At 44.5% G+C, this 144179-nt stretch overlaps 1 protein-coding gene across 1 annotated transcript; it reads right to left on the bottom strand.

Moving 5' to 3' along the window:
- Positions 1 to 26066: 26066 nt before the first annotated feature.
- Positions 26067 to 141358, bottom strand: LOC309558239 (hexosaminidase D-like). Its single transcript, XM_082261278.1, has 14 exons — positions 141243 to 141358; positions 67673 to 67820; positions 63292 to 63535; positions 61746 to 61855; positions 61349 to 61436; positions 54441 to 54605; positions 44427 to 44610; positions 42598 to 42669; positions 34827 to 35031; positions 29395 to 29477; positions 29240 to 29318; positions 29003 to 29101; positions 27634 to 27723; positions 26067 to 26582 (listed from the first exon to the last, which is right to left on the bottom strand). The coding sequence occupies exons 2-14, from the start codon at positions 67759 to 67761 to the stop codon at positions 26390 to 26392; spliced, it is 1701 nt and encodes a 566-aa protein (XP_082117404.1). The 5' UTR covers positions 67762 to 67820; positions 141243 to 141358; the 3' UTR covers positions 26067 to 26389.
- Positions 141359 to 144179: the final 2821 nt, after the last annotated feature.

Genomic DNA, 144179 nt, shown 5'->3' with positions numbered 1-144179 from the left:
AGATGATTCGTTCCACAACCATTTATTCCTCAGTCCTTCAGTTTATAGTCCATATAAAAAGATTATAGCATTGCGAGAGGTTATATAACCATAAAATGTCCATCCACAAATAGCCGCTTCCACAAGGGGATTAGAAGCAAAATCCAGCAGGAGCTACAGAGTATCAAAGAGAAGAGAGGCGCCTCTAAGTGTAGCAATATGGTTCCATTTAATGAAGGTTCAACATTTAGCAACTCACATGGTTGATGAATAAATTAATTAATAAATAATTAATAAATCTAAGTATGCAGCCATCCGGGGTAAAGCTGTTCACATAGACTATCTTCTGCACCGCCAGCTGCTAGTCTGTAATCCTGACCGGGAAGACCAACCTGCAGTAAAGCGATCTGAAAGCGAGGGGCAGCATGGGAGGGATGACGTAGATGGCGGTGCAGAGGATGGTCTATGTGGACAGCTTTAGCCTGGATGCCTGCATTCTTAGATGTGCCTGTTCCAATCATCAACCATGTGAGTTGCTAAATGTTGTACCTTCATTAAATTTAACCATATTGCTACACTTAGAGGCGCCTCTCTTCTCTTTTATATTCAGCTGTGACTTGAGGCTACTTGTATATCAAGTCATCGCTTGTATATCAATTCAAAATTTATTTGAAAATTTTGCTTGTCTTGCAAAGCGCTCTTAAACCAAGTTACTCTCAAACCAAGGTTTTACTGTATTTTGGATCTACATAGAGGGCAACAGAATTGCAATATTAGGCCCACCAGTCAGGTGATGTTGGAGGTGTAGTATTTTGCCTGTATATACAAAACAATAGAGTGGTATTATAATAATATCCATATCTTGAAGGTGAAGTGTTCTATCTATAGAGGGTCATAGAATTGTATTATGGTCATGTCCAATGGTTGGTCATGTTGATGTATGGTGTTATACGTATAGCGTGTAAGAGAATCATAATATTATCATGTCCAGTCATGTTGAAGGTGGTGTGTTACATATATAGGATGTAATATAATTGTGTTATGATCATGTCCATTGGGCAGTCATGTTGGAGGTTTAATATTCTAGGTTTGGAGTATAAAAGAATCATATTATGATCGTGTCCAATAGTCACTCATGTTGGGGCAGTATTATTCTATGTATAGAGTGTAAAATAAATGTATTGTGGTCATGTCTGTTGGTCAGCCATGTTAGGGGTGTAATGTTCTAGGTATAGAGTATAATATAATTAAAATGTAAATATGTCCAGTGGTTGGTCATGTTGGGGTGTGGAGTGTTCTAGGTATAGAGTACAGCAGAATTGCATTCTGATCATGTCAGTGGTCGGCCATGTTGGGGGTGTAATGTTCTGGGTATAGATTATAATAGAATTATAATAAGATTATGTCCAGCAGTTGGTTATGTTCAGGTGTGGTGTGGTGTTCTATGCATAGAGTACAACAGAACCATATTAGGATCATATCCATTGGTCAGTCATGTTGAGGGGGGAGTGTTCTACAAAGTGTTTGTATAGAGTATAAAATAATTTGTATTATGATTATCTCCAATAGTTGGCCATGTTGGGGTGTGGTGTTCTATGTATATAGTGTAATAGAATCATACTATCATCATGTCCAGTGGGTGGTCATGTTGGGGTGGGGGAAGTTTAATATATAGGGTGTAATGAAATCGTATTATGATCATGTGCAGTGGTCAGTCATGTTGGAGGTATAATGTTCTAGGTATAGAGTATAAATAGAATTGCATTATGATTCAGCAGTCAGTCATGATGGAAGTGTGGTGTTCTAGGTATAGAACAGAAGCAGAATAGTATTATGATTATGCCCAGTGGTTGGTTATTTTGGGGTGTGGTGTTCTTTGTGTAGAGTGTAATAGAATCATAATATGATCATGTTCAGTGGTTGGTCATGTTAGGGGTAGAGTGTTCTTTATAGAAGATGTATAGAAATCGTATTATGATCATGTGCAGAGGTCAGCAATGTTGGAGCTGTAATGTTCTAGGTATAGAGTGTAAAAGAATTGTATTATGATCATATCCAATCATTGATCATTTTGAAGGTACAGTTTTCTTTGTAGATTATAATAGAATTATATTATGATCATTTAACAGTATATTTACTGCGGCAGTCAGCCCCTCCTGGGCAAAGCGACGTAGTACTACGTCGCTCGCCCAGGAGCCTGTAGGGGGGAGCGCGCTCCCTCCCCCGCTCGTTCACGGCTATCCCCGTGCGTGTGACTGGCGGCTCCGATGTTCCCTGCCCACTCGCGATCTCCTGCTGGAGAGGGAGAAAGGCAGGCGGCTGATGTAAACAAAGCCGTCTGTCATTCTCCCTGGTGTAACTGCAGAGATCATGCAATGAGTAAGCGACATCCCTAAGTCGTGAAACGCGTCTGCCTTTGCGTCTTGCATCCACAGTGTGTTGTTCCAGTTTGCCTATTTGTTTGATGTGGAATAAATTTTACTCCAATTTTTGATTTATATCGGAGTGCGGTCATCTCTTTTTTGCTTCAGGCGGCTGATGTAAACAAAGCCGTCTGTCATTCTCCCTGGTGTAACTGCAGAGATCATACGATCCTGCTATGTAGGATCGTATGTCTCTGTGGTTAAATCACAAGCCACGCCCCTTTACAGTTAGAATCACACCCCTAGGGACACACTTAACCCCTTGATCACTAATAAAGTTAACCCCTTCCCTGCCAGTGTCATTTTTACAGTAACAGTGCATATGTATAGCACTGATTACTGTAGTAATGTCAGTGGTACCCCCCAAAAGTGTAAAAAATGTTAGTCAGGGGTCCGATCTGTCTGCCGCAATGTCGCAGTCCCGCAAAAAAAAAAACAATAAAAATTACATAAATCTTTCCCTTAGTTAGTAAACGCAATAACTTTTGCGTAAACCAAACAAAATGCGCTTATTGCGATTTTTTTTTTACCCAAAATATGTAGCAGAAAACAAATTGGCCTAAACTGTTAAACAATTTTGATTTTTACATTTTTTGAGGGAATTTCTTATAAAAAAATGTGAAAAATATTGTTATTTTTTTTTAATTTACGCTCTTTTTTGTTTATAGCGCAAAAAATAAAAAAATCGCACAGGTGATCAAATACCACCAAAAGAAAGCTCTGTTTGTGGGGGAAAAAAAGACATCAATTTAATTTGGGTACAGCGTCGCACAACCGCGCAATTGTCCGTTAAAGTCACGCAGTGCCGAATCGCAAAATAGGCCCTGGTCTTTGAGCAGCCAAATCCTCTGAGGCTTAAGTGGTTAATTTGATCTAATCCTGTTGAAGATGTAGTGTTCTACATATAGAGTTTAAAAGGATAGTATAATGATCATGTCCATTGGTCCGTCTTGTTGGAGGTGAAGTGTTCTATGTGTAGTGTATAATAGGATCGTATTATGGCAATGTCCAATGGTCACTCACGTTGAAGGTTTAGTATTCTGTCCATAGAGTATAATAACATTGTATTATGACCATGTCCAGTGATCAGTCATGTTGGAGGTGTAGTGTTCTCTATATACAGTATAATAAGACTGTATTATTATCATCTACAGTGGTTGGTCATGTTGGAGGTGAAGTTTTCAATGTATAGAGTATAAAAGGATCGTATTATATCATGTTGCGTGGCCTGGTCTTGCTGGAGGTGAAGTGTTCAATGTATAGAGTATAATAAGATAGGGTAATAATCATGTCCAGTGGTCGGTCTTGTTGGAGGTGTAGTGTTCTCTGTATAGAGTATAATAGGATCGTATTAGGATTTATGTCCAGTGGTCAGTCTTGCTGGAGGTGAAATGTACCATGTTCTTGTTGGAGGTGAAGTGTTCCATGTATAGAGTATAATAGGATCGTATTATGATTGTGTCCAGTTGTCAGTCTTGTTCGAGATGTGGTGTTCTCTATATAGAGTACAATAGGATCGTATTGTGATCATGTCCAGTGGTTGGTCATGTTGTAAGTGAAGCGTTTCATGTAGGAGTATAAAAGAATCGTATTGTATCATGTTGCTTGGTCTAGTCTTGTTGGAGGTGTATTGTTCTCTGTATAGAGCACATTAGGATCGTATTATGATGATGCCCAGTGGTCAGTCTTGTTGGAAGTGAAGTGTTCTATGTGTAGAGTATAATAGGGTTGTATTAGGGCAATGTCCAGAGTGGTCACTCATGTTGAAAGTGTAGTGTTCTATCCATAGAGTATAATAGCATTGTATTATGACCATGTCCAGTGATCAGTCATGTTGAAGATGTAGTGTTCTCTATATACAGTACAATAATTATGTATTATTATCATCTACAGTGGTTGGTCATGTTGGAGATGAAGTATCCATGTATAGAGTATAAAAGGATCGTATTATATCATGTTGCTTGGTCTGGTCTTGTTGGAGGTGGAGAGTTTCACGTAGAGAGTATAATAAGATAGGTTAATAATAATGTCCAGTGGTCAGTCTTGTTGGAGGTGTAGTGCTCTCTGTATAGAGTATAATTGGATCGTATTCTGATGATGTCCAGCAGAGGCGTAACTAGAACCTTCAGGGCCCCGGTGCAAGAAACCATGAAAGGCCCCCCCGGACCCCTGGCAGGGGCCCTTCCCTTCAAGCCCGGGGCTCTTCCCACTGATCCTAGGGGCCCTTTACTCTCGTTGCGGGGCCCTTTATTATGGTCCCACAGCGGGTCCCTTTCACAAGTTTTGCAGTGGGCCCCCTTCCTGCCAGCTTGGGGCCTCCCCACGGTGGTGAAATGCCAGGGCCTGGTTGCAAGTGTGACCTTTACGATCCTGGAAGTACACCCACTGGTGTCAGTAGTTTTCATTTTTTGGTATTTTAATTGTATTATTTTTTATAATTTTATTTTATTTTTTTACAATGTCACTGACTATGACTCTGTCCATATAGAGAAGCAAGGAGCTGGTAAATTACATATTTACCCCTTCCTGGTTCTCTATTGTAACACATCCCCTGCAGCACCCGGCAGGAGAGGGGAGGGATCACAGTGGGGGGGGGGGGCGACTAGGGGAGCACACAGGGGCCCAGAGACAGCAGAACACAAGTGAACTGGATAGGTGGAGTGGCGGGGGCAGCATACAGAGGATCCAATCTCCTCCATTTTCTTTTTGCAGCTACAGGAGGAAAAAGAATGACAGTGATTTCTCTACATGCTGCCCCCGCCGCCCCTCCTATCCAATGCCGGTCCCCCTGGAGCATTGGGCCCAGTTGCAATTGCAACCCCTGCAACCCCTGTAGTTACGCCCCTGATGTCCAGCGATCAGTCTTGTTGGAGATGAAGTGTTCCATACATAGACTACAATAGGATCATATAATGATCATGTCCAGTGGTCATGTTGGAGGTGAAGCGTTTCATGTATAAGTATAAAAGAATCGTATTGTATCATGTTGCTTGATCTAGTCTTGTTGGAGGTGTATTGTTCTCCTCATAGAGTATATTAGGATCGTATTATGATGATGCCCAATGGTCAGTCTTGTTGGAGGTGAAGTGTACCATGTTCTTGTTGGATGTGAAGTGTACCATGTTCTTGTTGGAGTTGAAGAGTTCCATGTGTAGAGTATAATAGGATCATATTATAATTATGTCCAATGATGTTGCTTGGACTGGTCTTGTTGGAGGTATAGTGTTCTATGTTTTCATGGAGTATACAGTACAGTATGTAGCAGAATTCTTTTTTGGCTCTGTAGGAAGTCGTTTAGCAGCTGCTTGATTGCTGCTACAGCAAAGAATATAACATTAGGCAATACATATCAGGGGTTAAGTAAAAAGATTTCTTGGGAACTGGATTGTGTTCCTAATAATTATCATTAAGTCATTAAATTATACCACTTAGCACTGCAATGTAACAGGCTGCCACAGGAGGGGATTGGCTGTCTATTGTAGTGAGGATGAGAGATGGTATGGTGTCTGTCTTATCAGATACACAGGCTCCTCTCAGCTGGTGGTCTGGATATGTCTGTCTTGCTTTCTGCTTCAGTTAAAATGATAGGCAGGATAAAACAGAAAGGTATGGCAGTGCCACCCAGTGGTTTATCATATTAATGCTGACAAAATATCTACATAGCTCTTCAAATAACCTAAAGTCATTTAAAATTTGCATTTAAAGCCATGCTTTTGCTCTCCTGCAGTTTAATGACTAACCTCCACTGTGTATGTAAGCTAATGGGGTGAAACAAAATATATGTTTGTAATTAAATGGGATTCTTCTCCATGCCACAGCATTGACACTGTCTGCAAAAAAGTCCATAACGCAGCAAGGTACTAAAATTAAATTAACTGAATTATTGATTGCAGTATTTTAAGAGGTTGTATGCGAAGAAAGGCATGCAGAGTCATTGAAGCCTGTTCCTGCCAGCCACTTATGTTTTCTAAGGGTGGGTAATAAAAAAAAAAAGCGCAGCTGACCCAATGCTCAGAATGTTTGCAGCATCATAGAATATAAAGGATTGTCAAACAACTCTTCTAGCCCTTTCCCCCCTTATAGGATCAGAGTTTTCTCTCTTCCAGAGACGTGTTGGTTTTGAGCCAAAAAAACATTTTGCTTTAGCAGAGTAGTAAAGCCCAAAGTCAATGTCTTTCAATTTAGGAAAGCTTTTTCCATTTGCAGATACAGGTTACATTAGGAAACACAGTGGAATTGAGCGGGTTTTCAAAATCATTAAAGTTACCTTTAAGTTGGATTTGTGCAGACAGTGGTTGGTGTAATGCATTGTTTTTATTTGTATGTGATTTTCAAAAAGCTTTTTAATGTAAGCAGTTTAACCACTTGCCGACCAGTCACGTTGACTGTACTGCGGCAAAGTGGCTCGTTCCCATCCAGCGACGTAGACCTACATCGCTGGACTCCTCCCCTTGTGGGTGGCGCGCGCCACCGGAGGCTCGCTCCCGCTGTATTCAGTTACAGCGGGAGTCGGGCCAGGGGAGGAGCAGCGGTGCTCTTCCCCAATAGTCGAGTAATCGAGTGTGGAGATCCGCCCGCATGTGTAAACACAAGCGGGCGGATCTCCTAAGTGACAGACAGGGACAGATTGCAGGGTTCAGCATAGCTGAACCTGCGATCTGTCCCTGTGTCACTCAGTCACCTCCCCCCACAACCGTCAGTAAGCACCAGGCATACATTAACCCCTTGATCACCAATAAAAATTAATCCCTTCCCTGCCAGTGTCATTTTTACAGTAACAGTGCATATGTATAGCACTGATTACTGTAGTAATGTCACTGGTACCCCCAAAAGTGTCAAAAATGTCAGTCAAGGGTCCGATCTGTCCGCCGCAATGTAGCAGTACCACAAAAAAAAAATCGCAGATCGCCGACATTACTCGTTAAAAAAAAAAAACAACAAAAATTACAAAAATCTTTCCCTTAGTTAGTAAACACAATAACTTTTGCGCAAACCAATCAAAATATGCTTATTGTGATTTTTTTTACCAAACATAGGTAGCAGAAAACAAATTGGCCAAAATTTTAAAAAAATTTGATTTTTACATTTTTTTGGGGGGGAATTTCATATCAAAAAATGGGAAAAATATTGTTATTTTTGCAAAATTGACGCTCTTTTTTTGATTATAGCGCATGATCAAAAAAATCGCACAGGTGATCAAATACCACCAAAAGAAAGCTCTGTTTGTGGGAAAAATTTCGTTTGGGTACAGCATCGCACGACCGCGCAATTGTCCGTTAAAGTCACGCAGTGCCGAATCGCAAAATAGGCCCTGGTCTTTGAGCAGCCAAATCCTCCGGGGCTTAAGTGGTTAAATACATTTGAATTGCATACATCTAACCAGGAATCATTGTGAACTAAACCACAATGATTTAAACCGATATAAAACCAGTATCGGCAAATTGAGGCTTAAAAAAAACAATCAAAAAACAAGGATGGTCAAAACCCCATCTTGTGGACAAAAAGTAAAATACAGGACAAGTCTGCCAAGAAACAATGTTTTCAAAATGAACACATTTAAAAATAATAAAAAACATGAACAAAATAATATTGATAAAAAACCCATATAATGTTCCCCGATAGCTTAAACTTATGGAAAAATGAATACATCCAAAAAGTATTAAAGACCTAAAATAGTGAGATAACGGAGTTATCCAGATGAAGTGTTATCAGGATCACCTCATTACCCAAAAAGTGCTTAGAGGGGCGACAGCATCCAAAAAAAGCCCAATTATTAAAATAGACCAATAAATCCTCATCACTGGTGGTATACTGATCTAACACTAATGTAACAGAAAGGGGAGGGGTACTAGGCATTAATATTGAGGGTATTAGGCCATTAATCGACAATAAGCCTATGAGGGTTAGAGGACTTAAAAGTAAATATCCATTTACTAGTGAAATCATTTATCATGAAAGATTAGATGTATGCTTACCACAAGTAAATGACCTTCTGATTAAAGAAAGGTCAAGCAGGCTGGGTAATATACGATCCTTTAGAATACTCCATTCACGCTGGAAATGTTTATATGTCTCCACATTTAGTATCACCTCTCCTTTCACCTCCAATCATTACTCAGGAAATTATGGAAAAGACAAATGGACTGCATAGTGTAAAACCCTTACAATTAATTTATTAAGCCTTAAAATGACATTTACAATAGGTAAAATAAATAAACATTGAAAAAAGATTCAAGCTGGCATGTATGGCACTTTTACTGTCACTTCAGGTTTACGCGATGATGCAAGCACACTGCTCTGCCCTACGCATTTCATTACAACTTCGCTTTGTATACTATCTTCCACATTAATGTCCTAATGGAAATAAAGCCAATGAGGGGGTATAGGATTTAATAGTAAATATCCATTTCATCTCCAATTTAGAAATTTCCCTCTTAATAGCACTCCCCCTCCAATGTAGGGTAAATCTGTCTATGCCTACAAAAATAGTCCCAGAGGGATCATTAATATGAAAAGCTGTATAACGTCATGGGCAGCCATTTTCTATACTTCCCCATTGAGAATGTATGAGCTGCCATTTTCTTGAGGTCCGTGGAATGGACAGGCATGCGGCATGGCTTGTAATGATAGAGGCAGAGCTTCTTCCTCTTCCTGTGCAGACAGTGTTGGTTTAGTTTTTACACTGATCAGGCTTGATGCTTCTCTGTGGTCTGGTAACGTTCCTGGGTTTCCTTGTGGGTTTATTCCTCTTCTGCTCTGCTGTTATTACATAATAATCAGGGATTGTGTACCTGCAGTAATAGCGATGGGACCGCGTTTTTCGCGGCCTTAAAGGGATATTACAGAAAAAAAATTTTATTTCAGCAATGGAGGCCCAGGATACCAATTCACCTGCAGACCCCCTGGAAGCGACTGTGGGACCTTCTGATTCACAGTCGCAGCCAGAAATTGCTGCTCCAGGAAGAGGTCATTGCAACGAAACTAGTAGGGCGAGGCTTAGGACACTGAAGGAGAAACACCGCAGACAGTACAGTCACGCTCGTATCTAGGTTGGAGACAGCCGGGAGGTTTGCTGCACTGTGTATATGCCGGATATCCTAGTGTCGGGTAGACACTATTTTTTGTGAGTGTAACCAGTTTCATTTTATTGTATTAAACTATTCTAATACAGAGTTATGCTATGTGGGCTTTGTCTCTCTCCTTCCCCTCAATATAATCTTCTCATCTGTGGGGTTATCCTCTTGAATGAACGGGACCATTGGGAGGATTGAGCAGGGGTGTTGAATTATACCTTCAAGTTGGAGATTGATTTTTGAAAGCGAGAGTGCTGGTTTTACCAGCTGGTGTTCTGGTGTGTGCATTTAGGGGAAAAGGTTCTGCACGGATGGTGGGATCTCCATGCGTGGACACTGAAAGCACATTATTGTCTATATTGGCACTGCTACTGCACGTTTTGCACTTTCTATCACCTGGGAGGAATTATTATGCATCATATGGACTGAATTTTGGACTTATTATTTGATAATATTTTATTCAGTTTAATCTCAGATGTTTTTTTTTTTTTTTTTTGGGTTGATGTTTGTTAAAATCTTTTACTTGCCATAATATTTAGGATATATTTTACATCAAGGTCACATTAGCATTTTATAACATTTTTTAAACATAGCACATTTTTTCCTTTTTTTTCAAATTTTTTTGGTACTTCAGTATCCGAACAGTGGGACGGCACTTTATAACACTATTAGGTAGTGGGCAGTTTTCATAGAATATATATAAAATATAATTTATTTACGTACTTGCATTTTACACAAAATTTCCAGAGTGTGGGACAGTTTTTACAATATATCATTTTCTGCACTTTATACGGCCGTGTTAGGCAGCTATATGATGATAAATAGTCTTCCATTTATATACATAAATATATTTTTCACTTATTTGCACTTTGCATATAGTTTCCAGCATACAGGCTAATTCCATAATACATTATTTTTGCACTTTACTCAGCTGTGTTAGACCTGGTCCACACTAGCGCGACTTGTCAGGCTCCCTCACAGTCCATTGACTGCTACAGGACCCGTTCTAATAGGAGTGACACAAGTCGCTCCGACTTAGAAAAAGGGTCCTGTTCTACTTTGGGGCGACCTCGGAGCGACTTGCATAGACTTCCGTTATGTGAAGTCCATGCAAGTCGCTCCGAAGTCGTGGTGCATGGGAATGCACAAGTCGCCCCCGAAGTAGTACAGAGTCCTGTCGCCCCAGTGTGAACCGACTCTTAGACAGCTGGTATATGTTTACAATACGCACATATAAAAAAAATATTTTTTTTTTTTTTACAATAGCACAATTTTTTTTTTTTTCTTTTCCAACAATACATTTTTATTGATTTAATACACACAAACAAAATCAAAAGAGCAATTCCATTGTAGTGCATCAGGCATTAATGAAACAAAACGAAAAATACAGTATTGTACTTGATAACCTTATCCTGTGTATCTCCCTACAGTCCGTATTTTTATCTGAGTTAAGGCTCGGTTCACACTATTGCGATGCGGGAAGGCTGCGAATTTGCAGCCTGTTCCCGCATCGCACACGCACCCCCGGCAGTTCACACTGCCATATGCGATCCGCTGGGGGTGTCAATGTAATCTTAACGACACCCCCAGTTTGATCGCATATCGCAGTGCGATCGTGCAGTTCGCACAGGATCGGATCGCACAAGTGTGAACCGCTGTGCGATCCGATCCTGATGCGGCAGCAAAAATGCCTCCTGTGCGTCTTTGCTGCGGGTGCGGTGCGAATTTAGCCATACAAACTGTATGGCTAAACTCGCACCGCACAGCTGATCGCATGTCATGTCGGAGCAGTGCGCTCCGACATGACATGCGAACCCGGCACACGCAGAAGTGTGAACCGGGTCTTAATGTGGGTATGGAAACATTTTATTATTACCTTGTTGATATAAAGTAGACCATTGGAAGGGCAGGCAGTGCTCTGGTCAGTCCTCCGTCGTCCCATCACCCCCCGCACCCCCAATAGGTACTAACTGTACGCGAGGTGAGGGAGCGGCGGTCTCCCAACCAATTCACACCATGATAAGATACAGTCTCCCGAATAATGAACTTAGCAATCAGTTAATTCTACCCTCTAAAGGTAACCCAGATCTTCCACCTTTCGTCAAAGGCTGCACATGAGCCTTGGTTAATTGCAAGTAATCGCTCAAACAAGTGATTGCGATTGACCGCTAATTTGACATCAGATAAGTCAAGTGAATTTTGAGTACCCTAGTTGATTGATATATTGTGGAGAGTTGGTAATAAAATGTGGCATACAACTTGTCGCATGGATAATGGGAACTTATCAATCCCAAGGTTGAGTAGAGCCAAGCCCATGGAGGGTTTTTGTATAACCCCTGTTAAAACGAAGAAATCATTTGAAAGACTAGTTTCCAATAACCCGTTAAACATGGGCAATCCCACATAATATGAGTCAGATTAACCACCTGTCCACATTGTCTCCAACACTGGTAAGAATGATGGGGCGAGAACTTAGAGAGAGTTTATATGGCGTATAGTGCCATCTGTGAAGCAGTTTGAGCATTGTTTCCCAGTGTCCTACACATTTAGAAAAACGATAGTTAGACTGAACGGCCCATTGCCAGTCTGTCAGTGAGTATGGCGTATAGTGAAAAAACTATCAGCGCAAGACTAAGTGAAATTGAAATGTGTATAAAATGTGCTAGAATAAATCAATATATAAATCCGGCTGCATACACAAATTGTGTCCACACCTCACAACAAAAACATAAAAATCAGAAAACGTGCTGCGCCAGAAGTGCACAAAAATAATCAGTGATTACATGAATCAACAAGAGTTATCAACAAAATATGGTGTCCATCATATGTGCTCTGATGAAACCCCTACCGAAGAAGCCAAACGGAGCCCACGCTCCAGGCATAACGCGTATAGGGAGGCGGAGCCTGCGTGCCTGACGCCGATCGCTCGGGTGCTACTCTCCAACACTGAATGCCATAATAGCAGGCACGGCTGAGTGCCCAACAAATGTGAGTTACCCCTTTATGCTCAATAAAAGCTCATTATTTACATTCAGAGAGCACTAGATCTTTGCTTTATCTTTATTTTATGTCCTGGCGACCCCCGGAGGTGAAGGCTGGAGAGGTTACCTGTGATAGTCTGTTTATCCCCTGATATGCTCATGCTGGCCCGTTTGGGTCTGGTATCAAGGTGAGAACACCAATCTTACTGGTGGAGGGAGTTCACACACTGGTGGTTCCTGCTTGATTCACAAGGGATTGAGGCTGTCCTGTCATCACCTGGATATACTAATTATTACTTTGGAGCACTTTATATGAACATTTATGTTTCATCAGAGCACATATGATGGACACCATATTTTGTTGATAACACTTGTTGATTCATGTAATCACTGATTATTTTTGTGCACTTCTTGCGCAGCACGTTTTCTGATTTTTAGTGAGTATGGCGTGTCCAGGTCTGTGTTCCATTTTTGAATGGCTACGGATAATTGGAATTCTGATTCATATTGGAGAGCATTGTAGACAAGGGAGATTCCACCTTTCCTATGTGTTGGAGCCGTGAGAAAAGCCCAGATAGAAGGAAAGACGCATAGAGAAGGTAAGGGGTGTTTTGACAAGTATTGTGAAATACGAAAGCAAAGAAAATATAATTTGGGGGGGAAAGGAGAAATGGCGCTACATATCTGGCCACTTGCGGGGAACACTATCGGAGTAAAAGTCCTGAATATATTTAATTTTGTAACAAAGTAAAGGTTTGGTGTATAGAAAAGGTATTCTGAATTCCAATGTTTGTATTGGTATGGGGGGTACATCGATAGGGGGTTCCCCATTGGCGTTGGTCAGGAGATGGTGCCAAGGTAATATGGAGGCTTCCATGGTCGGAGAGAGAGAGGAAGTGTTGCCAGACACCAGACAATCCATATACAGTACGGAAGCTAGGTCCGGAACATTGCATAATGACCTCTCCATCTCAACCCAACGAGGCCTATCGGATGTCTGAAACCAGTAACCCAGTTGGTCTATGATGGCTGCTAACCTGTAGTCATTAAGATCTGGAAGTCCCATACCACCCACTTTTTTGTGGGCGATAAGGTTTTTCTTTGCACACCTTGTTTTTTTTGTGTAACCAAATGAACTGGGTCAGCGATTTTGTAAGGGTCGTAATATAATTTTTTTGGAATAGAAAGAGGGTGAACTCTAAAGAAATACAGAATCTGCGGAAGGATAGACATCTTGTATGCAGCTATTCTACCTACCCATGAAATGGCAGAACGTGTCATGTTGTTCCGTTGTGAGTGAATGTTATTTATCAGGGGTTCATAATTTGCACGGGCCATTAAACGTAATTTGGGGGCCAATGTTACATAGTTACATAGTAGGTGAGGTTGAATAAAGACAATAGTCCATCCAGTTCAACCTGTGTAGGTGTGTGGCTGTAATCATCTTGCATACCCCTGAATGTTCTGATCCTTGAGATGTACGTCTAAGAGTCTTTTGAAAGACACCATACTTCCCGCAGTCGGCAAGGAGACGGTAGAGACAAGGAGACTTGTGGTAGAGAATTCCACAATCTTGTAGCCCTAACAGTAAAGAACCCCCCAAGTTGCCTGGGGTTAAAATGCTTCTCTTCTAATAGCATTGTATGTCCTTGAGCCCTCATGCAATCCCTTCGACTGAATAGCTGTTTTTCTATGCCGAGATCACCATTGAGATATTTATAAATTGCTATCATGTCCCCTCTCAGGCGTCTCTTCTCCAGGGAGAATAAATCAAGCTATTGCAGACGCTCTTCATAATTAAGGTCCTCCAATCCCCTAATTAGTTTAGTTGCCCTTCTCTGGACTCTCTCCAGCTCCAACACATCCCTCCTGAGGACTGGCGACCAGAACTGGACAGAATACTCCAGATGTGGTCGGAACAGAGTTTTATAAAGTGGAAGGATTATAGTCTTATCTCTGGAATACATATCTGTGATCCCTAAATAAGGGATACCGTCCTTCGCCCATGTGAATGGGTAGGAAGATTGAAGGTTTAGTTTTAATGGAGGAGTTATTCTCAAGTCAAGAATGAGAGATTTAGAATAATTAATTTTTTAGTATGATATAAGACTAAAGGAATCCAGCAAACTGGTCACTGCTGGCAGGGACTTTTCTGGTTCGGTCAGGAGGAGGATCACATAGTCAGCAAAAAGGCTGACCATATGATCCTCATCCCAGACCTGGAATCCAAATAACGAAGGATGTTGGCGAATGGACTCAGCCAGTGGTTCAATCATGAGGTCTAAGATGGTAAGCGAAAGTGGACATCCCTGGCGGGTGCCATTGGAAATTTTGAAAGTTTTAGAAAGTAGGCCAGACGTGTACACTCTAGCAGAGGGGCAGGAGTATAAGGCCATTATAGCAGATTTGATCCCTCCACAAAACCCAGCACAATATATATTTTGATTGTGGATGCGATATCTACAACTTTGCACTGCCACTTTTGGAGAAAAAAAAAATATTTTTCATAGGGTGGTTTAAAGGATATTAACAGTTCATCCCAGCCAGGCTTGGGTTATATAAGAATTTGCGCTAGTTTTTTCTTTGGCCTTACACATATGTAGTACATCTACAGTTGACCAGCAGCATTTTCTTTCTCCCACCATTTAGTACAGATTCTTTTTGACATCCAAGGTACTTGACTATACATTTTTTCTTTAAGTTTTTTAGCAAAGCCTGATGCCAAAAGTGGATTTTGTCATTTTTGGTGCTGGAAAGGCACACACCTGTCTATATAAGGTCCCACAGTTAACAGTGCATGTCAGAGCACAAACCAAGCCATGAAGTCTAAGGAAGTGTCTGTAGACCTTCGAGACAGGATTGTGTCAAGGCACAGATCTGGGGGAAGGTACAGAAACATTTCTGAAGCATTGAACGTCCCAATGAGCACAGCAGCCTCTATCATCAATAAATGGAAGAGGTTTGGAATCACCGGGACCCTTGCTAGAGTGGGCTGCCCGGCCAAACTGAGCCTTTGAGAGAAAAGGGCCTTAGTAAAGGAGGGGACTAAGAACACAATAGTCACTCTGACAGAGCTCCTGCGTTTCTCTGTGGAGAGAGGAGAACCTTTCAGAAGATCAACCATCTCTGCAGCAGTACACCAATCAGGCCTGTATGGTAGAGTGGCCAGACTGACCTCAGTAAAAAAAAGGCATATAGCAGCTTGCCTGGAGTTTGCCAAAAGGCACCTGAAGGACTCTCAGACCATGAGAAACAAAAGATTGAACTCTTTGGACGGAATGGCAAGCGTCATGTCTGGAGGAAACCAGGCACTGCTCATTGCCTGGCCAATACCATCCCTACAGGGAAGCACGGTGGTGGCAGCATCATGCTGTTGGAAAGTTTTTTAGTGGCAGGAACTGGGAGGCTAGTCAGGATTGAGGGAAAGATGAATGCAGCAATGTACAGAGACATCCTTGATGAAAACCTGCTCCAGAGTGCTCTGGACCTCAGACTGGGGCAAAGGTTTGTCTTCCAACAGGGCAATGATCTGAAGCACACAGCCGAGATAACAAAGGAGTGGCTACAGGACAACTCTGTGAATGTTCTTGAGTGGCCCAGCCAGAGCCCAGACTTGAACCTGATTGAACATCTCTGGAGAGATCTGAAAACAGCTGGACACCGATGCTCCGCATCTAACCTGATGGAGTTTGAGAGGTCCTGCAAAGAAAAATGGGAGAAATTGCCCAAAAATAGGTGTGCCAAGCTTGTAGCATCATACTCAAAAAGACTCGAAGCTGTAATTGGTGCCAAAGGTGCTTCAACAAAGCATTGAGCAAAGGCTGTGATACCCTATGTACATGGGGATTTTTCAGTTTCTTATTTTTAGTAAATTTGCAAAGATTTAAGGCAAACTTATTTCACAATGTCATTATGGGGTATTGTTTGTAGGATTTTGAAGAAAATGTTGAATTCATTCCATTTTAGAATAAGGCTGCAACATAAAATGTGGAAAAAGTGAAGCGCTGTGAATACTTTCCGGATGCACTGTATACTTTAAGTTCAGCTGGGTGTTTAAAATTAGGGCCTTATTTACACAGGCCCTTAAACACAGGTGCACACAAGCAGCCGGTTAAAATCAATGACAGGTAGCCGGCAGCACAGACCTGCATGGACCTCCACAAGCATCCTGGAGTGTACAACCATGCAGGTCCAGTGTACCAATTAGAATGCAGACAGACTGCATGAAACACCTGTGCATCCCCGGGTAGCTGAAGACGACCCTTTGCACAGGCATACAGATTGGCACGGAAAACATCAACAAAAAAGACCAGGTGCTGAGGAACTTTTGACATGAAGAAGGAGCTTGGCCCAGAAACATGTAGTTGTCCTACAGCTGGCGCAGTTGCATTCTCCATTCACGTTGAGAGTGGCTCGACCACTGCCCACATCCCGCTGACATCTGCAGGCAATTCCCACCACACCCGTGACCTCATCTTTGGGTACGAATGCAGCTTCCTCTGCATGACAGTCGGTTGACTCCGTGCATGCCGGCGACTTGGTCTCCTTGGCAACACCGGGTGGCTGCCACAGTTTTCCTTAGGACTCCCATTCCCAGAGTTGACCTTCCCCTGGAGGTGAACCTCTTCCTACCGTCTCCTTGCCGACCAGTACCCCTCCACTCCACCACATCAAGTGACTCCAGAGGTGGCCCCTGGAGTTGCCTGTCCCACATGCTGCCTCTCCTCCAGGTACTGTTTACTGTCTGTTGGCTTATTCAGTGTTCATCAGTGGCTTGCTCCATTCGTGGTATGTTCATTAAAATGGACATTCTTTCATTTTAACCTGAAGAACTGGTGTTTTATTCTGCCATGGGACAGCGCTTTATTCCCATTTTTTGTTGTTGTTATACAGATTGGCACACCCATGTGAATGAGGCCTTAGGGCAGTGATTCTCAACTCCTGTCCTCAGAACCCACTAACAGGCCAGATTTTAAGTATTACCTTGGGGAGATGCAGACTTGAATACTGCAATCATTGAGCAGCAAATGATATCACCTGTGAAAGTATTTCAGTTCTCTTGCAAACCTGGCCTATTAGTGGGTCCTGAGAACAGGAGTTGAGAACCACTGCCTTAGGCAATAGTTGCAAATGGCAAGTTGAGTTTCAGCAGACAGGAATTTTACTAACATAATCAGCATCTGGACTGGCCACCAGTTCACAGACAGCAACAACTGATAGGGGTTTAAAAAAAAGTGTTCACTTTAAACGTATTTTAAAGTATATGTCTAGGCAATATAAAAAGAAAAACAGTAAATCTCTGCAATACATGCACATTTCTCCATGTTTTACACCTTTAAAACACTGCATGTACAGCCTGACCCATATCTACAAATTTAGTGGGGAAATCGTTTTTTTCTGTCTGCAGAACAATTTGCATCTCAAATGTTAGGGCCTCCTCCCAGGTGGCTTTATCTATAATACCTGGATCCCTCTATAAAGCCAAGAAGGGCATTTTAAGACACTGCCTATTTGTGGCATGGGACACAATCTCACGGCACTAGAAATTAACAGCTCATTACAAAGTGAAATGGGCACAAATCTTATACAATATTATACCCATGGAGACCCTTGTTTCCATGGACAAGAATGATCCTGAAGAACCCCACCAAGCTTAGACTAGCTAGGTGCGCAATAGGGATTCTGATTAATTTATGGCCCTGGCTGAGCATTAATTGAGTTCCTAGCCCCTTATATAGTGAAGACTTCCATATTCTGTTCTATATTCCATTTGGTACCTACAATGCAGAAGAGATCCCACCAAGATCTTATTGTACTTGTAAGGTCTTGGTTTGTCTTGCCCACCATGGTCCTATTGATTTCTTAATACTTTTTTTTGCTCCTTCCACCTTTTGGTTTCCTCTTTTTCCCCAATCCTTCCACCCTTCCCTTGTTCTAATTCCCAATGGTATTGCAATGTGGTTAATAGTACTCTGGTTTGTAAATGCGATCATTAAAACTGAATAAAGAAATACAGAAACTTAAAAACACCACACAGAAAAGTACCTGTTAAATTGCAAACCAGGGTTCATCCAGTGGTTTCTAGGGGTTGCTTAAGCTGTGGCTGATTGACCTCCCTTCTGATGGCACCTCAAGTGTTCCAGGGTCAACGCCACTTGGAAAAACCAGCAGCATGACCCAAATTCTCTTTTTACCTGTCTGTGAAGGTGGCATTCCTCCTACTGACCACCAATGTAAGGGGTATTTTCTTTCAACGACCTCCGATTGGTTTAAGTAAGAGTTCCTTGAGATCTGAAAATTGTTCATGTGTGTATACTAATGTGTCTTCAGTACAACTGACTCATTGAAACATCCCACGCGCTATTTAGGAAAATACGTTTTATTTAAAATAACACCACAATGACAAAGAAAAAAAAAATTTCATTTCATCCATTCATTTTTAAAAAAGAAATAGGAATGGAAGGAATTTAGGAGGATCTTTTATTACTTCTGTATTCAAACAAATGTTCACTGATCATGAGCGCAGATTTTTTTCAAATATCACTTCGAAGTTATAGGTAAACTAGATACTTTTATCCAGCAAAAAATAGCTTCTGTTATTACATTTATGCTTTCTAGATTTAATTTCAGACCGCTTTTCATGATATAAAGGTCTTCCACTGTCAACAAGAATAAGTGCCTCCCCTTACGCAGTGCTATGAATATTAGGGAAAAGAAGGGTAGCAAAGATTCTTTTTTTTTTTTTTTTTTTAAGAGATACAGTCACCTGTCTATTAATGGCAATGTGATAATGCCCCCTGACTGCCCCAGTAAGGTAAACTCACCAATTTACACTACCTTGTTGCCTATCTGCGCCATTGATGTCCTTGCTCATCAACCCTCTCATATGAGAATGCTTGATTTACATCATCCACCCAGGTAAGCTATCACACCATCCAGCAAGGCAAACTCCTGCAGCATGGAGGCTAAAGCCCCGTACACACGTACCGAATGTCGGCCGAACGATCGGCTGTCTTTTGTCCGGTGCTGTCCTGTCGGCTGAAAAGTGCTAAAGACTGAACACGAATTTTGACGGCCAACAACAGCCGACTGCAGAAGTGATGTCATGTGATGGTTAACTTTCCTTGTTTTTTCTTTTCGGAGCATGCCCAGTCTTGCTAATCTGCTATTTGTCGGCCGAATTCTGTACTTACTGGCGAACAATCGGCCGTTCTGGTGACGGCCAACAAATATTTTAAAGTCTGCACGACAGATTCTGTTCGGCCGAAAATGCGCTGTCGGCTGTCGGAAGCATCATACTAACAAGCCTACAATCGGCCGATCGTTCGGCGGCCAAATATTTACGGCCGACAATCGGTACGTGTGTACGGGCCTTTAGAGGAAGCATTGCACCATCTAGCAAGGCAGACTTCTGCAGCAAGGAGTGTTGAGGAAGTATGGCACCATCCAGCAAGGCAGACTTTTGCAGCATGGAGGCGTTATGGAAACCTTGGCACCTTCCAGTAAGGCAGACTTCTGCCGCATAGGAGTGTTGAGGAGCATGGGTGGTGAATGTACCTTGCTTGAGGGTCTATCAGGAGGCATGGTCCCTCAATCCTGAATAGGCAGGGGACAGTGTCCCTATAAAAATGGCCACAGAGTCTAGGCTAACCCTCATTCCCCAACGAATGGCTTTTACTATACAATTTTAGGTCATTTACAACAGCGAATGCTAATTTTGCAGTAAATTACAAAGGTCTACTTATTAGGTTAGAGTCCTTTCCCCATGTAAAAATTTCCAAATTTTACAAGGGTAAGCTTGTGCCTCAAAAGCTGGCCATACATTGTTATAATTGTGGCCAATTCAAGATGAATTTTCCAAAATTCCAACACTAGGTAATTCTGCTGCCTTTATAAAAAGGTAAATTGCTCAATCCATTTTTGTTAAAACAAGCGGGCCGAAAATTGTTGGCTGAACAGTGCTTCCTGTTAATCCGCTGAGCACACTATTTGGGTATTCTGATTGCTAACACTTGGGTCTGTCAAGAGTACAGTAACCTGGCAGTCACGATTCATCCATCTGTGCAGTTTGTGTGAATGGAGGAATCTTTAATACTTTATCAGGTCAAACAAAATAAATCTTTTAATGGATGGCCAGCTTGAGTTAAAAAGTTTTTAAAATGCTTACCTGAGGGTTGCAAGGCGTGACGTCACTATCCTTCTTGTGAGAATCCATGGGATGTGAAGAGCTTCCCAAATCTCAGGAGAAGACACTCTAGTCCTGTGCTAAAGGCAAGATTTGGGATTCTTGTCATTCTTAGGATTCCCTAGCACTACAAAACAGGAAGCAGAACCTTTATGTATAATGAGAAAATTGATGTGCAGCCTTGCAGGTAGTTCAAGGTAAGTAGTCCCCAGGAGAAACATTTTTTTTTTCTTTTTTTCAGCAAGCGCATATGTTGAGTTATAATTTTAATGTTTACCTTAATCTCTTCACGCCAACTGCCTCCCGGCCCTTTAAAAGTTTTAAATGCCGGGAGGCAGAGGTGGGCATTCTGGTAAAACAACTTATGATCAGGAGCTTTCCAATCATGGGACTGCTGGGACAGCCAATCCCCACATGATCGGAAAGCTCCAGATTGCAAGTAGGCATAGGGAGCGCTAATGTGCTGGGAGCATATATGCAGCCACTCAGTTTTAATGCCCTGCCGCATATATGCAGCCGGGGTCAAGAGGTTAAAGCCAATTTTTACATGACTTTCAATTTTTTATAACTTGCTCTTTCAGTGCATTAAACAGACATTTGTAAATAAGCAACTAGAGGGAGCTCTCTGTGGCTCAGTGCAATTACTTTATTGTACGCCTCCATCGTAAAAACTGCTTAGCTTTGATATCAGCCACACAGGGAGTGCTTTGAGTTTAATGAGCCAGCTGACTCATAGGGGTCTGTTTATAAAGGAGTCACTGTGTGATATACACAGTTAACATTTTCTGGACATCAATATTTTACAGCATTCGCTTGTCATTCAAAGAGGATTTGCTTCTTGTGTAGCAACTGATTGAGAAGTGATCTTGTGATTTTAACTGTGATGGGAGAATCTTCTTTGTAATTGGAATTACATTGTATGCAGTGAGCGAATCCTTTTTGAAAATGATGGGGGGAATCTTCTGAAAACAATGGTCAAATCCTCTTTGAAAATGATGGTTGGACAGGGTGAATCCTCTTTAAAAATTATAGTTAAATAGGAGGGATCCTCTTTAAAAAGCATAAGTTGAATCCTCCTTGAAAATGATAGTTGAATAGGGTGAATCCTTTTTAAAAAAGTGACAGTTGAATTGGATGAATCCTCTTTGAAAATTATTTTTGAACATTTTTAATCCTCTTTGAAAAATGATAGTTGAATAAGGCCCCTTTCACACTTGTACGACCTGAAAGTCACGCGACTTAAAGCAATGCCTGTATAATCCTCAAGTCTATGGACCTCAAGCTGCATCAAAGTCAGACCAAAGTAGTGCAGAAACTACTTTGAAGTCGCACAGATATGAATGGTACTCATTGGAAATCATGGGATACGACTTGTCATGTGACTTTGCAGTCCCAAGTCCCAAGACAACTCATCCTATTCAACTGTCCTTTTCAAAAAGTTTGAAAGGGGCCTTAGGCAAATCCTCTTTGAAAATGAAAGTTGAATGAGGTGAATCCTTTTTAAAAAATGACAGTTGAATTGGATGAATCCTCTTTGAAAATTATATTTGAATAAGGTGAATACTCTTTTAAAAGGATAATTGAATAAAGTGAATCCTCTTTGAAAATTATAGTTGAATAAGGTGAATCCTCTTTGAAAATGATAGTTGAAATAAAGTGAATCCTCTTTGAAAATGATAGTTGAATAAGGTGAATCCTCTTTGAAAATGATAGTTGAATAAGGTGAATCCTCTTTGAAAATGATAGTTGAAATAAGGTGAATCCTTTTTAGAAAATGACAGTTGAATTGGACTAATCCTCTTTGAAAATTATATTTCAATAGGGTGAATCCTCTTTGAAAATGATAGTTGAAATAAGGTGAATCCTTTTTAGAAAATGACAGTTGAATTGGACTAATCCTCTTTGAAAATTATATTTCAATAGGGTGAATCCTCTTTGAAAATGATAGTTGAAATAAGGTGAATCCTTTTTAGAAAATGACAGTTGAATTGGACTAATCCTCTTTGAAAATTATATTTCAATAGGGTGAATCCTCTTTGAAAATGATAGTTGAAATAAGGTGAATCCTTTTTAGAAAATGACAGTTGAATTGGACTAATCCTCTTTGAAAATGATATTTCAATAGGGCGAATCCTCTTTGAAAATGATATTTCAATAGGGCGAATCCTTCTTAAAATTATATTTCAAAAAGGCGAATCCTCTTTGAAAAAGAACGATGAATAAGACAAATCCTCTTTGAAAATAAATGTTGAACAAGGTGAATCCTTTTTGAAAAGGACAGTTGAATAGGATGAAAGAGTGTGAATCCTTTTTGAAAATGATAGCTGAATGCTGCAAAATACAGTTGTACAATAGTCCTATACTGTATACTATGTGAATCCTTTCTAAATAGACTCCATAGACTCGCATTGTAAACAAAACAGTTAAAGCACTACTATTGTGTATTACTACAAAAGCAGGAAGCGTAGACTGCATGTGTAATACGCAAATATGGCTGCCTTGTATAAATCTATATTTTACTTAGAAACGCACATTTTTAAAACATTAGCATATACAGATGAAATTAGTGCACATAAAGCTTTACATTCCCTTTAAGGGGCACCTCTTCCTGTGATTATAATTGACCCTAGACCATGCGTACTGGGCATTCCAGTGACTACATCCTCCCAGCAGGAAAATGCATACAAAAAAAAAAAAACTTTACGGGGGGGGGGGTAACCCTTACCCATGATATTCGAAAAATATAGGTTTGCCTTTACATACACCTTGGCCTGGCTTCTCTTTCATGGCCTTGGTCATATCATAAACTGCTAGATATCATAATTATTTTAGAGTAACATTGGTTAATATAGGCATTTAATATGAAACAAGGAGTAATCTGTGAAGTGCAGTAACTAATAGGAACAAATCAGCACAGTTCAGTAACTAATAACCAATCATCCTCCAGCAGTGGCCAATCAGCTCAAAGCTGACAGTCAATTGGCTACTATGGGTAGCTTCATTCACTGATCATTTTTCTGTAATAAATAATCCACTATGAACAGGCATTTTCCATGATGCCTCACAAAGCCTGAGGCTTTGTAGCAAAAATCTACAAAAACAATCACAAGCTCATCAAAGAGAACCAGTCATCACTTGCAAGAATTTGAATATTCAGTTCCCAATTACACTCCTCCGTTATGCACATTCTAGAGCTGGGGTGGGAGTGGGGTTGATTTACTAAAGGAGTAGAGCATATTTAATTTGTAAATCGTAAAGTGAACTTTCACTTAACGTAGGAAATGAAGTGAAGCTTTGTTTACTTTAAATATACAATCATGTGTAAGGAAAATGAAAATAAAACTTGATTCTTGTCAGCAATTTTTAACCTAGCTGTACATGAAAAGATTTCGCTTGTTCAGTCCAGCTGCCCCACAGCCCCCCTTAATACTGACCTGAGCCCCCTCTTGATCTAGTGATGTACACAGGAGCCTCATCTGTCCCGGGTCTCTCTCTCCTCATTGGCAGAGACAATGACTCCCACTGCTGTCAAATACAGCCAGTGAGCCAACGAGGAGAAAGCAAGGGGTGGGGCCAAGCCACAGCTCTATGTGTCTTATGGATGCATACAGCGGGGATTGGGAGCGAGCACACACCAGTGCCCCCATAGCAAGCAGGCTTGCTACTGGGGGCACTGGTCAAGAGGGAGGAGCCAGGAGCACAAGAAGAGGACCGGTGCTGCACAGCAAACCACTGAACAGAATAGGTAAGTATAACAGGTAAGTTATTCTTTTTAAAATAATAAAAACTGACCTTTAATATCACTTTAAGGTAAAAAAAACTTAAGCCTTTGGAATTACTTGCCAAGGAGTAAGGCTAAAGAGAAGTGATTTTCTTTTTTGCAAAAATTTGCTTGATTCCTCTAGTAACACTGAATCCCTCCAAAGAGCTTTAGTGTTCACCCAGGGGAGGGGGGGGGGGGCGTGGGGAGCCATCCCTGCTGCGAGAAAACCGTGATTATTGCTAAAGCCGTTGCCAATAATCGCATGTAAAAAATCCGACATACTGGTTATACCCAAGGCGATCGATGGATCGACTTGGATACAGTCAGCCTGCCCATAGATGGTTTGAACCATCTGTGGTGGGCTTTAGGCTCAGAAATGGTAAATTAAGTTAAATAAGGGGATGAATGGAAATCTTTCAAAAACAAGGCCGTCAATTAAAGACTGAATATACAGATTTAGCCAGTTCAGACTGTTTTTTTTTTAAAATATAAACTCCAACCTAAAAAAAAATTAAAATAGCCCAGTAATAGTAAAAATAAAATCAGCTTTAGCAGCACCTTCACCTTCCATCCAGAGCAGTTGCCCACAGTAATGTCCTCAGTCTTCTGGGTTAAGTTCAACTCACTTTCTCTGACACGGGATGACATAGATGAAGTCTGGGCTCCGAGTAACAGTGCATTAAACTGCGCTTACACTATGAGCGCATAAGCACTGTTTGTGGCAGTAGTAAGGACTGCCCAGTGCCACCGCTGAAGTCAAAGAGAAAGCATTCATGACGTCATTGGACTGACCAGAGGTGTTTTTTTTTTTTTTTTTTTTTAAAAACAGACCTCTGCTTTCAACAATAAAAATCATCTACATCATAGAGACAGATTTAAAAGTTCTAAATTTTTGGAAATATTCACATTTAGACATCTAAAATAAAGCAATACAAAGAGCAATGGTGATATGCAAGGTGCAGAATCCCACAGCATCCACAATTCATCTGATGGTCATCAAAACAGTTTAAGTGGAAGTTTAGCATCCTACAATAGAGTTTTTTTTTTTTTTTTGCAAATGCCATTAAGTTAAAAGTCACCTGTCAATTTTCTCATTCAAGCTGAGACTAAAATTTTACTTAGAGAGCTTTTAATTTAGGGCCCCAGCAGGCAAACAGTGGGGGATAGGTGGAAGTTAAACCACCAAGAGAACCCGTTGCTTTGCCCTGAATGGCAAATTATAATTTACGGTTTCTTAGGGAGCTCAAGTGCAAAGATCTCTGTACCTGAAGTATTCAGTTCTGAACTTCCAGGGGACACTTCTTTAGTGATCTGAAGTGTAAAGATCTCTGAACAAGAAGTTCCCAGTTCTGAACTTCCAGGAGATACTTCCTTAGGGATCTCCAGTGCAAAGATCTCTGAGCTTGAAGTGTCCCATTCTGAACACATTCATGAGTGTGGTTCTTCTCTCTCTCTGTACTATTTGTAATAATTATTTTTTTATTATGGAGAATACATCAGAAGAAGTGGGAACACCTAGGAACACCCCTGCTGTAGCAGAAATAATGAAGGTTCCAAGATGGCTAGAAACAGGGCAGTGGTGGGGAGATCTTGCCAATGAAATATCAGGAGACTTGGGTAATTCAGCTCAGCAGATTCTTTAACTGAACAAGCTCTTCTGAAGGGACTGAACCTATTGGAAATAGGAGGTCACCGCGGTTACTCTATAGTGTACATCTCCTGGCGTTACAATGCTCTAATGAATAGGCTTGATCAAGATATCGACTTAAACACACCCATACATGCACACACAGTGCATAGGCAACCGCATCAATGAAAACAATGGTGGGATACCACACACTGTTTAGCACACTAGTGCACTTGATCTTTTGTGGAAATGTGCCAATCTGGTATTCTGTAGAACATTACCCTTTTCCCTGCTTTGTATTTTGAACAAAGTTCTACTGGCATTGTAAGGAAATCTCCATTGATCCAAGGATATGCACTCATTTCTTTGGTATGACTTTGGGACGGGCGTTTAAAGGTAATATCTCCTGGAAGTCCCTGGCCAGCTCTCTCAGATGATCCATGATGGGGTTGACATTTTCTTCCATCCATTCTTCCACAGTGTCTGGGAGGTAGACAGAATCCATCTGAGTCCGGAGAGCTTGTATATGAGATTCCCACTCCTCATTGGCTCTGGGGGGGAGGGAAACATCATCAGTTAGGTCATAAAGTGACAACTCACCATGAGGCCTACAAACCTCTGTAGATAACCTCAACATCTCCAGCACCAGTGATCTGGATGGTTGCCATGGCTGTGGTTCTAGATCAGTGGTCTCCAAACTGTGGCCTGGGGGCCGGATGCAGCACTTTGCTTGCCTTTATCCAGCCCTTGGGGCAATATTCCTCACTGACATTACCAATGGGGCATATTTCCTCCCAGTGACATCAATGATGGGGCACTATTCCTCCCCACTGATACCAATAATGGGGCACTATTCCTCTCACTAACACCAACGATGGGGCACTATTTCTCTCAATGACACCAATGATGGGGCACTAGGCCGCCCTCTGACACCATTGATTGGGCATTGGTATCAATGCCAGGACATTTTCTACCACTGGCCATATTTCAGCCCCTCTAAAGTCTGAAGGATAGTAAACTGGCCCTTTGTTTAGAAAGTTTGGAGACCCCCTGTTCTAGATCATGATGCCTTAGGCTTGCTTAAGTGATGACATTCTTTTATTCAAGCCCCACCACTATGTTTTTAGTGATTATTTAAATAAAAAAATAATTTTTGTTTCAGCCAAAGCTGTGTATATTTTAATGTCTATTGGGGTCCCATAACTAAATACAGTCATGATGCAAGCAAACAGCTGCCTATAGCTCAGGGTGTACCATTGGCCTACAGCAGAGTCAAGGTGAGATATAACTGCAAGGGGCCACTAAATTTGAATAGGCAATATTTTTTTTTTAAAAATAACTATAGTACTCGCTGAATATTAGAGCCTCAAATTTAGATAAAATATAACATAAATTTCACACATCCTCCTAACAAAGTCTTTTAATTTTTTCAGAATATATATATATATATATATATATATATATATATATATATATATATATATATATATATTCAGAAAAAAATGAAAAGACTTTGGTAGGAGGATGTGCGAAATATATGATATATGATGTGTAGCTAAAACAGCTCTGCAAAAAAATGTGTAAAGAACCATTATTTCATACTTTAAGATTTTGGCGCTGAAGGTCTCCATTTTATGTGGATTTGCAAACTGGTGTTTTCTGTGGTAACGGGAAAACCAGGCACTGATCTCACTGTGAAAGGAAAGGGTTAAATCAATAAATTATATCATACACAAGATATAAAACAGCATAATATTGTCAACAGAACTATCAAGAGAGCAACCTCTGAGGTGACATGATCTACCATCTACATGATGGCACAGCAGGGGCCACAAGATCCGGATTAGTTGTAAAGAGATCACATTATCAGAATAGTGGCAGAGGGATCACACAATCAGGTTAGTGGCAGAGGGATCACACAATCAGGTTAGTGGTAGAGGGATCACACAATCAGGTTAGTGGTAGAGGGATCACACAATCAGGTTAGTGGTAGAGGGATCACACAATCAGGTTAGTGGTAGAGGGATCAAACAATCAGGTTAGTGGTGGAGGGATCACACAATCAGGTTAGTGATGGAGGGATCACACAATCAGGTTAGTGGTAGAGGGATCACACAATCAGGTTAGTGGTAGAGGGATCACACAATCAGGTTAGTGATAGAGGGATCACACAATCAGGTTAGTGGCAGAGGGATCACACAATCAGGTTAGTGGCAGAGGGATCACACAATCAGGTTAGTGGCAGAGGGATCACACAATCAGGTTAGTGGCAGAGGGATCACACAATCAGGTTAGTGGCAGAGGGATCACACAATCAGGTTAGTGGCAGAGGGATCACACTATCAGAATAGTGGCAGAGGGATCACACTATCAAAATAGTGGCAGAGGGATCACACTATCAAAATAGTGGCAGAGGGATCACATTATCAGAATAGTGGCAGAGGGATCACATTATCAGAATAGTGGTAGAGGGATTACATGAGCAGGTTAGTGGTAGAGGGATAATATGATCAGGTTAGTTGTAGACGACCACATGATCAGGTTAGTGGTGGAAGGATCAAATGATTAGGATAATGGTAGAGGGTTCACATATTTAAGACAAGGTAGAGGGATCACATTATCGGAAAGGTGGTGAAAAGATCACATGAGCAGGTTAGAGGTAGAGGGGTCGCATGGTCAAGTAAGTGGTGGAGAGATCAAATGATCAGGACACTGGTAAAGGGATCACATTATCAGGAAGTTAGAGGAGAAAGAAGTATAATGGTCAGCATTTGAGTGAAAGAGTCATATGGTTAGAATATCCATACAGGGTTGCTTTATCAGGACAGTGGTGTAAGGGTCACATTATCAGAACAGCAGTGAAAGAAGCCACATGATTGGAATGGCAATGAAAGTGTCACACAATCAGTATAGCACGGCAGGGGCCACATGCTCTGGCTAGTGGGTTTGCAAAGTTCTAATTGATTCTCACCTATCCTCTGTGATCTCACGAACCTTCTGTTTCATTTCCATGTGGATTTTTTTCACCATGCTGTAAATTTCAGCTCCGGGAAATGCCCCAGTCCCATCACTAAATTGAAAGAGACAGATATCTGTAACAAACTCCATGATTCAGTTTCATACCGTAGACACAAAGTACCGTACTGATTTTATGAATGCATTCTGGGATTGGGAAAGTTACAGCTGGTGTGTATGAAGTGTTATTTACCAAGTGTTCTTCTGTACATCAATCTTGCTGAAGCCCAGTATGAGAGCGGTCTCCTTTTTGGCTTCCTCGGTGAACTGACCTGCAGAAGAGAAGGACATGAGATGGGTCACAGCAGCATGGATGACCTGCTCCATGTGATATTCTGTGGATCTTACCATATCTCAGGGTTTTCAAACACACCGCCAAAGATGGGATGGCGACCGGAAGCAGCTCACACAGAACAGAGTAATGGTCATACCTACAGGAAGAGACAAACCAATGTCATACAGGGGTAGATATCTTGTACCTTCAGCAACCAGTGGTCGGTGTACATCTGGCAGAGGAAAGCTTCCTTCTGTAAGAGCTGGTCCTGGGACTTGTAGGACTACAGCATGTCTGCATCTATTATGGTAATGATCAGTACCTGTTATTCTATATACATGATAAGGCCATATTTGCTTATAAGCAGGTCCTTCCTTTTGTTACCTTGCTGATGGCTCTTTTCTCATTGAATGTCTACTAGACAAGATGTACTGCACTTAGAAAAAAAAAAATAAACTCTATTAGTCTTTAATACAAACTCTCATAATGCGCCTAAAAAGGTCACAAGAGGGAGACTTCTTCGTTCATAGCAAAAAAAAGAGGCTTTTCAAAAATTAAAAATAATGAGATTTGGTGATGCTGTAATTTGCTCCTCTGTCTGCATAGAGGCATGGGATCTGCCTTGGTTGGCTTTTTTGTGAAAGATCTTCAGAAATGTTTTTTTTTTATTTTTTTATATACCTTATCTATAAATGACCTGATCACTGCGTGGACATGCACAACCTTTGCATAAAAAAGTCCTGCTCACGCCCAGCGCATGCACACAGCTCTTCTCATTCATACCAATTGCTACAGCTACTCTCCTTTAAATGGCTGGAGGTCGCCAGGTGTCAGCACTAGCCAAAGAAATGCATTGAATGAACATCATAAATGCACAAAAGCTGGAGCTAAACCTGATAAGTACTTTTTTCTGCATAGGCTATGCAATGCCAGCCAGGCAGGGTCAGTGGGTCTGATGGCATGTATTTGTAGTAGCTGGCTGCCACCTGCGGGGTGGGGAGAAAATTAAAACTGTTTTATCTGCTTATATTTTGCCTTCTCTGGTTCCTTCCTTTCCCCTTTCCATGCTAATGACATTTTTAAGTAAAGCTTTTCCAGTTTCATTACATACTTTTTTTTTTGTTTTACTCTTTTCTAGATCTCTATGCAATGCTGGCAGATTATGACTGGTAGGACGCTCTACATAGCTTCCTGAAAACATCACAGCCCCCAGCCTCAACACTCCTCTCCAGTGGCATCAATGGGGAGGGGGACAGAGGGGGCCATGCTGTGCTCCCCCCCCCAACAGCATCCCACCTCCTGCTCTCGGATGGCGGGTCGGTAAGCCAAGATTGCGGGAATCCCAACCCGCCATCCCCTAGCATCAATGTGAAGAACAGAGCCGATGCTTCCTGTATAGTCCTGGCTCCTGTCACAGGCGGAGTGATACCAAACGTACTCTGACAGGAGTGATACAAAAAACATCGGCTCTGCTTTCTACTGCAACTGCATGCTTCCTCTAGCGCCGCTCTTGTCACACTCCTCTGGTATCTCAGAGGAGCCAGCAGTACCAGCCAGCAGTACCCACCAGCAGTACCCGCCAGCAGTACTAGCCCTGGAGGACAGCCAGCAGCAGCCATGAGCCATACCCGCACAGGGGGCAGCAGCAGATAGCGATACCTGCAGGAATCCTGAGGAAGAAGTGAAGATTGATGTCAGTTGAGGTGCAGGTAAACCGCAGTGCATCCGTGTGAAAGCAGCTTTAGGCCCCTTTCACGCGATCGGGTCAGCTTGTCTTTTTTTCAGGTGGAACCAATCAGACCCTCCATTCACCTATATAGAGTGGCAGATGTAAACAGACTTGTGTCCCTTTACACCCGCCTATCTCCAATCATATCCACTTAAAAAACAGAAGGGGATCTGTCCCCCTCAGTCTGGGTGGATTGGATCGGAGGGCGCATAGAGTAAAGCGGGCTGTGTCGGTGTCTGCTCTGCATATGCTGAGCGGACACGGACCTGTCATATGCCTGCTCCGCTCATTGTGACCCATGACCGGTTACCAAGTCGCTAAAGTGGCCCCCACTCCACAAAGGTTGGGCACCCCATTACTAGAGGTTATTACTGCATAAACTGGCACCAATACTAGGAGCTATTACTGCGTAAACTGGCACCAGTACTAAGGTTTATTAGTGCGTAAACTGGCACCAATACTAGGAACTATTACTGCATAAATTGGCACCAATACTAGGGGCTATTACTGCGTAAACTGCCACCAATACTAGAGGTTATTACTGTGTAAACTGGCACCAATACTAGGGGTTATTACTGTGTAAACTGGCACCAATACTAGGGGTTATTACTGCATAAACTGGTACCAATACTACAATACTATGCTTTATTACTGTATGAACTGGCATCAATACTAGGCTTTATTAATGCGAAAATGGCACCAATACTAGGGGTTCTTACTGTATAAACTTGCACCAATACTAGGGGTTATTACTGCATAAACTGGCACCAATACTAGGCTTTATTACTACGTAAACTGGCACCAATAGTACGGGTTATTACTGCATAAACTGGAACCAACAGTACGGGTTATTACAGCGGGCTGTGTCTGTCTGCTCTGCATATGCTGAGTGGACATGGACCTGTCATCTGCCCGCTCCGCTCATTGGGACCCATGACCGGTTACCAAGTCGCTAAAGTGGCCCCCACTCCTCAAAAGTTGGGCACCCCATTACTAGAGGTTATTACTGCATAAACTGGCACCAATACTAGGGTTACTACTGTGTAAACTGGCACCAATACTAGGGGTTATTACTGCGTAAACTGGCACCAATACTAGGGGTTATTACTGCGTAAACTGGCACCAATACTAGAGGTTATTACTGCGTAAACTGGCACGAATACTAGGGACTATTACTGCATAAACTGGCACCAATACTAGGGGTTATTACTGCGTAAACTGGCACCAATACTAGGGACTATTACTGCGCAAACTGTTTGCTGAAATTGCTTTAAATTATAAAGAAAAGCTTTTAAGAGTTTTCCCCTTTTTCAGGTCTGAAACAATACCTAAGGAAGAAAGGAAAACTCTTGAAAGCTTGTCTTTAAGTGTTAGGTTAGTACAATAAAAAGGTATCATTGCATACTGCATTACGGTTGTATTTTGTAACTCTATATATATATATATATATATATGTTATATATGTACTTCTTTTGTTAAGCGGTATGATGTAGTGGTGAAAAATGTTGAGTGCCCCTCCAGTTTTCACTGTGGTATCTTATGTTCACCCCCTATATATTGTTCCTAGAGTCGCCGATTCTCCTGTCCCAAGAGCCCTCAGCACCAAAGCAGTGAGCTTGTTCTTAAGAGCAGTTATGCAAATATCAAAACGCATCAATGGTTGGATGTCAGTCTGGAGGATTGGGCATTCCTTGGCAGGCTGTATATGCATGCAGACCTCCTTTAGCCGACACCCACATGTGATGATGAGCTTCTATGATTAAAAGAACTGAAATCAATCAATGACAATGAAAAGGGCAGGCCAGGAACAGCAAGACTTGGGAGAAAAGTGCTAGATGATAGTGGAAGACCTGCAACCAGTAAATTAAGTGAACTCTAGCCAATTTACTACAGCGTCTAATGCACACTGTGAGCTTCTCAAAAAGTATCATGGAAGCATAAAAAAACACAAACAATGCATTTTGAAGCGGTAGGCGCTTTAATGTGGGTTAAAATCAAAACAAGTGTAAATGAGCCCATGAAACTAAACACATATGAATTACACAAGCTCTGGGACTAATTAAATGCAGAACCTTACCACCTTAATCAGTCACAGAACCTGTATAATTCATATATGTATAACTTTACTGCCTGCTCTTGTGTTGTAAAGTGCTGCGCAAACTGTTGGCACTATATAAATCCTGTATAATAATAATATATATTCCATTTTACAAGGATGAAGACGTGGCAACCTGATATCCATACCTTGCACTAAGGGGGGGGGGGGGGAGGGGGTCAAAAAGCTGGAAACAGCTATCTGGAGATCAGAATAGGTAAGGCAGTACCTGTGCTATATCCCAGCAGCTGGGGATTCATCATGACGTCCGTGTATGAGCGTGTGTGTAGTGTGTATGGGGATGTCCCACTCATGACAACTTTGCCAAAGATGGTTTTAATCCAGAGGGAAAAGTAATAGTTTAATTAAATTTTTTATATTTGGTAATATTGTCATCATTTTCAATTTTTTTATAATTTTGATTAAAGTATCGCAATTTATTATAAAACTTTGTGATCCTTTTGTAGTGACTGTCTTTTTCATGGTCTTTCCTGCAAATGTTTTTAATATAGTTGTCCAGTCATAGGATCACCCAGACTAGGTAATGAGCATGTACTAAAATGACATAATATTTCTCTTTTTGCATTCTGCTGCGCTTTGCATTGCTTTATACCTAGGGCTTTCTGGTTCCTTTTGGATAACTTGCCCATTAACTAATTGGCTGTACTTGCTAATTATTGCCTTAAAAGTAATTCTCTGCTGCCCTCTGGCTGTCCTTCATGTGATTGCAGCCATGCAGTATATGTCAGTGTCATGTTCTGTACTAGTTTTCATGCTAAAAGGGGAACTGCAGTCTGCTCACATAATTTATAATAAAAACATAATTGCATTCTGAAGCTTCCCTCCAACCACTTTGCATATTATTTTACATATACTGTGATTATGTACTTGCCAAATATGCTGTAGAAATCTCTCTCCACTAAGTCTGGCTGCAGCCATTTTAACTGTGGGCAGCTGAAGCTGCTGCCTGTTCACTTCCTGGACTTACATAGAAACACACACACACACACACACACAGTTATACACAAACACCACTGCTTGCCTGAACATTTCTCTCTTGATGAATATGCATGGATCTCTGCAGTCTCCAGTTATTTCTGCCCTCATCCAGCCCCCTCCAGCTCTTCAGGTCTCCTTGGCTTTCCTAGGACTCACCCCTCCTCATTTGCTGGCAAACTCACGAGAGTGAGAGCGAGAGTTGTGCATGATATCATTAGCCTAGGCCAGTGATGGCGAACCTTGGCACCCCAGATGTTTTAAAACTAAATTTCCCATGATGCTCAACTACACTGCAGAGTGCTTGAGCATCATGGGAAATGTAGTTCCAAAACATTTGGGGTGCCAAGGTTCCCCATCACTGGCCTAGGCTAATGACCAGACAAGAAAGAGGAAGTGGGCTGTATAAGGTATTTACTGGCAGAAAAAAAAATGTTTACTATCCAAAGTTAAAACAACAAGGGCAGAAGATTTAATAGATTGAAAGATGAACGAAGGAATGAAGGTCCGCTTTAATTCACAGGAGTTTTTTTTTAAATAAAACCTGGTGTAGAAGAAGAAATAGGTGTTCCTGCTAGAAACCAATCATATTAGAAAAATATTTAACGCCTCCAAATTTGGATGCATAGCTGGTTGTCCAGCTTGCAGCATGTTCTCCAGAGAGACCAAGCTCTTTTGTATCTCACCTTTGCCACCCTGTCAGTGCTATCCCATTATAATGGATTTTGGGGAACTTGCTCATCCCATCAATGACCTTCTTCCACTGCTGGTGGTTTTTCATGTGCAAATCCATCGGTGTCCAAATCTGGTTTGGAGTTGATGCTCCTTTAAAAGCACTTGCAAACCAAATACTTGAAAATCCACTCTTTTCATATTTGGAGATAAAAGATTCTGAGATGGAAGAAAATTATATAAATGTTAAATGAAAAGGAATCAATTTCCTATACAGTATAGAACTTCCTCTTCATTGATAAAAGTGAAAAGAAATGTCTATGTTACCAACTGGATTTCAGCTGCCAAAACACTTCCTGATGAGTCAGACCTATAACTCTCCAATCAGGAAAGTCTTTGCTCTCTGATGATTGCAGATCTATAGGTCTGACTCAGCAGGGGGTGTGTTGGACCTCTGCAGAGAGACCACTGTTTTTTTACAATGAGAGCAAGGGTACTTCCCTGCAGCATGCAGGCAGGGGACAGGCTTTACTACTCAGGCTGTGGCTGCTTTTTAAAGAAAACCAACTGTTAACACACCTTTTTATGCACCTGGAATGCATTTAGAGGGTCTACCCTGAAGGTTGAGCTTGACAGAAAGCTGAACTCTAGGCAGATACTGTATTAAAATACACAAATTAATGCAACTCTTTGATCATTAAATTCATTTTTTAAATACAAGCAGTGTAAGTATGAATGTGACCTGTCTCTGTACAACAGGGCTGGAGTGTGAAAAGAAGAAGCAAAGGAGCCAATCAGTACAAGTGTTAACAAGAAGTATGCTGATAAAAGGAGAGAGCAGACTGACGGAGATGAGCTTCTACTGTACTGCTTCTCCTTTTACTGTCCAATCACAGGCTGGGACTGAGTATAGGATACCCTGGACTCAAGAGGAAGTGGACTGATGACATCTAGTGGCACAAAAAGCATTACAGGGAAGGAAATCTCTGGATAGAGGGCAAATATTGCAGCAAAAGCTGTATCCATTATTTAATCCTTTAATCAAAAGTTAATTTGCTTGTCATTTTTGGCGGGAGTTTTGTTTATAGTCTATATGGAGATGATTAAAGCACAAAGAAGAATCTGCATCAAAGTTAATTGTGTGTTTTGCTCATAAAAATCACTTTATAAAAAGTTCCTTATTATTTGCAATACAAGCACTTTCCTTTCGTCTAATTTTTATTAATCCAAATTGACAAGACCAGTAGTTCCCAACCTTTTTTGAGAGGAGGGTCTGGTGAAAGATCTTCCAAAACCTTTCATGCTCCAACAGAAAAGAATAAAGTTTATACTCTCACAATAAAAGTATGGGAATACAAAACGTATTAAAATGTTGGAAGGCTTTGGAGGAGATTGGGTGTCACTGTGGTGGAGGGGGGTTTAGGGGACTATGCAACAGACATGGTGGATGAAGTCTCTGTACGGAGCACTGTGGGAGGTTGGGGCACTGAGGGACACTGTTGGAGGCACTATGGAGGTCTGGAGGCTCTGCACCAGGCTGGGTGGTCACTGTGGGAAACTGGATAGCACAATGTGGTGAGGTTGGGGGGCACTGTGGAGCCAGGAGGGTCACTTTGGGCCAATATGGGAGCTGGGAGGCACTGTGGGAGAATAAATATCTGTAGCCTTCTGGAGGCCCTGGAGAGGGAAGCCTGCGGCCAAGTAGAGGACTACGGCCTGCTGGTTGAAAACCGCTGGACTAGAATATACATTTTTTCCTACTAGACCAAAGCAGCCCATAGATGAAAAGAAAATCCCTTGATTCCCCTATCAACACAGTCAATGTTGATGGGGGAATGCCTCCTACAGAACTATTGTGTTCTGCCAGGAGGGGGGGGGGTGACCTGGGGGGGGGGGGGGTTTAAGCAAGCAGGGAGCCTTCCTGGCCGGCAGCACACAACGATTACAGCTGCTGGCGGTAATCGAATGTAAAAAATCCAACAGGCTGATTGTACCCAGATAGATCGACTTGTGTGCAAACAGCCTGCCCATACATGGATAGTATCTCACTGGTCCCTGCTGAACCAGCTGAATTTTGACCCATGTATGGCCGGCTTAAGCATTGAAAAAAAGTTAGCAATAATCTATGACAGCACCCCCTCCTAGAATTAAATTTACTGTGCCCCCCAGTGGCAAAAAGTGCAGAAGAGCTGCCTTATTACCAATGGCTCCGAGTCATTTTCTTGTGCCTTCTTACAAGCTAATCTCAGTGATAAGCTCCTTAATGTGCTTTGCACGGATGTAAGGCTTACAATACCAGGAAATCTTTTTTTCTTCATTATGATAGAACATTAATTTTTAAACAGCAGCAAAGCTTAAAATCAACCTATAAATGCTGAATAGAAAAAATAGAAACACCCATTGAGGGCAAACACAACATTTTTCATGTTTGCTCACGTCTCAACCTTTTGCATGTAAAAAAAAAACATAACCCAGTCTAAACAGACATATAAATTGAAAAACCTAACACTAAATATCTCCAGCATTATGGCAAATCTTTGCAATGGGTCATTTCACCAATAAAGGGAAATTGTCCAGACTTTTTAAATCCCCAATTGACTAAATCATTAGTGGTTTACTTCTAGAATAAGAAATGAGAAATGGTAGCAATAATCCATGAACGCATTGTAAGTAAGTGACGGCATTGAAGGCAAGTCCCAGTCTCTCGGTCTTAATAAATGCAGATAAGCGGTCTTATTACCAATGGCTTCGAGTCATTTTCTTGTGCCTTTTTTTTTTTTTTTTTTACAAGCTAATCTCGGTGATAAGCTCCTTAATGTGCTTTGCACGGATGTGAGGCTTACAATACCAGAAAATCTCACTCTTCATTAGGATATGACATTAATTTTTAAACAGCGGCAAAGCATAAAATCAGCCTATAAATGCTGCGATAATATGTCGGACAAACAGAAGATTTTTCACAGTGGCGGTCGTGCCTCACTCACTGGCATAAGAAAAAAAGAAAAAAAAAGAAAAAAAATACCATAATCCAGCCTAAATCGGTATATAAATCAAAAACCTGAAAACCTGTACAACAGATTAATTCATCATTAAAGGGGAACTGTCGTTTTTTTTTTCTCTGTGAAATCGATCAGCCTAAAGACACACTGCCTATTTAAAAGAGTAAGTAAAGCCTCCTCTGTAACTTGTACATATAGGTAAGCCTATGATAAGGCTTACCTATAGGTACTGTAAATATCTCCTAAACATGCACTATTCAGGATATATTTACCTTACATGCAGCCAGTGAAATCACTGGAGTATGCACTCTGAAGAAACAGCCGCCCGTGCCCTTCCTTCAGAGCCCTGTGCCATGAACAGCGGCTTCCGTGACGTCATCGTGACTCCGAATCAGATGACCAGAGGATGCAAACTCAGAAAGAAGACGGGTGAACATGTCGGCCATGTCAGCGGCGAGTGGGCGGTGCTGCTGGGGCTTCGTTCTATGGTAAGTATTTCAAAATGAGCTAGAATCCGATGCATACTAGCTCATTCTGCCTTTGTCTTTCAGGTTTTATTTTTTTTTTTCTGGAAGTTTACAACCGCTTTAACGTGACAGTGTCTTTAAAGGGGCATCCTGACCCATTGATAATCATCTTGCCAGCACTCTTCTGTTGTTCCTTTGTTGCAGCTGTTGCCTGTGCTTCGGGTGTAATGTGGGGTATATTGGACAGTGCCAATCGCTAGGCCCAAGCACTGTAAAATGACAGAGGGAGCGACATCACTGCTCTGCTTAGTGCCAGACACTGGGAGGTTTAGCAGCAGCTATGACAGAGGAATCACTGGCAACATTTGCACAATGGGTCAGGATGGGGAGTGCACTGTTAAAGTGTTACTAAACTAAACCCATAACAGTAACATCAGTCTGTATATGTAGTAAAGCATGCTTGATATACTCACTGTGGAACCTAAGGGGTTAATCCTGTGCAATGTGTAAAAAGGCAGTTTGAACCTGTCCTCTCTGATCCTCCCCTGCTTTTACTGTCCCCAATCCATCTCCGGATATTATAGATGGAAGGGGTCAAGCTGCACATGCTCAGTTTGGTGTGTATTGCTAGAGTTTTTATTTTTTCTTGGGAGAGTGCATGTGATCAGCACAGGGCCAATCAACACTGTCCAGACAGAGGGTCAGGGGTCCTGCATCCTGATAGGTCAGCCAATGCAGTATGATAACTCCTCTTACAAGCTTTAACCAAACACTGATTCAAGACACAAGACTGCTATATACCGCTGATGAGAAAAGGTATTTGGCAAATTCTATTAACTAAAACTATTGCATTTCCATGTTCTGTGTACTGTGGGAGACCAGATATAATGAATGCAGGCTCCTGGGTTTAGTAACTTTAATATGGCCAAACACTAGTAGAATTTTGTTTAAAATGTTAGTTTTAGGAACATTTGTTCATTTAAAAAAAAAAAAATGGTTAGTGGGGTCAAATCGCCATTCATTTTCATCCGCACTGATGAGCAAATTTGAAGGAGCAGGATGTAAAATTTGTTCTCAAATGAAAAAAGTATAAGTGGTTTTCAGTCAGGAAAGTCCATTCATTCCAAAATTGAAAATAAAAAGCAAATACAATTTTGAAGTACTTTTGAACAATTGTCAAGTCATGCAATGTATTAATTGAGAATTTTCAGTACGAATGTTTTACAAACATTTAAAAATCTTTTGGTGTATGGGCTAGATTTACTATCACGGTTACCATTCAGGGCAAATAATTTCTCCTGAAATAACAACCTGCCACCAGCTGAGGTTTTAGAATACTTGTTTCCGTGTTTAGTGTGTAATTGTATATTGTATGTAATCTATATTGGGGTACCTCAGTTTGCGCTTTATATATGCTTTGTAATTCTTTACAATGGAAGAGTTTTCCCTGGTCCTAGCACAGGGGACAGCTGCCCAATAGGACTGGTTTCAGCCAGATTGATTTCAAGTCTCTAAAGGTAGGCAGTCACCTGCAGGTCAACCACTCTTGGAGGCATCACTGATCAAACATGGTAATAAACTGTCCAGATCTTTATTTCTCAACCCACAACTAAGTGGCTTTGGTATGTCTGCCTACACCGCTCTACTACTCCCCTACAAATCGAACATTTTGGATTCATTATTGTAATAGTAATTATGCATTTATATATATAAATAAATAGGATGCCCAACCCCATGATTAAGCTCCGTGTGTGCGGAGCGAAACGAGTTGGGGGCATGGCCTGGCCGGAGCCCAGGCTGAGGCTGCCATTCATCCTCTAAGCGTGGTTTTGTTACAATGTGAGGCTTATAGACAGTCCTTTTGCTTCAATGAAGCTTGAAGCCGTGAGGAGCTGCATTCCTGGCCAGCACTAATAGTGGTCGGCTATAGACTAGTACCTCTAGTCTGAGCAGCACCCACACCTTTACAATTGGGTCACAAAGGTTAAAACATCCTATGTTGGCAGCAGGCAGAGAAGTGTACAGGGGACGTGCCAGACCGCTGGAGAGTCATGCCAATGCACTGTGTGAGAGCAGTGGTCCAACTCCTCTATGTGCTGCCAGAACAGGGTTTTTAAATGTAGTCTGACTGCACTAGAGTAATACATTGAAAAGGTTCAACTGAGCTTTAAACACAAAAATCTGCCAAACTAAGCATTCTTGTTTATGTCACATCAGTTTTAAAAAGGCATGGCAGCCCACTTATATTTCAGCACAAAAGTTCTAGCAAAGTTTCCCCCGTAGGGGTTTCAACTTCACAAAGCAAGCTACAAAAAATGCAGAGCTCTCTGGCTCATTTGTTGGAAGCACCACTGCTCTCGAGTCTCCCAAACAATGGATTATTTTGGCTCACTCATCCTTGGTTGCAGCACCTCACTGCAGACAGGCCCACTCCTGGCCTCTAAATGGGGTCCTCCAGCCGTTCAAGCTTGCTCCCTCTTCCAGATTTCCTCTAGCTCCCTGGACCCAGTAGCGGTCTCAACTTTCTCAATCTATCAGACCCTCTTTTGGTCTCCTACACCAGTGGTCCTCAACCCTGGTCCTCAGGGCCCACTAACAGGCCAGGTTTGCAAGATAACTGAAATCCATCCCAGGTGATATAATTTGCTGCTCAGTGATTGCAGTACTCTAGTCTGCATCTCCCCAAGGTAATACTTAAAATCTGGCCTGTTAGTGGGCCCTGAGGACCGGAGTTGAGGACCACTGCCCTACACTCAGGTAGCTGTCCTGACTCTCCCAGTCCTTAGGCAAGGGATCCCCCTCACAAGGGATGCAGTCTCCAGCAGAAACTCCCAGCTCTCCTGACAGGGCACGGTCTTCAAATGGCAGAAACTACAACTCCTACTGCTCAGAGCTACTCCCAGATCTGACTTCTAACAATCCTGATGCTCCTGTACACTCACACAGGCTGTAGGTGTCTCCCAAAATCCAGACACAGAATTGAAGGTTCTGTCCTGCTCAAGATGCTTTGGAACCTTCAAGCTCCAGGCCCCAATCCAAAACGACCTAACCCAGAGAAAACTTAGAGCTTTCTCCAGTGGTGTATTTGGGTTTTGTGCTGCCCTAGGCCTGACTAAACTTGTTCACCCCCTAATTTACATATGACCCAACCCTTCCTGTAAAGGCCACGCCCTTTACTGTTTACGACCTGCCCTGTCATCTGTGAACCACAGACCACAAGTCTATCAGTGCCCATCAGCGTAGCCTCATCAGTTCCCACACGTTCAGCCTCATCAGTGCCGCCTTATCAGTGCCGCCTCACTACTGCCCATCAGTGCAGCCTCATCACTGACTGCTTTATGGGGGTGCCAGACCGATTTGCCTCCTGGACTCTGCCCTCTGGCCCAATTCACCCCATAAGACTGGCACTATATTAAAAGTGTAGCGCAAGCCGGCGGAGACCCTTTTGTTGTGGGAACCGGGAGGAGGCTGTTTTTTTTTTTTTGTGCAGGGTGCAGCTTTTTTGCTGCCCCCCTGCAAAGTGCCGCCCTAGGCCTGAGCCTTGTTGGCCTAGGCCAAGATACAGCACTGGCTTTCTCTACTTACAATGCACATGCTGGAACTTTGTAGACTGCAATTTTGAGATTTGTGTGTCATTTTTTCATTAATTTCTTAATCTCACAGTGACAGGGCCTCACTCTTTCACACCACATTGTAGGATCATGGTGCTTGTGGCAGCCAAATCCTGTAGCACATCCAGCCTCCTTTAGTGGCTTTTGGGACCCTTTACTTCCCCCGCCCTCAAACAGATTTTCAGCTAGGTCTGATTCACTGAAAACAATGGACCTCCACTATTCTTAGAAATTCATCAAAATAGGAAAGGTTTCAATGGCTTAACAAATGTGTTTTCCTGGCTATAAAGATGAACATACAAATTCTAATAGGATCGTACAATCTGCTTTAGATCTAGAGCAACTATATATATTGAGGAGGCCTATAAAATAGGATACCATTTAAACGGACTCTCACATTAAGACGTTTTGGTAACTGTAAAAAAGATTGCACAATAGGATTATAATGTAGATGACCAGGATTACAGTTCAAAACAATTAATGGATTCCATTCAGTTACATGAACATAGGATCTTCACTTCTGGACAATGTCAGAACTGCCTCAACTCCCAAGTTGCTTCCTCACTATGGAATTATTACTAGAGAAGTTTGAATTGTTTGTGTATTATTATATAGTATATCAGTCTAAGAATCCATAGGATTTTAATTTTTTACAAAACATTTTATTTCCACCCTGACCAATCAGAAAAGTGGCTATATGTGACTTACCAGTTTGCTCCATGTTGAATTTTGTATGGTATAACCACAGAACAGGAGACACAAACTTCGTAATTCCAGCAGCTGCAATAGATTGCTGAGCATTAGACACAGAGCAGTATCTTAATATTAGAAAATCACTAGTAAGTGCAATGCATCATATTTGATCTAAACTGTTTGCTCATAAGAGTGAGGAGCAATGGTCTGAGGATCGGTGGGTGCATAGGAGTCTAAAAGGAAAAACGTACTGAGAGAAATACAGAGACTGCCATTGCTGATCTCCCTTCAACAAGGATTGGCCAAGTTTTGATCATTGTGTGGCTATAAACCTAGACAGAAGTCAATCATTTGATTAAATTGGGGAAACGCTGGCTGAACAAGAAAAAAAACAAAAACAAACTGTGTATGGACAGCTTTAGGTTGGCCATGTACTGCTAAAAGTTTTCAAAAAATGAAAATAGAGATGCTGAGCACCCTGCTCCTGCGCTCAGAACTGGGTCTTCAGGCTGCCTCTATCACGGAACTCACACTTGGCATCCACTATGGCTAAGCTTTGCTGCCCTCTACGCCCGAGGGTGGTCAACCAAACACTGCAAGTAAAAACAAAGAAAGGGGCGCACCAGCCTAGCGCATTATCCTCAGCGGGCTTTTTAATAACATAAATTTCAAAATCAGCTACTCACAAACATGCGTAATGTTCCAGCATTTCAATTCCATAGAGCAGTCTCTTTATGAAAGTCCAATGTCTCATGGAGACGGAGGGCTGATGCGTTTCGAGGCCCTGCCTCTTCCTCAGAGACTGCTAAAAATTTGACTAATACAGAGGAATTGGCTGAAGTTCTAACAATGGGTGGCCCTGCTAGACTGACAAAAACTTGGGGCTGGGACAAAACTTGGCCTGCAGCCAATCAGAAGGCACTGTTTGGGTATATTCATAGCCAACACCAGCAGTTGGCATAACACAATAGCCAAGCAGGGGGGACTCATCCAACCACATGGTTTTTGTGGATGGAGGAATCTATTAGAGTTAGAAATCTATTAAGGTATGACTTACTTTACACCATAGTTCCAGAGGCATTTACCCCAAAGGACAGCTGGTCCCCTGAAGACACTCTGGTCATGTGGCCACTGCCTGCCTACGTCATAACATACAGTAAAATGCAGGATCAGCAGTCCTGCATTGTATGTCATAGCTTCAATTGCACGTCCATATCCTGAGCCTGGAAAGAAGACTGGAGCACCTCCCTATACAAAACAAGTTGTGTATTGTGTATATGGGAGGAAGCGGATGGGTTTCAACAATTTTTTGCAACCAGTCCTTTTAAAGCTCTTTTTCATTGATTGTCTCCTTTTTTTATTCAGAATTTTTTAATGGTGTTCCTCTTTAAAAAGGAACCTGCAATGAGCAAGTATGAAGTACGAAGGCTTAACCTAAAATGAGTATGTATGAAGCTCTAACTTCATTCTGACTTTCTAATCCGTATGCTTGTTCCAGGTCAGTAATTTAGAAATGAAAAAACAGATAGAGCCAGGCACCTAGCATTTTCAGAAATAGGTCATCAATGGCAGCAAATACTCTCAGCCCAAGTTTCCTTTAAAAGGTAACCAAAAAACAAAAAGGGCCCCACCCCAATGTGGTGGCTGCATTTGTTTTTTTAGGCCAAGAACATTTCCAGCACGTACAGAAAATACTTCTTGGTCTAATGCGGCCATTACATCTAACAATATTAATTTGTGGTCCTTGCATGGCATAAAAATGCATTCAGCTATAAGAACATAAATAAGGGGCCATCTGAAATATTAAAAATCATAGCATTTACAGAGCTAATAGACAGACTGACCGCTAATGGTTTCTACACTGAATTTTCTGAGCATGTCATCCCACATGAGCAGACTCTTCTCAGGGTACTGGGTGTGCAGGAAGTCCACCACGTTCTTCAGATGGGTCAGGTACATCTTCCCCAGGTCTCCTTTGTTATTGTTCAGCCAGGACTTGGAATCTTGTCCTTCTCCCAGGTGGTAGACCTGGAGGTTGATGCAAAAGGATCATTTAGAAAAGGTCCCACTTTATGGATCAAACCAACAAAAGACAATATGGGTGGAAGATTTTTGTTTCTCCTCTTGGATCCACCATCCAAGTCCAAGAGAAATGCCAGAAAGGTTGTGTGTTCATTGGAAACTACTGACTGGCTGAAAATCTTAGCTAGTATTTTAGGTACTATGCGCCCAGCATTTACGTACACACTTGACAAAAATGACAATGTAAGTTTATTGACAAATCTTAGAATTATGTTTTAAGTCTTCAGATATTACATCCACCATCTCTTGACAGTTGACCTTAAGCTTTAAGCACACCATATACCCATAAAATGTTTTAAAAATGTTTTGTATTATGAACGTTCATTCTATTAATTGATCAATAATGGGGTCAACTTTTGTTTTTGACCACAGTGATATGAAAAATTAAAGGAGCAGGATGATTTTTTTTTTCCTGAAGGAATTAAAAATTCTAACAGTGTATGTGGTTTTAGTTTAACAAAAGTCCATGTGTTCCAGAATCGACTGTTAAAAGCAAATGACATTTAAATTATTTTACAACAAAATTTGTTAAATTTTCATGTGAACTTTTGTACAAATGTCCATACAAAATTTTGTTTGAAAATCTACCAGTGTATGGCCAGCTTTAGAATTAGATAGCGATCTGAAGAAACAAACAGTTTCAGGTTGAATGTTTGGTTGTCCAAGAACGTTCATGGGACAAAAAAACATGTTTCTAGGATAAATTACATTTAAAAAGTTGATCTGTACAATTAAATTTTTTCATTTTTTGGTCTGTAAAAAAAAGCATTAAAAAAAAAAAAAACATGTTTTGTATGTCTATTTTTCTGGCTTAAGATAATTGATTGTTCTTGCATAATGTGTATGCACATTTCCTGGAGATGGAAGCCTAATGTTGATATTACAAGGCATCATTGTCTACATTTTGTGAACTAAAAAAGCCTTCTCAGCAGGGAAATAATTACCATCAATGGTAAGATCGCTCCTATAATCTGGTAATCATGTGTAATGTCCAGAACTAGCCATAATTATAAAGAATGAAGTTTATGCACTCAAAAAAAAAAAAAGTTGATGCAAAAAAAGAATTTGTATTAACAAGAAGTAGAAATACATATTTTATACAATAAATTTGTCCTAGCAGTGTCTACTTCAGTGATTTCCAACTTCCAAGGGCATCAGTAAGATATGGCATACAGTATCTCACAAAAGTGAGTACACCCCTCACATTTTTGTAAATATTTTATTATACCTTTTCATGTGACAACACTGAAGAAATTATACTTTTCTACAATGTAAAGTAGTGAGTGTATAGCTGGTATAACAGTGTAAATTTGCTGTCCCCTCAAAATAACTCAACACACAGCCATTAATGTCTAAACCGCTGGCAACAAAAAGGAGTACACCCCTAAGTGCAAATGTCCAAATTTGGCCCAATTAGCCATTTTCCCTCCCTGGTGTCTTGCGACTCAGTGTTACAAGGTCTCAGGAGTGAATGGGGAGCAGATGTGTTAAATATGGTGCCATCGCTCTCACTCTCTCATACTGGTCACTGGAAGTTCAACATGACACCTCATGGCAAAGAACTCTCTGAGGATCTGAAAAAAAGAATTGTTGCTCTACATGAAGATGATGAACGTGCTCAGCATCATATCCACAGGTTGTCTTTGGGAAATAGACGTTTGAGTGCTGCCAGCATTGCTGCAGGGGTTAAAGGGGTGGGGGGGGGGGTTGGGGGGGGGTCAGCCTGTCAGTGCTCAGACCATATGCTGCACACTGCATCAAAATGGTCTGCATGGCTGTTGTCCCAGAAGAAAGCCCCTTCTAAAGATGATCCGCAAGAAAGCCCGCAAACAGTTTGCTGAAGACAAGCAGACTAATGCCTCGTACACACGCACCGATTGTTGGCCGACCGATCGGCCGTCTTTTGTCCAGTGTTGTTGTGTTGGTTGAAATGTGCCTAGACTGCACACAAATTTTCTCGGCTAACAAAAACCAACTTCAGAAGTGATGTCATGTGCTGGTTTACTTTCCGTGTGTTTTTTCTTCTCTGAGCATGCCCAGTCTTGCTCATCTGATTTTTGTCTGCCGAAATCTGTACTGACTGACGGAAAATCGGCCGTTCTGTTGACGGCCAACAAAAATTTTATAGCAAGCACACCAGATTTTGTTCGGCCGAAAAGTCGCAGTCGGTTGTCGGAAGCATCATACTAACAAGCCGAAAATCGGCCGATCGGACGTTGGCTGAAAATTCACGGCCAACAATCGTTGCGTGTGTACGAGGCTTTCGGACCGGGATTAATGAATCCATGTCCTGTGGTCTGATGAGACCAAGATAAACGTATTTGGTTTAAATGGTGTCTAGCGTGTGTGGCGGCAACCAGGTGAGGAGTACAAAGACAAGTGTGTCTTGCCTACAGTCAAGCATGGTGGTGGAAGTGTCATGGGCTTGGGCTGCATGAGTGCTGGTGGCACTGGGGAGCTACAGGTAATTGAAAGAACCATGAATGCCAACATGTACTGTGACATACTGAAGCAGAGCATGATCCACTCCCTTCGGAAACTGAGCCTCAGGGCAGTATTCACACATGATAACGACCCCAAAAACCTCCAAGACAACCACTGCCTTGCTAAAGAAGCTGAGGGTAAAGGTGATGGACTGACCAAGCATGTCTCCAGACCTAAACCCTATTGAGCATCTGTGGGGCATCCTCAAACGGAAGGTGGAAGAGTGCAAGGTCTCCAACATCCACCAGCTCTGTGATGTCATCATGGAGGAGTGGAAGCGACAACCTGTGAAGCTCTGGTGAACTCCATGCCCAAGAGGTTTAAGGCAGTGCTGGAAAATATTGGTGGCCACACAAAATATTGACACTTTGGGCCCAATTTGAACATTTTCACTTAGGGGTGTACTCACTTTTGTTGCAGGTGGTTTGGACATGAATGGCTGTGTGTTGAGTTATTTTGAGGGGACAGCAAATTTACAATGTTATACAAAAATGTACACTCACTACTTTACATTGTAGCTAAGTGTCATTTGTTCAGTGTTTACACATGAAAAGATATAATAAAATATTTACAAAAATATGAGGAGTGTACTCACTTTTGTGATACTGTATAGGAGCATAGGCGTGTGCAAGGGGGGGTGCCAGGTGTGCCTGGGCACACCCTTTTTATTGTGCAGTGCCGACTCTTCCCCCCCAAATGCTGCTGGCCTCCCTCTTTTTCCCTCGGCTGCTACGGGGGATGTTTTAGGTTGGAGAGCGGAGGAAAGGGCTAGTCAATATGTCATTTACAGGCCCCTTCCTTTTCTAAATGAACACACTCACTGTGTCCATTCCTAACTGAAGCATAGTAAACTATGCTTCAGTCTGTGAATGAATGGGGAAGACGCTCAGCACAGAGCACTTTCCATTCATACACTGGCTGGTGCAGCTGAGGCTGCAGAGAAAGGCATGTGTGTTTGAGCTTTGGGTTGCAACAGGCTGTGCACACCTATGGTACATAATTACATTGGTCCAAGCTGGGTCAGTGTAGCTATGTATAATTTAGCCATCAGCGCTGCGCAATAATTAATTATATGCAAAAATACTGTGCTATAAATATGTGCAAATGCTGTGTTTAAAATTTAAATAAAGTGCTATTACCATAAACAAATAGTATATAATACCATGTGAAATACATCATATATTAGCTATCATATAAATGTGTTGTAAAGTGCTAAGTGATATTGCTTTTTAAACTCATTTGCATAAATACATAAATAAATCCAGATAAATAATATTCAAAGTGTCCAAATATTATCAAATAAATATGTTGTAAAGTGCTAAGTGATATTGCTTTTTAAAACTCATTTGCATAAATACATAAATAAATAATATTCAAAGTGTCCAGTGCTTGGTGACAATAAATACACTCTCCTCTTCATACAAAAAAAGTGCTCAGTGCTTGTCTGCTGTCATGAAACAATATGGAGATATCCAAAGTGCTCAGTGCTTGTCTGCTGTCATGAAACAATAGAGATATCCAAAGTGCTCAGTGCTTGTCTGCTGTCATGAAACAATATGGAGATATCCAAAGTGCTCAGTTCTTGTGCGTCCGGGTGCTCCCCTCTCAGTCCCCTACTCACCGGACTTTCAATGGAAACGAGCCTTTATAATATATCCTCAGCGGTCAGGATCCCAGGTAAGCACCAGGTATAACGCACCACAGATCACTATCTCCTCCTAATCATATCGCAGCAGTCTCCAGTTAATATCATCCAGGAACAGATCCACCATATAAAAGTTTAAATAGAGAGAGACCTCATCGTGCAGTATTACAGACTTTATTAAAATCTACTAAAATTGCACTTACAGCGTTATATGACAATCATACGGTATGAACTCCTATCTCGGGACGCCAAACATTCCTGTACGTTCCACCCACTCAAACTGGAAGTGACGTGGTACGTGAGAGTAACGGCTTGACGCGTTTCACTCTGCCAATCAGAGCATTCTCAAAAGCGCAATTTTAATAAAGTCTGTAATACTGCACGATGAGGTCTCTCTCTATTTAAACTTTTATATGGTGGATCTGTTCCTGGATGATATTAACTGGAGACTGCTGCGATATGATTAGGAGGAGATGGTGATCTGTGGTGCTTACCTGGGATCCTGACCGCTGAGGATATATTATAAAGACTCGATTCCATTGAAAGTCCGGTGAGTAGGGGACTGAGAGGGGAGCACCCGGACGCACAAGCACTGAGCACTTTGGATATCTCCATATTGTTTCATGACAGCAGACAAGCACTGAGCACTTTTTTTGTATGAAGAGGAGAGTGTATTTATTGTCACCAAGCACTGGACAATTTGAATATTATTTATGTATTTATGCAAATTAGTTTTAAAAAGCAATATCACTTCGCACTTTACAACATATTTATTTGATAATATTTGGACACTGAATATTAGTTATCTGGATTTATGTATTTATGCAAATTAGTTTAAAAAGTAATATCACTTAGCAACACATTTATTTAATAGCTAATATATGATATATTTCACATGGTATTATATACTAATTGTTTATGGTAATAGCACTTTATTTAAATTTTGCCCATATTTAAACACAGCATTTGCACATATTTTATAGCACGGTATTTTTGCATATAATTAATTATTGAGCAGCGCTGATACCTACCAATTTAACTTCTGTGAAAGGTTCCCCCTTTTTTATCAGCAGCAACTAAATCCATTTCGTAGATATTACCTAAGCGCAGGCACCTTCCAATAAATATATAATTTAGCCATGCCTGGAATTCTGCTTTAAATACCTCTCCCAGTATTCCACAGTAAGTGAAATATTATAGGATTTAAGAGACTACAGATAGCAGGTTGGTCACTGCTATAGAATCTCTGTTACTTGGGCAGTCTGTGTGGGGGAGCTCTTGCTGCGAATAGGATTTAAAATTTAAGCACATATGCAGAGGATGGTGGAAACGTAAAAAGAGAGATAAACTGCAGTTAATAAAAGGATTGATTACATTAAGTTATTACACATAGTACAGTATCAATCTATTTTCAGCCTCCTAGAAGGAGAGTGAGCTCCTAGGTAAATTTAGTTGGCTCCACTGTAATCAGAGGATCAGGAGTTGATTAATTAGAGCTGCTTAGTGTTTGACGGGCTGCTTCTCTGTTACTTCCCCCTGTCTTCTAGAGAATTCTATAATTATAGTGGAAGGAAGAACAGCCTGAATATTTATGGGACTCCAGCCAATCCCTGGAGAAGTGCATCCAGTTGGTGGGGAGAAAGCCCATAAATATTCTGAGGTCTGAGTAGCTGGGGAGTTCCTGGTTCCAGTCCTATTGAAGGAGACCCCTGGGGCAGATTTTACCAAGAATCCATTAGGAAGCCACAGAGGTCCCAGCTAGGTCTAGCTGGGGAGGCCTATATGCAAGCTTGAGTCCAGAGATCAAGTTGGGTCTAGAGAAGCTCACAGCAGAGAGCCAGGAGGAAGTCGGTGGGAAAGAGTCCAGCTGTCCTATGGTGGTGTGAGTCTACATCTACCTTACCAGCAGAGACAGGTGGATATCGACAGAAGACCACCAATGATCCTGTGGCTAAGTGAGTAAGCAACCCTATTGCTGAGGAGTTAGTGACTGTGTGTAGCTGGAAGGAGTACTAGTCACCGTCAGCCTAGAGATCCTCTTGGACATTCATTTTTGTACTGTGCAGCCAGAAAGTCCTCACATTATTCAGTTCTACAGTTTTTTGGGGTATCCCCCAGACTATTTTTTTTTTAAGCCAGTGGAAGAAAATGTCTTGGTGCCTGGCTGTGTGTGCTCTAAGGAGAAATAGGACTGCATTCACCAGCAGCTCCTATGGGGGTGCGCAACAAATGTGGCACCCGGGGCGGATCCTATATCTGGCACCCCCCCCCAACTTTAAAATGTAAAAACACCCACAAAAAATTGTAATGTGTTCAAGAATATTTTTTGCACAAAATTTCACAGCCCCCCATCACAGTGCCCCTTGCAGTCTGCCCTCCGTCTCTCTAATCACAGTTCCCCCTTTTGCACTCTCTGCCTCCCCTGCACAGTCCTACCTTCAGCATAAATAGATAGCTAATATTATTAGCAATGTGTTTAAGTTTAAGGAGATAAGGAGATATTCAGAGACTACAGACATGATACAGGAGATGGTCAGAGACTGCAGACATGATACAGGAGATGGTCAGAGACTAAGGGCATGATACAGGAGATGGTCAGAGACTGAAGACATGATACAGGAGATGGTCAGAGACTGAAGACATGATACAGGAGATGGTCAGAGACTACAAACATGATACAAGAGATGGTCAGAGACTGAGGACATGATACAAGAGATGGTCAGAGACGGAGGACATGATACAGTAGATGGTCAGAGACGGAGGACATGATACAGTAGATGGTCAGAGACGGAGGACATGATACAGTAGATGGTCAGAGACTGCAGACGTGATACAAGAGATGGTCAGAGACTGCAGACATGATACAGTAGATGGTCAGAGACTGAGGACATGATACAGTAGATGGTCAGAGACTGCAGACGTGATACAAGTGATGGTCAGAGACTGCAGACATGATACAGTAGATGGTCAGAGACTGAGGACATGATACAGTAGATGGTCAGAGACTGCAGACGTGATACAAGTGATGGTCAGAGACTGCAGACATGATACAGTAGATGGTCAGAGACTGCAGACATGATACAGGAGATGCTCAGAAACTGCAGACATGATACAGGAGATGCTCAGAAACTGCAGACGTGATACAGTAGATGGTCAGAGACTGCAGACATTAGTACAGTACATGGTCAGAGACTGCAGACATGATACATTAGATGGTCAGAGACTGAGGACATGATACAGTAGATGGTCAGAGACTGCAGACGTGATACAGGAGATGGTCAGAGACTGCAGACATGATATAGAAGATGGCCAGAGACTGCAGACATGATACAGGAGATGGTCAGAGACTGCAGACATGATACAGGAGATGGTCAGAGACTGCAGACATGATACAGGAGATGGTCAGAGACTGAGGACATGATACAGTAGATGATGAGAGACTGAAGACATGATACAGTAGATGGTCAGAGACTACAGATATGATACAGGAGATGGTCAGAGACTGCAGACATTAGTAAAGTAGATGGTCAGAGACTGCAGACATGATACAGTAGATGGTCAGAGACTGCAGACATGATACAGTAGATGGTCAGAGACTACAGACATGATACAGGAGATGGTCAGAGACTGCAGACATTAGTACAGTAGATGGTCAGAGACTGCAGACATGATACAGGAGATGGTCAGAGACTGGGGACATGATACAGTAGATGGTCAGACACTGCAGACATGATACAGTAGATGGTCAGAGACTGAGGACATGATAGAAGATAGAAGAGCACTAGGGGGGGCCGGAGAGCACAGACGAAGCAGAGAGCACTGGAGGAGCTGAAGGGCACGTGGGGGGGGGGGGGGGTGGAGAGAATTAAGAGGGGGTTTGGAAAGCATTGTAGGGGGGTTGGAAGGTGCAGGGGGTGGAGAGCACTGGGGGGGGGGGGGGTCAGGGCGCACTTGGGGGTGGTGGGCAGGGAAAATCAGGGGGGTGGAGAGCACTGGGGGGGACAGGGAGTACTTGGGGGGCAGGCAGGGAAAATCAGGGGGGTGGAGAGCACTGGGGGGGACAGGGAGAACTTGGGGGGGTGGGCAGGGAAAATCAGGGGGTGGAGAGCACTGGGGGGGACAGGGAGCACTTGGGGGCCGGGCAGGGAAAACCAGGGGGGGTGGAGAGCACTGGGGGGGGGGGACAGGGAGCACTTGGGGGCAGGGAAGGAAAACCAGGGGGGTGGAGAGAACTGGGGGGGACAGGGAGCACTTGGGGGGTGGGCAGGGAAAACCAGGGGGGTGGAGAGCACTGGGGGGGACAGGGAGTACTTGGGGGGCAAGCAGGGAAAATCAGGGGGGTGGAGAGCACTGGGGGGGACAGGGAGAACTTGGGGGGGGTGGGCAGGGAAAATCATGGGGGTGGAGAGCACTGGGGGGGACGGGGAGCACTAGGGGGGTGGGCAGGAAAAATCAGGGGGGTGGAGAGCACTGGGGGGGACAGGGAGCACCAGGGGGGCGGGCAGGGAAAACCAGGGGGGTGGAGAGCACTGGGGGGGGGGACAGGGAGCACTAGGGGGCCGGCCAGGGAAAACCAGGGGGGTGGAGAGCACTGGGGGGGGACAGGGAGCACTTGGGGGGCGGGAGAAAGCACTGTGGGGAGCTGAAGAGCATGGGGGGGGCGGGAGAAAGCACTGTGGGGAGCTGAAGAGCATGGGGGGGGCTAAAGAACAGGGGGGGGTCTAGTGCACTGGGGTGGGGGGGGGGCTAAGAGCACCGAGGGGGGGGGATTAGGAGAACTGGAGGGGGGCCAGCAAAAGAAGTTGTATAGGAGGGGGATGGGGCAGTTGCATATAGATGAATTGATCTTTCCCTATTCTTCCTGCAGGAGGGAGAGGAGGAGAATCAGTTATTCAGCAGGAAGAATAGAGAAAGATGAATTCATCTAAATGCAGCAGCCCCATCCCCCTCCTATCCAGCACACACACCTGGGCAATGGGCACTCACCTTCTTGCCGAGGCTCCGCCCCCTTCTTCCCACCGAGGCTCCGCCCCCTTCTTCCCGCCGTGGCTCCGCCCCCCAGCTAGCAGCACGGACTGAAGGAGCTGCCACTGCAGCTGCCTTCACACTGCGGGATCTGTCTGAACACACCGGGCAGGACACCGGATGACACCCCCCAGAGCGTGGCACCCGGGGCGGGCCGCCCCCCCCCATTGGTACGCCACTGCACATTTCATATATGTGAGCTAAACGGTGGTCCTCAGATTTGCTTGAAGTTCTTCAATGGGCAGCACAGTGGCTACGTTATTAGCGCTTCCACCTAACGGCTAGGGTCATTGGTTGGAATCCCAACCACAGCACTACCTGCCTGGAGTTTGGATGTTCTCCCTGTGCCTGTGTGGGTTTCCTCTGGCTACTCCAGTTTCCTTTTACACTCCAAAGACACGAAGGGAAGGTTAATTGGCTCCTGTCTAAATTGGCCCTAATATGTTTATGTATGAATGTGATTTAGGGAATGTAGATTGCAAGCTCCTTGAGGGCAGGGACTGATGTGAATGTACAATATATATGTAAAGCACTGCATGAAGTGCCTGTAATGAATAAATAAGATGATACTTCTTAAACAAAAATAGAAGAGATTTGGATATGCTTATTCTTGTGTCCTTACCTCATCTGCTCCAATATGGATCCAGTTGATCTTTGGATGCTTGTCAAGAACCTGAGTCAAGATCATCTTCAGCAAGGGCATAGACTCTGCAGAGTGGGGGTTCAGGCTGTTGGGGTAACGCTCCACTTCTCTCAGAGCTCTGTACTTGTCATGTTTCAGAATATACTGCATGTAGAAATACAAGATCATATAAACTCAGACGTGGTCCATGTTTCCTACACCAGATTTAGAAATGTAATAAAACACTGAATTCTTCACAATATTGGGCAAAACATTGCTCCATGTATGTCTGCCAATAGGAAGACCACAAGGGGGAGAGGATTGTGAAGGACGTTAAGAGCTCAGCCTGCCCCAAAAATGGCCTTTATGTTAATTCGACACATGCTTTTCCATCAATCATAAATCTCTTAATTTTTTTTGGAAGCATGGTCACAATGGGGTTGATTTACTAAAACTGGAGAGTGCAAAATCTGGTGCAGCTCTGCATAGAAACCAATCAGCTTCCAGTTTTTTTTGTGTCAAAGTTTAATTGAACAAGCTAAAGTTAGAAGCTGATTGGCTACCATCCACAGCTGCACCAGATTTTGTACTCTCCAGTTTTAGTAAGCCAACCCCAATATTACAAGCTAAATTGGGACCACTAAATGGAGAAAACAATCTGTGTGCAGGAGCGGATGCTAAAAGAGGGGGAGGGGGGGTTTCTTTGGGTGTCAAATATTTTATGCTTACAGTAAATGCTCCAGTGATGTATACTTTGGCCCTAATTGTAATCTTCAGTGGGTCAAGAATGACATGAATGCATAGAGGGGAAAAAAAACAACTACTGTAAGGTGTGGAAAATGATGCTGGCTCTATACCAATAAGATACGTGGTTTTGTTTTTACAGCTACTGGAAAGAAAAGCTGCCTCAGTAAATGGAGAGAAAATCCATCGGATTCAACTATGCCGCAAAATGACATATGAAGAAAAGTTTGTTGTTTTTAGACACTTCTTAATGCTGACAGTTTTAGAAATGAGACTTAGTCTGACAATACATACGCAGGTCAGCAACTGCAATCTGAAATATATGGGCTTAAAGTGATAATAAAGGAAAAAACATGTTATACCTAAAGTAGAATTATAGGCAAAACTTTTTTGGATATCGCAAGGCACGGTTATAACCCGTCAGGATTTTTTTCCCCCATCTGTATCCCACTGCGGAGATTTCCCTTTGCTTCCTGTCCCATAGCCAAACAGGAAGTGAGAGGAACTCCCTGCAAATTAAGGGAATTCCTTGGGGACCCCCAGCTCCCCAGAACTCAAGAAGAGCAGCTACTCTGGATCAAGATCAGGATCATGTATGTATAAGGGCAGGGCTGAGTGATTATGTGCAAGCATAAGTTTTTTTTACCTTCATGCATAAAGGCAAAAAACCTTCAGCCTTTAGAATGACTTTAAAGCTGAACTCCAGGTATGATCCACATGGCATAGTTACAATGGTCCAGCTTGGAGCAATGTGAAGCTGACCATATATAATGTTAACCACTTGGCAACGTATAACTTACATATATGGCGGCAAGCGCCAGATCACATACCTAGTACATGAACTGACACTTCTGGGTAAGGGGCACGCACCATGGACAACCCGGCCGTGCTGTGATTAAACACAGCAGATGTTGATCACCAGGTGCCGGCCAATGGAGTACTGCTGGCACCCGGCGGTCATCTTGAATTCACACACGTCCGAGCTCTGCCTGTCCTGTTAGTGGGAAAGTAATATATTGTCTTTCCCCACAAAGCAGGGAATAAAATTTTGACTTCCCCTGGTAAAAGCACCACACATAGTGTAAACAAACACTGGCTAGGCACATATTTAACCCTTTTATTGGCCTAGAGGTTTAAAACCTTACCCAGCCAGACAAAAAAACCATGGCCAGTGTATGGCCAGCTCTACGGCTCACATTGCATGCTGAACCAACCAAAATGCAAGCTGTAGGTGCCTCTTTCAGCTTCAACACATTTGCCATTGAAGCAGATGGAAAATTTCCAGCCAAACAGTACTAGCATCCACTCAGATGCAATCTCTGCTTGGGTATTCTGTCAGCTGCTGAAGCTGTCAGAATACAATAGCTGTCAAGGGGATGGAAGGCAGGCCATACATTATGCAATTTTCTTTCCTTCAACCATGGATTGAACCCAGAGGCCGAACGAAAGAAATATATAGGTGTGTGAATGGTTTAAAGTGGTATTAAACCAAAAAGCAAACATTTATTAAACTGCAGCATGTAGGCACATTTACAGTGCCTTGAAAAAGTATTCACACCCCTTGAAATTTTCCACATTTTGTCATGTTACAACTAAATACTTAAATGTATTTTATTGGGATTTGTGATAGACCAACACAAAGTGGCACATAATTGTGAAGTGGAAGGAAAATAATAAATGGTTTTCAACATTTTTTACAAATAAATATCTGAAAAGTGTGGTGTTCATTTGTATTCAGCCCTCGAGTCAATACTTTGTAGAACCACCTTTCACTGCAATTACAGGTATGCCTCTACCAGCTTTGCACATCTACAGAGTACAATTTTTGGCCATTCTTCTTTACAAAATAGCTCAAGCTCTGTCAGATTGGATGGAGAGCGTCTGAACAGCAATTTTCAAGTCTTGCCACAGATTCTCACTTGGATTTAGGTCTGGACTTTGACTGAGCCATTCTAACACATGAATATGCTTTGATCTAAACCATTCCATTGTAGCTCTGGCTGTATGTTTGGGGTCATTGTCCTGCTGGAAGGGGAGCCTCTGCCCCAGTCTAAGGTCTTTTGTAGACTCTTAACAGGTTTTCTTCTAAGATTGCCCTGCATTTTGCTCCATCCAATTTCTTATCAATTCTGACCAGCTTCCCAATCCCTGCTAAAGAAAAGCATCTCCATCACACGATTCTTCCACCACCATGTTTCAAGGTAGGTATGGTGTGTTCAGGGTAATGTGCAGTATTCGTTTTCTGCTACACATAGCGTTTTGCTTTTAGGCAAAAAATTTCAATTTTGGTCTCATCTGACCAGAGCACCTTCTTCCACATTTTTACTGTCCCCCCCACAGGGCTTTTCGTAAACTACAAACGGGGCTTCTTATGGTTTTCTTTCAACAATGGCTTTCTTCTTGCCACTCTTCCATATAAGCCAGATTTGTGGAGTTCATGACTAATAGTTGTCCTGTGGACAGATTCTCCCACCTGAGCTGTGGATCTCTGCAGCTCCTCCAGAGTTATCATCTACCTCTTGGCTGCTTCTCTGATTAATGCTCTCCTTGCCCGGCCTGTCAGTTTAGGTGGATGGCCATGTCTTGGTAGGTTTGCAATTGTGCCATACTCTTCCCATTTTAGCTTGGGATATTTTTTAAATAGCCTAACCCTGCTCTAAAACTTCTCCACAACTTTATCCCTGACCTGTCTAGTGTGTTCCTTGGCCTTCATGATGCCGTTTATTCACTAAGGTTCTCCAACAAGCCTCTGGGGGCTTCACAGAACAGCTGTATTTATACTGAGAATAAATTACACACAGGTGGACTCTATTTACTAATTAGGTGACTTAAGAAGGCAATTGGTTCCAATAGATTTTAGTTAGGGGTATCAGAGTAAAGGGGGCTGAATACAAATACACTCCACACTTTTCAGATATTTGTAAAAAAATTAGAAAATCATTTATCATTTTCTTTACACTTCATAATCATGTGCCACTTTGTGTTGGTCTATCACAAAAAATCCCAATAAAATACATTTACGTTTTTGGTTTTAACATGACAAAATGTGGAAAGTTTGAAGGGGTATGAATATTTTTCAAGGCGCTGTACCTATTATAAAAAGTACGTGGTGTATTATATATATATGTTGGAAAATAAACTCTGGCCAATATTTCAGTTACTATTTAATTGAGCTTCTGTCAGGTTTTTATTGCGGTCTGTGTACTTACTGGGAGATATAAATGTGGGAAGGGTTCAAACTTCTGACAGTTAAGAGAAGATTATGATCTTTGATCCATGTATTACATCATCCTAATTATCCTAATTCCACAGACCACACCCTAGGTAAAGGTGGCTGAAACACTACGGCTAACATCAAGCTCTGAATAATCAAAAGGTGCCTAACAAAAGTTGTCAGCCAGCGACAGACTATAGACTAACTAGGACCTATTCAGGAAAGAGTTTTTCCAATTTCTTATAGAGTAGAATCATCCAAGGGGTGCCATGTTGAATCACACTAGGTTGACTTCACCTGATGTTTTAACAGTATCTCCAGGGAAAAAAAAAGAATGTTTAAAATGAGGTATTTAACCCCAAACCAAAAATATAATATATTGCAGCTTAACAATCATTAGATGTGGTGGCTGCATTTGTTTTCTTTTTTTTTCTAGGCTTTTTTACCCCTCTGTTTTCACCTAGTGATCTGCCCAGTAACACACCTCCTGTATTAGAGCGCTCCCACCCTGGATGAAGGAGCACAGGGGGCACCTTTGGAGAGCAGCATGGTCAGTCTTGGGGGGAGGGGAGTGTTAAGATGTACTAGCAGATTTAGATACACTAATAAACTGAAGCCAAATTACAGCTAACTGCAGTTACAGCAACAGTTGTTTTTCCCTTTTGGGATAAAAGTTTTACATGAACAAAAGCTGATCATTGTAAGCCCCCGGCAGTGGTAAACGGTTTGTCACAACCCTATAATTGCTACATTGGCAGGAGCAAGCTTGCGCTGTTGAAAAACAACAGACTTGATGGCAGGATCACCAGGTGAAAATAAAGGAAAGGGAGTCTAAAGAAAACAAATGCAGCCACCACATTTAAGGATTGGTGGTCTTGACTCCAGTTTATTTTTTTTACTGAGAATGTGGCTGACTGATGACATCTGCTACAAAACACACATTGGGGTTTACATGCTAAAACGAGAGAGCGCAAATTTTGGTGCAGCTGTGCATGGTAGCCAATCGGTGTTTAACTGAGCAAGCTGAAGTTAATCTTTGACAAAAGAAACTGGAAGCCGATTGGCTACCATGCAGAGCTGCACCAGATTTTGCACTTTTCAGTTTTAGTAAATCTCCCCCATTTTGAATGAATACTAATTATAGTTTCCCTTTAAGTGCTATGGTCGCTTAAATTGGTCCTGAGTGACAGGATAGGTCCTGAATTGATTCCCAGCATGCAACACTCGTTCTGGGGAAACTGATTGAATCATCAACAGCTTTATGAGTACAAGACTGTTGGAGAAGAGACAGAAATGCAATAATTTGTGACTCTAGCCAAGCGTGAAGAGAACAATCGTGCAGAATGCAATACAATTACATTCATTACATTCAATACGTTCCCGCTTGTCTATTTTCCAAGGGTAAAGGAGGGTGGGAAATGGAACAGAATATAATATGAGAACAGGAAGCCATGGCTGAAAGTGGACAACTTGGGTGCTGCCATCTTGTCCTATGTCACAGCTAACAGCCTCTTGAGTGAAAAGCACTGTCAAACTTTAATGGCTCTGTCATAATACAAAGAAAATATTGTAACCTCTACATATCCCATTTAACAAAATAATTAAATACAAAAGTGTGACAACTGGACTGTGAAAAAAATTCCAGAAATCACTATTATCCTCTTACGCTTCAAGACTTCTCCAGCAGTAGATGGCCTTCAAAGATACAGAAATTGGTGCTAAAGGGATGACATCTTGAGTCTTTACACTGCAAGTGCAGAGTACCATGGTGACGCTGTCACAGGGTGCGGGTCTAGGATGTCTTGTACTCACTGTATGTCCTCAGTCGTCTTAAAAGAGAAGTATAGGATTTGCTTTTTTTGGAATCAAATCAAACACTGTTCCCTGAGCAGAGAGCTGTTGACAGTCAGTCACCAGTTCTCTGCTCTACCCCCCACGCTCACTGGAGTGCTGGGCTGGGGAGGGGGCAGGAGCGGCTGGCTCAAGCTCTCAGTGGCTCGCTGAAATGCTGAGCCAGGTGCCGGTCCAGGCATGTGGGCGGATCCTGACCATATGGTCGTGATCCTTCCTGAGCCTGGACCGGCTCTGTGATGTCAGCCAATAGCGGGCTTCAGCCCGCTGTCTGCTGAAAACGGGTCACAGGAGTACAGAACGAACTTAACAAACAGAACAAACTGCTTTGGCTGTACGCCTCATTTAAGCTGGTCATAGATGGATTAAAGCTCAGCTAGTCCGTGAGGCCCCGGCTGAATTTCCATCCATCTGTGGCAACTTCTATCCAAGAGAAGTCGAACTAATCAACTAATCAGCATCTGCAGTCAATCATCTGCAGCGATGATCAGCGTATTCTGATAGTGGATTAGCCTCCTGTTAGAATACAATAGCACAGCGGGGAGGGTTCCTCCATCCATCTCATTTTTGTGGATGGGGAATTCATTCATTGTTTTTGATCAGCCATGATGCTGGGCGTCATTTAACCTGGAAGACTGAGAAATTACTGTGGGCAAGACTATGGGGGGTGACATCAATGGGTCTCAAATAAGGTTTGTATAGAAAAAAGCAAGGTTTTATTTATTGAGGTCATCAGCACATTTGATGAAGGGGTGGGGTCATGAGGAACCGGGGAAGATAAAATATAAGCAGATTAAACTGTTATCAAGACCATCATAAGTCCAAAAAAGGCATAAAAGATTGTGTAGGGAGGTAGAGAGAAACCAAGAAGCTGGGCCAGCACAGAGAGTTACTGGACTATGGTGTGCAAGGAAGGTGGAGACTCTGCTATGGAACGGACTCTTACTTGAGTAGTCAAATTTTATAGCAAGTTCAAAATTCACATTGCATTTAGGTAAAATTAAAGGAAAAGAAAAACATGACAAGTAATTTATAAATATTTTGAAGTTAGGTGACAGGGTGTCTTTAACAATGCCTAACTGATAGGCCAACATTTTACCTCCATGTGTCCAAATGTTTGTATGAGGGGTACCACTTCCAGTTTATTGATCTCAGCGAGGTGCAAAATCCTTACAATGTCCTCATCACTGGAAATAGGAGAGGCAGAGAGTCAGTAAAAGAAATATGTATTGTTAGCACAGTATTTTAGAATTGCTAAAATTTTTGTATATTGTTAAACAGTAAATTAGTTTTCAAAGCAAACCCTCATTGACCTCCATAACTGTAAGCACTGTGGAGAAATTAATTACCAAGTCTTAAAGTCCCCCCCAATGATTGTGGGATTGTTTTTTTGGGGGGGGGGGGGGAGGGGGGGTAAAGTGTCAATATAAAAGGTAATTAAAAGCAACTCCCTAATGATCCTGGAACCATTATGGGAACATTATCTGCATTCTTACCTATAAGCATATGGAGACTTCAGGACCTCCAGCTCTCCGGTAAATGGAAACATGTCCTCATATTCAATGAGTAGTCCGTTGGCCCCAAGCTTGGAGAACAATGGAAATATCTAATAGAGAAGAAACACAAGGCAAGATTATTGGAGGATTATCTTTTTTTAGGGCTTCTGGCCTGCTTCCATCACAGCTGTGCTCTGGGGTGCTGATGTTTGTAGGGTCTTCACAACACAGAGCTGCTGTAGGCCATATGACCTGATTTGGGTCATGTGATCAAAATCTAGTGGGACAAAGCCCTAATGCCTGCTATATAATCGAATAGACTACATGCCTTCCTGGAAGCTGATCCTTTAAAGCAGGCATGTCCAACCTGCGGCCCGGGGGCCGCATGCGGCCCAGAACTGCAGGCAATGCGGTCCACTGCCCCCTGACAATTTTTTTTTTTTGCTGGGGAGGAAGGAAGTGGAAGAGGGCACGGCCACAGAGGCAGCCTCGGAGGGGATCATCCACTAGTTGTGTTAAATTAGGGCTGGGGGGGGGGGGGGGCCGCAGCACGGGAAGGGTGCGGCGGGGTTTTATTACTTATATACCTTAACTATAGTATATATTTTATATGCCGCCCGAGAAAATTTCTCTACACTCAATGTGGCCCAGAGAAGCCAAAAGGTTGGACACCCATGCTTTAAAGCTAGAAGATACTGGAGTGGAGCAGCTAAGAAATTAACCATTCCTGGTTGCTGTACTAAACTACAGAAAATAGTGACAACGCAGACCTTTTTATAACGGAGACAGTGATTATGAAATGGGTCATGATCAGTGCGGATCTAAAGATTAAAAGCATGTTCATATAAAATGCACCCCCTATACTTTAGGGGTCTGTAAACTTTCTAAGCAAGGGGCCAATTTGTTGTCCTTCAGACTTTAGTGGGGCCAGACTGTGGCCAGCGGGAGTGGAAATTTTCCTGGCATCAGCTGGGGTAAATATCGCCACATTTGTTTTTTTTTTAGGGGGAGGAATAGTGCCCAATTGTTGGTATCATTGGGAGGAATAGTGCCCCGTCGTTGGTGTCAGTGGGAAAAATGGGGCACCATTGGTGGTATCAGTGGGACCCAATTGTTGGCATCAGTGGGAGAAATGGGGCTTCATTGTTGGTATCAGTGGGAGAAACGGGGTCCAATTGTTGCCATCAGTGGGAGAAAATGGGGCCCCATTGTTGGTGTCAGTAGGCAGAATAGTGTCTCGTATCAGTGGGAGAAATGGGGTCCCATTGTTGGTGTCAGTAGGCAGAATAGTGTCTCCTATCAGTGGGAGAAATAGTACCCCAACAGCTAGATAAGGATTAAATGTTGATAAACACCTGAAGTTTTTTCTTCAAGGTGGGAGATTCTCCATCCCTCTGGTGCTTGAGTCACATGCCCAATGCCTTGGCAGTGGTCATGTGGCCTCTGCTGATGTAAGGGATCAATTGTCTGGCTTAGATACAGACCAACGTCCCAATCTGGGTCACGTGATTGGGCACAGGTGTTAATAGACAAATCTTGCTCTCACCTGCTCATAGTAAGAAATCTTCAGAGGAGCTCCCTTGAGGTCGAGGTGAACCAGTTGCATCTTCACCTTACTAAAATCCTTGCGCACTGCTGTCAGTTTCTTGACCACGGGTGCTGTCAGCTCCTCCTTAGGTGGCTCCGGGGGTAGATCTTTGATGACAGGGTCTATCCTGGCTTCCACCTGGTCACCCCAAAAAAAGTCCTCATTGGCCTTCACTATAACTGGTGTTGAAGCTTGCGGGGGACTGTGCATAGAAGTGAAAAACTATAGTATGAATATAGCATGAATAAAATATAGTATAATATTTTATACAGGGCTTTTTCAACAAGCAGTACTACAGCCAACCTTGATCAATTCAAGTGAATGGGCAGCACATTAATGGTGCTGACACTGTCAGAAATGCACACAGTTGCAGCGCAGAGAGCTTTTATTGGGTAACACAGGCATTTAGGAGGCTTGTCTACTGCGGATCACTTTTCAGAGAGGTAGTAAACACCACCGCACATGTAAACGATGCCTTTAAGGTTTATGGGATAAAGTGGCTCTTCACTGCATCTGAGCATCACAATCGGAGCGCGCTCGCCCCCCTAGCTGCAGGCGCGCGCCCGACGTATACCTACGGCGGGCGGTCCTTAAGTGTTTAAGAAATGCAAAAAAAAAACACTATTTTTAAAACAAGTAAATATGAATCTTTTCCTATCTATTTACTAATGCTAGCAGTATGAGGATTAAAAAGAATACAGGCATACCCCGCTTTAAGTACACTCACTTTAAGTACACTCGCGAGTAAGGACACAGCTTGGTTAAGCTTGGCATGACACTACTCCCGGTTTTTAACATTGGTGTCTATAGGAAATCTTGGTCAGCTTGACATGGCACTGCTCCCAAACCATAAGTGACAGGGATACTAAACTTGGGGAGCACCGAGAGGGGACCCAGGACTACAACATATCCTGTTTGTGGCTGGCCAGCTTGCCTGGGTAATCTACTATGTCATAGTCCTGGATCCCCTTTAACATTGCTCCCCAAGCTTGGTGTCCTTATCACTTAAGGTTTGGGAGCAGTGCCATGTCAAGCTGACCAAGATTACCTATGGAGCTAGTGTATTTCCATGCATTGAGAAATGAAAAAAAGTATTGCTTCACTTTAAGTACATTTTCGTTTTACATACATGCTCTGGTCCCATTGTGTACTTAAAAGTGGGGTATGCCTGTACATTTTAAAGTTCCACTTTAATGATTTGTGTGTCCCAGTATTTTTTCAGTTACCTTGTTCCTGTATTTAGAAATGGCTTTTATTACTGTCTGTGACATTATCACCTGGCTTGTAAAATCTTTCAGGGGCAGTTGATGGGTGGAGGGATCAGCAGGGTGTCGTAAGTCTATTCATATAAGTAAGTCTATTCTGGCCATACACGGAGCAGGAAAGGTTGCAGGAAATAAAGTCGCTCGATTCCCCTATCAACACAGACGGTGTTGATGCAGGAATCCCTCCTGCCGGGCAATTGTATTCCCCCGACCCCCCCCCCCCACCGGGAGAAGACAGGAATTATTGCTAGCAGCTATAGCAGCCGATCGATCGATCAACTTGGTACATTCAGTGTATGGCCTGCATGCTCCCCCAGATCTACATCTCCCAAGGGCCCTTTACCTAAACACAGTGTTTATGCACACTCCTGGGAGTCAAGGAAGCAGCATTGTTTTTCATGAGGATTGGGGCAGAGGGTTCTGTAGTCCAGCAGGAGGGAAACTCAGACAGGATTTCTGGCACGTTATTGTCAGCCAAATACAAGGTCAGGAGCTCGCTGGATTCCTGGCAGAGTACCAGACATGTTTTCTGTACTTGCAGCACTGTTTTACAGGGATAACACATGGGTAAATATATGGATGTGTATATATATTTATTAGTGGTGATGTGCTAAATATGTTTTTTTTTTTTGCCCATACATACACTTTAGGCCAGGGGGGCTCAACCTTTTGAACACAAAGTGATTTGGTAACCGTTTGTGGGCCGAAATGAAATGATTCCAAATTTTGACTTTTTTATTTTGAATAGCATAATGAATATTTTCCCCCTGCAGCCACTGAATACTGGCAGGAGGGAGGGGAGGACAAGCCGGCTTTCAGCGGTTGAAGGCGAAGAATGAAGAGGGTTGGTTCTTGTATAGGCTGCCCCCGCTGACCCACATGCCCAAGTGTAAAACAGAATATGACAGGGAGCCCACACTGGCCCTATGGAGCATGGGGCAGGGTCACCATTGCAAACCCTGATGCTACATCAGTGGTTGGGAGGGGTTTGGTAAAAACATAGGTCAACTATGGGGTTTATTTACCCCTCTCCCCAAAAACTGTAAATGTGCCCTTACTGTCTTGAGCCCCCAATAAGCCTGCTTTCACACCGATGCGCTGTGGTTTACCCACATCACCTGTCAGTGCACTTGCAGCTTACCTGCGGGTTAGCTGTGCTTTGCCAAAGACTTCTTTTTTTTTTTGGTGCCGAAACTCGGGACTGAATGCCAAAGACTTCTATTATATCTTGTGAGTGTAATGTGGTGTGGTTTCTGAAAGCGCACCAAAAATTCCTGCATTCAGTTTGAGGTCATCAACCACAACAGTGCAGAAAAGGTGCAGGAATCTTTTTAGGTTCGAAAATGACAAAGTTTGAGGCCACTCAGTAGACAGTGGATACAGCTGCCATTATGGCATGTCAGGAGAAGCATCAGAAATGAGCTTTGTGTCAAACCCAGGAGACTCCTCCAGCACAATGCAGCTGGGACTAGTAGGCCAGGCAGAATGGAAGGCAGGAAAAAGCAAGGGAGGATAATAACAGAAGGCAGTGATTATTTTTTACAAGGTTTCTTGTTATTTGACTATATAAATTGGGTTTATATACTCTATAAACCAGTGGGGACCAACCCAGCTACCTTAAAGGGAAAGAAGAAAATTAATTTTTTTTTTTTACTTGTTACAGCTCTGCAATAAGCAAAATGCATGCTTCCTACTGCTTGGAAGGCTTAACTCTGACCTAGCAGGGGGTGTGTTGAACCTCTTCAGAAAGGCCACTGCTTCCACACAAGACAGCAAGGGTCTTTCTCTGCTGCATGCTGGCAGGGGACAGGCTTTTCTATTCAGGCTGTGGATCCTGCCTAAAGAAAACAAACTGTATGATGTTGAACACTTTTTTAGTGCTCTGACTTAGCAAGGGGTGTGTTGGACCTCTGTAGAGAGACCACTTCTTTCACAGAGAGCGCAAGAATCCTTTTTCGCAGCAGGCTTTTTTTTTTTTACTCAGGCTCTGGCTAGTTTAAGGAAAACAAATTGTAAAGCTGATGAAAAAGATGACATTTTCTTCATGGGTGGCCCTGTTTGGCCCCTTGGTCCTTTAATTGGCAAAATTGAATGAGCTGAAAATTGTCAGCAAAACAGGTGCTGCTGGATGCAGCCACTGTTCGAGTATTCTGACACCGCCATCCAGCAGAAGGATTCATCCATCCGCACTGTTAGCATGGATAGAAGAATCTGTTTGAAAGATCTATCAGTGTATGACCAGCTAAAAGCTCCCATTCACACTTAATCGTAGCATGTGTAGGTGATTTTTGAGGCTGTGTGTTTTTTGCATATTTTTAGTATGTTAGTTCTTTTAGTATTTTTATTTTTTAGTATTTTTATATTTTTAGTAAGTTAGTTCTTTGGGGCAGGATTGCACATTTCTAGGCCCATAGACTTATTATGGAAGCAACTGAAAACGTGTGTAGAGGAGCTTTTTCGGGGCAGTACTACGCATTTTTAGCGCCATAGGAAATGCATGGGACGTGTTTTTGTGAGTTTCTGGCACTCTCCCAGACAGTTTGCATTTAGGACTGCACACCTGCACATCTGTGAATTAGGATGAGTAGCCATGTCCATACAGCAGCTACATCCCCATAGATTTACACAGGCTATCTGCACGCAGCACCTAGCTCCCCAAGTTGCATAAACAAATGGCTGAGTCGCTGTGTACAGGCTTCAGCGACTGTGTGAATTAGGCCTAGACATGGAATTCTACTTTAAACTGCAAATTCCTTTGGGCTTAAAACCTAGGCTATCTAGTATCTTCTGATGCCCATAGTCAACAAAATGTCTCCCAATATGGCTAAATATGGTCAGATCAAGCATATGGTATCACATGTCTATCGGTATCTTTAGACACCCAATATATACAAATAAAGGTGGCCCCCGTGTACATATATAATTACAAACTATACATCGAAATACCATCATATTCGCATGGCTAGTTAAAGAAACAGTGCAGAAACAGCAATTCTTCTTTCATATATTTCCTGTGCTTTATCTGGCCGGAAGCCCAGTATTTGCTATTGTTCCATGTCAGCGTTCACACCTACCTGCTTTTATACAGATACTTTATGACAGCCAGGGTCAGAATAAGCAAGACTCCCAAGCGCAGCCAATAGATCCTCCTTTGGGAATTCATCTCTGCAGAGAAAAGGAACAATAGAAGGACACATTCACAGCCGAAATCCAACTCCAATACTGCAAAAAGATACAGAGATCACTGTGTCAGTAGAATATAAACTGCACAATGATGACAGAGGGTGGCGTGACAAAAGATTGTCCTTAAGCTTGAAGTGACTAATACTTACCTTGGACAGCAACTAGCCTTAAATAGCAGACACTTCGAGATGCCTGCAAACCAGTAAATCGGGTGCCCTAAATCCTAGAACACTCTGGTTGGCAAACACTGACCCAGCTGCCTAAGTCAGGAGCCTGACCAACCCTTTCCAACCTCCTAAACATCCCTATTGGCCCATCACAGTTAAAGAGTTGGCTTACTGGCCGATAGAGAGGCGAAACTTGTTTACCAAACTGGCCTAAGATTTGGAGAATGGAGTAAGCTCTAATATTAATCAACAGAGAGCTTACACAGAGATTGGACTTCTGCCTCTAATTAAGAGATGGAGTGGTGGGGGAACACAGGGAAGGTTCCAGCGTGTCTAGGAGTCTTTTAAGAGACCGCAGGTAAGAGACGGGATAGTAATTATCGTCACTTTCCATACGATATTCAATCACATAGTAAGGTATCCCGCACAGGGGCTACATCATTTTCGTAAATGGCCAAAGATGGGCATTGACTGTTGGCTGTTTACAAAGACAAAAAAAGGGAGGCGGAGTAAATTAGAAAAGAGTGAAGGCCCACTTTAAAGAGATTGTACAATTGGATTGTAATATATATATATATATATATATATATATATATATATATATATATATATACACACACACACACACACACTGTATATACATATATACATACACACACACCACACACACAATATTACCAAAAGTATTGGGACTTGTACCTATACATACACTTTAATGGAATCCCAGTCTTAGTCCGTAGGGTTCAATATTGAGTTGGCCCACCCTTTGCAGCTATAACAGCTTCAACTCTTCTGGGAAGGCTGTCCACAAGGTTTAGGAGTTTATCTATGGGAATGTTTGACCATTCTTCCATAAGTGCATTTGTGAGGTTAGGCACTGATGTGTGCGAGGAGGTCTGGCTCACAGTCTGCGCTCTAATTAATCCCATAAGTGTTCTATCGGGTTGGGGTCAGGACTCTGTGCAGGCCAGTCAAGTTCCTCCACCCCAAACTCACTCATTCATGTGCTTTGTGCACTGGTCCAAATCATTTGGTGGAGGGGGGATAATAGTGTGGGGTTATTTTCAGGGATTGGGCCCCTTAGTTCCAGTGAAGGGAACTCTTTAAGGCGTCACCATACCAAGGCGACCTCACAAATGCGCTTCTGGAAGAATGGTAAAACATTCCCATAGACACACTCCTAAACCTTGTGGACAGCCTTCCCAGAAGAGTTGGAGCTGTTATAGCTGTAAAGGGTGAGCCAACTCAATATTGAACCCTACAGACTAAGACTGGTTCATGTGTATATGGCAGGCATCCCAATACTAGTGTGTATATAAGTGTATATATCAATTTAAAGCCAATTCCAAGGTTCTGTATTTATTACTGTAAGGCAGTCAAGCTATACAGAAATACTTATGCTGATTTTCTATTTTTCTTATGTACTATGTCCTTCAGCAAAGCTTAAAATACCCAGTGCCTGCAGCATGCTGGGGACCAAACTGCTGGTCTCACAGACAGCACAGCGGTATTGGTCTCTATTAGGCCGAAAAGCCCCCTACACAGTGCTCCAACCAACAAGGTTGGTCAAAGTGTGAGCTATGATAATTGGAGCCTATTCCGGGGAGGGGGGGTGTTGGACCACTGGAGACCCAGGCCGCTGGGTTGTGTGAGAGACCAGCACTGTCCGGCTCTACAGCATGCTGCCAGCACAGAAAATTTTAATATTTTGCTGCAGCCTAAAGTAAAAAAAAAAAAAGAAAAAGAGGAACATACCCAGCAAGCATTCTATGTGTGGCATTCTTTAGCTAGATAAACAGTAATGTTTGTGTAATATGCCCTTATTACCATTACAAGCCATTCCCATTTCCAGCACATACTGCAGCCCATACTGTACATCCTACTAGGAAAACATAGGCGACAGAATGATACATTATTAATGTTTTTCCCACGTCTGCTGAAATATTAGCTGTTTGCACAGTGTAAGTTAATATTAGTCCATGCAAACAAAGTCATACAGACATATATTGACTTTTGGATAAACGTTCTGGTTATTTGCAGGTCAAAATACTGTAAAATAAAAGCAAAGCTCCCTACAGGCATTAAACAGGGGATGGAACATTTGCTTCAGCATACATATTTTTTTTTGGCAGAACATACATTTTTATGCACAGTGCAGGCACAGTGACAAAATTGTGTCCTTAATTAGCTTTGCCAAAATTGTCTGTGTACATTATTCAGAGTTATGGTATGGAGTGCTGTGCGCTAAGGTGCATTAAGGGTGGATAGTAAGTGCATGGGGGCAAATAAGAGCGCTGTGTTGATTGCAGTAGGGCATTTAGGGCAGTATGCTGAGTGCAACAGTGTGCACAGAGCAGAGTGCTTATCTATAGGAAGCACAAGCTGGACTGCTGATTGCACTGGGGGAAAAGGAACAGAGAGCAGTGTGGTACATCGAGCTGAACGCTGAGTGTAAAAGGGGGCAGAGTACAGGGTGCAGTGGGGTGAAGGGGGCAGGATGCAGTGGGGTTAAGGGGGCAGAGTGCAGTGGGGTGAAGGGGGCAGAGTGCAGTGGGGTGAAGGGGGCAGAGTGCAGTGGGGTGAAGGGGGCAGAGTCAGGGTGCAGTTGGGTGAAAAGGGCAGAGTGCAGTGGGGAGAAGGGGGCAGAGTGCAGGGTGCAGTGGGGTGAAGGGGGCAGACTGCAGGGGGCAGTGGGGTGATGGGGGCAGTGGGGTGACGGGGCAGAGGACTGAGTATAATGGGGACCCAATGCAGAGTGCAGTGCGGCGCATAGGGCTGATTGTCACTTTTTTTTTGTTAAATTGTGACAGCTAGCGGGGAGGGAGAAGAATCCTGCTAGCTGTCACAGTTGGGAACAGACTGGTCCGTTCGTAACATGTTACATTCTGAATATGGGAGTAACATGTAACATTTTACGAAAGATGAACTTATCCTTTAAGGCAATAAAAAGATCTGAATTGGTCATAAATAGTTACATAGTTACATAGTTACATAGTTACATAGTAGGTGAGGTTGAATAAAGACAATAGTCCATCCAGTTCAACCTGTGTAGGCATGTGTGGCTGTAATCATCTCCCATACCCCTGAATGTTCTGATCCTTGAGATGTAAGTCTAAGAGTCTTTTGAAAGCCACCATACTTCCCGCAGAAACCACCTCTTGTGGTAGAGAATTCCACAATCTTGTTGCCCTAACAGTAAAGAACCCCCCGCGTTGCCTGAGGTTAAAACGCTTCTCCTCTAATCGCATTGTATGCCCTCGAGTCCTCATGCAATCCCTTCGAATGAACAGCTTTTTTTCTAAGCTGGGATCCCCATTAAGTTATTTATAAATTGCTATCATGTCCCCCCTCAGACGTCTCTTCTCCAGGGAGAATAAATCGAGCGATTGTAGACGCTCTTCATAGTCAAGGTCCTCCAATCCCCTAATTAGTTTAGTTGCCCTTCTCTGGACTCTCTCCAGCTCCAACACATCCCTCCTGAGGACTGGCGACCAGAACTGGACAGAATACTCCAGATGCGGTCGGACCAGAGTTTTATAAAGTGGAAGGATTATAGTCTTATCTCTGGAATGCATCCCTTTCTTTATGCATGCTAATATTCTGTTGGCTTTGGAAGCTGCCGCTTGACATTGCATGCTGTTTCCTAATCTATCATCAACCAATACTCCCAGATCCTTCTCCATTTTTGATTCCCCCAAGGGCTCCCCTCCTAACGTGTATTGTGATTTTATGTTTTTAGTCCCCAAGTGCAAAACCTTACACTTCTCCACGTTAAACCTCATTTGCCATGTCTTTGCCCACTCTGTTATTTTGTCCAGGTCATTCTGCAGGATATCTGCTTCATGTTGTGAAGTTATTGCCCTGCCCAATTTTGTGTCATCTGCAAAAACTGATATCGAACTACTGATCCCGACCTCAATGTTGTTTATGAATAAATTGAACAAGGTTGGTCCCAGGACTGAGCCTTGGGGGACCCCGCTTACCACCTCAGACCAGTCTGAGTATGCGCTGTTTATTACTACCCTTTGGACCCGCCTTTTTAGCCAGTTCCGTATCCAAGAGCAAACCCTGCTATCGATACCTGCAGACCTTATTTTATAAATTAAGCGCTTGTGGGGAACTGTATCAAACGCCTTAGCGAAATCCAAGTACACCACATCCACTGGTCTCCCCCTATCTAGCTCACAGCTCACCTCCTCGTAGAATGTAAGGAGATTGGTTTGACAAGAACGCCCATTTGTAAACCCGTGCTGATTACTGCTGATGATGTTGTTGTCCTTAGCAAACTCTACAATATAGTCCCTTATCATCCCCTCCAGAAGTTTACATACTACTGATGTCAAACTGACAGGCCTATAATTTCCCGGGATATGCCTCTGGCCCTTTTTGAATATTGGAATCACGTTAGCTTTCTTCCAATCCCCTGGTACATCTCCTGTCCTAATACTGTCAGCAAAGATCAGGAACAGTGGTCTCGATATAACTTTACTGAGTTCCTTGAGTACTCTCGGATGTATGCCATCCGGTCCTGGTGATTTGTTTGTGTTAAGTTTATCCAGCCTTTCCCTGATTTCCCCCTCTGTTAGCCATGGTGGCAAGTCCTGTTTATTACTACTAACCATACAGTCATGGTCAGTGTACCCCTCCTTTTCCTGTGTAAAGACTGACGAGAAAAAAGCATTTAGCACGGTTGCTTTTTCAGTGTCCTCTGTAACCATCCTCCCATCATTGTTAATTATGTGTGCAATATGCTCTGCCTTAGTTTTTTTGCTGTTGATATATTTAAAGAATTTCTTTGGGTTTTTTTTACTATCCTCCGCTATTTGTCTCTCAAAGTTGATTTTAGCCATCTTGATTTCTTGTTTACTTTTCTTATTTGCCTCCTTGTATTGCTCGAAAGCCGATACTGTGCCCTCTGATTTATACTTCTTGAAGGCCAATTTTTTCCCCCTAATAAGTTTTATGACGCTACAGTTTAGCCAGCCAGCTACAGTTTAGCCAACACCCATGTTTTCTGAACATGGGTATTCATCGGGCTAACACACAGCGAAGTGTGCATTTTATCATGTATTAAGACAATGCACTAAGGGCTCATTTTCTTGCTTCAAGAATGTGGCATTTGACACATTTTTTTCAAAGCACTCTGAATGCCAATCAAAGCACCCGTCACTAAATAAAATGATTACTCGTTGTGGCTGCTTTACCCTGCTTCAAAAATGATACCCCATGTTGCTTTCTTGGTGCTTCAAAGTGTCTCCAAAGCCTATGACAATGCTCACTAACAGCACCTGTAGCTTTTGAGGGGCTTTATTCAGTGTTAGCTTTGCTTTGTTTTGGAGGTATTGAAGATATGAGATATCCCAGGATGCACCGAGAAACCAACAAGGGAACCAGAAAGACTGCATCAGCAGTCACTTCTGGTTCATGTGCATATATTCTGGGAGTGTCAGGTGCAGACATCATATCTGGTGTGCAGCGTGGAGCAGCAGGAACATGAGAGGGGTCCAGACTGGAGCAGAGCAACTAGCAGACAGCACACGTGGTGTGCAACATAGGAACGCTATAGGAGAAAACCGGAGAGAGAGAGGAGGCAGAGGATCAGCAGAGCTGGGGGACCGGAGCAGGGGAAACTAGCAGATGTCACATGTGGTACGCTGCATGGAAGCATAATAGCGGAAGGGTAGCAGAGACTAAGGAGAGAGGAGGATCATCAGAGCTGGAGGTTACTACTTTGCGGCGGAATCATCAAAGCTGGGGTGTTAGCCGAGCTGGGGGTATGAGTAAGCAGTGAATCTGTTGAATTGGGGTACGAATAGGCTGGCAATCTGCTGAATGATGGTACTAATGAGCTGGGGATCTGCTGAGTAGTTGTACTACTGAGCCAGTGTTTTACTGGGCCCCTTTAACAAATAGGAACATGTACAGGGCATTTGACCTTCATTAACGCTTTAAAAAAGCATCATCGAGGGCGTGGCCTGAAGACCTATGTGAGCGGACGTGTTCTAGAGAGGCTCTCCCGGCGGATATCCGTTTAAGCTATCCTGCGGCTCCAAACTCGAGCGATACCCTTACCCCTGACCGCCGGTGGACACCGCCATCCAGCCCTGGTCATGTCTCCGCCGAAACGGCCATCCGAAGCGGCGGCTAAGCTGGAGAAGTTTCGGCGCCAGGAGGTGAGCAGCGTGGCCCAAAATGGCGGACCGCCCCAGCCAGCTCCTACTGCAGCGGCTCAGGCTGCGGACCAGGCAGTCATTCTGGCTGCCATCACGGATTGCAAGGCGTCCCTTACCACTAAAATAGAGGAGATAAAGGTGGACATATCTTTACTCAGGCAGGACTTTCAAAAGTTGCGGGGCAGGATGTCGGAAGCCGAGGGACGGCTCTCCAGAGTGGAGGATGATTTACCCCCCATACAGAACGCTGCTGAACAGGCCGCCAGGGATATACAGTTCTTGCTACATAAACAGGATGATCTGGAGAACAGAGCCCGGCGTAATAACGTTCGTTTTATTGGCTTGCCGGAGGCTGCGGAGGGGTCGTCCCCTGCCACGTTCCTGGAAGATCTACTGGTTAAATCATACGGCAGGGAGGCATTCTCGCAGGCCTTTGTTGTGGAACGGGCGCACCGAATGCCAGCTAAAAAGCCGCCCCCAGGTGCACCACCCCGGGTTTTTATTGCCAGATTCATGAACTTTCGGGACAGGGATGCGGTGCTCCGGCTATCCAGGGAGCGGGGGAATATCCCACTGGACAACCATAACATCATAGCGTTCCCGGACTTCTCGGCGGAAGTCCAGAAGCAGCGTAGCCAGTTTGGAGAAGTCAAGAGGCGCCTTAGGACCCGCAACCTCAAGTATGCGATGTTATACCCGGCCAGGCTACGAGTGGTTGGAGAGGATAGGGTACATTTTTTTGAAGACCCTGACGCGGCGATAGCCTGGCTGGATCGTCTGCCGTGAGCGGTGAGTCTGTTGCCTCTTCCCCGCCCCTGAGTACATTGGAAGACTGTACGTTCTCCAGTCTGAACTGCCCTGATGATTCTCCCTTTGCTTCGCGCCCCCTTCACCTGCCCTACATGCCTTGGAAGTTCGTGTTGGCACTCCCTCTGTTCCCCTGACACACTGGTATTTTTGGACTGAACTCATTCGGGGGATGCCTGTTTGCCCTTTTACCTGCCCCCCCCCTTTTCTTTCTTTTTTTGCCTCCCCTTGGTCGTACGGACTCTTTTCCCTCCCCCCCCCCCCCATGGACCTTTTTTCTTTTCTCATCTGTTTTGCCGATACAGACTTTTTTTTCTTTTCTATATTTGACTTCCGGCCGGGAGGCCTCTATGCCCATCATGGGTGCTGTGAACCCTCGTTGTCATACTCTGTGCTCACTGATGTGTTCCAGAAATGGGACCCCTCTTCGGAGATTGTTCGCCCCCACGGGCTCGTGGTGCTCTGGTTGGTCCTGGGGGGCTTCGCCTTTTGGTGGAGCTACCCGGGGCGGCTGGTCACTGCTGCCCGTGGACTGTTTGGTTTTGGGATTGATGCTCACACAAGTTGAGGTGTGTGTTGGGCTGGGTGGGGGGTGGGGGTTTATGTTTATTGAGTTATGCTATGTGATTTGTGTACTGACATGTATTTGCACTACCCTGTATTTTCGCACTGTTTGGTTGGACTCCTGGATTTCAGGCCATGGGCGGCGGGTGCAGTCTACACTTGTCCTGGGTTGCTGTCCACATCCTGTGCCACGGCATGTTCTCTCCTCCTTGATGTTATGGCAGGGCTGACCTTTCTTACGTGGAACGTGCGGGGCATCCGAGACAAGGTCAAGCGCACGGTTATCCTGTCCTACCTCAAGGAACAGAGGGCAGATGTCATTGCACTAGTTGAAACGCATGCTGAGGGAAACTTACTTGGGGCCATCCGCAGACCGTGGGTCGGCTGGGCTTTTCATGCGTCACATTCCTCTCATTCGAGGGGTGTGTCGTTGCTGGTCTCCCGGTCTGTGGCTTTCGCAGTAAAGGAGGTGGTGACGGACCCCTTGGGTAGGTATGTCTTTGTGGCTGGAGCTATGGGGGGGCATGACATACTTCTCTTAGCCTGGTACTTTCCTCCCCCCTTTAGTGCTACCCTCCTGACGGAGGGCATGATGTTTATGGCAAGATACCCCTCGGTTCCTGCAGTCTGGATGGGGGACTTTAATACGGTCTCCAATCCGTTTCTGGATAGGGTGGGTGCCCCGGGCTCCCCACCCTGCCCGGATAGAGCCACACGCTTTCATAGATTGTTGACCAGCTGTCACCTCTTTGACTCGTGGAGGTGTTTACATCCCACTGCACGGGCCTACTCGTGCTTTTCCACGACCCACTCCACCATGTCTAGGATTGATGGTATATGGATCTCCCAGGCCCTTCTGCCCAAGCTTCTGGGCGCCCGTTTTGGCCCGAGACTGCTCTCGGACCACGCCCCGTATATGGCTACTCTGTCCCCGCTTACCACCCCTCCCCAGAGACATTGGCGCTTGAATCCCTTTTGGCTCAAGACTATCCCGGACATTGACTCCTTGACGACAGAATGGGACTTTTTTTTCAGCTCCAACTCTGACACTGCTTCCGCGTTGTCGGTGTGGGAGGCCTTCAAGGGCCATGCACGTTTACTTTTGACGTCGCGTATTGCTCGACATCGCAGGGCGTCGCGGACCGACCTTCTTGCTGCTGAACGTCAATTGGCTGAACTGGAGGCTGAATATGCCGGCTCTCCGACGCCGGACGCACTTTCTCAACTCAAATTACGGTCTAGGGCCCTGGACCATATGTTCCAGGAACGGGCTAATCATAAATTATTTTTCGGCCGTCAACGTATTTTTGAGCATGGTGAGCGATCGGGCAAATTGCTTGCCTATCTGGCACATATGGACGATAGACCGCCCGTGGTGATTACACTTCACCCCTCGGTGCTGGGGGACTCCTCGGATCCAGCGGCTGTGGCGGAGCTCTTCGCTTCGTATTTTAGCGAGGTTTATTCCTCTAAGGTGGATTATGATCCGTTGGATCTGACCAGTTTGCTGGATACCCTGGAGTTCCCTGCACTGACCCCTGAACAGGTTGCGGTGCTTGAGGCCCCGATTTCTCGGACCGAGATAGTCTCTGCCATTTCTAGTTTTGCTAGGGCTAAAGCGCCTGGATCTGATGGCCTCCCCGTCGAGTTTTATTTGCAGTATTCGGAGTCCTTGACCTCCCGTCTGCTCGAGGTGTTTGAGGCGGCATTTGAGTTGGGCTCTTTACCTGCCTCGATGTGTGAGGCACTGATCATTTTGCTCCCCAAGCCTGGCAAGGATCCCCAGTATCCGGATTCCTACAGGCCCATCTCACTGTTACAGTGCGATGTTAAAATCCTGGCCAAGGTACTTGCCCTTAGACTCAACGTAGTGATCCTCTCCTTGGTACACCCCGATCAGACGGGATTCATGCCGGCCAAGAATACGGCCTTCAACACCAGGCGCTTGTTCATGAACATGCAGGCCCCCCATGACTGTGTCGGTACCAGGGTGGTTGTGACTTTGGATGCCGCCAAGGCCTTTGATTCTGTCGAGTGGTCATACCTGTGGCAATGTCTCCGTAAATTTGGGTTCGGTCCGAAGTTCATTAAATGGCTTACAGTGTTATACAGTCAACCTCGGGCTCGGGTGGTGGCCAATGGCTGGACTTCTAGGTCCTTTCCTCTTTCTCGAGGTACGCGTCAGGGGTGTCCCATCTCCCCACTGCTGTATGCCCTGGCGGTCGAGCCACTTGCGATGGCCCTCCGGGCGGACCCAGGCATAAAGGGTCTCCGCCGCGGGGACCTTGAGGAGCGTGTTGGGCTGTACGCGGACGACATGATCCTGTACCTGGCGGACTCCGGGCCCTCTTTGAGGCGTGCCCTGGAGGTCATACAGCAGTTCGGGAGATTTTCTGGCCTGACGGTCAATTGGGACAAGTCCCTTGTCCTTCCTATAGACAGTTTCCCCCCAGCAGCTGACCAAGCGTCGCTCCCCCTGTCGCGGGTGTCGGAATTCAAGCATCTTGGGGTCCGGGTGACTAGATCCCTTCCTGACTATATCCCGTTAAATATTGCACCCCTCTTTGCCTTGGTCAAGGACAAAACACAAGTTTGGGCTAGGCTACCCTTGGGCGTCATGGGCAGGGTGGGCCTGGTAAAGATGATCCTGCTCCCCAAAATCCTATACCTGCTGTGGCACTCTCCAGTTTATATTCCATATAGATACTTTATGACTCTAGAGAGCCTGCTGAGATCATTTATTTGGGGCTCCTCCAGACACAAGCTGTCCTGGAGGCACACCCAGAAACCCACCAAGTTAGGGGGCATGGCGGTTCCTGAATTGGCAAGGTATTACCTGGCTGCCCAATTATCGCATTTCTTTCATCTGGATAAACAGGACTCGGACAGGTATATGGCGCTGGTCTGCAGAGGTGCGGAGTCGCGGCTCCCTCACCCGTTCTGTGATGTCCTTAGAGGTGTTGCTGGGTCTACCCCTGTGGCTCCTCGAGGAGGTCTCCTGTTCCATCATAGGCGGGTCTGGGACCTGGCGTTGTCCAGAACCGGGGATGCAACGTTGCATTCCATGACTCCCTTGTGGTTTAACCGTCTGCTGCCGGAGCTCCTCCATATCCCTGATCCTGGGGTGTGGATTCGTAGGGGTATATATTTGCTGTCCCATGTTGTTTCTGCTGGGTCTGTTAAGTCTTTTAGCCTACTCCAGGAGGAGTTCCAACTCCCGGCATCTATGCACTTTTACTATTTGCAGTTGTCCCACGCTTTGAGAGGACAATTTGCCCATGCCATCCCGGACTTACCGTCAGTTGACATACTTGAGGTGGTCAGGGGCCAGGAACACCGCAAACTCATATCATTGCTCTATGAAATGTTAGGCACCAAGCGGGTGACTGCCCTGGCATATGGGGTGCGGGAGTCCTGGGTGGGCGATGCTGGGGAGCTGGGGGACGAGGAGTGGGACGAGGCCTTGGAAGCTTGCACCTTGGTCTCTCCTAAATTGTCGGACCGGCTAACTCAGATCTATATTGTCCACAGATCGTATCTTACCCCTGTGCGACTGGCTCGATTTGACTCCTCCCGCTCCTCTGCATGCCCTAGGTGTTCTCACTCCCCGGGCACCTTCGGGCACATGATCTGGTCCTGCTCGGATGTGCAGGGATTTTGGACGCAGGTTGTCCGGTTCCTGCATGACCGTATGGGATGCCCGACTACCCTGGACCCCAAGCTGTGCCTACTTGGAATTTTTCCCGAGTCTGACGCGGACAAGCATATGGTTCAATTTCTCCGGGAGACCCTGTTTGCTGCTAGGAAAGTAATAGCCCTGAAATGGATGCAGCCTGTGTCCCCTACCCTTGAGGCTTGGAAGGCAGTGGTGAGCGCTACTCTCCCTTTCAAGAAGGTCATGTATGCTAATAGGGGTTGCCCCAAAAGGTACAACAAAATATGGGATAGGTGGCTGGAGGCCCCTGACACATGTCAGACTTAAGAAACAGGGGATACTGCACGTATACGCTTTGACACAGCGACTGGTTTCTGGACCTGCGCCCATGGTCTCTACTGTGTGTTGGACTGTGATGGATAGTCTCTGATTACAACCCGTCAAGTGTATTGTTATTTTATTGTTTGACTCTTATGCCTTGTACTTTTTGCCCAGTGTGAGGCCTGCATTTTTTTGATTATGTACTCCTGTACTTGTGCAAATGTCTGACGGTATTTTTTCTTTTGTATGTTTATATGTCATGTTTAACTCAATAAACGTTTGTTTGGTTAAAAAAAAAAAAAAGCATCATCGAACCTTCAAAAACACATCAGAAAAGCATGAAACAGTAGGCGCTTTAATGTGTTATAAAATTGAAGCAAGTGTAAATGAGCCCCAACAGCTGCTAATGCATTTTGAATGCCATCCCAACACCCTCATCACAACAACATCCCTACTGCAGTAGCTAGTGATGCACGCACACAACAGTTAAACTAATGTAACGGGGAAAAAAGGTTCTACTAAAAGGTTAACTATATATTTGTGTTTTTATTTATTTTTTTAAAACAACAAACATGCCTATATTTACTGGCTCTGTGTAAGGCCCCGTTCACACTGGGGCGATCCGACTTCCCGGGGCGACCTCCGAGGTCGCGATGCGAGCAGCGCGCCTCGACCTCAGAGCGGCCGGCACGGACTTCGTAACATTGAAGTCTATGACGGTCGCTCCGGGTCGCCCCAAAGAAGCTCTGGACCCTTTTTCTAAGTCGGAGCGACTTGTGTCGCTCCTATTAGAACGGGTCCGCAGCTTCCCTATGGAAGGCGACCTACGGCGTCGCCCCAGTGTGAACGGGGACTTATGGTTTTGCACAGAAGAGCCCCGATCCTCTTCTTCTGGGTTCCCCCACTGGTGCTCCAAGCCTCTCCCTTTTCATGGGGTGCCCCTGCGGAAAGCTGCTTGCCATGGGGGCTCCCATGGGGGCTCACTCCCGAGTCCAACTGCTACATCTATTGACACAGACGGCTGGACTCGGCCCTGCTCCCGTATCACAGTTTTTGATTGACAGCAGTGGGAGCCAATGGAGTTGCTGCGCTTGTGCACATCGCTGTATCAGATTGGGCTCAGGTAAGAAAAAGGGGGGGGGGGGATTTGTGGTAAAGCTGCAGCACAGAAGGTTTTTCACCTTAATGCATATAACTGAAGTGAAAAACCTTAAGGCTTTACAACCAATTTAAAGATGTGCTGTTAGATCATTAAAACGAATAAGCTCCCTAATACAGCACAACTTAGCACATGGTAACAACTTGTTGTATTAATGCCAATAAAGCCACACACATAATGAAGGGGCCCCGAAATGTTGAAGGACAAATTAATGAAGAGGCGTAAAGCCATAATGGTGCCTATATTTAAAAAGGGATAGAAGTCTTTACCAAGTAACTATAGACCACTTTAAGACCGGGCCTATTTCAGAGATTTGTAGCTAGAAAATCCTTAGAACCCCCAAACATATACACACACACACACACACACATTATATATATATATATATATATATATATATATATATATATACACATACACACATACACACACACACACACACACACACACACATATACACACACACATATACATATATATACATATATATACATATACACATTTTAGCAGAGACCCTAGAGAATAAAATGGTGGTCGTTGCAATATTTATGTCACACTGCATTTGCGCAGCAGTCTTTGAAACGCAATTTTTGGGAAAAAAATACTCTTCTATGAATAAAAAAAAAAAAGAAAAAATGTAAAATTAGCCCATTCTTTTGTTTAATGTGAAAGAGGATGTTACATTGATTAAATAGATACCTAACATGTCACGCTTTAAAAATGGTGCACGCTCATGGAATGGCAACAAACTACGGTACTTAAAATCTCCATAGGGGACGCTTTAAAAAATTTTTTAACAGTTACTAATTTAGAGTTATAGAGGAGATCTTGCACTAGAGATATTGCTCTCGTTCCAACGATAGTGGCGATACCGCACATGTGTGGTTTGAACACTGTTTACATTTGTGGGCGCGACTTACATATGCATTTGCTTTGGCACGCAAGCTTGGAGGGATGGGGCGCTTTAAAACATTTATCTTAATTTTTACACTGTCCCTTTAAAAAAAAGTCCCATCTCGCTGCTTGTTATAACAGTGGCTGCTTAGCCGCATCGGTTGCCATTTCAAAAAAGCCGATTGTCGGCTCTAAAAAATAATGGTACGGGGGTGATGCCTGCAGGCATTACACCAGTACAACCACTTTAGCAAAATAACGTACAGTACAGGTACGGGATTTTGCGGCAAGTAGTTAACTTCTGTATTTGGGAAGATACTGAGGATTTTAATAGAAAAAAAAAAAAAGAAAAACACACATACAGTAGATGAGTTCTTGTTGGAAATAAATATTTTAAGCAACAGACAGCATGGAATTATGAAAACCAGAAGTTGTCAGACAAGTTTGTTAATTTTTTTGGAACGGTCTGTTCGCATGATAAGTCGCACCGGTGTGAACGGGGGCTTACAACTTTTTCCTCTACCTCTAAACCTAACAAGTATCAGCTGTTGGCTAATGTATGTAGGATGTTCTTGTATACATACACAGAGTTTATTTATAATGTGTACATAGGTGTGTATTGTAGGCTATGATTTATGGCCTAACACAGCTGGCAGGCAAGTTGCATTTTATATATTAAAAGGGCCAGAGGAGTTACTTACAGGGGATTGCAAAATGGAAATCAGACTTGAAAAGAATACTAAACCATGGGTCAGATACCTAACTGGTGATCCTCAATACAGTACATAAGCGAGTTCCAGGACAGTGGAATTCGGAGGGCAAGGTCTTATCCAACTTCCCCCTCGTAACCACTTGCCGACTGCCGCAAGACTATTTACGTCGGCAGTCAGCCCCTCACAGGCAGAGCGACGTAGTACTACGTCGCTAGCCTGTGAGGGTCTATGGGGCGAGCGCGCGCCCCCGGAGGCGTGTTACCGCTCTTGCGCGGTCACGGACCCCAAGCCCCCCCCCCCCCCGCGTGTGACCGGTCACTCGGCGATCGTCGGTGCAGAGGGAGAAAGGCAGGCGGCTGATTTAAACAAGCCGCCTGTCATTCTCCCCTGTGTAGGAATAGTGATTATACGGTTCTATTATGTAGGACCGTTGATCACTGTTCCTACACCGCAAGCCACAGCCAATCACAGTTAGAATCAAGCCCCTAGGGACACACATAACCCCTCCCTCTCAAAAAAGTTAACCCCTTCACTGCTAGTATCATTTTACAGTAACAGTGCATATGTATAGCACTGATTACTGTAGAAATGTCACTGGTAACCCCAAAAGTGTCAAAAACAGTCAAGGGTCCAATCTGTCCGCCGCAATGTCGCAGTACCGCAAAAAAAAAAAAACGCAGATCGCCGCCATTACGTGTTACGCGTTTCCCTGAAGAAGCCACGTAAGCGGAAGTGGCGTAACGCGTAGGGCCTCTTGACTGGAAGTGACATTCGGATGTGGAAGTGAAGACGGCAATAACCTGTTTACAGCCAAAAAACGCTTGTTTTAACGTCTGTTTGTAAGTGCATTTCCATTTCTTTTAATAAAGTGGTTTTGAATATGGCAATACTGCACTATGTAAGCTTTTAATTTTGAGATCCGTGGGACATCTGGAGAACGCTATACCCCGACCCTGTAAGCATAGGCTGATCACCACCCCTGAGTATAAAGAAAGAAGGAGAGGAGAGGAGTAGCGGATTTATACCATAAGGCGCATTACCTTTTTTATTGAGGTAAGCAAGTAGCACACCCTTAGGGGTAAAGAGTGAGAAGAAGCACCCCACTGGTTTTTCACGGTGTCAGGTGGAGGTTTAATTCTAGAGAAGAAGAGGATCACAGACACCATTTAACACAATTTGTGTTGTTTTTGGACACTTTTAGCACCGTAGAAGGACTGAATATTATGATGAAATAATCAACACACCCACCCGTATTTCAGCACTGAGCACTTTACTGTCACCTGCATAGCTTTGTGGTTTTATATATTCACTTATGGACTTTGTTTAACAGGATAAATATTCATTTATACAGATTAATCTTGTAAACACCAGTGCACTGTATATGTGATATAATTGAAGGGATTCTGATATTAGTTATTTATTATATATTATATATTTTATATATTTATTTCAGAAAACACTATTTTACACTTTATAGTTGACACATGGATGTGGTAAAATATTTCTGAACACATGTTTGGTTGGTGTTCACTGATAAAGTTAGTAGACTAGGTGCGGTACTTCCCTGAAGCACGGTACCCCTCTCCCCTAGTATATATTTTCACACTGTATGGTTTACAGTATCGGTATACGCAGCATTAAAGTGGAGTTCCACCCATTTTTAATAGGTTGGAATACATAGATCTATGTAATCCCCTTTAAAACGGCTTTTACAAATGGAAACTTTTTTTTTTTGCTAGTAAATACCTTAATTTCTGCTTTATTCCTCCTCTCCTCACTTCCGGATCCGATCGGCGATGACGTCATTCGGAGATTCGCAGTGTCTGCTGGGTTGTATTCTATTCCAGAAATCTTGCAGTAGCTGACCTGTACTGAGCCGTGCCTGCCCCGCCTCCGCCTCTCATTGAGTTGTATTGCATTCAATACAACTCAGAGGAGGCGGGGCGGAGGCGGGGCAGAGAACAGCCTTAATACATTGCATACAATACAACTCAATGAGAGGAGGCGGGGCAGGCACGGCTCAGTACAGTTCAGCTACTGCGAGATTTCTGGAATAGAATACATCCCAGCAGACACTGCGAATCGCCGAATGACGTCATCGCCGATCGGACCCGGAATTGAGGAGAGGAGGAATAAAGCAGAAATTAAGGTATTTACTAGCAAAAAAAAAAAAAAAAGTTTCCATTGGTAAAAGCCAATTTAAAGGGGATTACATAGATCTAAAGTTCCAAAAATGGGTGGAACTCCACTTTAAGGAAGTGTACACTAGATTTTCTCCAGACAGCGCGAGACTCACACCAATACATTTATTTCTCAATATTAAGGCTGCGGTTGTTGTTACTGCGTTGCGAGAACCGGCGAGATTCCAGTGCGGGTTCCTGCATCGCATGTCTTTCGCAGGCATTTCACATTGCCCTATGTGAACCGCTGTGGGTGTCAATACAAAGTTAATGACACCCCCAGATCGGTTGGCAGATCGCAGTGCGAACTGCGAAATGTGAAGAAATTGGATCGCATGGGTGTGAACCAGGGTGGACCGAAAAACCAGTTTGGTGCGAATGCGATGCGAAATTTAGCCATACAATCCATACAATGCAAGCAGGAAGTCACGTCGCGAGCCGCGGCCGCAGAGGGAGGAAGTGGAAGGAAGTTAAGTATATTTTCTTCAAAAAAAAAAAAAAATCGTGATTATCCAATTTTTTTCAAGTTACTTAGAGCAAGCGGATATCAAATTTTCGTTTTGAGGCTAGAACTCAATTTTAAACAATATAAATACAATATGGAAACACTGACAATACGGATAACAAGTAATTTGACTGGTTTATAACACAGCATAACAACTTATCAGCCCCTGATATTTACTGACAGTTGTAAAAATAAATCACTGAATTGGGAACCTTTGCTCCTATGCAAAATGGCTTTGTTTTTGCAGAATTAGAAACCTTAAATGTCTTATCACTATTTAGCTCAGAAACAATCTGGGATTTTTCAGCCCCAAGAACAATGTGTGAAAGCTGAATAACTCACCTCCACTCCCGGATGTGGAATCCAGGAATGCTATCTCACAATTCTGACATCCTAAAGTGGTACTAAAAAAATAACAAACATGTCATAATTACCTGTTGACCAGCCTTGATTCTCCTTATTGGAATTAGGTTAATTAAAATGTTATATAGTCATGCTTATTTAAATGATTGGAGTTATGCTTTAAACTTTTTAATTTTACTGAAAATCTCTCGCTTTGTAACAGACATATTTGTTGTTGAGGATGTAAACTTCCTCCCATTGAGTTGTGAGAATATTTTTTGGTCGCACGGTATTTTGCTATTCTGAGATATTTCTTTCCTGAGTATGCTTTCCTGGTATGTATACATCTGTTTCCTACTATGTATATGCTATGTCCATTGTGCTTAAATATTATATGTATATTTTTAGTTGGTCTGGGAAACCAGTGTTACATCCCCTTTATGAACTGTATATAAGCTGTCCTGAACAGACTGCTGTTGAATACAGACTGAAAGAATATACCTGTCTGGATGTCTCATTTACGAGTGCTCGTAAATTCTTTACAGGTTGAAGGGAGGCTGGCCAGCAGAAGTGTACCTACCAAGGGGTATTACCTTTCAGAACTGGTGATCAGAAGTGGGATGTGACTTCACCATCAGAGGTAAGTGAGACTTCTTGTCTTATGACACCCTGATTGTAGGCACATTATAAAGAACCCTAGTGCTGTGGGAGCACAGGAGATAGGTCTGTTTGAGCTGAGGTAGCTCACGGAGAGATTTTTAGCCTAGGCAAATTTAAATAGTGTTAGGAATACTCCCTTCAACCTGTTCAGAGTGATATGCATGTTTTGCTTATTGTGCTTTTGTTCGATTGCTTATTGTGCAGTTAGAATGAAATTTTTTGTACTCTTGATCTCCTCAAGAAGCACCATCTCTCTGGCTAGCTTAACGGCTGTGACCCAGAGAAGGTGAAAGAGTGCGGGAGAGGTGGAGTGTTAGGGGTGTACTGAATTCTGTTCGATTTAAGCCATAGCTGCGCATGTGCCTGTGGGAAGTTTTTGACGCGAGTGTGGTCAGCTACTCCAGCACAAAGAATATCAGGCAGATTATCACTACACTAGGAACTGCTTGCATAACCACTTTTTTGCATCCAAAGGATGTGAAAATCCTTAGACAAGGGGAGACTCCCAGATCCGCCTAAGCCTCCTAGTAAGGTTCTTAGAGAAAGAAAACTTGCGTAAACTTGGTAAAATGCCAAAATCTGCTCCAAAACCAAATCCTGAAAATGTAACATGTAAAGAGATACATAGACATCCCCTTGGGATTAATATTGTTCAAATCCTTGGGTAGATAATCTGTCAGTATATACTGAGCTAATGCAAAGTTCAAGCCCCTTTCCCAGAGATGACGCAAGTGATGAGTTTCATATGAATATGGTCAAGGGTCTGTGCCTGGGAGACAGGGAAACATTCCCTAGGTTTGACCCTGATCCAGAATGGGACAAAAAGTATATGATGGCGGAAGGATTAAACTGGTTAAAATATGTATAGATATATATGTACCTTTAGGATCATCCCACGCAGATAAAAAAAAAAAATCTAATATTCTTTTCCGTTTAGATACAATGGAACTTACTGCTTCACCCCCGGGGCCCCCTAATTATACACAGATATACCCACAATTACCTCTAACATCACAGTTAATAGCAGAGGATGAGGATGCAGCAGTTTTTAGACTGCTTGCAAATCGGCCTCAGCATCCCAGGACCCCGCCCGTACAGTGGGATGACAGGGATGGGGTTCCCCAGCAATCAGTTCAGCCAGGTAGTTCTGCAGAAGCAGAAGGTGCGGGATGAACAAAGAAGGGGAGCCCGAGGTGGTATGGTAACATCCTCTACTGAGGAGGGAGGAGTGGCAGCTAACACAGAAGGGAGATTTGTTAGTCCGGTTCCCTTAACCTCACCTAGTACTTTGAGAAGTGGTACCTTAATTAAGAAAAATAATTCTAAGAAGAGCTAATACCACAGTGTAAGCAGCCAGCACAAAATAACTGATATACAAGTTATAGGAATACAAAAAAGGAAAATAAGTGCAGCGCTAAAAAATTGGAGGAAGGCATTCACATGACAATACCAACTTGTAATAACATGGTGGAAAAAAACAAATAATGATTTAAATAAGTCCCATGTCAAAAAAAATTTCCGTACAGAAAGAAAAATAGTCCCATGAGTGTGATGAATCTTGACGGTGAACACAATATATCTTTAAAATGAAAGAAGATATCCCATCACCAGATAAAACCAAATGAATTGGGTGCTCACCAGATCAAATGGGTCTACATTATCATATAGCAAGCAGACCAAATGGGCTTTTAAAGATGATCCAGATTCCTCCTAAGATACGACCATGAATGTAATTTCAGGCTCATGAAGTGGTTTGTAGAGGGATGTAGATCTCTCATAGCCAGGTTACATAAAAGCCAGAAAGAAGAGTGCACATAGAGTAATATTGCTAAAAAACCTTTTAATAAAAAAAAGACTTGCACTTACAATGTTCGCATGGTAACAGGCAATAAAACATGTGGATAGAAGTTCTTATGGTGAGCTCCCCATAAGAACTTCTATCCACATGTTTTATTGCCTGTTACCATGCGAACATTGTAAGTGCAAGTCTTTTTTTATTAAAAGGTTTTTTAGCAATATTACGCTATGTGCACTCTTCTTTCTGGCTTTTATGTAACCTGGCTATGAGAGATCTACATCCCTCTACAAACCACTTCATGAGCCTGAAATTACATCCATGGTCGTATCTTAGGAGGAATCTGGATCATGTTTAAAAGGCCATTTGGTCTGCTTGCTATATGGTAATGTAGACCCATTTGATCTGGTGAGCACCCAATTCATTTGGTTTTATCTGGTGATGGGATATCTTCTTTCATTTTAAAGATATATTGTGTTCACCGTCAAGATTCATCACACTCATGGGACTATTTTCCTTTCTGTATGGAAATTTTTGACATGGGACTTATTTAAATCATTATTTGGTTTTATTCCACCATGTTATTACAAGTTGGTATTGTCATGTTAAATGCCTTCCTCCAATTTTTTAGCGCTGCACTTATTTTCCTTTTTTGTACCTTAATTAAGCCCAGTGCCTTCCCCCCATCGCTGGGCCCAGTACCTCTTCCCAACTGCAGATTTAATAGCACCTTATATCACAGTTGGAAATGATGTTATGGTTAAACCGATGGACATGCAATACTGCATGGACGTTATCAAGAATTCCCCAGATCCTAGGACTATTAATAACTTGATAGTCCCAATTGCTCCGATTTTCCCAGATGTGCCATCATTCATTACCTCTATTCCCAGTACCACTCAGTATTACACTGTGTTGGACTTGTCAAATGCTTTTTTTTTTCTGTCCCAGTGGACGAAGAGACACAACTACTACTGAGTTTCACATTTGACGGATGCCAGCTTACCTGGTGGAGAATGCCTCAAGGCTACATAGACCCACCTGCGGTGTACTTTATGGCCCTTCATGCATCCTTACAGCGTTGGTCCCCATCCCATGGTTCTGTGTTGCTCCAGTATGTGGATGATAATCTTTTGTGCAGCCCAAGCGGAGAGGCATGTAGGCAGGATGGTAGATCTCCGTTAGAATACCCAGGTAATGAAGGAAACGAGGTGGCAAAACACAAAATGCAATATTGCCAGGAATCTGTTCGGTATCTGGGTTTCACGTTATCAAAAGGCACACACAAAGTGAGTCAGTCTAGGATCAAAGACATTCAGGGTCTGCCCCGCCCAGCTACTAAGAAAGACATGCTATCCTTTCTTGGTATGATAAACTACTGCAGGCAATGAATACCTGACTGCTCTTACTATGATCACAAACTCAGAGCAGCAACTAAAATCGAGGCACCTGACTGAATTAAGCCGACAGTTGCCTTTAAAACCTTGAAGTCCTCTTTAGTTTCCTCTCCTGCACTACGCTTACCTGGGCTTACCTTGTTATACGTCACCTTTCCATGTGTATGCTCGAGATAATTGTACAACCATGGCAGTGGTGGTCGCCCAGAACACGGGGGGGGGGGGGGGGCTTTGAGACCTGTAGCCTATTTTTCCAGAGTAGTTCAAGGCATACCGGCGTATCTACGCGCACTTGCTGTTTGCACGATGGGGGTGGAATTGTCTAGGTCAGTAACACTAGGAAATTTGACTACTCAAACACATGATGGCCCACCAAGCATCTGGTTATGAAGTTATTTTGACTTCGACCGGTAACTTGTCTATTACATATGCTTCCCCAACTTCAGGCCCCTATAGCAACTCCTAATGGAATGCTAGATGTTAAGGGTGAATAAGATTCCCCACCAGAAGAACATGACTGTGTACAGGTTATTCATGAGGATACCACACCCAGAGCAGACATGATGCAAGATCCCCAACCAGGTAGTATAGACATTTTTGTAGATGGCTCGTGTACTAGACCAAATGACAACACATATTTAACTGGGTATGGTGTAGTAAAACTCCCATATATAGTGTGGGAAGGCAAAGCCATTTGTCATTGTTCAGCACAAGCTGCAGAGTTGATTGCTTTAACCCGAGTATATAAGTTATTTGAGGGAAAACATGTAAACATTTACATGGATTCTAAATATGCTTTCGGTGTGGTACAGGATTTTGCAAAAATCTGGCAAAAAGGGTATGTAGCAGCTGATGGTAAGGGAATTTCACACACTTCATTGGTGAATGATTTGCTAGAGGCCATACACAAACCCTGTATTATTTCAATGATAAAATGTAAGCACATACTAATTCTAATGACCCTGTTGCCCTAGGTAATGCTTTGGCTGACAATATCGCCAAAGAAGTTGCTTTTGTTGCCCATGCAGGTTCCCTTGCTCCAAGAAATCCTACCTTTGTCCTTCTAGAGCCACCCACAATTCCAGAACACCAGTTGTTGAAAGAACTACAGTATACAGCCACTGAGGAAGATATAGAATACTGGAAAAAGAAAGGATTGTCCTTAGACCAAAAAATGGTCTTATGGCAAAAGAGGGGATCATAGGCATACCTCAACATAGTGCACCTATCATTATAGCGCAGTTTCATGGTATAGGACACAGGAGGATAACGGTTAACAATACAAGAATTGAAGAAAAGGTTTTATATTAAAAATATCAAACACAGTCCAGGGCCAGTTGAGTGGATGCTTAACATGTATTAGGAACAATATACAGGGTGCTCAACATGGGAAACATGATCATTTACCGCTACCCCAAGGTCCATTTCAAGAATTGCAGATTGATTTCACACACATGCCTAAAGGTAGTAGGAATAGAGCGAAGCATCTGCTAGTTATAGTAGATACATTTAGTAAGTGGCCAGAAGCTTTTGAAACTCATAAAGAGGACACACTTACAGTAGCCAAAATTTTGTGTATAGAAATAATCCCAAGATGGGGTTGCCCATTAACCACTTTTCCACCGGAGGATTTTCCTGCTAAAAGACCAGGGGGTTTTTTGCAATTTTTTACTGCGTGACTTTAACGGACAATTGCGCGGTCGTGCGACGCTGTACCTAAACGAATTTCACGTCCTTTTTTTCCCACAAACAGAGCTTTCTTTTGGTGGTATTTGATCACCTGTGCGATTTTTTGATCACGCGCTATAAACAAAAAAAGAGTGTAATTTTTGCAAAAATAACAATATTTTTCACTTTTTTTTATATGAAATTCCCCCCCAAAAAAATGTAAAAATCTAAATTTTTTAACATTTTCGGCCAATTTGTTTTACGCTACCTATGTTTGGTAAAAAAAAAAAAAAAAAAAAAAAAAAAAAAATCGCAAAAAGCGTATTTTGATTGGTTTGCGCAAAAGTTATCGCGTTTACTAACAAAGGGAAAGATTTTTGTCATTTTTGGTGTTTTTTTTTTTAACGAGTAATGGTGGCGATCTGCGATTTTTTTTGCGGTACTGCGGCATTGCGGCGGACAGATCGGACCCTTGACTGACATTTTTTACACTTTTGGGGGTACCAGTGACATTACTGCAGTAATCAGTGCTATATATATATGCACTGTTACTGCAAAAATGACACTGGCAGGGAAGGGGTTAACAGTATTGGACAGGGAGGGGTTAAGTGTGTCCTAGGGGCGTGCTTCTAACTGTAGTGGGGCATTGCTATTGGTGTAAAAACAAAGATCAATGGTTCTACATAGTAGAACCGTCTGATCTTCATTTTTACACAGGGAGAACAGAAGCCGCTCTGTCTTTCTCCCGCTGTACCGGCGATCGTAGTGTGAGCGGCGGACATCGGGTCCGCCAGTCACACTCCCGCACTCCTCCGTGAACGAGCCGAGGCGGGCGCGCGCTCGCCCGCTATTGGCTCTAGAAGGAGTGACAGGCGAGCGACGTAGATCTACGTCACTCTGCCTGGCCGGGGCCAACTGCCGCAGTAAATATACTGTGCGCAGTCGGCAAGTGGTTAACCATTAATTCGAACAAAGGTCCTGAATTCACTTTTAAAATTTTGCAACATATTGCTAAATGAGCCCCGGTTCACACTGATGCGAGTGCGGGGTTCGCATGTAATGTCGGAGCGCACTGCTCCTTCATTACATGCGATCGGCTGTGCGGTGCGAATTTAGCCATAAACTTTGTATGGCTAAATTCGCACCGCACCCGCAGCAAACACGCACAGGGACCCTTTTTGGCAGCCGCATCAGGATCGGATCGCACAGCGGTTCACACTTGTGCGATCCGATCCTGTGCGAACTGCAAGATCGCACTGCGATATGCGATCAAACTGGGGGTGTCGTTAAGATTACATTGACACCCCCAGCGTATCGCATATGGCAGTGTGAACTGCCGAGGGTGTGTGTGCGATGCTGGAACAGGCTGCGAATTCGCAACCTTCCCGCATCGCATAAGTGTGAACCGGACCTTAATGGTGATTAATTGGAAGTTACATATTCCATACCATCCCGAGAGTTCGGGGGTGATGGAAAGAATGAACCGTAAAATTAAAGAAAAATTGCGAAAAGCTACAGGAGGCACTTATCTTAGGTGGGAGGCATACTTGCCAGCAGTACTGGCAGAAATAAGGATGAATCCTAACAAAACTACTAAAATGTCTCCTTTTGAAATTTTGATGGGAAGACCCTTACACACACCTTGGACAAGAGGTGCAATGGTATTAATGCCAGGTGATTTGGAGTGGATTCAGGAGGAATATGTGGAGAATCTTATGCAGCTTTTGAATGGCATCTACAGTTATGTGTCGCTTTCTTTTGTGATGCCTTCACAGGAACAAGCACATCCAAGCATGGAAGTGCCTGATTATTATGAAGTAATTGAACAACATCGAAAGGAGGTAGCAGGACTTCAGGCAGAAGCCAGGAAAATTGTTAATTATGGGTGGAATCCTTTTAAGGGATTGGGAAGTTTTGGAGATTTTTTTGGATCTATATTATCATGTTTTAGACAAGTTGGAATGTTAATTTTAATGTGTTTATTGCTTCTTATCTTTATGAATTTGCTTGCAAAGATAGGCCAATGCATTTATAGGAAGGCAACACAAGATGATGCATATTGGAGACAATGTTTCTAGTTGTCATTTTATGTGACAAATGGAGGGGGGATGTTGGAATTATGCTTTATTTAAATGTTATATAGTCATGCTTAATTGAATGATTGGACTTATGCTTTAAACCTTTAATTTTACTGATAATCTCTCGTTTTGTAACAGACATTTTTGTTGTCGAGGTTGTAAATTTCCTCCCATTGTTTCGGAGTTGTAAGAATATTTTTTGGTCGCATAGTATTTTGCTATTCTGAGATATTTATTTCCTGTTATGTATACATCTGTTTCCTACTATGTATATGTTATGTCCATTGTGCTTAAATATTAGATGTATCTTTTTTGTTGGTCTGGGAAACTAATGTTACATCCCCCTTATGAACTATATATAAGCTGTCCTGACCAGAATGCCGTTGAATACAGACTGAAAGACCATACCTGGCTGGATGTCTTATTTCTGATTGCTTGTAATTTTTTTACCGGTTGAAGAGAGGCAAGCCAGCAGAAGTGTACCTACCAAGGGGTATTACCTTTCACTCCTCAGATCCCCCGCCAGTGCTTATGGCGCATTCCCCCTCCCCCCCCGCTGAGTGTCCCCATAACAAGCTGATTGCTATGGGGGCACTCGTGCGTGTGCTCCCGATCCCTGCTCTGTATGTCTATTGAAACAGAGCGTGGCTTAGCTCCTCCACTTCCTCACTGGCTGTGATTGACCACAACGGGAGCCAATGTAGCTCCTGCTGCTGTCTCTGAGCCAATGACGGAGAGAGCCAGGAGAGTCAGTGCTCTGGGACACATTGCTGCATTGAAATTTAGCTCAAATAGGTAATGGTTGAAAATAGGTAAAAAACCTTGAGCCTTTAGAACCACTTTCGCTAAATGTTTATTTGAAAACCTAAAGTGGTTGTAAAGCCTCAAGGTTTTTCACTTTAATGCATTCTATGCATTAACCACTTAAGCCCATGGATTTGGCTGCTCAAAGACCGGGGCCTGTTTTCAGCACTGCGTAACTTTAACGGACAATTGCACGGTCGTGCGATGCTGTACCCAAATGAAATTGACGTCCTTTTTTTCCCCACAAACAGAGCTTTCTTTTAGTGGTATTTGATCACCTGTGTGATTTCTACTTTTTGCACTATAAAACAAAAAAAGAGCAACAATTTTGAAAAAAATAACAATATTTTTACACTTTTTTTTTATATGAAATTCCCAAAAAAATTAAAAAATTAATTTTTTTTAACATTTTAGGCCAGTTTGTTTTCTGCTACATATTTTTGGAAAAAAAAAAATATCGCAATAAGCGTATTTTGATTGGTTTGCGCAAAAGTTATTGCGTTTACTAAATACGGGAAAGATTTATGTCATTTTTATTATTTTTTTTTTTTAACTAGTAATGGCGGCGATCTGCGATTTTTTTCCGGGACTGCGACATTGCGGCAGACAGATCGGACCCTTGACTGACATTTTTGACACTTTTGGGAGTACCAGTGACATTACTACAGTAATATGCACTGTTTACATATGCACTGTTACTGTAAAAATTACACTGGCAGGGAAGGGGTTAACTTTATTGGTGATCAGTGGGGTAAATGTATCCCTAGGGGCGTGATTCTAACTGTTGGGGGGCGTGGCTTGTGATGTAACCACAGAGACGTACGATCCTACATAGCAGGATCATATAGCCTGTGCAGTTACATCGGTGAGAATGACAGACGGCTGTGTTTACATCAGCCGTCTGCCTTTCTCCCTCTCCAGCGGGAGATCGCGAGTGGCCGGCGGACATCGGAGCCGCCAGTCACTCGCGCAGGGATGCCAGGAAAAGAAGCGGGCGCCCCCTAGAGGCTCGTGGGCGAGTGATCTACCGGTACGCCACTTTGCCCAGGAGGGGCTGACCGCCACAGTATATAGTCATGCGGCGGTCGGCAAGGGGTTAAGGTAAAAAACCGACTGTGCTCCAGCATCCCCCCCCCCCCCAGACCCCCTATTTACTTACCTGAGCCCAATTCGATCCAGCGATGTGCACTAGTGCAGCGGCTCCAGCCACTGTCTCTCTCCTCATTGGACAGATTGAGAGGATGCGGTCAATCAAGTCCTGTGACACCGGGCCGAGTCCCCCTGTCTGTGTCAATAGACGCAGCAGTGGGACATGGAAGCGAGCCCGCACAGGTGCCCCCAGAAAGGCTTTATGTGGGGGCATCTGATAAGGAGAATCGGGGCTGCTCTGTGCAAAAACAATACACAGAGCAGGTAAGTATAGGCATGTTTATTATTTTAATACAAAAAAAAAAAAAAAAAAATTAAAAGCCACTTTACCTGCTTTAAGAGCGCCCGCCGCACATTTACTGCGTCAGGCTGGCTTCTCCTGCACGAACCGATGTAGCCCTACGTCGGTCACGTGCGTGGTGCTCGGGGGCGAGCGCGCACCGCCGGTGGCGCGCTCCTGCCACCACTAGGCAGCGGGGATGCCGATCCACGGGGCTGGCGGCCACATTTGCCGCCGGGCACCCGCAATCGCTCCCCGGTGAAAGAGAAGAGCGGTCTGCTGTTGTAAACACAGCTGACCGTTCTTCTTTCTGAAAAGATCACAGAATGCCTGTGATCCTTCTATATAGGTGTATATAAGATGTGTTCATTTCACAAGCCCATCCCCCATACAGTTAGAATCACTCACCTAGGCTCACACTTAACCCTTTGATCACCCCTAGGTTAACCCCGTCCCTGCCAATGTCATTATTACAGTAACCGTGCATATTTTTAGCACTGATCACTGTACAGTAATAATGTTACTGGTCCCCCCCCCCCCCCCCAAAAGTGTCAAAAATGTCAATTAGGGGTCCAATCTGTCCGGCACAATGTCGCAGTTCTGCCCTTACTAGTGAAAAAAGAAATTAAATAAAAATGACAAATCTTTCCCCTAGTTTGTAGACGCGATAACTTTTGCGCAAACCAATCAAAATACGCTTATTGTGATTTTTTTTTTTTCACAAAAATATGTAGCAGAAAACAAATTTACCTAAAAAGATAAAACAATTAGATTTTTACATTTTTTTGGGAATGTTATATAGCAAAATGTGATTTTCTCTTACGTCCTCCGACAGTCGCCGCCTCTTCATATTCGTCACATATGGGGTATTAGACTTTGCTCCGAAGGAGTAGCTAGGCAACAGAATATGTTAACAATAAAGCTTTAACATATCCCACCCTCAAGGGGTGGTCCCCTCAGTCAATACCCTCCTACTTCCTGCAACCATATCTCAGTTTTAATGTCTAGCTTGTCAGGAGTGGCTGGCTCTCTCTGTGCTGGGACTTTTTGTCCCAGACTCTTTCTTCCTTTTAATATTTTGTTTGAGTTTTTCTCTCTACCTTTACTTAGCTGTTATTTTTGTCAGCATTAGTTAGTTCTTCGGACGAAGAGGATCATGCGGACTGGGTCTCGGGCTGATCCCCCTGGTCGCAGGTCGTGGGTCAGTGGCTTCCCAGTCTGCCATCGAGCGTTCAGCCAGGTAACGCTCCTGGCACAGTGAACGACCCATCCCTGTTCGGTGCAGGGATGATTGGTGAGGTGGCTACCTCACCGGACGCTGTGCGGTTTCTTAACCGCCATTGTGTGCGTCTTGAATTGCGACTCTCCCTGCCTCATGTGCAGCGGCTTGTTCGCCTGTGCGGGTTCCCCACGCCATGTGAGGTAAGTGTATCTATGTGGGGACCTGTCTGTCTGGGGGGGGTCTCAGTCTGGGACTGTGTAACCTGCCTTTAATCACACTGCTTGTCTCCCTATCTCTCGGCTGCATGCTGTGGGCTGCAAGGGGGGGGGGGAACTGTATGACACTGTGTGTGTCAGGCTGGGCAGTGTGAGAAGCTGTGTGCTGTGGGGCATGTTTTTATGGCATGTTGGGGCATATACAGCGATCGCTGCGGCGATCTAACATGTATCCATATAATGGGATAAAATTGTGTGTGTTTTTATGCACTATGGAGCGGCGATTTCGGCGCCAAACGACGCCATTTTACCGGCGCCCGCTCCGGCCGCATGGTTTACATGCACGGCGGCCATTTTCTTGTAGCCTCCATAGGCTTACATAGAGCGCCCTGGCAGCATCACTTCCTCTTTCCTGGAACACCGATCGAGGCAGCAGCAGCAGCGGAGTCTCCTCAGGTTTTATCCTTCTATTCCTGTTTGCCATTGCCTGTATTCAGTTTGTATATTCCCTGTGGGGGTCTCATTGTGCCTGAGTGTGGTGCGGTGGGCTGCGCTTGCCGCGCTTGCTGAAAGGGGGCAGTTAACCCTTGGTTGTCTGGCATACAGGGGCAATGGATTCTCAGGAGGGCAAGTTTCCCACAGTATTGGTGGAAAGCCAGGGGACCGCTGTTTCCCCCCCAGGGGGGGATTTAGCCACTATTGTGGCTGGCCTTGCTGCACAGGTGCAAATGCTGGTGGCTGCTCAATCTACTAAACGGCCCAGAGTTGCTCTGTCCTCTGATTCTGAGGGTGAAGGTGATGGGGCTGTTCTGGCAGGGACCCCCTTATCGGGGTCCCGCTCCTCTCTTGATCTAGTGGGGTCTGAGGTGGAGGCTGAAGTTGAGGGGGTCGATAATTCTCCCCCTGGCTCGCCTGAAGAGCTTGCAATCATGGATGAGTTGATTGCTTCCATTAAGCAAACGCTGCGTTTGCAGGACGAAGTGTGTCCCCCCGCTGCCCTGGCGGCTTATGGGACGCAGAGAAAACGCAGGACGCCGCAGGTTTTTCCCTGCAATGCTGATTTTCAGCGCGCTGTTAAGGATCAATGGCGCGATCTGCGCAAACCTTTTGCGGTACCAAGTAAATTCAAGCTGCGTTATCCTTTCTCACCTGCCACTGATGAACGGTGGTGTGTGCCTCCGCCAGTGGATCATGCAATTGCGGTTTTGAACAAAGCCACTGCGATTCCTGCAGAGGGTTCCCCTGTTTTCCGTGATGCCACGGATAGGAGACTGGAGTCTCTTGCCCGTCATACTTATTCTGTTACGGGTTCTATGCTTAAGGCTCTGTTTGCTTCTCTCATGGCGGCCCAGGCGATCGCAAGTTGGACGCAGATGCTTAGGCGCGTCCTAGTGGCCGATTCGGCCTCGGCGGCGACCCTGGATATGGTGGATCAGATCCACCAGGGTGTCATGTATCTGTGTGATGCGGACCTGGACCTGATTCCGTTGGCTGCACGTGTGCACAGCGTGGCGGTGTTGTCTCGCCGCCTGGTTTGGTTGAAATGTTGGTCGGTGGACCAATCTTCACGTAAAACCTTAGCCAATCTGCCTTATGATGGGTCTCGCCTTTTTGGGGAGTCCCTGGATGTGTTGATTAAGGGGATCACCGGGGGTAAGAGCACTCTCTTGCCCCATTTCCCCAAGGCTAAGGGGGCTTCTGGGAAGAAGCATGCAAATTTTCGGCCCCCTCAAGGGTCCTTTCGTGCCTTTCGGCCGCACTACAAGGGCAAACCGTTCAAAGGCCAAGGCTCTCAGAAGAAGCCCTGGTCTGGGAAACAGAAGTCCGGCCAATCCGGACCTGCGGCCCATAACAGTTCGGCCTGAAGGGGCGCCCTCACCCAGTTTTGGGGTGGGGGGACGCTTGCTCGGTTTTCTTCAGCCCTGGTTGGCCCGTGTGCGGGACAGATGGGTTCTGGAAATCGTTCGATCTGGTTACAAGATCGAGTTTCTCTCTCGGCCGGAGAGCAGATTTTTTCCCTCAAATCTACAACTGTCTCCAGAGCGCCTGCGGGATCTGCACCTGGCGGTGCGGGACCTGAGGGCTCAGGGTGTGGTGGTTCCGGTACCTCTTCGGGACAGATTTCGGGGGTTTTATTCCAATCTGTTCACCGTGCCCAGGAAGGAGGGCAAGGTTCGTCCGATTCTGGACTTGAAAGCTCTGAACCGCTCTGTGCGGGTTCGCAAGTTCCGCATGGAGTCCCTGCGCTCGGTGGTGGCTGCCCTGGTTCCGGGGGAATTCATGGCCTCCATCGATTTGAAGGATGCGTTCCTTCACATCCCCATATTCGAGGGTCATCAGTGATACCTTCGATTTGCCATTGCGGAGGATCACTACCAGTTCGTGGCGTTGCCCTTTGGGCTCGCCTCGGCTCCGCGGGTCTTCACCAAGGTGCTTGCACCGGTTCTGGCATTATTGAGGGCCCAGGGCATTTCTGTCCTGGGGTATCTGGACGACATTCTGATTCGGTCTGCGACCAGTCAGGGTCTGGAGAAGGACCTGTCTGTCACAATGCAAACTCTGCAGGAGTTCGGTTGGACGATAAATGTTCCAAAGTCGACACTGAGTCCGTCGGTTCGTCTTCCCTATCTGGGAATGATACTGGACTCGGTGCAGGCGAAGGTCTTCCTGCCGGAAGACAAACTCAGGACTCTTCAGGAGGAAGTCAGGTCCCTCAGGGACGTTCCACACTCGTCTCTGCGGGCGTGTATGAGATGTCTGGGATTGATGGTCTCGGCCTTCGAGGCGATTCCTTTCGCTCAGTTTCACACGCGGGGTCTCCAGGCGGAGATCCTATCCAAGTGGGACGGGCGACCTCAATCTCTGGATCTTCAGATCTCGTTGAGTCATCGCACCAGGGAAAACCTTCTGTGGTGGCTCCAGTCCCCGTTGGTGTCTTCGTCCGATCTCGTGGACGATAATCACTACGGATGCCAGCCTGTCGGGCTGGGGTGGTGTTCTGGGCGTTCTGTCCGCCCAGGGGACCTGGTCGGAGGGGGAGTCTTCCCTCCCGATCAACATTCTGGAATTACGTGCGATAAGGCTCTGTCTTCATCGCTGGACGGACCGGCTGCAGGGCTGCCCGGTTCGGGTGCAGACGGACAATGCCACGGCGGTGGCCTACATCAACCACCAAGGGGGCACCAGGAGTGCCCGAGCGGCTCGAGAAGTGGCCGACATTCTGTCTTGGGCCGAGACTCATGTCCCGGCGATAACGGCGGTTCACATTCCGGGAGTGGAGAACTGGCAGGCGGACTATCTGAGTCGCCAGACCCTGGATCAGGGGGAATGGTCTCTCCATCCGGCTGTCTTCCAGATGTTGTGCGCGAAGTGGGGTCTTCCAGATGTGGACCTGTTCGCGTCTCGCCTCAACTACAAGGTGAAGAGGTTCGTGGCAAGGACGCGCGACCCTCGGGCAGACGCGTCGGACGCGTTAGTGGCCCCGTGGCATCAGTACAGGCTGATGTACGCTTTTCCACCGATTCAGTTGCTGTCCAGGTTCCTTCGCAGGTTACACTCGGAACGCAGCACGGTGATTCTTGTGGCACCGGACTGGCCTCGCCGGTCCTGGTACGCAGACCTCGTGAATCTGGCGGTCGACGCCCCCTGGCGTCTGCCTCTTCGAGACGATCTACTGTCTCAAGGCCCGATTTACCATCCTGCTTTACAGTCGCTGGCTTTGACGGCCTGGCTGTTGAGACCGAGGTCCTGAAGGAGAAGGGTCTCTCTCCAGAGGTCGTTCATACCTTGATCAACGCGAGGAAGTCTTCCTCGGGAAAGGTTTATTACCGTACTTGGAAGGCCTATTTTGCCTGGTGTGAGTCCAGGGGGTTTTCACCCCGCACGTACTCGGTTTCCCGTGTGCTGTCTTTCCTTCAGACGGGTGTCGATCAGCGTTTGGCGCTGGCCACGATAAAGGGTCAGGTGTCTGCGCTGGCCGTTCTGTTTCAACGTCCCGTGGCTTCCAACTCCTTGGTTGGCACTTTTATTCAGGGTGTGCGGCATCTGGTTCCTCCTAGGAGGGATCCTTTGCCCCCCTGGGACTTGAATCTAGTTCTTTCTGTGTTACAACGTGCTCCTTTTGAACAGATCAGGGAGATCTCGTTGTCTCTGTTGTCCAAAAAGGTCGCCTTTTTGGTGGCGATCACTTCGGCTCGCAGAGTGTCGGAACTGGCGGCTTTGTCCTGCAAGTCTCCGTACCTGGTTGTTCATTTGGATAAGGTGGTCTTGCGACCTAATCCTTCTTTTCTGCCGAAACGAGTTTCGGAATTCCATCTTAACGAGGATATTGTTTTGCCTTCGTTGTGCACGAAGCCTAAACATCCGAAGGAGGTGAGATTGCACTCTCTGGATGTTGTTCGGGCGATTAGGGTTTACCTTAAATCGACTGAGTCTTTTCGTAAGACGGACTCCTTGTTTGTTCTTCCAGAGGGTCCTCGGAAGGGCATGGCGGCTTCGGCCTCTACCATCGCCAAATGGATCAGGCAGACCATTGAACAGGCCTATGCCTTGCAGGGGAAGGTTCCCCCTGTGCCTGTGAAGGCGCACTCTACTAGATCACTGAGTACGTCTTGGGCCTGCCGTCATGGGGCTTCTGTAGCCCAGGTGTGTAAGGCGGCGACTTGGTCGACCGTGCACACTTTCACAAAATTCTACAAAGTAGATGTTCAGGCATCGGCGGATGCTTCCTTTGGCCGCAAGGTTCTTAGTGCGGCTGTTCCATAGGGTCCCTTGTTGGGGACTCCTGGCTGTTGGGATGTCTTTGTATTCCCTGGTTTTTTTGTCTTTTCCTGGGTTGTTGCTCCTGTTGAGCACTTATTTTTGCTGTTGCCCAGCTGGTTTCCTTCCTTTGGTAAGGTTCCTTTCTTTGATGTGGAGACTGCGTTGCCTTTCGGCGCGGATGCGTTTCCCACCCCTCATGTTTGCACTGCTTTGGGACGTCCCCATATGTGACGAATATGAAGAGGCGGCGACTGTCGGAGGACGTAAGAGAAAACGGAATTTTTGTAAAATCTTACCTGTAAAATTCCTTTCTCTGAGTCCTCCGACAGTCGCCGCCCCCGCCCCTCTTTTGGGGTTTGAATGTATACTCTACTGCTATTCCACTAAAACTGAGATATGGTTGCAGGAAGTAGGAGGGTATTGACTGAGGGGACCACCCCTTGAGGGTGGGATATGTTAAAGCTTTATTGTTAACATATTCTGTTGCCTAGCTACTCCTTCGGAGCAAAGTCTAATACCCCATATGTGACGAATATGAAGAGGCGGCGACTGTCGGAGGACTCAGAGAAAGGAATTTTACAGGTAAGATTTTACAAAAATTCCGTTTTTTTTTTCAGAAATGTCGCTCTTTTTTTTTGTTTATAGTGCAAAAAAGAAGAAAAAAAAAATAAATAAATAAATAAAAATCGCACAGGTGATCAAATACCACCAAAAGACAGCTCTATTTGTGGGGAAAAAAAGAACATTTAGCGGCAGCGTTGCACAACTGCGGAATTTTCCGTTAAATTATCGCAGTGCCAAATCGCAAAAAATGGCCTGGTCATTAAGGGGGCAAATCCTTCCGGTCCAGAAGTGGTTAACCACTTCTCAGCTAGCATACATATCCATATATATGGCCTCACAGAAGTGAGTCTTTAACTATGGGCTGCCTATTTGCACCACTGTGTTTGTGTAGTCGGCTCGGAGTCTTGTACTAATAATAGGGAACTGGAAGGCCCAGTTCCCAATTACCTGAGGGAGAGGAGTTTTCGCTGGCCTGTTGTCAGCTTTTTTTCTATTTTTGTGTTAGCCCACCTTGGCATCTATGTTGTGTTTTGTCCTTTTCTTGTTTAAAAGCAATAAACAGAAATTTACAAAAAAAAAAAAAAAAATAGCTGATCGCCGCCATTACTAAGAAAAAAATAAAAAGTCCAAAAATCTATCCCGAAGTTTGTAAACGCTATATCTTTTGCACAAACCAATTAAAATACGCTTTTTGGGATTTTTTTTTACCAAAAATATGTAGCAGAATACAAATTGACCTAAACTGATAAAAAAAAATAGATTTTTTACATTTTTTTTATTGGGAAATGTTTTACAGCAGAAAGTATAAAATATGGCGTTTTTTTTCAAAATTGTCGCTCTTTTTTTGTTTATAGCGCAAAATCTAAAAACCTCAGAGGTGATCAAATACCACCAAAAGAAATATCTATTTGTGGGGAAAAAATGCATCCATTGTATTTGGGTACAGCATTGCACGATTGTGCAATTTTTTCATTAACGCAGTGCGGATTCGCAAAAAATAGCCTGGTCATTAAGGGGGTAATACCTTCCGGAGCTGAAGTGGTTAAACTAGGTCAGAGTCAGTGTCAGGGTTAGAGTTTAGCCCCGTACACACGTACCGATTGTCGGCCGCAAATATTCGGCCGCTGACCGATCGGCCGATTGTTGGCTTGTTAGTATGATTCTTCCGACAGCCGACAGCGCATTTTCGGCCTAACAGAATCTGTCATGCAAGCATTAAAATTTTTGTATGCCGACACCAGAACGGCCGATTGTTCGCCAGTCAGTACAGATTTTGGCCGACAGACAGCAGATTTGCAAGACTGGGCATGCTCAGAAAAGAAAAAAAAGACACGGAAAGTTAACCATCACATGACATCACTTCTGCAGTCGGCTGTTGTTGGCCGACAAAATTCGTGTGCAGTCTTTTGCAGTTTTCAACAGACACGACAGCCCTGGATGAAAGACGGCCGATCGTTCGGCCGACGATCGGTACGTGTGTACGGGGCTTTAGAGTACTTCAGGTTGGATTAAAATAATAAATTTAGTGTCAATGTGTTTTAGGTAGGATAAAAAAAGCAAAATGCACACTGAGCCCTACGACAAGTACAAACAACATATAACATACACATACCGTATATACTCGAGTATAAGCCGAGTTTTTCAGCACATTTTTTTGTGCTGAAAACGTCCCCCTCGGCTTATACTCGAGTCAAAAAAAAAAAGTTCCCGGCCGCTCCAACGTGTTTAAGATTTAAAAAGAAACTGGGAAACGGTCTGATGTTGTCTATTACATCCACTTCCATCCCTAAATCAAGCAAAAAAGAGAAAAATGGCCCAGATGGGACTTTAAATGAAGTGGATGCATGAGTCGCTGATACATAAAAGTAGATTTTAATGAGTAAAAAACATGCATTGCCCAACGGATGGAGTACACGATTTAAAAATGGCGCGTGCGCTATGACGTGTCGGTGCCATTTTTAAAATGAAGGCGCCTCTGGAACAGGTAAGTGAAACACAGCTGCACTAGTATGCCCGCAACCCCGCATCCTCTTGTATCATGCCTGCCACCCTGAATTCTCCTTTACCATGCCAGCCACCCTGCATTCTCCTGTACCATGCCAGCCACCCTGCATTCTCCTGTACCATGCCAGCCACCTTGCATTCTCCTGTACCATGCCAGCCACCCTGCATTCTCCTGTACCATGCCAGCCACCTTGCATTCTCCTGTACCATGCCAGCCACCCTGCATTCTCCTGTACCATGCCAGCCACCCTGCATTCTCCTGTACCATGCCAGCCCCCCTGCATTCTCCTGTACCATGCCAGCCACCCTGCATTCTCCTGTACCATGCCTGCCACCCTGCATTCTCCTGTACCATGCCTGCCACCCTGCATTCTCCTGTACCATGCCAGCCCCCCTGCATTTTCCTGTACCATGCCTGCCACCCTGCATTCTCCTGTACCATGCCTGCCACTTTGCATTCTCCTGTACCATGCCAGCCACCCTGCATTCTCCTGTACCATGCCAGGCACCCTGCATTCTCCTGTACCATGCCAGGCACCCTGCATTCTCCTGTACCATGCCAGCCACCCTGCATTCTCCTGTACCATGCCTGCCACCCTGCATTCTCCTGTACCATGCCTGCCACCCTGCATTCTCCTGTACCATGCCTGCCACCCTGCATTCTCCTGTACCATGCCTGCCACTCTGCATTCTCCTGTACCATGCCTGCCACTCTGCATTCTCCTGTACCATGCCTGCCACCCTGCATTCTCCTGTACCATGCCTGCCACCCTGCATTCTCCTGTACCATGCCTGCCACCCTGCATTCTCCTGTACCATGCCTGCCACCCTGCATTCTCCTGTACCATGCCTGCCACCCTGCATTCTCCTGTACCATGCCAGCCACCCTGCATTCTCCTGTACCATGCCTGCCACCCTGCATTCTCCTGTACCATGCCTGCCACCCTGCATTCTCCTGTACCATGCCTGCCACCCTGCATTCTCCTGTACCATGCCAGCCACCCTGCATTCTCCTGTACCATGCCAGCCACCCTGCATTCTCCTGTACCATGCCAGCCACCCTGCATTCTCCTGTACCATGCCTGCCACCCTGCATTCTCCTGTACCATGCCTGCCACCCTGCATTCTCCTGTACCATGCCTGCCACCCTGCATTCTCCTGTACCATGCCTGCCACCCTGCATTCTCCTGTACCATGCCTGCCACTCTGCATTCTCCTGTACCATGCCTGCCACTCTGCATTCTCCTGTACCATGCCTGCCACTCTGCATTCTCCTGTACCATGCCTGCCACCCTGCATTCTCCTGTACCATGCCTGCCACCCTGCATTCTCCTGTACCATGCCTGCCACTCTGCATTCTCCTGTACCATGCCTGCCACTCTGCATTCTCCTGTACCATGCCAGCCACTCTGCATTCTCCTGTACCATGCCAGCCACCCTGCATTCTCCTGTACCATGCCAGCCACCCTGCATTCTCCTGTACCATGCCTGCCACCCTGCATTCTCACCCGAGGCTTATACTCGAGTCAATCATTTTTCCCCATCTTTTTGTGGTAAAAGTAGGGGCCTCGGCTTATACTCGAGTATATACGGTATGTGAGACTGCAGTGATCATCAGGAGTAGAAGAATATGTTCTGGCTTGTTGTTTCATGGTAGATCATGGCAATATCAAGAAATATACAACTACATTTTAAAAAATGATTGTTTATACTGTTTTTGCCAGTTAAAAAAAATATCAGAAAACTATCCATTATCATTTACAACCAAATAAAAAACCCAATGTGTCCTGAAAAAAACCCCACAAGAAATAATTCACCTGCATACACTAAGCAGTGGCGATGATATATACAGCTTTACTAACACATGTCAAATTTGCAAAACCGTGTTCAGACGTGAAGATTTGTTTTACCCTCCGCCATGAAGGGGTTAAGCTAGCAATCTGATTGTGCAATCTCCTTTAGCATGGGCTCACACTATTGCAAACACAGAGATTGCATGCGATTCCTACCGCATAGCTGTGCAGATCACATCTGTGCGATTCAGCTACAGTTTGTATGGCTGAACTTGCATCACCTCTGCACCAAAATGCTGCAGGAAACTTTTTTTTCCCCCAGCACTGGATTCGAAAAGCATGGGGGTGATCTAATTCCTGTTCCAATTCACAGTTCGCACTGCGATATGCGAACCGATCTGGGGTTGTCGTTAACTTTGTATTGACACCCACAGCGGATTGCAGAGGACAGTGCCTGTGGGGGAGGTGTGATGCACTGAAATTGCGCTCGTTCCCGCATCGCAAGTGTGTGAACCCAGGCTGGGAGTTACCAAAACTCTGTCGTATGAGGACAAACTTAAACAATTACTTTGCCTCGTTTTCAGTCAAGTAGTCCCTTGCACTGTATTGCTGATGGCAGATCCAAAGGAGATTGTACAATCAGATTGTGTAGTGTATGGTCAACCTTTGACAGAGTTCTAATTAAAGTGCGAGCCAGGATGACCAGAAGCTCTGAAAGCAAAAAATCCACTCACAAATGGGAGGATGCAAAGAAGATTTAGGACTAAAAAAGAGCGTGATCTGAAAGCATGTTTCTGGGCCCCTGACCTTGGCTCTTTTGGAATGGAGACAACCTCCTTAGTCTGGCCTTGTGGCTTTAGGGCTCTTTCACATGGTCCGCCACCGTAGGCGGATCTGAGATGCTGAGCAGGGGATCGTAAACACAGATCCCCGCTGAGCAGGAAGGTGACATCTTCCTCTCCGCTCTGTGTGCAGAGAGGGAGATGTCAAAGCCCCATGCATCTCTATGGGGGAATCGGATGAGAGTGGATAGCCTGTCTGCTCTCATCCGATCCCATCCAATCCCCTGGACAGATGGGAAATAGGGTTTCCATCCGTCCGGATTTCACGGACAGGATCGGATGCGGATGGCAGCGGGTGTCAGCGGACATGTCTCCTCTGATATCCGCTGCCCCATAGGGATGCATGGGGGATACGATCAGATCCGCCTAAAAAAACTGACAGGCGGATCTGATCGGATCGCTCGTGTGAAAGGGGCCTTTGTCATGCCACTAGCAGAGAGCAGTCACACATGACTGGTGTTCTGTCAAATTGTGCATCCCCTCAGATAACGCTCCAAAAAGATCTGCGCGGTACGTAACCGCACTCCAGCTGATCTACTCATTAGGGATCCACTGATTATCAGGAGGGCCGATATTCACTTTTACCGATATATCGGTATCGGCCCTGGAACTGGCCGATATTACTGATATTAATGTATGTAAAATCCTAGCATCCACTTCATTAGTGTTTTATATAATGTCCAGTGTGTGTTTTTGTACTCTAATAAGTGTGAAATACCTTCATTACATCGCCGCTCGGCCCTTCCATGACCCCGAGCTGTCAGTGGGGGAGGAGAGAAGGACAGCAGAGCGGGAGATGTAATGAATGGTATTTCACACTATTCTAATCTAATACTCGACACTTCTGTGTACACTGCAGAGGGGAGGGGCTGAGATCCTCCACTGACAGCTATGAGAGGAGAAAACAGCAGAGCAGGAGATTAGCTGAGCCCGGAGCAGCGATGTAATGAAGGTATTTCCCACTATTCTATTACAAAAACACACACTGTACATTAAATAAAACACAAATAAAGTGGTTTCTAGGATTTTAATGACACTAAACTAGGTACACACGGGATTCCTGGCAGGCAGGGAGGGAAGGGAAGACCGCACATTACAGCTAAAAGACCTACCCCACATGTTCAGTACCAGATTTGTGTCAAAAATTGTCTTTATTTTTCAAAACTTTAAAAAGGTACAAAATATCGGCCGATACCGATAGTGACCAAAATATCTGTATTGGTATCAGCCCTGAAAAAACCATATCAGTCTATCCCTACTAATGTTCAACTGGCATGACGTCAACACTGCGCGTGCGCAGATCGACGGAGGCATTATCCAACGGGATGCACTATTCGACAGAACACAAACAGAAGGGCTAGGGTGACTTTGACATGCGAGCTTAGATTGACAACCATAGAGTCACTAGATTGAATACCCAAGCTTTACTGGTGCTGATGATGCTGTCTGTGGCTGAAGCATGGTGCTCGTGGCTGGGATATGCAGTCCCTTAGCACAGTGTTTCCCAACCTGTGTGCCGCGAGGAGTCCCCAGGTATGCCGCGACAAAATGACCCAAATGTGCATTAATCCTAAAGAAATGTTTTCCTTGCAGTAATATTAGCAGACAAACCGTTCTACATTCTGATTGTGGCAGAAGGGACGGCTAAATTCCGTTCCGCTGCCAATTGCGATCCGGAAGCTGCACCGGCCTCCCGACAGCGTCTATGCCAACCGATGACGTCATCGGTTGCTATGCAAGGATCGGCAAGTGCTTGCTGGGAGGTGAGAGCCACGGTCCCGGAAGCTGCTGCTGGCACGCTTTTCAAGACAAGTTCCAGCAGAGAAGAAGAACAGGAGTGGCTTCAGTGGCTCTGTGAGTTAATTAATAATTATAACATCAGAATATTATAATGGATGGACTGTCACTATCTTAACTTTACCTGTTCTTGCTTTCACCAAGTAATATAAATATACATGGGTTTTAAATGCTGTATTATTGTTAATAGAAACTGCATTTTTTTTTTTTATGTTGTATTCCGCTTGCACATCTGCTTCTGTCTGCAAAAACATTAAAAAAGAAGTGCAGTTTCCATTAAGAATAATACAACATTTAAAACCCCCATATCTTATCTATGTATATTTATTTTACATAAAAAGAGTAAAAAATTGGTAATTACATTTAAAAGAAAAAAAAAAAAAAAAAAAAACAATCATCTGTATTATTGTTAATGGAAACTGCACGTCTTTTTTTTATGTTGTATTCCGCTTGCACATCTGCTTCAGTTTGGCCGCAGCGCAGGTGTAGCGCAGAATACCCGCTGTTTTCATGTGCGTTACCTGTGGCTTCTCATAAATATAATTTTATTGACATTTTTGAAAAAAAGGTTGAAAAAAACTGCCTTAGCACCATAACACTGATACAAATAAGCCGGTCTCTCAGTGTACTCAAACGTTGTAAATCTTTATTGGCTTACACACAGTAAAAAGTTGCCAACACGTTGCGGCCACAGAGGCGGTACATGTACCTGGCTGAGAAACTTTACACCGCTTTTAAAGGTCAAAAAAGTTTCAGGTTTGGGGGTACTTCTGCTGGTTACCGCTTGCTACCTATAGGTACTGTAAATATCACCTAAACGTTCACCATTTAGGAGAAATTTACTGTACATGCAGCCTGTGACATCAACGGGGCATGCGCTCTGAGCCCCGGTTCACACTTGTGCGTGTGCGGGGTTCGCATGTAATGTCGGAGCGCACTGCTCCCACATTACATGCGATCAGCTGTGCGGTGCGAGTGTAGCCATACAAACTGTATGGCTAAATTCGCATCGCTCCCGCAGCAAACACGCACAGGAGGCATTTTTGCAGCCGCATCAGGATCGGATCGCACAGCGGTTCACACTTGTGCGATCCGATCCTGTGCGAACTGCACGATCGCACTGCGATATGCGATCAAACTGGGGGTGTCGTTAAGATTACATTGACACCCCCAGCGTATCGCATATGGCAGTGTGAACTGCCGGGGGTGCGTGTGCGATGCGGGAACAGGCTGCGAGTTCGCAGCCTTCCCGCATCGCATCAGTGTGAACCGGACCTGAAGGAACGGCCACTCGGGTCGTTCTTTCAGAGTCTTGCACAGTAAATACCGTAGTGGCTCCCGCATTCATGCGCGGGAGTGACGTCATTGGGCTCTGGCCACTCACACAGTACCAGAAAGAAGACCAGGTGAAGATGGAAGTGCCATCAGCGGTGACAGTGTGCTGCTGGATTACTTCATTTTAAGGCAAGTTTCACATATTGTGCTAGTATGCAATACATACTAGCACATTATGACATTGTCTTGCAGGTTGCAAAAAAAAAAAAACACACAGCAGTTTACTCCCGCTTTAAATTGGACAAGAAATACACTTTGCCCAACCTTAAAGTAAACCTGTACCCAGGTGCCATGGTCGTTCTTCTGAAAATGCTAGATGGCTGGCTGTCATAATCTGGGGATTTTGGTGCTTTAACTACTTCCCGCAAAATCGCCCACCTTTACGCCATTTTGCTGAAGTGCTTGTACTGGGGTGATGCCTGCAGCTATAGGCATCACCCCGCTAACGTTTTTTAGAGCGGACGGTCAGCTTTCTAGTAATAACAACTGATGCAGCTAAGCAGCCACTCAGCTGTTATTACATGGTAGACCCGAGCGACCAGCCGGCAAGTACGCCGTTTAGCCAGAGTCCCGAACAAAGGCGGATTCGGCTTAGATCGAGTCTCCGATGTAAAAACATGATGTCACTTCCGGTTTACTCGGCAGCCAACAGTGCTGATTTAAAAAAATGACAGTATTCAAAAACACCAATCTTGGCATTTTAATTTCCTTTTTGTGCAGTGAAGGAGTTTGTGATGTTTTAGACCCCAGATCCTTTCATAAAGAGTACCTGTATCTGCCTATTACATCCCTTGTGACAGCAATAAAAGTGATCAGAAACATATTTTTTTTTTTAAAAGGGACAGTGTAAAAACAATGAATAAATAAAATTAAAAAATATATATATTTTTTTTAAAGCACCCTACCCCTCCGTGTTCATGCGCCAAAGAAAACGCAAACGTAAGTTGCGCCCGCAAATGTAAACAGTGTTCAAATCACACTTGTGAGGTATCGCTGTGATCGTTAGAGCGAGAGCAATAATTCTAGTGCAATACCTCTTCTGTAACTCTAAACAGGTAACCGTTAAAAAAGTTTAAAGCATCACCTATAGATATTTTTTAGTTACCGTAATTTGTCGCCATTCCACTAGCGTGGAATTTTAAAATGTGACATGTTGGGTATCTATTTACTCAGCGTAACATCATCTTCTACATTATACAAAATAGTGGGTTAACTTTACTGTTCAGTTTTTCTTTTTTTTTTCAAAAGATTGCATTTGAAAGACCGCTGCACAAATACAGTTAGACATAAAATATTGCAATGACCGCCATAATATTCTCTAGGGTCTCTGCTAAAAATGAATAAATAAATTATATATATATATATATATATATATATATATATATATATATTTGGGGGTTCAAAGTCATTTTCTAGCAAAAAAAAAAAAAAAAAATGACACCATGGATTTAGGGCCAGTTCACACCATAAAAACGCAGTCCAAATGCGTTCTGGATGCTTTTCTGCATGCAAGTTTTTGATGCGGTCCAGTGCATTTTCCCCCGTCTGTTTTCTAAATCTTAAAGGGCTAGTTCACACCATTAAAAACACAGTTCAGATGCGTTCTAGCTGCTTTTCCGCATGTTGCGTTCCAGTGCATTTGTGATGCAGGTCAGTGCATTTTTCCCCCTTTTTTTTTCTAAACCTTAAAAAAGGACGTGTGTGTGTGTTCCAGTGCGTTTTTCTGCATTTTTGCTGTATTTCAGTACAGTCCAGTGCAGAAAAAATGCAGCACATTCTACTTTTTTTTCTGAAGTGGAACGCACTGGAACTGACTGCACTGGTGTTCGCTATGCCATTGAAAACCATATAACCTACTATCCATCCGTTTTTAATGCAGAAAAAACACACAGGACTGCATGTGGTGTGAACTGGCCCTAAGGTCCGGTTCACACTGATGCGATGCAGGAAGGCTGCGAACTCGCAGCCTGTTCCCGCATCGCACACGCACCCCCGGCAGTTCACACTGCCATATGCGATACTCTGGGGGTGTCAATGTAATCTTAACGACACCCCCAGTTTGATCGCATATCGCAGTGTGATCGTGCAGTTCGCACAGGATCGGATCGCACAAGTGTGAACCGCTGTGCGATCCGATCCTGATGCGGCTGCCAAAAAGGGTCATGTTCGTGTTTGGTGCGGCTGCGGTGCGAATTTAGCCATACAAACTGTATGGCTATACTCGCACCGCACAGCCGATCGCATGTAATGTCGGAGCAGTGCGCTCCGACATTACATGCGAACCCCACACACGCACAAGTGTGAACCGGACCTAAGTAGAGAAATGTGTGTTCCAGTGTGTTTTTTTTTTTTTGTGCGTTAGGCTGCATTCTGGTGCGTTTTTGATGGATTTTACTGTGTTCCAGTACAGTCCAGTGCAAAAAAAAAAATCCAGCATGTTCTACTTTTTTTTCCTGGAACTGACCACACTGGTGTTCACTATGCCATTGAAAACCATATAACCTAATAAACATGCATTTTTGATGCAGAAAAAAAAAAAAAAAAAAAAAGGCTGGACTGCATGTGGTGTGAACTGGCCCTAAATAAGGACATGCGTCTTTCAGTGTGTTTTTTGTGCAATAAAGTGCTTTCTGGTGCGTTTTTTTCCAGTACAGTCCAGTGCAAAAAAATGCAGCATGTTCTACTTTTTTTTTTTCTGGAACTGGAAGGCGCTGGTGTTCACCATGCCATTGAAAACCAAATAGCCTACTATCCATGCGTTTTTAATGCAGAAAAAAAAAAAAACACACAAGACTGCATGTAGTGTAAACTGGCCGTTAAAGCAATGGCTTGGAAAAAGTATGCATACCCATTCTAATCTGCATGTTGGTTCCAGGTTGGTGACTCAAAAGTTCAGAAATCATAGGTAGCCAGGAAACTAGTATTCCTTAGAGGAGGTCATCAATGGCAGCCCTATATTTCTCCCAGTCCAAGTTTCCTTAAAACCTCTTTCACGGTTGTGCGACCTGAAAGTCACGCGACTTTGACTGGCCTTGAAGCAATGTCTGTGTAATCTTGAGGTCTATGGACCTCCAGTCACATCAAACTTGGACCAATGTAGTGCAGGGACTACTTTGAAGTCGCACAGATATGAACGTTACTCATTGGAAATTATGGGGTTTCGACTTGTCATGCGACTTTGCAGGGACAAGTCACACAAGTGTGAAAAGGGGCCCTAAAAGAGCTTCAAAGAGACCAAAAGTGAAGCATGCTTTTCCTCCATTATTGAAATATTTCTGAATATCTGCACACAGAAGCTATTGGTGCATTAGGACAGGTGGAAGGACAATCTATGTAGAAGCATACCTCATATTATTCCGGCATTGATCGCTGCTTGTAAAGATCAGCCGCTCTGCTCACACAACTTGCCGTTGGGCTCCTTGATAGACTCTGAAGACAAACCAGGAAGTCCAGCAAGACTTGTATTTCCTGCTACTCATACTGAAATGTCACTGGCTCTGATGATAAGGAGTGTGCTACTGCTTTGTTACCATTACAAATCCCATTCTTCTCAACAGGTGAAATATTTACAACACTTTGAATTTTCGCTCATGGCAATCTGCCATAAAGAGATCTAAACTAGGTGAAACCCCAGGTGTTATCACAATGACCCAACAAAAACAAAAATTGGTCTATGCAACAGACTATGTATCTCTATTTTATATTAAAATAGCCACTTGTAGTCTCCAGCGGTAGTCGGTCGGTGTTTTTCAACCTTTTTTCAGTCAAGGCGCCCTCTAAAAATTCTGCACAATCTTGAGGCGCCCCATTCTAAAATACAGTAAAACCTTGGTTTGAGAGTAACTTGGTTTGAGAGCGCTTTGCAAGACAAGCAAAATTTTCAAATAAATTTTGACTTGATATACAAGCGATGTCTTGATATACAAGTAGCATCATGTCACAACTGGGTAGAAAAGAGAAGAGAGGCGCCTCTAAGTGTAGCAATATTGTTACATTTAATGAAGGTTCAATATTTAGCAGCTCACATGGTTGATGATTAAAACAGGCACATCTAAGTATGCAGGCATCCGGGGTAAAGCTGTCCACATAGACCATCCTCCGCACTGCCATTTTCATCACACCCTTCCACGCTGCGCTCCACGAGCGATTCAAAGTCTCGCTTTCAGATCACTCTACTGCAGGGTAGTCTTCCCAATCACAATTGCAGACTGACATCGGTGAGAGCCAGTGGTTCAGAAGATGGTCTATGTGGACAACTTTACCCACGGATGCCTGCATACTTAGATGTGCCTGTTTTAATCATAAACCATGTGAGTCGCTAATTGTTGAACCTTCATTAAATGTAACCATATTGCTACACTTAAAGGCGCCTCTCTTCTTTTTCATACTCTGTAGCTTCTGCTGGATATTGTTTCTAATCCCTTTGTGGAGGCGCTATTTGTGGATGGACATTTTATGGTACACAGCCTATCACATTGCTAAAATATTTTTATATGGACTATAAACTGAAAGATTTATGAATAAATGGTTGTGGAAGGAATCATCTCAGTTTCCATTATTTTTTATGGCGAAATTCGCTTTGATATACGAGTGCTTTAGATTACAAGCATGTTTCCGGAATGAATTTTGCTTGCAATCCAAGATTTTACTGTACCTGAACAAGGACCTTTATTGCCGGATCACCGGGTTTTATTTTAGAGTGCGATTGATCTTTCAATTTAAATCAGCTAGGTGCAGTAAAACAAAGTGTGCAAAGTCTTAAGCCCCGTACACACGTACCGATCGTCGGCGAACGATCGGCCGTCTTTTGTCCCCGGGCTGTTGGTGTCTGTTGAAAAGTGCAAAGACAGCACAAGAATTTTGTCCGCCGACTACAGCCGACTGCAGAAGTGATGTCATGTAATGGTTAACTTTCCCTGTGTTTTTTCTTTTCTGAGCATGCCCAGTCTTGCAAATCTGCGGTCTGTCGGCCGAATTCTGTACTGACTGGCGAACAATCGTCCGCTCTGGTGTCGGCATATAAAAATTTTAATGCTTGCATGACAGATTCTTTTCGGCCGAATGTGCGCTGTCGGAGGCATCATACTAACAAGCCTACAATCGGCAGATCGGTCGTCGGCCGAAGCTTTTCGGCCGACGATCGGTACGTGTGTACGGGCCTTTACACTACATTTTCTTTATAAAGCAGCCACAGCCTGAGTAGAAAAGCCTGCCCCCTGTCAGCATTCTGTAGAGCAGCCATTTCAAACCAGGGTGTCCAGGCACCCTGTGGTGCCTTGAGGTTTCTTCAGGGGTGCCTTGGCAAAATGTCTAAAAATTGCCCACAAATTGTATACAAGCTGGTCACAGGTTTTCATTGTGCACCATTACGACCTTCTAGCTGCCGGCATCCTAATGACCAATGGTATCATCAGCTGATGAGGTGAATGTCAGTCGCCTGCATAGCATCCTTGTTTGACTCTCCCCTGTCCCTCTTCATCAGTGTTGGAGTTAAATTAGTGATCGAGAAAAACTGAGGGAGAAGAGAAACATTGGCATACTAATCCAGTTTGCAAAAGTGTATTTGCTTTGGAAGAATAAATCACCTCTAACGTCGGGTGTCCTACGTAGACTCGTGGGTGCTGCTGCATTATGTAAAACTATTAGAATAGCTTTTTCATTTTATAATGGGATGCAACGAGACTGGCAACATTTTTTAAAGGGTGCCTCGTAACTGTCCTTAATTTTTAAAGGGTGACTTGACTGAAAAAAGGTAGAAAAACACTTGCTATCTGTGTGAAAGCAGCGGTCGCTCTGCAGAAGTCCAACACACCCGCGGAGTCATAGCTAGAGCTCTCCAATCAGTGGGCAGCTTGCTTTTTTTGGTGATTTAGGTCGGACTCAATAGGGAGTATGTTGGACCTCTGTAGAGAAACTGCTGCTTCTGCATAGAGAGCAGGGGTTGCAGTGTGCAACTGCTAGCATGGAGCAGGATTTCTACTTAAACTGTTGCTGCTTTATGCCCCATACACACGTGCAGATTATCTGCAGACTTTTGTCTGCAGACTTACCAAAACCATATAATATGAGGTCACACCTAAACACTTTCAATTTGTATGCAATCCGGCAGGCCCTTGCACTACATAGAAAAGGTAAGTCTGCAGACAAAAGTCTTCAGATAATCTGCACGTGTGTATGGGGCATTAGAAGGACAATGAACTGCACAATAATGATTTGACACACAGGAGCTAAATGCCCAGCGCGCATGAGGTCTCAAACTTGGGCTTTAATGAAAGCCACCGATTTATATTTCTGAAAATGTATGCATATGGGATGTGAATTATCCTGACACTAAGGCATGCCAAGAATGTACGCTGTGTGTATGTGAAGCTCACAGTACATTTAGAGATAATATTGCTGGCAGGCAATTTTATTATTAAAAGTATATTTCCCTTTAACCATTTCCCTGCCAAAGTTTTTTGCATTCTTTGCACACATGTCTAAGGTCCTATTCACAATTGTGCGACTTGTCATGGGACTTTGGACCCCCAGAGTGGTATGAGAAGTTGCACTCTATGTTTCCGTTCATATCTTTGCAACTTTAAAGTAGTTCCTACACTACTTTGGTCCGACATTTACATAACTTGAGGGACATAGACTTTAATGTAAACTTTCAAAAGTCGCACGAACGTTGCACTTGTATGATATACATGCGACTTGTGTGCAACCTGTGAAAAGAATGCCGGCAATGATACCAGGTGCTTCGGGACAGTTTTCAAAATTTTCAGAACAATTCGCATTTGAATCGGTCAAAAACTGATCATTCGATTTGAAATCTATGTAAAGAATAACTGGTTGTTAAGGAGCAGGCCTGGAAGCCAGCTGCAGCATCCTTAACAACCGATGACTCATCAACTGTCAGCAGGTTTCCCCACTGACAGCTGAATGAAAAAAAAATAATGATGGCAATGAAAAATAAATGTAAAAAAACGCGTGGGATTCCCCCCCCCCCCCCCCCCCCCATCCATTCCAAGCCCTTTGGGACTTATGGATGGATTTTAAGGGGAATCCCTTTGCCAAAATGTAAAAAAAAACAGTTTGGGGGTTCCCCCATTTTTTTAGGACCCCCCATTGGGGGGCTTTAGTGAAATATCAGGGGTCTAAACAGACCCCTGATGTCTCACTTCTGAGACAGAGAAAGGGTCTGAGGACGGCTTCATCAGTCATTTTCTCTGCAGCCTCAGCTGCACAGAATGAATGAACAGGGATAGCTCTGTAAAGAGCTTCCCATTCATTCATAAACTGAGGCATAGCAAACACGGTTTACTGTGCTCCAGCTATGAATGAATAACAAATACACAAAAACGGTACGGATCGCTGACTCTTTTCATCAAGACAAGGAAGAGGCCGGAAAAGAGTTGTATAAATTACTCTAAACCCATACTTGAGTAAAAGTACAAGTGCTCGATCAAAAAGTGACTTGAGTAGAAGTGGAAGTGCTCGATCAAAAAGTGACTTGAGTAGAAGTACTAAAGTATTCAACATTTTTTGTACTTAAGTATTGCAAGTAGTTTTTTTTAAATTTTGCTACTCAAGTACAGAAAGTAAAAGTATCAGTAGTTTTGAAAAAAAAATTGTTACTCAAGTACTGAAAGTAAAAGTACAAGTACTGTGTTATGTAGTTATTAAAGAAAGAAGTCAAAAGTTTGAACATCATATTGTTTTTTATTATTTTAAATGCAGCTTTTATTTATACATACAGTAGCATTTATTTTGGTATGCACTGATAATACACATGTTTTGAGCTTCATGAAACCTGCCATCTACTGTTCTGGCAGTGGTAATTTTTTATAATTGTAACGAGTAACTATGCAGTACAAAAAAAAAATATCGGAGTAGAAGTATTGAAATCATTGAAAAAATGTAGTGAAGTAGAAGTGGAAGTAGGAGAAAAAAATTCTACTCTAGGAAAGTACAGATACTGCCTTTCGGTACTTAAGTACAGTAGTGAAGTAGTTCTACTTAGTTACTATACTTCTCTGCCGGTAAATGACACACTCTTCACCTCTCTCCATCCTGAAAGTTGGTGAGGGAGGGCCAGGGAAGCACACCGGAGCCTGGAGCAGCAGGACAGCGATAGGGAGGTGGCGGGAGCTTCAGGTACAGGAACCGATGCTCTCCACTGAATGTCTACAGGAGGGAGAGGAGGAGAAGCAGGCATTTGGTGGCTACATTGAGGGATCAGTTCCTCTACATTCTGCCACCCTGGCTGCCCTCCTATCCAGACAAAGGGGCCGCAGAGGTCCCCTGGAGCATGGGGCCAGGTTGCAGTAGCAACCTATGTTTTTGAGGTTCCCTTTGTTTGATTGAAACCTCACAGATAGCCATTAGGCAAGGCTTTAGTCATTCCCATGACTCATTTACCTATGTCTTTTATAAAAAAAGCTTTTGCTACTGAGGTCTGTAAACAGTTTTTTTTTTTTTTACAACGGGAGTTAAGAAGACAGAGGAAAATAGAAACTCGAAGTCCTGACTATAATACATTATAATATATATATACAAAACATATGCGTGACATTCTACTTATTTTAGTTTACTACACTCTTGAATGTGTAAGTCTGGGCATTGCTAATTTTTACCAGAACTTCCCATTTTCCCAGTAGAGCCAATGTCCCAACATTATTTTTTTTCTCTTGTAGGGGGAAACGACCCCTTCATTATTCAGCAGACTTTTAATTCCTTAGTGCCGATGCCTCCTGGCCCTTTACAGGGTTTCAGATGCTGGGAAGCAGAGACGGGCATATTGGTCATGTGAGCACTGTAAATGGCTGTCACAGTGGTCACATGATCACAAGTAGTGATCGGGAGCTTTCCGGCAACTGTGCTGTAAGCGCGTAGGGTGTATGCAATGTTTACATTTTGGTACGCATATATGCGGTCTCTTGGCATTAAGACCCACCTGCCAAGAAGCCACATATATATATGCGTGTAGCCGGTGTGAAGAGGTTAAAATTCTTGAAGGGACAGGCTTGGGAGGTCAGTTTCTATTGAAGTAGGCATGTCCCCAGAACTACATTTCCCAAGAGCCCTTTCCTTTCACACAGTATTTGGGCATCAGAGTCAAGGCAGCACCAATGTTTTACTGAATAACAAAATGGATATATGCATGTGGAGTTGCACAAAGAGGGGTGGGGGATTGGAGCCGAGTTCCGTTATCCATACAATGCTGGATAGGATTCCCGCACATGTTGTCAGCCCAAACAGAAAGCAAAGAGTGCACAGGATTTGTAGCAGGCCAACAGGTATTTTTCTGTACTTGTAAAGGGATAAAATATGGAGAAATGTGCATGTACTGCAGAGATATACTGAATATATTTTTTTGCCCTTACATACTCTTTATTTCAGCTACATGGTGCTTATCAGAAAGAGGGCTCACCCTTCCCAACTTTATCAAAAGTCTTGGCTAGAATTACACTGAGCTGGAAGATACAGTTATCAATGGAAAATTAACCCTCCCAAAATATACACAAATTCCTCCATATCTTAAAATTGTTTCTGCACATTTCTGGCAACAAATCTAGTTAGGCGGATGGTTGGTGAGGCAAGAGGAATGGCCATCAATATCTGTGTCCAGAGACATAAACTTGTAATGATCATAGAGGCTTATTGTTCACACTAGAGATGAGTATTAAGCCGGCCATAGATGGAGCGATTTTCTCTCCTGCAACCACGGGTTGCAGGAAAGAAAATCGCTTGATTTCCCCATCAACACAGTCAGTGTTGATGGGGGAATCCCTCCCATGGAGCTATTGTGTTCTCCCAATGGGGGGAGCCATCCTGGCAGGGAGACCACATAGTGATTATTGCAAACGGTTATAGCTGCTGGCAATAATTGGATGACAATTTGACAGGCTAGTTGTTCCCAAGTTGATTGATCGATTAACTTGGATACAATCAGCTTGCCAATACATAGTTCAAATCTCATCTGGCTTTAAAAGAGTCAGGTATGTTAGTGGACAAGAACACTGACACATCCCAGGATTTATATATAAAAAGAAAAGGAGGGCAAAAAATGGGACTTTACGGGTATTACCCCTCAAGAAATAATAAACAGTACAAATTGCTAAAAAATATTCATTTTTATTACATATTAACAAATTAAGATCACAGATCTAAAAACAGATTGCATCATCCTCATATAGTAGCATGAACACCCTCTGCTGGCCGAACCAACCACTGTGACAGTGCAAGGCCCTGCCATTCTGAAAATTGATATAGGAAGAACACAGGGTTCGCACTACTGCAGAGTGCAGGACTCTGGACTGTTTATTGTGAGCGGAAAAAAATACTGTCTTAGAGCCTGGAGCTTAAAGGCCTCAAAGTGTTTTGGATGGGACGAAGCCTTTAATTCTCTGACCGGTCTTCCTAGAGACCTGCAGGGTGTGTGTTTCCAGGTGTACACACTTATTATAAGCCAGGAGCTGGCCATACATCAGGACCCTTGTTTGGAGATAGGTGTGTGCTCTGGCTAGGAGAGGTGGTCAACTTTGGAGACAAGCCTTCATGTTGGAGAGATTCTTTACCGGAAAGAACTGGGATAGTTGGGACAACTTAAGCCCCGTACACACGCATCGATTATTGGCCGGGAATTTTCGGCCAACGTCCGATCTGCTGATTTTCGGCTTGTTAGTATGATGCTTCCGACAACCGACTCCGACTTTTCGGCCGAAAAAAATCTGGTGTGCAGGCTATAAAATTTTTGTTGGCCGTCAACACAAAAGCCGATTTTCCGTCAGTCAGTACAGATTTCGGCAGACAAAAATCTGATGAGCAAGACTGGGCATGCTCAGAGAAGAAAAAACACACGGAAAGTAAACCAGCACATGACATCACTTCTGAAGTAGATTTTTGTTGGCCGAGAAAATTTGTGTGCAGTCTAGGCACATTCCAACCAACAAAACACCACTCTGGACAAAAGTCGGACGATCGATCGGCCGATAATCATTGCGTGTGTACGAGGCATAAGCGAGTCTACAAGACTGAGAGAGCACAGGCAACTAGAGAGTACAGAGGACTGGAGGCAATATGTAAGTCTCAGAGGAGTGAAAGAACAAAGATTGTCAGAAGAACCCTATTGAGGGTCCAGGAGTGGGCCCGTGTAAGTGGGTATATCTAAGATTGACTTGGTGCTCTTCTCCATATAATCAACAATTCCCTAATCTTCATAAATCCAAGAATGATGAATTCAAAGAAATATAATATACATGTGAAAAAAGAAAAATCAGTTATCCATGAAAAAAGTCCATCATAGTAATTCACATACACAGAATCCACCTAATGACAGTCCAATAAAATACTATCCCCGTGATTCAGTTTGCAAATTCAACAGGCAAAAACGTGACAGGGTGCAGGGTGCTCATAGACAGGCTGTCCCCACATCAACTCAAGCCTTTTACCAGAGACTCTGGACCTCAAATCTTAGAGATCTCGCTTGCCTTTTTAATCACCACATAGTCCCGTGATTTTAGGGAGGGAAGGCGTGTCATCCACATTTAGCCTCAGACGTATTACCATCCAGGGATTTCAGCCAATATTTGGTCTAGCATAAGTTAAAACAGTCCTCGATCAAATATAGGAAGAGGAGAACACTTCATTGTGTACTATATAAAAATACAATTTTATTTTATATACTGTATATACATTGCACTTACAATTAGATGATCAAAAACCAGTGAAATACAAACAGAAAGACACGGCCGCAGACCTCACCAGCTGGCTCGTGCATGATGACGTCACAGATGTGGCTCCAACTAACCCGTTTCCCCTCTCGTGTCTGTCTGTTTGTATTCTGGTTTTTGATCATCTAAATGTAAGTTGTCCAGAAGAGAGTCATTGATACCCTCCACAAGGAGGTTAAGTCACAAAAGGTAATTGCTAAAGAAGCTGGCTGTTCAGAGTGCTATAGCCAAGCATAATAATGGAAAGTTGAGTGGAAGGAAAAAGTGTGATAGAAAAAGATGCACAAGGAACAGGAATAACCACAGCGTTGAGAGGCTTGTGAAACAAAGGCCATTCAAGAATTTGGGGGAGATTCACAAGAAGTGGACTACGGCTGGTGTCAGTGCTTCAAGAGCCACGACACACAGATGTATCCAGGACATGTGCTACAACTGTCGCATTCCTTGTGTCAAGCCACTCCTGAACAAGAGACAGTGTCAGAAGCGTCTTACCTGGGCTATGGAGAAAAAGGACTGAACTGTTTCCCAGTGGTCCAAAGTCCTCTTTTCAGATGAAAGTAAATTTTACATTTGATTTGAAAATCAAGTTCCCAAAGTCTAGAGGAAGAGAGACACAGAATCCAAGTTCCATGGGATCCAGTGTGAAGTTTCCACAGTCAGTGATGATTTGGGGAGCCGTGTCATCTGCTGGTGTTGGTCCACTGTGTTTTATCAAGTCCAAAATCAACGCAGCCCTCTACCAGGAAATTTTAGAGCACTTCATGCTTCCCTCTGCTGACCAGCTTTATGGAGATGCTGATTTCATTTTCCAGCAGGACTTGGCACCTGTCCACACGGCCAAAAGTACCAATACCTGGTTTAATGATCATGGTATCACTGTGCTTGATTGGCCAGCAAACTCGCCTGACCTAAACCCCATAGAGAATCTGTGGGGTTTTGTCAAGAGGAAGATGAGAGACATCAGACCAAACAATGCAGACGAGCTGAAGGCCGCTATCAAAGCAACCTAGGCTTCCATAACACCTCAGCAATGCTACAAGCTGATCGCCGCCATGCCACACCGCACTGATGTATTCATTAATGCAAAAGGAGCCCCAACCACTGCTGCAAAAAAGCCGCCCCCCCCCCCCCGCATGAAAAAAAAACCCTAGATCCGTTGCACTGGCTAATACTTGAAAAAAAAAAATAGCCGCGGCCGGCCCGACATGCGCACTGCACATGCGCAGCCGCCGCTCGGGAAGGCCTGTACACGTTCGGCTATTCCCGGGCAGGCAGCACATGCGCGGTGACGCAATGGCACCGGGCGCCGCCATTATTAAATGTAAAGGCGCCTCAAGGTAAGTGAGACTCCTCCGCAGCAGATGCAGGTGCTGCGGGCATGGTACAGGAGATTCTCCTGTACCATGCCCGCAGCACTGCATCTCCTGTACCATGCTGCCCACAGCCCTGCATCTCCTGTACCATGCCTGTACCATGCCCGCAGTACTGCATCTCCTGTACCATGCCTGTACCATGCCCGCAGCACTGCATCTTACATAGTTACATAGTTACATAGTTACATAGTTACATAGTTAGTAAGGTTGAAAAAAGACATCAGTCCATCCAGTTCAACCTATGCATCCAGTTCAACCTATGAATGCGTGTGTGTGTTTGCTTTTAATCGTACATTGTATACCCCTGTATGTTGTGGTCTTTAAGGTGTCCATCTACTAGTTTTTTGAAACTATCGATGCTCCCTGCTGATACGACTGCTTGTGGAAGAGAATTCCACATCCTTACTGCTCTTACAGTGAAGAACCCCTTACGCACTTTAAGGTTAAACCGCCTTTCCTCTAGTTTTAGTGAGTGGCCACGTGTCTTATTGTACCTCCTTTCTCTGAATAGTTTGTTCCTTATGCTCGGGTCACCAGTACAGTATTTGTACATTGATATCATATCCCCCCTCAATCGTCTTTTCTCCAGAGAGAAAAGGTTCAGTGCTTGTAGTCTTTCCTCATAGCTGATGTCCTCCATTCCCCTAATTATTTTTGTTGCCCTTCTCTGGACTTTCTCCAGTTCCAGCACATCCTTCCTGAGGACCGGTGCCCAGAACTGGACAGCATACTCCAGATGTGGCCGGACCAGAGTCTTGTAGAGTGGGAGAATAATCTCTTTATTTCTGGAGTGAATCCCCTTTTTTATACATCCCAGTATTCTGTTGGCTTTGCTTGCGGCGGCTTGGCATTGCATGCCACTGCCAAGCTTGTTGTCTACCAGTACCCCCAAGTCCTTTTCCATCCTAGACTCACCCAGAGGTTCCCCCCCTAGTGAGTAGCTTGCTTTCTGGTTTCTGGCACCCAGGTGCATTACTTTACATTTTTCAACATTAAACCTCATCTGCCATGTAGTTGCCCACCCCGTTATTTTGTTCAGGTCTGCTTGCAAGGTTTCCACATCCTGCATAGAAGATATTGGCCTGCCTAATTTAGTATCATCTGCAAATACTGAGATTGTACTAGATATCCCCTCCTCTAGATCATTTATGAATAAATTAAACAGGATTGGTCCCAGGACAGAACCCTGGGGGACCCCACTTTCCACACCCGCCCAATCCGAGTACTCCCCATTAATCACCACCCTCTGTACTCTCCCCTGGAGCCAGTTCTCTATCCAGGTACTCACCTTATGGTCCATACCTACCTTCCTTAGTTTGTACAGTAATCGTTTGTGGGGAACGGTGTCAAAGGCCTTTGCAAAGTCCAGATACACCACATCCACAGGCTTACCTTTATCTAGGTGGCTGCTCACTTCATCGTAGAAGGTTAATAGATTGGTTTGGCAAGAACGATTTTTCATGAATCCATGCTGATTACTACTTATAATACCAGTTTCATTACTAAAGTCTTGTATGTGGTCCCTTAACATCCCCTCCAAAATTTTGCAGACTACTGATGTTAGGCTGACCGGCCTATAGTTACCCGGGATATATCTGGGCCCCTTCTTAAATATTGGTACCACGTTGGCTTTTTTCCAATCAGCTGGCACCATACCCATCTGTAAACTATCCTTAAAGATCAAGAATAATGGTCTGGCAATCACCTGGCTGAGCTCATTAAGAACCCTCGGGTGCAAGCCATCCGGTCCCGGGGATTTATTTATGTTAAGTTTCTCTAGTTTAGCTCTAAGTCTATCTTCTGTTAACCATGGCGGCACTTTCTGAGGTGTATTATTGGCCTTACAAGCTGGGTTCGTGTAGCCCCCCGATTCTTTTGTGAAGACTGAAGAGAAGAAATTATTTAACACTTCCGCCTTTTCTCTGTCCTCAGTGGCCATATTTCCCTTATCATCTTTTACGGGGCCAATGTGTTCTGGCCTCGCTTTCTTACTGTTTATATACTTAAAGAACTTCTTAGGGTTCTTTTTACTCTCCTCCGCTATATGTCTCTCGTGTTCTATTTTAGCCGCCCTGATTTCGTCTTTACATTTCTTATTACACTCTTTGTAATGCTTAAATGCTGCCAATGACCCCTCAGTCTTGTATTTTTTGAAGGCCTTTTCTTTAGCACTAATATACATTTTTATGTTGGAGTTTAGCCATCCAGGGTTTATTTTTGCTCTTTTAAATTTATTTCCCTTTGGAATGCACTGGCCAATCCCCCTGTTTAGTATGCTCTTGAAGCACTCCCATTTTTCCTCCGTGTTCTTTGTTTCCAGGGTTCTATCCCAATTGATATTTTCTAGCAGCGAGCGCAGCTTTGGCAAATTGGCTCTTTTGAAATTCAGTGTCCTTATATTACCCCTCAGCTTCCTATTACTGTAATTAATACTGAAACTTATTGACCTATGGTCACTGTTTCCTAAGTTGTCCCGTATTTCTATATCCGTGATCAGGTCTGTATCGTTGGTAATCAGTAGGTCAAGTACCGCATTGTTTCTTGTCGGTGCATTCACCATCTGACCCATAAAATTGTCCTGCAAAACATTTAGGAACTGCCTAGCCTTGGCTGAGTGCGCGGTTCCTTCTGCCCAGTCTATATCTGGATAATTAAAGTCCCCCATTATAATGACATTTCCCATCCTTGCTGCCAATCCTATCTGTAAAAGGAGGGCCGCCTCACCCTCCTCCCTCTGGTTGGGGGGTCTATAGCATACGCCCAATATTAACTTCCCCGCCGTGCCATCCCTTTGAAGCTCTACCCATAGGGATTCTGCCTCATCCATAGCTCCATTATTAATATCATCCCTCATATTTACCTGTATGCTGTTCTTAATATACAGACATACCCCTCCCCCTTTTTTACCTTCTCTATCTCTGCGATAAAGGGAATACCCCTGAATGGTCACCATCCAGTCATGGGAGCTGTCAAACCAAGTCTCAGTTATCCCCACAAAATCTAAGTCCTCCTCAAACATCAGCAGCTCCAGCTCTCCCATCTTGTTGGCCAGGCTTCTGGCATTGGTATATAAGCCTCGTAATTTTGATGTTTTTAGGCTGCTCTCTTGATTTTTCCCCGTACCCACCCTGGGTATAGGAGCTCCGAACACCCAACCGCTAATGCCCCCATTTCTGCCCTCTGAAACTTTCTTTCCACTGGCTAATTCTACATCTGTACCCTCCCCCCCATTCCCTAGTTTAAAAGCCCCTCCTGTACCATGCCCACAGCCCTGCATCTCCTGTACCATGTCCGCAACCCCTGCACCAGGTCCGCAACCCCTGAATCTCCTGTACCATGTCCACAGCCCTGCATCTCCTGCACCATGCCCGCAGCCCCTGCACCATGCCCGCAACCCCTGCATCTCCTGTACCATGTCCACAGCCCTGCATCTCTTGCACCATGCCTGCAACCCCAGCATTTCCTGCACCATGCCCGCAACCCCTGCATCATCTGCACCATGCCCGCAGTCCCTGCACTATGCCCGCAGCCCCTGCATCTCCTGCACCATGCCCGCAACCCCTGCATCTCCTGCACCATGCCTGCAACCCCTGCATCTTCTGCACCATGCTCGCAGCCCCTGCATCTCCTGCACCATGCCCGCAGCCCCTGCATCTCCTGCACCATGCACGCAGCCCTGGAATTTTTTTTTCCCTTAATAACCAGGCCATTTTTTGCGATTCAGGGCTGCATTACCCTAAAAAAATCAATGTCCCTTTTTTACCACAAGTGGATTTTTCTTTTGGTGGTATTTGATCACCTGTGCGATTTTTATTTATTGCGCTAAAAACAAAAAAAAGAGCAACAATTCTGAAAAAAAAAATATTGTTTTTCACATTCTGATATATAACATCCTGAAAAAAAAATGTAAAAAATCAAAAATGTTCATCCTTTTAGGCCAATTTGTAGTCTGCTACATATTTTTGGTAAAAAAAAAATCGCAATAAGCGTATTTTGATTGGTTTTGCGCAAGACTTAGCGCGTCTACAAACTAGGGGAAAGATTTGTCATTTTTATTTATTTTATTTTTTTTACTGGTAATAGTGGCGATCTGCGATTTTTAGCAGGACTGCGACATTACAGCGGACAGATCAGACCCTAACTGACATTTTTGACACTTTTGGGGGGACCACTGACATTACTACAGTAATCAGTGCTACAAATATGCTCTGTTACTGTAATAATGACACTGGCAGGGAAGGGGTTGACCAGGGGGTGATCAAAGGGTTAAGTGCGAGCCTAGGGGTTTTTTTCTAACTGTATGGGGAAGAGGTCTGTGAAATGAACACAGAGACCTGTGATTCTAAATAGGAGGATCACAGGCGCTCTGTAAACATTTCAGAGAGAACGTTCTCTCTCAGCGGGGAACGATCGCGGGTGCCCAATTGCAGGCGCTGGCCCTGTGGATTGGCATCCCCGCTGCCTAGTGTGGTCCCCCAGGAGCGCGCGCTCGCCCCCAGGAGTGCTCCCACGAACCGGCGTACCCATACAAAACAACAAAATATACAAGTAGGCACTTTGTACCCACTTTTAATGTACAGAGAGGAAGAGGTGAAGCCTAAAGAGGAAGGGTGTGGTTTACAGATGACGGTGAGATTGAAACAGGAAGGGGTGCGGCCTTGACAGGAAGGGGTGGGTCGTAGTTAAATTAGGGGGTGCACGAGTTTAGTCCGGCCTATTGAGTGTACATTATACTGTACATGGACATATTTTTCAGTAAGTCAACATTTCTATATTAAAAATCCTTTTTTTTTATTGGTCTTATGTAATATTCTGATTTTCTGAGATACTGAATTTTGGGTTTTTACTAGCTGTAAGCTATAATCATCAAAGTTTAAAGAAAGAAATGCTTGAAATATATTACTCTGTGTGTACAGACATCTCAAGTCTCCCGCAAGTCGCGGGAGACTCCCGCTTTCCGCCCTGAGCTCACGGACACCCGCAAGCTCAGGGCAATATCCCGGCTGTGTGTGAGTCACAGTGAGTCAGATGAGATGACTCATCGATGCAGACAGAGAGTGTGTCAGCTGTCAGCAAGCCTGCACATTGAAATCACGTCGGAGCCGAAATAGATCCGGCTCACAGGCGGAGTGATATGAGTCATGCACTCCGCCTGTGGGAGGAGCTGCAGAGAGCAAGCAGCAGCTTTGCTCTCTACTACAGCCACATCGTCTACTACGGGACCAATCATCGTGACACCCCACTCTGTGACAGACACGTGACCTAACCTGAGAGCAGCACCAGAGAGCCAGCACCTGAGACCAGTACAAGCACCAGTGACAAGGCCAGTACCAGCACCAGTGACCAGACCAGTACCAGCACCAGTGACCAGACCAGTACCAGCACCAGTACCAGCACCAGTGACCAGGCCAGTACCAGCACCAGTGACCAGGCCAGTACCAGCACCAGTGACCAGACCAGTACCAGCACCAGTGACCAGGCCAGTACCAGCACCAGTGACCAGACCAGTACCAGCACCAGTGACCAGTACCAGCACCAGTGACCAGGCCAGTACCAGCACCAGTGACCAGACCAGTACCAGCACCAGTGACCAGTACCAGCACCAGTGACCAGGCCAGTACCAGCACCAGTGACCAGGCCAGAACCAGCACCAGTGACCAGTACCAGCACCAGTGACCAGTGACCAGCACCAGTGACCAGGCCAGTACCAGCACCAGTGACCAGTACCAGCACCAGTGACCAGACCAGTACCAGCACCAGTGACCAGTACCAGCACCAGTGACCAGGCCAGTACCAGCACCAGTGACCAGGCCAGTACCAGCACCAGTGACCAGTACCAGCACCAGTGACCAGTGACCAGCACCAGTGACCAGGCCAGTACCAGCACCAGTGACCAGTACCAGCACCAGTGACCAGGCCAGTACCAGCACCAGTGACCAGGCCAGTACCAGCACTAGTGACCAGGCCAGTACCAGCACCAGTACCAGCACCAGTGACCAGGTCAGTACCAGCACCAGTGACCAGGCCAGTACCAGCACCAGTGACCAGGCCAGTACCAGTACCAGCACCAGTGACCAGGCCAGTACCAGCACCAGTGAAGAGGCCAGCACCAGCACCAGTGACCAGTACCAGCACCAGTACCAGTGACCAGGCCATTACCAGCACCAGTGACCAGGCCAGTACCAGCACCAGTGACCAGTACCAGCACCAGTGACCAGGCCAGTACCAGCACCAGTGACCAGGCCAGTACCAGCACCAGTACCAGCACCAGTGACCAGGCCAGTACCAGCACCAGTGACCAGTACCAGCACCAGTGACCAGGCCAGTACCAGCACCAGTGACCAGCACCAGTGACCAGGCCAGTACCAGCACCAGTGACCAGGCCAGTACCAGCACCAGTGACCAGGCCAGTACCAGCACCAGTGACCAGCACCAGTGACCAGGCCAGTACCAGCACCAGTGACCAGCACCAGTGACCAGTACCAGCACCAGCGACCAGGCCAGTACCAGCACCAGTGACCAGGCCAGTACCAGCACCAGTGAAGAGGCCAGCACCAGTGACCAGTACCAGCACCAGTGACCAGTACCAGCACCAGTGACCAGGCCAGTACCAGCACCAGTGACCAGGCCAGTACCAGTGACCAGGCCGGTACCAGCACCAGTGACCAATAGCAGCATCAGTGTCCAGTACCAGCATCAGTGTCCAGCACCAGTGTCCAGTACCAGCACCAGTGACCAGACCAGTACAGTACCAGCACCAGTGAACAGTACCAGCATCAGTGACCAGTACCAGCATCAGTGTCCAGCACCAGTGTCCAGTACCCGCACCAGTTACCAGACCAGTACAGTACCAGCACCAGTGAACAGTACCAGCATCAGTGACCAGTACCAGCATCAGTGACCAGCACCAGTGACCAGGTATACTGATTACATTTCATTATTCTCTGGTAGTGTTAAATTGGAAAGGGGAGGGTGCGGCGCAGACGTGCGTGGGGGGGTGGCAGTGGCGACGTGTGGGGGAGGGGGGGGCTCACCTCCCTGAAATGACTTTGCCACCTCCCTGAAATGAGTTTTTGCAGGTTGGGATGTCTGTGTGTAACGCATCTATATAAATGTAGCATCCTACAGGTAGGTGCTAGGTAAAAGCATAGTAGGCCTCGTCTGCCTAACAGCAGGGCCATGTTTCTTTTTTGTCAGGTAGGTTGTCATGACTCCCAAGTGTGTCTTCTGAGGAGGGGAGTTTCCCCACTGGCACTAAAGGAGGCTCCTGTAGGGCAGTGGAGGAAACCCAATCAGAGATAGATTCAGGCTTGTATCTACCCTAGGAGGCAGATTCTGCCGCAGAGGATTCTGGGAGAGGATATAAGCCTGAAAGGGCACATGGCTCAGCGTTTGGCGGGAACAGAGTCTTTATGGACCTAGAATCGAGGATTCAGCACTTCTTTCAAGTTACAGTGTGTTCTAAGCATCAGTGAGCGTTGGCAGGCAGCATTGACAGACATCTTTTTGGATAAAGTCCCAAGTTGTACCTAGTTGAGCCTAAAGGAGTATCCCACTCATTCCCTTCTCCCATCCCCTTATCTAGAATAAAACCACAAAACAAAGATGCCGGAGTTTTCAATGTCTCAGTTCTCACACCCATGGTCGCAGATCACATGGGCTGGAGAGGTAACCGGTAACAATGGCAGACCCACATCAGGTCACAGGCCTGGAAACCTTGCTACATTTGGGGGCTCGTCTGGGATTATGCCATTAGTTACTGGGCCAGTTGCCCTTGGCAACGGCAAAAGGAAAAGTCCACAAAATCCCTTTTTGTGTTCGGAACTGCTATTCAAACGCCTGGCCGGGTGTGAGACTGCAACTATGGGAGGCAGGGAGAGTGGGTTCAAGTTGGAAGCCCACATGGAAGGATGTTTGTGGCAACGTAAATGCTCTAAGAGAAATTGTGATGTGACAAAGACTTTTCACACGGATTCTGCTATCAGAAAATGGAGAGCAGGAGGCAAATGTGTCCGGGTGTATCAATGCTGCAACTGCTTAACAGTGAGAAGTCCCAGGGTGGGCAGTGAAGATGGTGTCAGGAGTCCCAGGGAGGACAGGGAAGAGGACGCCAGAGGTCCTAGTGTGGATGGTGAAGATGGAGGCCAGTGGCACAAGAAGAGAGGTGCCAGGGGCATGGTGGTGGTGAACGCTATGTGGAAGGATGTTGACTGTGCATTTGACAGCGGGACATTTATTCTTTATAGTTGCTGCACACATACTGTGGGGATGGTAGTCGGCCATGCTGAGAAGGGCAGTGGGACTAATCCCAGAGCCAGTATGGAAGAGGATGCACGTGTGTGGCAAGGAAGAGGAGTATCGGCCGTGCAACCTGCAGCAGGATGCTACTCTTGCCGAGCAAGAAGGGACAGCTGGCTTCAGTCAGGAGAAGCGCAGTGGAGGCCCTAGTGCAATTGAGATGGGCGGATGTGTGTCTAGCAAGTGACACAGTCTGCTTTGTAGCTACTTCCCAAAGGTTTTCAGCGAAGCAGCATGGCAGGGGAAGAGTTACAGTACCGCACGGGAAAGCGCGCCACGTGCAGGTCTGCCCAGTGGGAGGAATATGCGCCCAATATGGCGAAAGGGTGGAGATAGTGGGAACCTCTGGCCAATCAGGAGTGATCCAGGGGACTCTATTAATATCCCCTCCTTCGGGTGCGGCCGTGCGGGAGACACATGTAGGAGAAGGAGGCATGTTGTTCACCAGAGGAGCGAAGAGTGTTCCCGCTATTACTGCCACCATGGGCGAAAACCCTGCGGAGCAAAGTCAGGAGCAGATCCAACAGCCGGATCCCCCCCTAGTCTGGGATACCGGTATCCGGATTGTGCCAGAAGGCGAACTCACGTTGTGCACAGGAGGAGGCTGAGAGTTCCTTGGAATGGCATGTCCCCAACGTGCCACCATTACTCTGAAAGTGAAGGCGTGGGTCCAATGTGGGCAATGTGGTGATCTGCTATTCAGGGCAGAGAAAGGTGAGGGCAGTCCCAGGAAGCTTACTGTTATGTGGGAGACCAGCCTCACCCAGGAGGTGACGGGGAATGAGTCCAAGTTCCTCTGCGGAGCAGGAAGGGGCATGTTCAGGCTGATGATGCAGCTGGAGGCCCTGCCAGCAGTTGGTGGGCCTACAGTCTGCAGGAAGGGAGTTCGGTCGCAAAGAGCTCCATAGGGAGGGAAGCCGTGTCCACCCAAACCGTAGGAGAGAGTCCAGAGATGCCTACAGCAAGGGCCCTAACAGGATACGCCCCTATTACTGTTCCACAGCCTGTCAACACAGAAGTCACTCAGGTGTCCTCTTCAAGCACCAGTAATGAGGGTGGGAAATGCCCTGTTAGAGTCGATTCCCCATCCTATATGAAGTACGGATCATTTAAGGATGGCATGGATGAGTGGGGATCAATTGACGAGACCGAGTGGGGATGGGGGTCAGAGGCTGGGAGCAGCTCCCCAGGTCCTGAAGTGACTGTGCCTTTAGACCAGGAAGCCAAAGAGGCTATTGAGAGAGGAGAACTTGCCCAGAAATTTAGGTTCTGTGACGCCTATGTTGCAAGAGTCCCAGACCTCACCCCACCGGGGAACATTGCTCGGGCCAGAGACCAGAACACCGCATATGAAGAGATGATACAGAGGATATGCACCCCTTTTTCTCCACCAGGGAGAGATAACCCGAGAACCCTTCCCCGGTTGTCTAGAATGCAGCGGTGGATGCAGAAAAAGGTTGCATTGGAATATGGGTATGACTACCCTTATGCACCAAGGGAAGTAATGTTGTTAGTGGAGAAGTACAGGGACTTTTGGTGCAATTAACTTATTTGGGATTACCTGTTTGTCCCAAAGCTTTACTGGGACTATCCAGAGGAGGGACTAAAAGAGAAGTTCAATAAAGTGAAAGTTCACTGGTATTACGGGCGCTCCATCTACATATATAGGGTGGAGATCCGCCGTCCAGATGGGTCAAGACATGCTTGGTCCATCCGGGTCAAAAATGAACAAGGGGAGTATGTCCAAGTGCCCCACCCTGAGTATTACATCTGAGGATTGTCAACTCATTAGAAAGGAGGAGATTCAAGAGCAGGAAAAATTGTGTGGCCGGCTGGCTACCACAACTGACCAAGGAAACTTTTAAAAGTGATGTGATGCTGAATTCAAGTTTACAAGTGGTTGAAGTTTGAAACCGACCCCTTGGGCCATCAGGCCAGGGTCCTTGACAAAGTCAAGTGTTGTAGTGTCAGACCTTTGGGACCATCAGGTCTGGGTCTTCTGGGAAATTATTTTTGTGTGCTAGGTCCCTTGAGCCATCAGGCCAGGACCTTTTGTGGATTACAAATGGCTGTGTGGGACTTCATCCACAGTCTTACAGATGAAGATGTTGCTACAAAGTTCAAGTGTCCGAGAACTTTGGTGAGGGGTACCTTGCTGGACCCCTGTGATGTTTCCCTGACTCATCAGGACTGTAGGTCATGAGAGACTGTGATCTGCCCTGTTTCCTTACTCAAGTGCTTGGAAGGACAGCAGAGGGCGCTGTACTTCACTTCGACAGAAAGGACTCTGTCTGGGCAGTTAGTGTTAGAGGACAAGCTCTTCCAGATAAAGGAGGACCCCGGCGTGTCAAGACACTGGTTGGCAGAGGCAGTCAGGGAGGGAATGGAAAGGTCGCCCTTACATCCAATGAAGGAGAGTCTTTCCATTCAACTGTTCAGATAGTTAGGCTTGTATTCCATATGTGATGTAGTTGACTAACTTTTTGCTTCCTTTTTCTCTATATAGGTGGGACCACCTTAGAGATAGTCAGTCAGGATGTTTGCATCGCATTTTTCTTTGTTGTTCTCCACCAAGTGAGTTTATTTGGTGGGGGGTGCATCAGTTATCATGCACCTCAAACTGTGTAATATACATGTACAGCAGCGTGTAAAGATCTATTTTTCCACGCTAATTTATTTGTAAATTTGTTTTCCCTTTCCAGGTTTGTGGGATACTCCTGATTTTTGGCAGACTTTTTGATAGGAGGCAGCTGCCTCTGAGTCAGAGGGACCTGACTCATTTTAGTGTGGGGTGGGTGTAGCACCCTACAGGTAGGTGCTAGGTAAAAGCATAGTAGGCCTTGTCTGCCTAACAGCAGGGCCATGTTTCTTTTTTGTCAGGTACGTTGTCATGACTCCCAAGTGTGTCTTCTGAGGAGGGGAGTCTCCCCACTGGCTCTAAAGGAGGCTCCTGATAGGGCAGTGTAGGAAACCCATTTAGAGATACATTCAGGCTTGTATCTACCCCAGGAGGCAGATTCTGCCGCAGAGGATTCTGGGAGAGGATATAATTCTGAAGGAGCGCATGGCTCGGTGTCTTTGGGGGGAGCAGAGTCCCAGGAGGGAGAGAACGGTTGTCTCTCCTCCTGTCTGAGGAAGTGGATGTCTTGGGGTGTCGCCTGAGGATCCAGAGAGAGTGCTGAGTTGAGCTGAGGGGATCTGGTGTGCCGAGAACCAGCGGAGAGCGAGAGAGGGGTCCAGTCCCAGGAAAACGTACGCAGGTCGTGAGTACTGAGGATTGCCCCTGGGGGTCTGCCTGAAGTGTTAGAGAAGACCACTCTGGAGGAGGTTCTGGGATCCAGTATCAGCTAGTAGCAAAGGGGGTACCTAGGTTGAGGACCCTGAAGTAGCAAAGGGAAACATAGTCAGTGGACCCTGAAGAGCTAAAACTGTAAAGGGGGCCGCCTGCAGATTGGGCCCTGAATTGTATAGAGTATCAGTTGAGAGTTGCAGCCATACGGGAATTCATCACAAGCTACCTCTAGCCGGTGCCAGGCTGGAGGAGGTAGTCAGTGACTTTGCAGTGCAGCAGTGTCAGCAGTTCTATGCTCCATAGTCCTGAGTCTTCTGGACCTAGAGTCAAGGATTCAGCACTTCTTCCAAGTTACAGTGTGCTCTAAGCGTCAGTGAGCGTTGGCTAGCGTCGGCTAGCGTCAAGGCAGTGTTAACAGACATTTTTTCTGGATAAAGTCCCAAGTTGTACCTAGTTGAGCCTAAAGGAGTATCCCACTCATTCCCTTCTCCCATCCCCTTATCTACAATAAAAACACAAAACAAAGATGCCGGAGTTGTCAATGTCTCAGTTTTCACACACAGGGTTGCAGCTCACATGGGCTGGAGAGGTAACCGGTAACAATGGCAGACCCACATCAGGCCACAGGCCTGGAAACCTTGCTACATAAAATATATGAGTTTCATTTTTTTAATTGAATAACTGAAATAAATTAACTTTTTGTTCATATTCTATTTTTTTTAGATGCACCTGTATACCCCTCCTCAGGACCAAACCCTCTCCCCCATATATTCCCATACCTCCAACTTTCTGAGATGGGAATGGAGACAACTATTAACATAAGTATGTAGGCATAGGACACATACCCCTGCCACGCCCCCTTATAGGGGCATTGTACAAAAAAAAATGATTGATTAAACCAACAAGTGCTTTTATTTTCTTTTTACCACTGCTTTTCTTATATTTTGGCTTTGAAATTTACAAATGCAGATGTTTATAAATTGGATGAAAGGTTTAGCACAGGGAAACACTTTTTGATAGATATGTAGTGCATTATATATACAACTATATAGATCAGACAAAAATGAGGGACAAATGAGGAGGAAAGAGGGACAGAGGGACTTTGTTCCTAATGAGGGACAGTCCATCTAAATCAGGGACAGTTGGGAGCTATGTATTTCCAACCTGAGGATAGACACCCCATATACCCCTTCATAAGGACAGGCCCCCCCATATACTGTAATGACACCCCTTGAGAACAGACACCCCATATATAGCCCTTGATGGCAGAATCCCTGTACATACCCCTCCTGAGGGCAGACATCCCATATGTAACCCTACTGAGAACAGACCCATCCCTTATGTTCCCATCCAGATGACATACACCCCCCCCCCCGCCCCATATATATACCCCTTCCTGAGTACAGACACCCTATATATACCCCTCCTGAGGACAGACACCCTGTATATACCCCTCCTGAGGACAGACACCCTGTATATACCCCTCCTGAGGACAGACACCTTATATATACAGCTTCCAACTCCCAATATATATCAGCTTCCAACTCCTGAAAAACAACTATAGGCAAATCGCATAGAGATATGGCCTTAACCATAACCAACATGCCTAACATCAAACAGACAAGGATGCATGACTGCACACTGATTACAGTAAAATAAAAACGTCTTTATTGCGATGGTTAAAACATGATTTGCAGAATCGGATCACATAGGTGTGAACACTCATGCTATCCGATTCTAGTGTGGACAAAAAAAGGGTCCTGCACCAGTTTGGTGCAATTGCATGCGATTTAAGCCATACAAATCTATGGCTCAAATCACACCCCAGAGATATTGCATGTATTTTGCACAGCAATTGCAGCACATTCCTATGAGGAGGAGATTTGCTCTCAGCAACTGGACTCTGAGTGTTTACTGCCACTGCTCCATGCTGCACCTCCCCACAAGCTGTTCTATCCAAGAAGAAGCAGCATGGGGGCTTCACCATTTGGTGCCAATGCAAAGCCAATCATATTCTTTTTTACACCCTGCTGCGTCTTCTCCCCCATGTTCCAGAGGTCTAAGGTCCTGATGTCCAAAACAATGCAGGTTCCATAGTTATGCATTGAGAAACAACAACCAACAAGAGAAGAGCGCACCGACCTTGTGCATTACCACTAAGGCTACGTTCACATGTGGGCGTAGCGAATCGCAGGCAGAAGCACAGCGATTCTGCCCGCGATCCGGAAATCATTGCAAATCGCGGGACGCCTGTGCGATGCCCGTGATTTGCAATGGCAACCCAAATGTTGTGCGATGTTGCCACGATTTCCGCCTGCCGAATCGCAGTAACATCGCGCAAAGAGAATCGCAGGACGCACAAAAGAAGCTCTTGTACTTTTTTGGGCATCATGCGTCCCGTTTGCGGGATGTCACCGCGATTCGGCAGGCAGGAAATCGCTGCAACATCGCACAGCTTTTTGCGTGCCATTGCAAATCACGGGCATCGCACAGGCGTCCCGCGATTTGCAATGATTTCCGGATCGCGGGCAGAATCCCGGTGATTCTGCCCGCGATCCGCTATGCCCACATGTGAACATAGCCTAAAAAGGTTTATTAAAATCCAAAAAAGCAACATACATTGTACTCACAAACTTATGATAGTTGCACACATATAAAGATATTGGACCCAATCGCCTCCAAGACAGCCCAGATGTTCCTACGTTGCTGGATGATGGAGGACCCTCTTCTTCAGAGTACAAAAATGCTACTGACCCACCATTGCATTTGCAACGTCCCACAGGTGGCCACAGGTCCGTGAGGCCCCAGAACGCTTGCTGGTCCCCGGGGCTTTCACTCATGGTGCGTGGCGATCTCGGATGCCACAGGAAGTGACGCCACGGTACACCCATAAGTGATGCGCTAGGCGTCGGAACGCAGATCTGCCTGCAGGTCCGGATGTACGAGACACGCCTATGTTCCAGGCCGGCGCGATGTGGCTGGGGGCATGGGCGGCTCCACGGATGCCGGGTCTTGCAGATACACAGATCAATATCGGTCTGATTTTTGGAGTAAGCTCAACAGGACCCTCAACTACTGCGATCCTATCAAGGTCGCACTGTATGGAGCTGTACACTTTTTTATATATATATATATATATATATGTATATATATATGTAGTACTGCCCCCTAGAGAGCTGCTAAGAATTACACTTCGCGGGTTCCCCTGAGTTACCATTAGCAACTGACAGCAGATACACGCCATTAAAAGTTCTTGGTTTAGACAATAATCGGTCCAGGGGATTTGGTTTTTGTGTTTTATTTAGAACTGGGATTGGAGAAGGGATGAGTGGGATACTCTAACTAGTAACTATGCACAATTCTGAGGACAACTGACTGTAGAATGCGGCAAGGCCGCTGCTTCACCCTGCCACTGAAGTGAAGTTAAATTGACCGCTCCCGTTTGAATATTTTCTTCAGGGTTAACAACTTGGCACCCCCTTTACTATCACTGCCTGTGTGCTGACACCCGTCCGCTGACTCTAGTCATTGGAGTGGTCCCCTTTCCTGGGCAGACCTGTTGGCAAGCTCCTCTGTTTTTACGGACACTGTTTTTCCAGAGTTGCTCTGCCTTCACCTCCACAGTCAGCTTCACTGGACCTCTGGGTTCAGCCACACCACTGGTTCACTAGGCCGGCTGCTTACGACCACCCTAACAGCTGCAGAAGAGGAGACAGCTGTCACCCTCCTTCTGGGACTTGGCTTAACGCCCAAAGACCCCCTGTCACATGTGCCTTGGCTTTTATAACGTATCCCAGGATGCACCAATGCTTGTGCCAACCCCCTGAGATAGTTACAAAAGCCTGTGCGTCACTGGCTGGGTTTCCTCCACTATCCAACAGGCTCCCCTATTGGATGCAGTAAGGACACTCCCTCAGCCCAGATGAATCACACCCTGGGCACATGCAACAGGCCTAACTATTAATCAGGCTCTTCTGATAAGCAGACAGAGCAACTATACTTTCGCTGCCTAGCACCTACCTAGGAGGGTGCTACATATATATATATATATATATATATATATATATATATATATATATATATACAGTATATCTATCTATCTATCTATCTATCTATCTATCTATCTATCTATCTATATATGCATATATTTCAGTATGTGTGAGAGTTGAATGGAGGTCAAAGTTTTAGATAACATACACAATCCTGGCTCTTATATGGGTTGCCCTCTCTGATAATGACTCATAATATTAACTATTTTTTAAATTAGCTTTTACTCCCCCAGTGTGTAACATTGGTTTAACAGTTTATCTTTGTTATTGCTACCATCAGCATTTGGATTTGGTGTGGGTCTGTGGTTGGTTTGTACTGTGTGGTCCCTTGCCACTATGGGCATCACAGACTTTCCATAAACAAATTCCATCTCAGTTACCTACACCCTTGACCTCTGCTCCCTGTGGGGCAGGGCAAAGTGTGGTGGGCAGTACAGACTGACTACATAACATGTCCCAAATGCAATGGGGGGTCAGTAGCATTTTTTGGCTCTGAGGAAGAGGACCCTCCCTCGAAACGCGTCAGCCAGCTACATGCGGATACCATCACGTCATCCAGCACTGTAGGAACATATGGGCTGTCTTGGAGGCAATTGGGTCCAATATCTTTACATGTGTGCAACTATCATACGTTTGTGAGTACAATGTATGTTGTTTTTTTTGGATTTTAATAAACTTTTTTAGTGGTAATGTACAAGGTCGGCGCTCCCTTCTCTTATTGTTGTTGTTTTTCAGTGTATTTGGATACCCCTGTCCTGAGGGGGTGTTAACAAAGCCACACAAGACCACACCCCTTCTTGCATACCACTCGCGCGCAGGAGAAATACTGTTTTTCAATCCATAGCAATGCATTGGATGTGATAACGATGAGGAACAGTCCACTGCTCTGGGGGTGTGTAAGATGGCCATCAGATCAGTCAAGGGGAGTGAAGTAAGGGTGTGGGTAAGTAAAAGTGCATCTCTCCCCAAGACTAAGTGAGCAATTAACCTTTAAAGTGCAGGTGCAGCCCCACTGCGAGGGATAATTTCCAAGTTTTCTAGAGTTGGACTTTAAGAATACATATCATTTTTTTTTTTTTTTAGTCACTTTAATTTTATTTATTTAATTATACATATTCTTTTGTGTATATATATATATATATATATATATATATATATATATATATATATATATATATATACAGTATCTCACAAAAGTGAGTACACCCCTCACATTTTTGTAAATATTTTATTATATCTTTTCATGTGACAACACTGAAGAAATGACACTTTGCTACAATGTAAAGTAATGAGTGTACAGCTTGTATAACAGTGTAAATTTGCTGTCCCCTCAAAATAACTCAACACACAGCCATTAATGTCTAAACCGCTGGCAACAAAAGTGAGTACCCTCCTATGAAAAAATGTCCAACTTGGGCCCAAAGTGTCAATATTTTGTGTGGCCAACATTATTTTCCAGCATTGCATTAACCCTCTTGGGCATGGAGTTCACCAGAGCTTCACAGGTTGCCACTGGAGTCCTCTTCTTGGAGTTGGTGGATATTAGAGACCTTGCGCTCCTCCACTTTCCATTTGAGGATGCCCCACAGATGCTCAATAGAGTTTAGTCTGGAGACATGCTTGGCCAGCCCATCACCTTTACCCTCAGCTTCTTTAGTAAGGCAGTGGTCGTCTTGGAGGTGTGTTTGGGGTCGTTATCATGTTGGAATACTGCCCTGTGGCCCAGTCTCTGAAGGGAGGGGATCATGCTCCGCTTCACTATGTCACAGTACTTGTTGGCATTCATGGTCCCTCAATGATCTGTAGCTCCCCAGTGCCGGCAGCACTCATGCAGCCCCAGACCATAACACTTCCACCACCATGCTTAACTGTAGGCAAGACACACTTGTCTTTGCATTCCTCACATGGTTGCTGCCACACACCCTTGACACCATCTGAACCAAATACGTTTATCTTGGTCTCATCAGACCACAGGACATGGTTCCAGTAATCCATGTCCTTAGTCTGCTTGTCTTCAGCAAACTGTTGGTGGGCTTTCTTGTGCATCATCTTTAGAAAAGCCTTTCTTTTGGGATGACAGCCATGCAGACCAATTTGATTACTGACAGGCTGACCCCCCATCCCTTCTACCTCTGCAGCAATGCTAGCAGCACTCATACGTCTATTTCCCAAAGACAACCTCTGGATATGACACTGAGCACGTGCACTCAACTTCTTTGGTCGAGGCCTGTTCTGAGTGGAACCTGTCCTGGTAAACCACTGTATGGTCTTGATCACCGTGCTGCAGCTCAGTTTCAGGGTCTTGGCAATCTTCTTATAGCCTAGACCATCTTTATGTAGAGCAAAAATTTTTTTTCCAGATCCGCAGAGAGTTCTTTGCCATGAGGTGCCATGTTGAACTTCCAGTGACCAGTATGAGTGAGAGGGATAACCCCAAATTTAACACACCTGCTCCCCATTCACACCTGAGACCTTGTAACACTAACGAGTCACATGACACCAGGGAGGGAAAATGGCTAATTGGGCCCAATTTGGACATTATCACTTAGGGGTGTACTCGCTTTTTGTTGCCAGCAGTTTAGACATTAATGGCTGTGTGTTGAGTTATTTTGAGGGGACAGCAAATTTACACTGTTATACAAGCTGTACACTCACTACTTTACATTGTAGCAAAACGTCATTTCTTCAGTGTTGTCATATGAAAAGATATAATAAAATATTTACAAAAATGTTAGGGGTGTACTCACTTTTGTGAGATACTGTATATAATATGATGAAGAGAGAACTGCCAGATACTCCTATTCTGTAAGACAAATGACTGCTTGAGGCTAGCCCAGCCCCTACCTTTATTGGAGTCAAGTAACTGACTAGTTAGGATTGTTCCTTACCTGCCACAAAGGTCACACCTCGCCCATTTCAGCCTCCGGGTCTATCCTGGCCTTACAATGTGATGCTGATGCTGTCTTGGGTGACGGGCTGTCTGCTCAGTGATGCTCAGTCTGCGCGGTCATCCCAGCTGGAAGAAAACAGCGTATACTTATGGTTAATTACAAGCTGCCTCTTGCCAAGTCTGCAGTCAGCGTTTTCCTGGAACAAGCAAAGTGATTTGTGGGAGGTGGAGGGACAAGAAGAACAATCTCACTTACAGGCTGCTCCAAAGCTTTGCTGCCAAACGGAGCTGGCTCCAGGATATTATACAGAGGTTACTCCATAGAACGTCCCAGAAACCAGTAGACCTGGGTCTGATTTACAGCCAAGTTTGCCATTGTTTCTTTTTTTCAAGACAAACTTAGGTTTACATTTACCTCTTTATCTGTGCTCAGGGGGCTGAGCTGAATTGCTGCTTTCAGTTTCGGTGTTCTGTTTCAAATGCCGTTTGCATACCCCCTTAGACCCATTGGGGTCTAAAACTGGAGAGTGGAAATGTGGTGCAGCTTTGCATGGTGGCAAATCAGCTTCTAACTTCAGCTTGCTCAGTCAAAGTGATATTAAAGCTTCTGATTTTTATACATTAAAATAATAATAATAAACATATCATACTTAGGCAGGTCGTACAAGTGCAAATACAGGGCTTTTTTTTCTCCAAGAATAGGTGCAGGTACTCCCCTCTTCCTCTGAGTCACCCCTTGTCTCCACCCCCTACCCACCTCCGATCGCTGTAATTTGGTTCCACCCTCTACCACCTGCCAGTATCCCCCTCCCTTTTAGAGAATACAGAACCAAGCATCATGTTGTGGTTCTAGGTAATTTGTATGGAATTTGTTAATGATAACTAGAAAAGCAGTAAAATAGATCCCCTGGAATCAGCAACAATAGAACCCCCCCCCAACAATAGATCCCCTTAGCAACAATAAATATTCCCCTGAAACAATTACCCCCCTAATAAATCCTTTCCTGCAACAATAGACCCTCCCCAACAACAATAGCCCCCCAGCAACAATAGTTCCCCCAAGCAACAATAAATCCTTCACTGCAACAATAGCCCCACCCACAACAAAATGCCCTCCAGCAACAATGGATTCACCCCAGCAACAATAGATCCCCCAGCAGCCAGCATCAATAGGCCCTTCAGATCACCCCACTGACCCCCAGCACCCCTTTGCCATTGCATACATTCAGACTGGAGGTGCCGGAATGCGTTCCCCCGCATTCCCGCTGAAAAAAGCTCTGAATATGTTTCCTGCAACCACAAATTCGCACAATTCCCCCATCTACACAAACAATGCTCCTGCCAAGCAATTATCTGCTCCTACCAGAGGTGGGCGGGGGAAGACAGTGATTATCGCTAGTGGTATAGTAGCTGCTAGCGATAATCGTAAGAGAATCCGGCAGGCTGGTTGTACCCAAGCTGATTGATCAATCAACGTGGTACATTCAGGGGATTGATCGATCAACTCTGTATATTCAGCCTCCCATTAATGGTTTTAATCTCGGCTGATTCCTGCTAAACCGGCTGAGATTCAAACCGTATATGGCCAGCCTTACCTGGTCTGTGCAGTGGTTTTACACAGAGCTTCTTCATATCTCTATTCTGCTTGGGTCTCCTGCCGGTGCTCCTGGCCCCTCCCTCCTGCTGAGTGCCCCCAGAGCAAGCAGCCTGTCATGGAAGCACCCAGGCAGGCTTGCTCCTGAGCCGCTGCTCTGCGTGTCCTATCACACACAGAGCTACGGCTTGGCCCCACCCCTCCCTTTCCTCATTGACTCAGTGAGCCAATGGCACTGGAGGAAGATTGGGCTCAGGTACGTATTAGGGGTCGGGGGCTGCACAGAGATGTGTTTTTACCGTTATGCATAGAATGCATGAAGGTAAAAATCCTTCAGAGCCTTTAGAACCACTTTAAGCTTTGACAATAACACCTAGAAGCTAGGTTTCTGAGAAGAGCTGCACCAGATTTTGCACTCTCCAGTTTTAGTAAATCAACCCCGTTCTGTCTGGACAGTATCGTCAGCTGCTGACTTGGCATCATTCCAGGCAACTAAACTCTTCAATAAAATACAGAAGTTGAATTCAACAATGCACAGAAGATGTTTTTCCATTCTTTTTAATGGTAAGAAGACAACTGACTTAGGAAACATGGAAGAAGTGGAGATTGTCTAGCTAAAGGCCCGTACACACGTACCGATCGTCGGCATACAAACGTCGGTGGACGAAGGATCTGCCGATTGTACGCGTGTTAGTATGGTGCCTCCGACAGATGTCTGCGCACAATCCGCGGACAAAAGTCTTTCGTGCAAACATGAAAATATTTGTATGCCGACACCAGAACGGACGATTGTTCGCCTGTCAGTACACAATTCGGCCGACAGACCGCAGATTTGCAAGACTGGGCATGCTCAGAAAATAGAAAACACAGGGAAAGTTAACCATTACATGACATCACTTCTGCAGTCGGCGGACAAAATTCTTGTGCTGTCCTTGTGCTGTCTTTGCACTTTTCAGCAGACACCGACATCCCGGGGAGAAAAGAGGAACATTTGTAAGCCGACCATCGGTACGTGTGTACGGGGCTTAAGGCTAAACTAACTAGCACCAAAGAGGAGGGAAGGACAGAGAAAGATACCAAAATCACATTAGTAAACAAGTTGCAGTGGCCAGAAAACGCCACTAGATGTCAGTATACTACAGCAAAAATTATCGCCTTGTGCTTTTCAATGCAACAAAGAAAAAAACATGAAAGTTAGGCAGAACAATTAGTATAAACCGTGACCAGAGCTAAATCTAAAACCAGCTATGCCATATGGGCCAATCAAAACCGCTGAAAACTGGCACCCGAAAGAAGCCAAGAAGAATATGCTGGTGCCGATGAGGGACTTCACAGGTAGGC

This window comes from Pelophylax lessonae (assembly GCF_965119305.1).
Source record: "Pelophylax lessonae genome assembly, chromosome: 6".
NCBI classification, from domain to species: Eukaryota; Metazoa; Chordata; class Amphibia; order Anura; family Ranidae; genus Pelophylax; species Pelophylax lessonae.
This window is presented reverse-complemented; position numbering and strand designations above follow the sequence as displayed.

Excerpts from the sequence above, each read along its gene's own strand:
- LOC309558239 (XM_082261278.1), bottom strand. The coding sequence starts at position 67,761 with ATGAATTCCCAAAGGAGGATCTATTGGCTGCGCTTGGGAGTCTTGCTT. Across the intron at positions 61,856-63,291 it reads AGATTTCTTACTATGAGCAG|ATATTTCCATTGTTCTCCAA; the intron begins GTGAGAGCAAGA and ends CTTCTCTATTAG. Across the intron at positions 54,606-61,348 it reads AAACATTTGGACACATGGAG|TATATTCTGAAACATGACAA; the intron begins GTAAAATGTTGG and ends TTCTACATGCAG.